At 45.5% G+C, this 109801-nt stretch overlaps 3 protein-coding genes and 1 pseudogene across 4 annotated transcripts in view; all 4 read right to left on the minus strand.

Moving 5' to 3' along the window:
• Positions 1-1340, minus strand: part of LOC133905513 (myb-related protein Zm38-like) — a 1468-nt gene extending 128 nt beyond the window's left edge. Inside the window, exons 1-3 of one of the 2 annotated variants that reach the window (XR_009907632.1) lie at positions 927-1340; positions 285-831; positions 1-78 (exon numbers count right to left, since the gene is read on the minus strand). The exon at positions 1-78 is cut by the window's left edge and continues 128 nt beyond it. Coding sequence is in view for 1 of the 2 variants with exons in the window: in XM_062347321.1 (XP_062203305.1) it covers positions 390-831; positions 927-1189 (705 nt within the window). In the remaining variant the exon portion in view is untranslated. Of the gene's footprint in view, positions 79-233; positions 832-926 lie in introns of those variants that run through there. The other variant, XM_062347321.1, reaches the window with a different exon arrangement.
• Positions 1341-33781: 32441 nt separating this feature from the next.
• On the minus strand, positions 33782-40425 carry LOC133904696 (transmembrane 9 superfamily member 1-like). The gene is made up of 12 exons (XM_062346182.1): positions 40216-40425; positions 37868-38060; positions 37633-37737; positions 37483-37500; positions 37303-37391; positions 37077-37229; positions 36794-36928; positions 36502-36668; positions 35327-35421; positions 34757-35130; positions 34271-34544; positions 33782-34186 (listed from the first exon to the last, which is right to left on the minus strand). The coding sequence occupies exons 1-12, from the start codon at positions 40312-40314 to the stop codon at positions 34119-34121; spliced, it is 1770 nt and encodes a 589-aa protein (XP_062202166.1). The 5' UTR covers positions 40315-40425; the 3' UTR covers positions 33782-34118.
• Positions 40426-56061: 15636 nt separating this feature from the next.
• LOC133904474 (pre-mRNA-splicing factor SLU7-like) lies at positions 56062-97230 on the minus strand (annotated as a pseudogene).
• Positions 97231-97366: 136 nt separating this feature from the next.
• Positions 97367-97887, minus strand: LOC133904475 (uncharacterized). The gene is made up of 3 exons (XM_062345994.1): positions 97723-97887; positions 97475-97606; positions 97367-97387 (listed from the first exon to the last, which is right to left on the minus strand). The coding sequence occupies exons 1-3, from the start codon at positions 97885-97887 to the stop codon at positions 97367-97369; spliced, it is 318 nt and encodes a 105-aa protein (XP_062201978.1).
• Between the last annotated feature and the right edge of the window lie 11914 nt (positions 97888-109801).

The following is a 109801-nucleotide window of genomic DNA, read 5'->3' on the forward strand; positions in this document are numbered from 1 at the left end:
CAAATATTTTGTTATTATATGGGACTCGACAAGAGCTTCTGCTTTTTGCCAAACGCCAAGAGGATGATGCAGAAGCGTCTGTGATTCAAGTAATGAACAAAAAGAGCGTGAGTTTAACCGAAAAGAAGAAAAAGCCAGCAAGGCCAACTATGAAATGAAGCAGATAGTATATATAGTCCTACACCAGCACAGCAGGATGCATGAAAAGGTATGAAAGATCAAAGTAGCACAAATTTTGATGAAGAACAAGCACAAAGATAAGCCATCAAATTAAGATGCTTAACTACAAAAATTAAGAGAACATGGAGGAAATCGACTTCCTCATGATCTCCTGAGCTCGTCGATCGGCTGCATGGAAGAAGAAGATCTAGCCATATATAGCTGCAGCTTCATCCCTCGGCGCGTTGTAAGCCAGGCGGTTCGAGCACAAGCATAACCTCTCTTTCTACGAGTAGCTCGGACTCTCTTAATTTAGGTATAATCTCGTCGCTTGTTTCTTCTGCTTCTTGCCTCGTTGTCGGTGGCGGCGATGACGGGTGGCTCGGCGGGCTTAAGGACAGGTTGAGGTCGATGCCACCAAGGTGCAGCGCGAAAACGCTGTCGTCGTCGCTGCTGTGGCCTGCGCCGCTGGTCTCCGGCGAGCAGCTTGACCGCGCAGCCAGGTGGTCCTGGTGATGGCTACTTGGCGCTGGGGCGGCGGCGACACAGAGCGGACGGTGCGTCTGCGGGTCGAGGCCGCGGGCGACGAGCTTGCGCTTGATGTGCGTGTTCCAGTAGTTCTTGATCTCGTTGTCCGTCCGCCCCGGCAACCTTCCGGCGATCAGAGACCACCTGTTTGTTTCACCATAAGAATCAACCAAGAACACGATGTATCTAGCAGCAGATCATTTTTAATTATCCACAAGCTTAATCGATCTGTAACGTACTTGTTTCCGAGAAGCTGGTGAAGGTTGATGATGAGGTCGTCCTCTTCGTCGGTGAAGTTGCCGCGCTTGATGTCCGGCCGGAGGTAGTTGATCCACCGCAGCCGGCAGCTCTTTCCGCACCGAAGCAGCCCCGCCGCTTTGGGGAGCGACCTCCAGCACCCTTCGCCGTGGGCCTTGATGTAGGCGACGAGCCGCTGGTCCTCCTCCTTGGTCCAGGCGCCCTTGTTCGTGTGCGCTTTCTCGCAGCACGGCGACCTCCCCATGTTAGACGATGCAATTATCGCAGCACCGAGTACCTGGTGATGAGTGTTGTGAGAAGAGAGGGAGTGGAGATGTTTATACAGGGAGGAGAGAGAAAGGAGGCCCACTGACCCGGATCACTAAGAGACATTTGACCGAGTGGGTATGAGGAGAGAGAAAGAATGGTTGCGAAGCTCCGGAGGTGAGTTTGGTAGGTGGGTGTGCTTATGATCTTTTTTTTATATAATCACACACGTACATCCTAACAACTAAATATGTGCGTATCTCTTGTTCCTCTAAAGATGTGCTTGTTGTCTGTATAGTGTTTTGTATATCTGTATCGTATATATTGGATGAGGAGAAACAGACTGGGAGAATTATATTTTAGAAAAGAAGAGTGTTTGGTTGGTGTTTGGTAGGTTGAATCTAAGACTGTATGAGGAAGTTCGCTGTCGCTGACGAGTGAGCTGCGACCGATTTGGGCGCATGGGCGCATACAACATCCGGCCGTATACGCGCACGAGCATGTGCAAACGGAGCGCGAGCGTCACGGCAACCAAACAACGCGCTCTATCAATTTGTACGCACGATACTGCATCCGCCGGTGCATGCACGCGCTCGACAGGGCATCCAAACACGCCTAAAACTCTAACCCAGGGCAGCTAGAGCATTTGCCACTCACGCCCCACCTCGGGTTTTCTCGGTAGCGAATGGAAGACTTGCCACCTCAGCCAAGCATTTTTGCAGGTGTGCTTCTGATTCTCCGGTGCCTCTTCCTTTTTCTGCTGTCCAAGTTCTTTTATGATTCTTTAAATTTTATTTTGTTTAATTAATAGTACCTCCTCTTTATAGTTTGTGTTTTGGGTGTATGTTGTCAGTTAGTGTTAGGTCTACACAATAACACAAGGGGTGTTAACGACGCTGCAGTACTGTTTGCATGGTTTGATTTAACAGTAAAGTACCATTATATGTTTGTTTTCCAATAAGTTTACTTGTTCGTGAGAAGTTTGAGTGTTTTTACGGTTCTTAGAAGTACCATAAGATACCTATAGAGTACCGAGATTTGATACCTACGTATCAAAATTTGTTACCCACAAGTTATATATTTTTCTTCTTCTCAAGAATGGTAAAAAGCCTCAAGGTTTAGCAACACATATATATACTTGTCTGGCCATCCTTTGTTTAAATGCTACTTTGTATACCAAATTAGCATCTTAAAGTTTGTAAACTATTCCATAAACTAAATTATCTAAAGCAATGTGTTATGCCAGAAATACAATTAGAGGAAATGAAAACCAAAAAGGAATAAATTGGGCCGTAATAAATTCAAAGAATGAAAAGCTAGCTGTAGTAACGACGCCACTAAAACATTGAATATTTGGTGGTTGTGCAGGGCTAACATGTTTGGCAATGTCCAGAATGCATTGTCTCTCTAAAGTGCTCCCTTTACCCTACTTTTAATCGACCACATTTTTCTGTCACCATAACACAGCACTAACTCCTCTCCTTGTTAAGATTCTAGAAGCTTAAACATGTCTTAATCTTAACCAAGAGTGCCGAAGCTTGAGTCAAAATAACCCTAGTGTCACTTTACTATAAATCTGACAACATACACAAATTTATAATCTATCTAAGCAGATTTCTAGTAAAAAATTTCTTCACCGTGGTGCCAATGCATCATCCAAACTATATGTAGCTTCACCCCTAATCTAAGCATATATTGTTAGAGGGAAAAGAAACAAGTATGAAAGTAGGCAAAAGCGATCCAATTAAGAATTGCAATTTCTTTGGTTGATCGACTACCTTCTTTAAAGAATCAAAATTGTTGGAGTACTCCCTTTTGTTTATTACTAATCGACTACTTTTCTCAGCATATGATCATGTACCTATCGCAGCAGCAGGCGAAGATTCTTGGCATTGGAATTCCCACTCCCCAGACCTTTTTAAGGTTAATTTATTTGGTTGGTAGCTTTACCTGCCCTTATTTCTTTAAGAATAAACCTGCCGAATTGGAGCAGCCTTGTAGGGACGAAAAGACGCGAAACCGTGTGCGCTGCCGGAGTTGGCATGTCTTCGTTTCTGGACCTTTATTTGAACGAATACAGAAATGTGTGTCCAACGTTCCATGAAGAAATGGGCATCTTGCTTAACTCTCTGATCGAGGTACTGACTACTACACATTATATGTTCTTCCATTGCTACTTATAATTCATAGGTCCTACATTACTACAGCGCTCCCTCTTTACTACTCCCTCTGATTACAAATATAGATCGTTTTAGCCTTCTTAACTATTCTCTAAATATAAGTCATTCTCAAACTTCTATACACTTTTTTTCCCTTCTTATCCTTGTTCAATAAATACTACAATTCTTACAAATTAATGAGTTATCTTTTTCAATACAGAATGAATAAAGGGCAATAAGGTCATTTGATCTACTTTCTTAATACTTATACACAAGTCTAAAATGACCTACATTTACAATCGAAGGGAGTACTAGTTTAAAATAATCAATAATAATAGCATATCACTATTGGTTCTGAAGCTCTAACTGCATATAAAAAGCTGAGCCAACAAAAATGACAATGATAGTGATTAACATTGTCAGCAATGATACAAACCAGCAGTATTCAAATTATCATTGTCGGTTCATAGCTAGAATCGACGGTGATGTATCACTGCAGGACAATGATATTAGTTCATCAAAAGACGTGTCTTTAATGACCGGTAGTGATAATAGGTATAACTATCGGTTGTATTTAATTAAGAACCAACAGAGATATAAAAAATTCATACATCTTCACGCGTGCGCCTGCTCGACTTCTCCCAATGCCTTTAAATGTTGCTCCCACACTCGATCAACTCTCACACTCGTTCGTCTCGCTCTCACTCTCTCTCCTATAACCACCTCTACCATCTTTGTAGACTCCACCACTGCCTCCACCACCGCCTTCTCCAGCCACAACTCCCACACATGCGTTGTCATTTGGGGAGGAGGAGGAGGAGGCCCCGTAGGCGCGGTCATCGGACAAGGCACGAACAACCTTGGGCTCTGGCCACTCGGTGGGGTCCCTATTCGAGGATGAGGTGTGAGACTTCTTCGTCAATGAGCCAAAGAGAAGAAACCTCGGTCGAGCTCCTCATTGTTGGAGGAGGCTGGCAACGACACTGAGGATGAGGACGACGACGACTTCTTGTCCTGGATTAAGTATCATGTTCGGTAGTCGCATGCCTTTAGGATTTTTGCGCTCGCAGGTTTATGTTTTTTTTTTGTTGCGCGTGGGCGTGCATGACGTTAGATTTTGGTGTATAGTAATAGATTATTGTGATATAAACTCTATTATTATAGTGATTAATAATATTAATCTTGGTTAAATTAATACTTAAATACTTAAATTTTTATTCATTTAATTTTATCATAGATTAAGTATCATTGTCGGTTCGTAGCTAGAAACGATAATGTTACTGGCAATGATAATCATAGATTAACACATATGCTTATTCGCTGCCCATTAAAAAACCGGCAGTAATGCAGTTTTTGAACCAGCAGTTATAGTCTTTTATGTAGTAGTGCCAATATCCATAAGCACTACGTGGAAAAGGTCATAAGTGACGGTCATAACTGTGATCCGTCACTTGTAACAAGTCATAAGTGACGGGTCACAGTATGACTGATGAACGTTTTTCATGATTTTTGGACACGAAAAATGTCAAAAATATATTTTTTTCATCCAAACCATCTCAACGCAGGGGCCATCACCACTCGTCACATGTCACATGCTATTTTTCATACTATTTTTAAACTTTGTGTTCCATAGGAATCGAACTCACGACCTCCGCTCCCGTGTGTTTCCCCTTACCACCTCACCCTCGTGTCTGTTTCGATGGAAATCGGATATAATCATTTTAACATTTTTTACCGAAGGTCATATATAACTTACGATAGTCATAAGTGATGGGTCACTGTTATAACCCATCACTAATGACTACTTTTTTGTCGAATTATAATTTGACAGGTGACATGGATTGACCTTTGGTAAAACATGCATAACTTTTTGCATACAGACTCTGATTTTGACGTTTTTTTACTCTACAGATATCTACAAAAAATTTACATCCGTCTCTCCCCCCCCCCCACTTTGTTGGGTTAGGCGAATTTTTTGAGGCCAAAAACTGCCTAGAAGATTGAGTTCTCGCCCCTGAGTTCTGCACCATTTTTAAAACGCGCGTTTGTGTCCATAGCCACCACCCCTTACATCAAACTTGAGTAGAAATGTACAATAGTTCCTTCTCTGGACCATCCGATGGGTTGAACCTTCGATCTTCAACGGCTGCATCATTCTTTGGTAATAATGCTCCGATGCATTCATCCTTGTCAACACCGGACCATCCGATGAGTTGAGCCTTCTCATCTTTTTCTCTGGAAATGCTCCGATGCAACTCCCACTGATCACCGGACTATCCGGTGAGGCTTAACCTTCATTCTTCAGCATAACACCTTCTCTGAAAGAATTACGTCGGTTAGCACTCTACTCAAACACCGAACCTTCCAGTGAGATCTTTAGGCCTCTCTCCCATTTGACAAATATACTCCGGTGAGTTCAAATATCCAGAGCACCGGACCATCCGGTGAGGCAAATCTTCCTAGGACTTCTCCAATTCAGTTCAACTTTGTCTCAGCTGCAGTGGTTTCTTCATGTATTGCATCCATGAGACCTACTAACATATATGCTTAACAAATATGTTAATCTCATTGACTATGTTGTCATTAATCACCAAAATCACAATCATGATCTAATGAGACCATTTTTGCTACAAACCCTAGCCCCCATTGAAAAACTTAGATAGCGCTGACAGGATGCCTGCGCTTGTCGGCACCATTGATGCCCTCTCTGTTGCCCTCCGATCTCCGTTCTGCCACCGACGCCTACTCCGCGCCAGAGACCCTCCTCCTGGTGCCCTCCAGCCTCCCTCCTCCGCATGCCACCGACGCTCGAGCGGCCTCCGCATGCCGCCATCCTCCCAGAGTTTGAGCACTGTTGGTCGAAGGCCCTCTCCGACCTCCCTCCTCCGCGTGCTACCGATGCCTGAGGGGCCTCCTCCGATCCTCGAGCCTGCCGATACGCCGTCCACCTCGTTGTCGATAAACCAAAGTCCCGACAGCCTACACTGAGCATGTCACCATCCTCCCTAATCCGCGCCATGCCGTCCTCCTTGATTCACGCGCTGCTGAGGCGCCGTCCGCCTCGAGCCCTCTGTCGTCATTGCCTCTCGGTAAGTGAATACGTTCTCACGGATGTATGAACATCTACCATACAATGGTAGTTGTAGACCTCTTGCCATGTGATGCAAATCATTGTCGTGCACCCAAGGCGCGTCTTGCTTGGAAACATCCCGCACAGAACGATATGGGGTGGTTAATACATGGGCAACTACATATGTGTTATCCATGTGACGTCGGACACACGGAGGTCACTCGTGTGTGTTTAATTGACATGAGGGGTCCAGCAGTGGTCAATATGTGGGCAACTGTCTATGCGTTATCCGTGTGGTGTAGGATACATAGAGGCCGTTGTGTGTAGGATACATAGAGGCCGTTGTGTGTGTTTAATTGACACGAGGGGTCCAAGATGTGATATATATATATATATATGTATATATATATATGTATATATATATATGTATATATATATATATTGTTCTATGTGCAGGTGATATGTTTATGATGAATATTGAACCTAGTAAATGCTATCAAAAATTTTAACTTTTGTTAGAAACACTAAGTATACTTGCTGGCTATCTAATTGTCAACTTGTGTGCTAATGTTTTGCTAGTTATATCATGAAATTGGGAACAATTTTGCCACTATATGTTTGCATGCTATTCCTTATTTAATTGTTTTGACCCAATTTCTATTCGCTATATTCATTTGTTTTTTCAAATTCCCAAAAGTATGTGCTGTGTGATAGGTAACTATGTAACATGACATTACAAGATGTGATTTTTCCATAGAAGTGACCCCCACAAAAATTTCAGTAGCTATACCACTATGTGTTAGAATTTTTGTGATTTTTCCAAGATTTTTTTAGATAATGGAAAGAAACACTGAATATTTTACACAACAAAATTCCAAAAACTAGTTCAGATGACGCCTAACCTTGTTTTGATGGTCGTTTTGCCAACAAAATTCTCGGCTATTTGTTCTTGCGATCCTCTCACTAAAAGTTGTATATATATCTTGATATCCACTCCATAGCCAAATTTCTTTGCCAAACATGGGCACAGTGAACTCAAAGATATTACCATGACTAACCTCGGAATCCATTGCTTGATAAAAATGAGCTGAGACCTCTGGTCCAATCAGGAATGTAGTTTTTAGCCCAAAGAAACTTATTGTGAACACACTCCCTAACTTTGTGCATTGTTCGTGGATCATCTCTTGAAAACCCTTTGCAACAAGCGTATGTAAAAGTCCAATGATAGAAATGCCAGTGACCACAGGGGGAGGAGGCGGCCTATTGCATGCCGGGTCAACCACCACCACCATCATCATCATCATCATCATCATCATCATTATTATTATTATTATTATTATTAATTACAACGGTCCCTTTTACCCGGATCTTCATTGGAGGTCTTAATAGGGGATATGCGGGATGGGGTCGAACCCCTGTCGGACTGGCTCCACCCATGGAGCGCTGCCATCGTGCTACAAACACGTCCGCAATGATCAACCATTGTTCTTCCTCTTGCAACCTTGGTGATGACTGCAGCGATGAAAACAAGAGCTATGGCGAACCACACCGCACTATTTACCATATCCATGCTGCTATAATCAGCAGTGGTAGAGCCAATCGGCTTGGTAATAGGACTTAATAGCACTGCAAGAACATAGAGATGATCAAGATCAGTTAGAAGTTAAATATGACACGCTTACTAAATTTTAGGTGCATGAAATCTGACAAACTTTGCAACAAAGTGTAGCGAGTTGTGATTAGATTCACGGAAAGTTGCATAGGGGTATGTTAGGGACTGTGTAAGCTTATTATGTGTATGCCAGTTTCTTTGTCTTACATATTTTGGGCTAAATAAGTAAGTCTATTGAATCAATCTGGGAGTTTGATTTAGTGAATCTAGTTTCAGGGCTCTGGAAAATTAGGACCATGAGTATATGTTATTTGTGAATAACACCCTCAGCAGTACATAGTTTATCAACCTTTTATAGGTCAAGATGCCATATCTGGCAGTCACCTAGTGTGGTTTTCTATCAAATTCGTGACAGTGTGGGTCGTGCCAATCACGAGTAGAGCTCTTTGGCATGCATGTACTATTCGCTCTAGCACCCATCAGCTCCCTCAGGCTTTCCACCTTGTTCTCCTGAGCATTGCCAGTGAGTTTCTTATCTGCTTCCTTCAGCTTATTCCTGAACCGCTGCTTACGGCCAACTGTGTTTAACTCCTGCTGCTTTGCTTGAGATGGCTGATCCCCATGAAGTCCCAAGTACATGTTCTCATCTTTTGCCTGTTCAAGTATGAATTTACATTTCCATGAAGTAAAGAACAGGCAAGTAAAAAAAAAAGAGAGAGGTTACAACAGGCAACTAGACAAGTAAAATCTTATGAGGAAGAGTTCAGAAAAGCAATCTGGAACGCCTGTAAAGGTTCAGGATCCTTTGCTTTGGGGAGACTAGGCTCAGTTACATCATCATCTTGACTAGACAAATTAGGAATAACAAATCCATCCGCGTCTGCAATTGCACCATCAACATGAAAACAATTTGTTAAATAGCACCAGTGCAGCTTACATGAAGCCAACCATGGTATGCAATTCATGAATTACAGTACATGTTCAAGTTTCACAAAAAAATCTGTCAACCTCTGGGACTCTGGTGACTATATATCACAACCTATGACCCAAAGTTTTGACTGTTCAGTTGAATTACTAATGCAAAGAAATGACAAGTGAAGACAAACATTCTATTTTTCATGTGTAATCTCAACGACCACGAATAACAATTTGGATGAAATTTTACGATTCAGTTTCTTACGACTAGCAGATTTCTTGCAGTTTAAAACCCTAGGTCAGTAGGTCCCTAGCATTTAAAATTACATATACATGAAATACATGAAACAAATCTAGGGTATTCTTTCAAATTATTTTTCTTAATCTTTAACATATATTCCCCTATGTTTTTACCAAAACAGTCCAACAAATTTTAATGGCATATTGGAATGAGAAATTTCATTGATAAACCATTGTATAAATTCTCAGTTTTTTCTACACAAATAATAATTTAGTGCTCGATTAAGTACTATGGGGAAGAAGAGAACATGTACCCCTAAGAAAACACAAGCACAGAGGATGCTCACCCTAGAGAGCGCCTCTAACACAAGATGGTGCGGATGCAAGCAGGAGGTCGGATAGGAGCCCAAGCCCGCCCTTGACGTCCTCCTCCGATAACAGCGAAAGCGAGCGCTCGTGGCACAGTCTAAGCCCTGTTCCATGCAAGCGGGAGAGCCGACGTTGGGCAAGTAGCCCCGACTACGATCCCGCCAAAGAGGTATTGAGATGAGTCAATGCATTTTATACTTCTTAAATGGGGAAATATTTTTTATTTACGTCAACCCCCTTTTTTTCTCTCTAGAGGGTAGAAAGATTTCCGTGTCTATCATCTGCGCCACAACTTACTGCTCCTTCTATGCCTGAAACTTTGGGTCCCTCTGGGGGTACGACGAAACGAAGATGGGACGAGCGAAGCAGAAACAAATTGTCGCCCGACACTTATATAATATCGTAACTCAGGTTGCAGGGGAGCTTGTTCCACCTTGTGAGGCCTGTGCCAAATGCTGCAACAATTGCGGATTTCTTGTCAAAGCGTACGTCTCAATCATAATAACTAATTGGTGGTTGGTGCCGAATGAGACGAAGGAGTTCCTGTGGGCAATATTGTAGAGAACCATCCGATTGCCCGTAGGAACTGAGGAAACCACCAAACAGAATGCGTTGAAAACTATGTGAAAGAGTTTTTGGGGTTGGAAGAGTGAGTTAAATAAGGAGTTCATGAAGAGAACATTTTACCCTTCAAGAAATAGGAAAAAAATTATGCTAGACCAATGGGTGGAGTTTGTTCCGCAAAAGACCACACCTGAAGCTATCAAATTGAGTGAATCGTTCAAGAACCTTGCGAAGAAGAACAAGTACCACCATCACCTAGGCACAACAAGGTACACCCCCAAAATTACTGAATGGAGGAGCTAATAAGAAGAGGCTACCCAAGCTTGGAAACCTAACCCATTGGAAAATTATGATGAGCAAAGTTGGAACTGGGTCTATGCTCGATTAGAACGAACTGAGGATGAGGACTTAGCCTTCAAAAGCCCCGAGACCACGAAAGTGACCCAAACCATGTATGAGATTACAAACGAAGGGTCCTTAGAGCCCAACAGGGAGAAGTACCTGCTTACCAAGGCCCTGGGGAACAAGGAACACCTCGGTCGCACTTGAGGCATCGGATCAAAAGTGGGCTAGAAATATGGGTTCCCAGATGTCGTGAGCCAGTACAAGACCCATAATAGATACAAGAAGACCCTAGCAGAAGAGGTACAAAAATAGGTTAAGGTCCAGTTAAAAAAAATGTGGTGTGAAAACGAGAAGGAAATGGCAGCATTAATGACGACATAGCAACCAACCAGCCCAGGCTTCCAGAGTAGCGTCGAGTCCATGAAAGTTGATAACCGGAGATATCATGTGGATGATATAACAGAGGTTACCCCTTGCATGCTACATGTTACGGCCAGCAAGAGAGACTTCAATATTGAGGTTGCCAAGGGACATGCCATTCTAGGCTGTGTGTTTCACAATCAAGACATTCCGGCCGGTTATGCCAAGGTACAAATGAACTCGGTACAACCACTTTTCATCAAGTACAAGCTAGACATCAGCACACCGGAGGGTATCGACATTCATGACGACGCTATTAGTAACTTCATTTTGTGGCCCAGATGAGATATCATCTTCTGCTATCAACAGTCAAAATCGCCAGCGTCACGACTGCCCCCGCGCCTAGCATCTCTGCCTCTGCGCCCAACCTCTCCGCCTACGACACCTTCGCCCTTGTTCCCCTTAGTTGGATTTTTTGTCTACACCGGATGTTCTTGAGACTTATGAGAATGGCAAGCCATTTCTACCCTTAGTTCAACTCCAAGATGGTCCATGGGAGATGAGGATATTCCACGAATGGTACATGAGATCATATCGCGTGGAGTTCTCGATAATCACTGCTTATGTCCTCGCTAATATTTTTCTAAGTGGAGACTTCTATCTCATGGTGGATTTAAAGGACATGCACACTTTATTCCGCCACGACAAACTCGATGTCAATCTTATAAGCATGTGGTGCCTGTAAGTGCCTACAGCCTACCTCTATGTTCATATATCTACCAATATATGATATAGTAGATAATGACTAGTGACTTGTTCTGTAAAATGTAATTTAATGTTACGGAAAAGATGAAGTTACTGGTCGGATTCCTTAATCTGCAACTGCAACAAATTTCCTAGCCCAACATGGTCGTGAAGTTGAGGACGGATGCTGAAAATATTAAGGGGAAGAGTAACACGAAGAAAGCAAGAGTTATAAAAGAAATGGCCAAATCATGCAAGCTTGATATGTTGACCTATATAGGAAGGGCTATGCTAGAAATGCAAGACAATGACTATATCATGACCCCCTACAACTTTAAGTAAGTTTGATACGTCAATTAATCCTAAAAGTTTATTTTGCACCTACTTGGTCGATCAAAAACCTAACATAAGTATTCATATAGCGACCACTTTATTTATATAATACTGATGCCGAAGTGAAGCAAACTCGTGGTCCTTGACTCAGTCGATCTCTCCCAATCATCCTACCAAGATCTCATTGATATTATACAGATGTAAAGAAAATATCCATATAAATAATCCTTATAATTCATTTATGAATGGATAATAACTTCTTGGCATTCGAATAGGGCTTGTACATGCTATAAGGTGGGAGACACGATACAACCAAGCCGGATGAGATATTTGTCCATACACACTTTCCGGTAATAATGCACCTGTAATACTTATATCTCACTATTTATAACGAAGAGTACTATTAAACTAACTAATACGTTGCATTATTATTTGAAGTACCACAAGCAAGGTTTCGACACCGTTCTTTGTGGATACTATATTTGTCGGTTTCTTAGGGTAAATAGGAGGTACACAATAAACCCTAAGGACGTAAGTTATTATTGAACTTTCATATTCTTTTTTTTCGGTTGTCACTAGTATTTTAACTCTTTTAGTTGTATTTTTATTGTAGGCATGCAGGATTGAATATACTAACTCCCCGTTCACTGATAAAGATATCTAAAACATCCAACATGATATGTGTCGGTTCATCATGTACAAAATAATCCACAAGAATGACACGTTCTTTGATCATGAAGGTGAATTGGCTAGCTATCCGAGGCTTTGTGAGTAGGAAAGGAAACGATACTTTTGATTTGCCTTGTGATGTAAATATTTTCTTGTGATGAATATTATCTTATGATGTAAATATTATGTTAAAATCTGTGTTGAAATGCTGTTGAAATCTGTGATATAAAAATCTATCTTGAAAACATGTTGAAATCCGGAGGGAATAAAATATATGACTATTACAAATTTAGAATGAAATATATATCGCGGGCGGGTCCTTATGTCACCCACATGTGGTATTCTATCTATCTACAGGCAGATGCTGAAGTGCATCGTCTGTGGAAACCTATTACCAGAGGCGGTCTGCTAAAGGAACCGTCTGTGAAAATGGTATTACCACAAGCGGTTCCTTAATTAAACCGCCTCTAGCAATCGGTTTTCTAGGTGGTTTCTTTTGCGCCCGTGGAAATCGTCCATTTCCATAGGCCTTGGACTAGAGGTTGGTGACCACCTGTGAAAATGGATTACGACCTGCCTTTGAAAATAGTTTTTTAAGTAGTGGACGACATGAAGGATGCAAATCCAGCGATCAATGCATGCAGCAACATGGATACATTTTTTGTCTTTTTTGAGGTGATAAGAGAGTTCATAAGTCGACGGCGCTGGTTATCGGTGCCAACTTTTCAGCAGTGTGAACTAACTTTACATCCAGGATGATTGATTGTCTTAATTTTCCTACGCTTTCTAGAGTTCATGTGTTTGAGGCGACCGTATCAACACGCCTGGACTCTAAGAGTTTATGGGAGGGGATTGCTGCCAGCGGAGGTTAGAGGGGCTTCCTTCGTCGCCAGGCTTTGGTGGGCTAGTGCTGGAGCGGGGAGGACGAAAATGAGTTGTTAGCGAGGGAGGGACGGCGGCCCTGGATCCAGTGGTGGGGCCACCGCCGGAGATGGCCGGAGGCAAGCAGGAGCCGGTGGAGCGAGCTGCGCCATCACAAGGAGGAAGATGATTGCAACGATGAGGAGGTAGAAGAAAGGTTGTTGGCCGTCCAATTTTGATCCAACGGTTGCTATCCGTTTTGACCGTAGAGAAGGCTATTTTCAGACATCTAATGTATAACTTCTTCTTAATTCTCCAAAGAGTGGAACAGTTCCGGAACTTTGACTGACTATCTTAATTTTCCAGAGTGGCGCCATCATTTGCGTTTCATCACTTGGAAGGATTGTGTTTGTCAAACCGAAGATTTGGAGTTTGAAGAAGCAAATCATTTAGGAAGACGCGTACCTTCTTCAGTGGAGCACAGAAACATCTATAAGGAAATAATCGAAGACCGGAAGGTGTAGTTGTGACTTGTGAATTGTGAGTAGGGTGCAAAGTATTTACAGCCTACATCAAATTTCAACAGAAATGATAAAGTTTCAACTTTCAGCCTCTCGAATAATCTTTCACTCACTGAAAAGTGTGCCCACCTCACTAACCATCTTGTCCCGATACATACCTTCCCCTAGCATGACGTCATAATGGTCAGTACTTCCATCTACCCCCAATAAATAGACCGATAGGATTGACCCAAGTGGAAGAGAAAGGGACATGTTTCATAGGTAGGTATCCTTCCTTCGATGAGGTTGAGTGTTTTGTTGCCCGATAGTAATCTAAGGCTTCGTTTTTCTCCGGCAAGCTGCTAGGGAAGCATTATATTTATTCCCAAGCGGTAGGACTTATAGTTCAGATTGATGTCTTAGTCCACTCGAATGATAGAACTAATAATGGAAAAATATGTGCTTAAAGAACATTTTCGGAGGAGCACCATTATCCTTTCTTTGCCGTTGGTTCCCAACTCTCTTTCCCTATCATTTCGATAATAATCAGTTTAATCTGTTTTATCGAGAAGGTTTACAGTTCGAATCCGTATAGCCTTAATATGTACTAATTTATTAGTTGTCTCTACATATCACTACTATAAAAATTCCTTTCACTGCTGGCTCTAAAATCATCTTTACTGTCGGTTTTGGAGCCGGTACTGGGCAACGAACAGTGAAGGGCCTTATCATTGTCGGCTCAAGGATTCAGCCGGTAGTGATAAACCTGAAATCACTGCCGGCTGAAGGATTCAGTCTGTAGTGTTTTGCCTCTCCTCCCTCCCGTCCTCCCTCTCTCTGTCCTCTCTGTACTCCCTCTCACTCCTCGATCTCTCCATCTCTCTCTCAATATATGCATACAATAATATATATATTTAATGTAAATCAATAATAAATGCACCTCATTAATACATAGTAATGATCACATATTTTAAGTCATAGGTATCAACAAACACACATATGTACATAATAGTTCTCACAGGTCACCCCTGAAAAGTCGGTCGAGTTCAGGCAGTCCAGTATCCCTCTACCTGTACCTCTACTTCCTCTCACGCGATGAGGACCGCGTCTTCGCACTGTCGACTGTTGGCATGTGTACATCCGGGGACGCGGGGGGGGGGGGGGAGATGGTGGTGGAGCGTTGGACCCGACCACGCCTGATCGACTACAGCGTCGCCTAAGCTCGAGGCTCGCCGACGTATCAAAGACATCGAAGTCTGACACCTGAATGCCTCTACGGTTTGAGCCTTCGGCCTCCTCCTCCGCACACTAACAGGCCACCCTCTCGTCCTCCTCCTCATGGGCACGCTTACGGGACGTAGCTTCTTGCACCTCTGCAGCGCACAGCTGATGGGCTAGCCTCTCATCCTCGTCCTGAGCACGCTTCCTGGCCGCTGTTTCTTGCTCCTCCTTCGCATCATCGTTGGAAGGCCATCCCGTCGATACCAATTTCGCACCATACATAGTAATTCTTGTCATTCATTAATAAATAGTAATTAATGACATATATTAATATCGTGTCATTTGGTAAAATATAATACGTTGTCAAGCCCCTTGGTAGCCTTCCTCCTTGTCGCATACTCTCTACTAGAAGGAATGATGTCATTTGAAGATCTGTGACACGTGGACGGCACGATCGGTTCATGAAACTCGCCGTTTGGGTTGATAATATGTACTAAGAGGAACCCGGCGATCTGTTCTTGAAGGGCATGGATTTTTGCAGGTTGTAACCCATTTGTGCGTAGTTTCAAGTGCTACGTTTGAAGAATAGAAAGAATTAATCCTTGAACACGTATAGAAATTGAAAAGAAGGTATCGATATGTTATTAATTTCATACCTCAAGATCATTGAACCTAACAGCGTCTCCATCCGGGCTGAATGCGTGCATGTTAGTAACAACATAAAACGCGCAGAGATTGTTGCCGGCTGGCTTCCACATACACTTCAAGAGGGAAGGATTCGTCAATGGAATGAATTGAACCTTTTTATTTAATAGGAAATGCAAGACATGAATATTTTCTGCGTACCGGAAAGTCGGTGTATTCCTCTAGATCATCATCGACCAACGTATCTCTGGCAGGGGGCATATCGGTGTATTCGTCAGCCAGCATATCGGTGCAAAAGTCTTCGTCTTCTCTGCCAATGTATTGCCCTTCCTGTACGATCTCAGCTTCACCGTGCTCGGTCCAACGAGTATAGCTAGGCATAAAGCCCCTTGGCATAAAGTGGGAATGTATCTGCTAGGTGGTGGAAAGCTGCTTCTTGTTCTCGCAATCGACGCATGGACAACACATGTATTGAGAATGTGTATTTGACTTGTGCGCCGCGGCTTGTACCAAGAAACAATCCACGCCGTTCTTGTACTCTGCGCTCACACGTCTCGCATCGTACATCCATCTTCCATCCATCTACAATTATATTATTATTATAAATAAAAATTCATAACATCTAGAAAATTTTACGATCACCAACAAATAAATTACCTCGTCATCACCTACCGGCAATTGGCCCTGGTTGGAGGAGCTGCCTTTTGTATGCTTTCACGTACGCTTCCGATGAGTATTTGTTGGTGCCATCCCTAGAAATTTTCTTTATTATTAAACCCTTTTGTAGGACTAATTAAGTAAAAATAAAAAAACACTCATACATAAAGTTTATATATTGGAGCTTGCTAATTAAATAAAATATAAAACATATAATTGGATCTTGCTACATACCTAAATATCATGAAGAAATTTTCTAATTCATTAAAAATCACAATAAATATGCTCATACCTAAAGTTTTCATATAGGAGCATGCTAATTAATTAAAATATAAAAATATAATTAGAGCTTCCAACATACCTAAATATCATGGCTAATTTTTCTAATTCATTATAAATCAAAAATAAATATGCTCATACCTAAAGTTTCTATATAGGAGCTTGCTAAATTAATTAAAAATTAAATATGCTCAAACCTATAGCTAATGTAAATCAATAATAAAGACACTTTCTACCATAAGCTACTAATTGAAGCTTCCGTATAATAAGTGAGATATAATTGCATCTACATTGTCTTAAAATATCATGGCCATAGGTGCATCTCTATCTTTTTAAAACCTAGAGCAATTTAGCAAATAAAATTCAACTAGAAATGGATTGAAGATGAAGTTACAAACCTTGGAACACCTAGGGCATGATGATGCCTCGAACTTTTGAAGCCAACGTATAAGTACACAAATTTGAACTACGAACTAGGGTACATAATCAGGAAAATTGAGGAGGAGTATAAGTACACTATCAGCTACAACAAGGTATGAAGAGTGAAGAGGAAGGCAATTGAGATGTGGTTCGGGACCTACGAAGCATCATATGACAGTCTTCCAAAATTGTTGAAGACCATTGCTCGAAGGAACCTGAGGACGTATTACGATACTAATAAGTACCCATTACTGTCCAAACATGGCAAGTATGTCATGAAGCGATGCTTCTTCGCATTAGGACCATGTATCAAAGCTTCTGAGCAACATCGGCCTATCCTCTGCATCGAAGACACTTTCCTTATCGGTATATACAAGGGACATATCCTAACTACTATTAGGGTTGATGGGAACAACCAAATGCTACTGTTGGCCTTGGCATTTGTGGAATTTGAGAACACCACCAGTTTGTATTGGTTCATGTACCGTGTGAGGATGATAATTATGGGTGCTCGGCTGGACGTGTGCTTTCTTCATGACCATCATGCAAGGATGCTCAAAGCTTTTCAGGATTTACAGAATGGAACAGATGATGGCATGATGGACCTATGTAGCCTGATCTACAGAGTATGTGGTGCATGGGGCATTTGGGTGCAAACTTCTTCCGCCAATTCAATAACAAGAATCTCATGAACATATTTAAGAGGTTGTGCGATCAGAACCAGCAGCGAAAGTTCGATGCTCTTTGGAAGACACTAGATGAGCTGACAAAGAAACAAACCCAAGAGCGTGCATGGAGGCTCGTGAGGGGATCGGAGGATGAACCAGTACCTCTTGAGTCCCTACCAATGGGCAATGAAGCTGGCATAATGCGGAGGACCGGGTCATCTACCAGGTCATTTAGTGAGTGGATTGAGAATGAGCCAAAGGAGAAGTGGGCTCTGCTCTATGACACAAATAGGGCTAGGTACGGTATTATGACTACAAATTTAGCAGATGTTTACAACTAGGTGATGAAAGGTGTTAGGGGGTTGTCATTGTAGGGATTGTAGAGTTCATACTTCAAGAGACCTGCAAGTATTTCAGAGAGCGCTATGCAATACCGCACCCGACGCTAAATAATGCTCGTCTAATTTATGGGACGAAGATGACTAAGTACATGGAAAACAAGATGGAGAAGGCAAAGATACATAGGGTGAAGGACATGGCAACTGCATAGCACAGATATGACATTCTATGCGGGGACAAACGAAGGAGGGGGCAAGCATGAGAGAGTTATCCAAGAGTGCACCCTATTCCATGACAGATGTGTTTGCAGCTGCTACAAGCCGATGCTACTGCACAAGCCATGTTCACATGTGATTGTCACGTGTGCTGTGACGGGGATGAGGACTCTAAGGTACGTCTCTGACTACTTTAAGAATGAGGCTCTCTTCAACACCTGGAACCATGAGATCTATGGTTTTGGGAATTATGGTTCTTTTACAAAGGAACTTGAGCCTAATTGTGTGTTCATCCCTGATCCATATAAGTTGAAGTAGAAGAAGGGATGGTGAAAAACTGCAGAGCTCCGTAATGACATGGATGAAGCAGAAGAAGGCCATCACAAAAAAAAAATGTGCAGCAAGTGCAATAGAATAGGTCACACTTACAAGAAATGCACTGTTGATGCTCCAAGTGTGAACCCTGTGGAAGCAAGTCCTTCTGGCTTAGCTGCAGATGGGAGACGTCCTCGTGCTCGTCGATCGTCAGCTTCATTGACTCATTGAGTTCCATTATTATTGTAATTCATCCTTGGTGGCTATTTGTGTGCACAACATCTTACTTTACTTTTGTAGTGGTGAGACTATCACTATGTTTCAGGTTGTAATGTGTTAAGTTCTAATTCGTTAACGTATTTGTGTACACATTCAAAAATCTATTATCTTATGTTATATGTTGCACGCTTACTTGTTGCTTTGTGTTTGTTTTGGTTACCAAACTATAAATATGCAGGTATGGCACAACTAGACCTGCTTGACACGCATCTGGACATTAGGCATTGTTCCTACCACATAGCTGTGTAGGCTGAGGAGCTCCTGGTACTATGACTTCGTGTGCCAGATGAGCTCATGAGGGTTGACGCGCCTTGGATCCCGAGGTTTGTACCATTCAAATGTAACATTTCATACGACTTGTTATTTGTATTGCTCGCTAACTTTATTGTGTTTGCAAGTTGCGTGCTTCTAGGCTACTTCTATTATGTCAACTGGTGGAGGTCAATGCGTTGGTGGGGGGCTCAGAGGCGGCCACTAGGTTCAACTACGACAGGGCCCTGCTCGTGGCACTTGTCAATAGGTGGTGTCCCGAAACCCACACGTTCCACCTCCCGTGCAGCGAGATGGTGCACACGCTCAAGGACGTCTCCCTGCTGATGGGGTTGCCTTGCGTGGGTGCCGCTGTTGGAGCGAGCAACATGGGCGTGGCATGGCACAATGAGTTGTTAGGATGCTTCTCCATCATTGTACGGAGGGACAGCCTAGCTCCATTTAGGGCGGCAATGACGTCTCCCGCCACTTGAAGACATACCTCTTGTGGTTGTTCGGGTGAATCATGTTCACCGAGACCCATGTTAACACGGTCTCTAGGAGCATGATCCCCCCTACACCAGAGAGGTTGCAAATGTTGACCCAGGGGAGGTCCCACAGTACATTTGGGTGTCTATTGTACTGTCCGTGATGTACTGCATCCTGTGTGACGCCTACACAAAGACCTATGACAACATGATCTTCATCTGGTGTCCCCTGCTATTTTAGATGTGGTCATACGAGCTCATCATCATCAGCAGGCCATTTGTGGACCATAGTGCGTACTAGTTCCCTACCGACGGCATCGATGGCCCGACTGTGGTATCATTGTGGTGTAAACATAGGTAGAACTATGAAATTTGCACATATTTATTAATTACTTCCTTTTTGTTTCTCTAACGTATTTTGGTTGCACAGGAGACTTGGTCCATTGTGCATACACACCATGCGTACCCAGACTTTGTTCACTAGTTTGATGAGCTGACGATGAATAACATCTGCTGGAGGCTGTACACGGAGGAGGAGGTACTTTGATGCACCCCACTAGGACTTTTGATGCTATGCTTATGGGACCGGGAGAACTGGCTCACGCAGTGTGCCCTCATCTACGACATTTACGTCGAGGAGTACTCTCTACACCATGTGATGCGGTGGTTTGGGAAGTTGCACATGTTCCCACTCCTGCTTACTAGGACAGTGCCTAGCAACATACACAAATTACCTTTTCATTGGAGACGCCGATGCAAATTTTTTCATATGCTTAAGTTTTTGTTGGCTGATATGCAATGGGGCTCATAGCACGAGCATGTTTGCGTCTTGTGCGCAGACGTGGGTTGATAGATGGGAGCACACTATCGATGACATCGTGGATGGGGATCGCCCACACTGTGAGGAGGCATATGCGGATTACCTATCGTGGTTTGTGGCTCGGGCATGGATCCGAGTCACGTACACACCGATTGAGTTTCCACTGCATGAGCCAAATGTTCACGACACGTACCCAACGTAGATGGATCCAGCGCATTTGCTTGAGGTACACAAAGCAGTACACAACTCCTCATTAATTATACTTGTTGGTACAAATAAATTGACTAATCAAATGAAACTTTTCTTTGCAGAGGGACATACTACACCATATTGATGTCGAGGCACGTGTGACCAAGCTTCGGATCGATAATGGCCTCGAGGTCCCCCAGGGCGGAGGTGAGCATGGCGTTAGGCAAGATTATCCGACAGGTGAGCAAGGACTTCGGTTCGTTTAGCTGCAGCTCATCCTCAGACGTTGCAATGGGACTACTAGCGTCGGCTACTCCCCCGGCATGACCATCGGTCATGTTCACCGATCCCCCGCACCCACCGGTATGTCCCACCTACACAACCTGGCCTAGTCATTCTTTCTCGGTGAGGCAGTCCTTCTCAGGGGCTAGTGATCTGCACTATAGTGGCGTCTGGCCTAGTCATTCTTTCTCTGGCGCTGGTGACCCCTACTACGGCATCACAGCGTCCAAGCCAGCCTTCACCGATGCTAGTGACCACTTCTACGCTGCCAGTAGGTCCACGCAGCCTTCCTCCATGGACCCGGGTTCTTTGGGGTCTTGCATCCCTGGCTCAGTTTTGACACTCGCTTCATAATTAACCAATTGTTACATATCACGCTTTACCGGTGCTAACATGTTTTCTTCATTGTTTCATGTATAGAGGTTGATTATCTCGAGGACGTAGAGGTGCACGATAGCTACATGGAGTTGCTCACCAGGGATGGTAGTCAGGTCCCTGGGTACTCATACATCTTTGGACAAAGTGACAAGCTCAGTGTGTCCTAGCTACATGGCGTGCCACTTCCAGGGACACAACCCTCCCATGGCGACTACGCCACTTCACCACCCACTGGATGGCCTAGGTGGATGATCGTTCCACCAAACCTGCTGACATACTCAGCTCACCAGGTGAGAGCGTAGAGGCATAGGGTCACAAGGGCGGATACGACTAGGGGGTCATCCCCAAGAGGGGACATAACCTAGAGGCTACGTTATGTTATGTTATTGTCAGTGTTATGGCACTATGTTAATGTTAGTATAATGCTATTTTCTTCATGCTACTATTTATTGTTAGTGTCATAATATATTTCATGTGCCCTTTTTTTATTCTATTTGGAGCATCGAGTCGTACCACGAGCATTCCATAACAATCATAATAAACACGTCAACCTAACGTACAATGGCATTATGCGACATACTAAACATGAGTTAGGGAATTTAAAAGGGCGAAGATCGATGGGACAATACACAAATTACAGCACCATCTTGATAGTGGTTCTAATCGTACTGACTTAGAGTGAACAGTGAGGACACTCTGACGCCCAATAATCTTTAGCGTTGTATTGCGTTGAAGGAGGAGGGGCACGAGGTGGAGAAGGAGCATCCCTATTGTGGCACAGGATTGTGCACCATGGATCGATGCAAATAGAAGGGTCATCCATGTGTATTATAGGAGGACTTGGCATATTCTTCACCTCCCTGTGCAAGTCGAATATTTGGTCTCGCAAGTGGTGGATGTAATCTTAGATATGCTACAAAACATGAGGATGGACCCATCTCGTGTACTGGCAATTATTGCGGTTCTTGTCAGAGACCTGCAAAAATATGAAGGTCACAATGTATAATATTTTCAAATAAGGATACGGACGTTGATGGCGAAATAATTCTCACCCTACCAAGAGGACATCGGAAGAATCGACGGCCCTCAGGAAAACTCCCATCGTACATCTGAACGACACAATTGTAGCCATGAGAGCACTTGAGCCATGGCTCATTTGGGTGCTCGTAAATCCTTTGGTGACTTAGAGGACAAAAATCACTCCTATCTTGCAAAGGGAAGTTGTAGAGGGGCTCCTCATACTCAGCTGGACTGAACGAACCCTTCCATCTCACCACCGCTCACCTTGCTAAAAAGATCGGTGACATCCTAAGAGGGGGTGAATTAGGACATTTAAAAGTCTAAACCAAATCGGGTCCAAAAACTTCATAAGGTAAACCTATATTAATTTCTATCTAATTGTGCTCTAAATTTATCTAGTGTATCTATTCTACCGCTCAAAAGTTTTGCAACCTATAGCCTAGCAAACTATTCTAGGAAAGTAAATGCACAAAAATAGATTGCAAGAATGTAAATGCGGAAACGTAAAGATGGTAGAGAAAATAAACTCGGCACAAGGGATTTTTATCCCGTGGTATCGATGATATGAATGTCACCTTAGTCCATATTGGAGCTTCACTAAGGATATGCTCCTAATCACCAATACTCTTCCAGTCACGGCTCTTGAGTCACCAAGTCACAAAGACAAGGTCTCACATCGGATGAGCCACCAAGCCACAAAGGAAAGATTTCACCACTAGCCTCTCTCCCGGTTACTTATCGTTGTCTTCACTTCAGAGCTTGAGCCACCAAGGCAAGGGTCTTCGCGTCCCCGTACAAGTGTCTTGCTGCCACTTCACACCAAGTCAAAGGGTTAACAAGCTTGAGCAACTCTGGCTCAAGGTGCCAGTGACTCACCAAGACTCCAAGGCACCGGCGTACCACCCGGTACAAGCTAGGATTACTCCTTGATCCACTCTCTAGGCAGCAATCACCTAAAAACACTCTCTCTAGGCCTATAAGCACTAATAACTCACTAAACATGTGCATAATTGCCTTGGATGATCACGTTAAGCACTTTGGTGGCTTGGATGTCTTCTCAAGTGTCTGTGTTTCTCTAGACTCCAACAACATGCCACATATTCAAATGACTGAGTAGGGTGTATTTATAGCCTCAAACTCGTGCACTAGCCATTAACTCAATGGCTCAGAAAAACTGTTAACACCGGATGATCCAGTGAGAACAGTAGTACTAACACTGGATCATTCTGTCATTTGAACCTTGCCTTTGTGGAACTAGCCATTGGAACCTACTCAAAGTCATACTGAACATTAGACACTCCAGTGTATATATTATCTCCATCACCAGACTATCGCATGAATACATTTGAGTCATCCGAGCTTCTTCAGTCTCTCTGTGTAAATTGCTCCAGTGTAAGCCTCCGGTGTACACATCACCTATCACCGGACCATCCGGTGAGGTATTCTTCGATCTTCAACTCTTGGAAATGCTTCTACAGGAAATACTCTAGTGTGAAGCAATCGGTGTGTACAACACAGACATTGGACCTTCCGGTGAGTTGATCTTCATTCTTCTGTGCTTGGATTCTTCTCTATAAGAATTAGTCCGGTTTGATCCTCCGGTGATCACCGGACCATCCGGTGAAGCCATTTGCATTCTTCCATTTGTCAACAATGCTTCGCTGCTTCTGCCCATTTGACACCGAACCATCCGGTGAGGTTACGCTGCCTCTAAACACATATCTCCGGTGCGTACAATTCTTCCAGCATCGGACCATCCAGTGAGTACATTTTTTGGGACTTCTCCAATTCAACCAAACTTTGTCTTGGCTACGATGACTTCTTGATGTATTGTATCCATGAGATCTACTAACATATATTCTTGACAAACATGCTAGTCTCAATGACTATATTGTCATTAATCACCAAGATCACAATTATGGCATAATATGGCTATTTTCGCTACAATCTCTTCCTTTGTGGGGATAGATGACAACACAACCAAAGCAAGTGGTAAATAATAAATGATATCAATTATAAAGAGCACGAAGTCTTACCACATTTCTTGGATGCATGTTCTTACCACTTAGTCCCCTTTTCGTTGTGGCTCCACATTTCTCCATTGCCACTATCTCCCTTGATCGACCCATACAAGAACTTCTTCATTGCATGCTTTTGAGACCAAATTTAAATATGTTCCCCTTTGTCAACCTTGGCATCTTGATTGTTCTCCACTAGGCATGCCTCTTGCTTTGGTCGTCAAACTTCTCTCCCTTCGTCAAAAAGGGCTAAAAACACATGTTGAACTCGAGGAAAAACATTAGAGTACATGAGAGATAGTTTCAAAAATTATGATCCAATGAAATGATACCAATTAAAAAATATGTACCAATTATAAGGAGAGGATGCATTGATATCAATTGAAAACGACAAACAAGGATCATAATTTATGAAACTCACATAATATAATTTTAACTCCCCCTATATGTGTGCATACATATGATACAAAAGTGACATATGCACAACTAGACAATTATGTCAAGATGGAAGTTTAAGCCATATTATGCATGGAGGTAGCTTGAATAAACAAATGAATTGACAATGATACCAATTGAAGCATTTATGCATTGAGACCTCCTATGACATGTTGATCACTCCATGAGACTATAAAAGATATCAGTTGAAACACATATTAGTCTCAATATCACAACCTATATGATATACTCTTGCTAAATGTGTGCAAACAAGTGTTAAATACTTGTGAGATATATACAATTGTTATTGATAACAATGGTGATTTATCATATAGATTAGATCATGACACATGAAAGATACCAATTGTAAAAGTAGTGTCAAGAAACTACAACTAATAAACCATGTAGGTTGCTCATAAGAAAGAGAGAAACATAAACAACCTATCATATGAAAACATATACTAGGCATTGCAATAAATTAAAATATAAACATGCAATCCTAGACAAGTCAAATGAGCTACAATAATTGAAAGATTTTGCATCTAGCTCTATTACCAGTTTTACCTTTGGATGGGGATTTGGATATGTGATGATCATGATCTTCATTAATGCACCCAATCTTATACACTTAGCTTCTTTGCTTACCTTCACTTCATTTTGTGAGCCAAGTCTTCAAATCCTCAAACCGACTTATGGATTTCAAGTCTTCTTTAGAACCTAAACCGATTGGACACCCTTCATGTTGGTGATGACTTTCTTGGGTACCCGAATGGGTTGGTTCCACCTCCGGTCATTTCTCCCAACCATATGTGCAACCGTCTTGCTATTTTTCTTCTTCTTGAGCTTATAGTGGTTGCTCTTGATCTTATTCTTGTAGTTGGGCTTGGTGTAGATGTTGGAGGTCTAGTTGGAGAGGTTCATAATCTTCTTCTTCTCCTTGATCTCCTTCTTTACTTACTTGCATTGGAAGGACTTGTGGCCTTCTTGATTACACTTGAAGCATGTCACGATGGATCCCTCCGCAAGCTTCTTTACCATATTAGCATGGTTATCTTGAGGAGGTTGGATATGGTTCTTACTCTTTAATCTTGCCAAGTCCTTCTTGAGCTTCTCCACTTCTTGCTTGAGCTTATCATTCTCTTGTGCTATAAGTTTATTAGATGATTCTACGATAACATTCTCAATACATGTCTCATTGCAAAGGGGTGAGCTAGATAAATCAATTAAATTCTCACAAGAAGTGAAAGCATCTACCTTAGGCTTGAAATTAAAGAGTGAGATAGATTGCTTCAAAGGGACCTTAGTTTTTGATTCAATGCACTCAATTTTAGTTTTAAGCTCTTCATGCTCCTTGTTTAGCAAATTGAATTTGCTCAATAATTATTCATAATTAGAAACAAATGTAGTATGAATGTCATAGGTGCATTGAATTTCTTAACCTCTTTTTATTGTTTTTTAAGGGTCCTTTATTGCTCATTGATCAAATAAAGGATTTCTTCTTGAGAGGGCGAATCATCGTTGGATTCATCATCACTTACATCGCTATCTATACCTTTAGTCATAAGGAACTTGTGAGATGATTTGCACGATGATGACTTGCATGATGATGACCTTGAAGCAGAGCTTCTCTTAGAGAGGAGGATGGTGAGGCTTTCATCACTTGAACTCGATTCTTCATCATCGCTCACCCATCTTCCTATTCTTGCGAATGCTTTGGCTCTTCCCCTTGTCTCCCTCTTGTTCTTGGTCTTCTTCGACTTCTTGATATGATCGATTGTGTTGACCAAATCTTCAATGGACATTGGATGATCAATCTTGGCATTGATCCTCTTCAGATTCTTCTTTAATTTTGAGAAGAGCTTGGTAATCTTGGGATCAATTTCTTCATCACTTGATGTGCTTTGATCATCCTCTTCATTGCTCTCTTCATCTTGATAACTATCATCTTCGCTTGAGCTTGACTCTTGCTCTTGCCTCCTCATCCTTGCCTTCATGTGTTGATATTGAGATTATTTGCTTATGAGAGTAAGGTTCTTAGTGTCGGATGAGGAAGAAGCTTCCAGCCCAATGTTCATGGTCATTTTATGGGCGGTGATCTTGCCGAGCACATGACTTAGAGTCATCTTCTTAATGTCATTGTTGTCGTAGATGATAGAGACTATCAACTTGTACTTTAGAAGAAGAGATTGAAGTATTCTTCTCACCACTTGATCACCGTCAATTGGCGTCAAAACTAGCCTATTGATCTCATTGACAAGAATATTCAAACATAAGTACATGTCATTAACACTTCCATATGGTAGTTGTTTCATATCATTGACCTTAGTAACTAACACATGATATTTCTCATTACGCACATCCTTTGTGCATTTATGTATTTCAATGAGACTAGTCCAAATATCACATGCATTGGTGAGATAATAAGCATGTTTAAATGCACCAACATATAAAGATGGTAAAAGGATACTCTTCAACAATGCATTTTATTGTCTCTCCTTGTTGGTGATGCAAGGTCTCATCTCTTCCTTGGTGACTCTCCAAATATCTAAACCTCAAACTTGTAAATAACAAGACATTAGAATTTTCCATCGAGATAAATTTGTGCCATCGAAGAGTGGAGCACTTTGGGAATTCATCACAAGCACGAACAACACAACTCTAGGTGGTTAAATCTATCAAAAGCATAAGGCTCTGATACCACTTAAAAAGAACGGTGGTGTCCTAAGAGTGGGGTGAATTAGGATATTTAAAAGCCTAAATCAAATCGGCTTTAAAAACTTCACAAGATAAATCTATATCAATTTCTATCTAAATATGCTCTAGGTTTATCTAATGTATCTATTCTACTGCTCAAAAGGTTTACAACCTATAGCCAATCCTAGCAAACTATTCTAGAAAAGTAAATATACAAAGTTAGATTGCAAGAATGTAAATACGGAAGCATAAGGGATTTTTATCCTATGGTATAGATAGCATGAATGCCACCTCTAGTCCACATTGGAGCTCGACTAAGGATATGCTCCCAGTCGCTAAGACTTTTCTAGTCATGACTCTTGAATCACCAAGACAAAGACAAGACTTCAACCCGAATGAGCCACCAAGCTACAAAGGGAATATCTCACCACTAGCCGCTCTCCTAGTTACTTGTCGTCGTCTTCACATCAAAGCTTGAGACACCAAGGCAAGGGTCTTCGTGACCCCGTGCATGTGTCTTACCATCGCTTCACACCAAGTCGAAGGGTCAACAAGCTTGAGCAACTCCGGCTCAAGGTGCCGATGAGTCACCAAGACTCTAAGACGCCGGCGTACCAACCAGTACAAGTTAGGATCACTCTTTCATCCACTCTCTAGGCAGAAATCACCTAGCAACACTCTCTCTAGGCCTATAAGCACTAATCACTCACTAAACGTGTGCTTAATTGCCTTAGATGGTCACGTTAAGCACTTTGGTGGCTTGGATATCTTCTCAAGTGTCTCTATGTTTCTCTATACTCCAGCAGCATACCATACATTCAAATAACTGAGTTGAGGGGTATTTATAGCCTCAAACTCACGCACTAGCCATTAACTCAACGGCTCCAAAAAACTGTCAACACTGGATAATCTGGTGAGAACAGTAGTACCAACACCGTATCATTCAGGGAGTGCATCTTGAGAAACTAGCCATTGGAACCCACTCAAAGTCATCCTGAACACCAGACACTCTGGTGTATACATCATCTCCATCACCGGACTATCCGTTGAATACATTTGAGCCATCCAACCTTCTGCAGCCTTTCTGTGTAAATTGCTTCGGTGTAAGCCTTCGATGTACACAGCACCTATCACCGAACCATCCGGTGAGGTATTCTTCGATTTTCAACTCTTGGAAATGCTTCTGCAGGATATACTCTGGTGTGAATCATCTGGTGTGTACAACATAGGCACCGGACCTTCCGATAAGTTGATCTTCGTTCTTCTGTGCTTGGATTCTTCTCTGTAAGAATTAGTCCAACGTGATCCTCCGGTGATCACCGGACCATCCGATGAAGTCATCTGCATTCTCCCCTTTGTCAACAATGCTTCGCTGCTTCTGCCCATTTAGCATTGGACCATCCGATGAGGTAAAGCTGTCTCTGGACACATAGCTCTGGTGCGTACAATTCTTCTAGCACCGGACCATCCAGTGAGTACATTTTCCCTGGGGTTTCTCCAATTCAACCAAACTTTGTTTCGGCTATGGTGGCTTCTTTATGTATTGTATTCATGAGACCTACTAACATATATTCTTAGCAAACATGTTAGTCTCAATGACTATATTGTCATTAATCACCAAAATCACAATTATTGCCTAATAAGACCACTTTCGCTACACCCACCTTCCTTCTTCCTCACCCCCTCTGTCCCATATTCTCCATTCATCGTTGTGACTTCAATTTCTAGATACATGAGTCTCTTATAGATGTGTTGTAGCAACATACGTTCTTTTACCATGGTGTAATATTACCATCAAATTTGTGTTACCCGCACACATCCAACCGTGATAATAAAACACATACTCCTTTTTTAGACCTAACCTATTCGTATCTAGCTTTTTCAAAATTAGCCTTCTCATCAGTAGTCTTTTCAGACGTAACCTCTTTAGAAATAGCCTTTTCAGAAGTAGTCTTTTCAGAAGTAGGCTTTTTAGAAGAAGCCTTTTTTAAAAGCAGCCTTTTCATGAGTAGCCTTTTCAGATGATATGGCCACACCTTACTACAAAATCAACTCATTTTTAGGGTCGGTTTTCATGGACTTAGTCCATACACCAGCACGAATCTACAGTATAAATAGATGACCTCCTAGCCACATGTACAACCAAACCAATAGCCTCAACCTCCACAACTCCGATGAAATTGTGTCCAATCCTTTTCCCAAGAAATACTTGCCGGATAATACGTCTAATGGGGTCGAAGTGCCCATGTGCTTATGTGGAGACCTTTGTAGGGTTATAAAGTCCTCTGAGTTCTTCGACACCTACAAAATGAGGTTCTTCATGTGTTGTAACTATGAATACGATCCACTGCAGAGAAACACCATTGTTGGCTCCCACCGCCAGGTAACCATTCTGGCTAAACTATTCCAAATACAACTAAGAAGTACCACTTAATATTTTTGTCTCCTTTGCAGTCTCCGGCGCCACTATGTGACTTCTTACAGTAGCTGGATACTAAGCAATCACAAGCAGATGTGCTCCTCCTTTACACTCAACACCGCGTCACATGGAGACGCTTCCATGAGATGGAAGCCGATAAGAGGATGGAGGCTATGCATAAGCGCATTTAGAAGGAGCAGCAGAAGATGAGGAAGGAGCATAATCGCACAATGGCAGAGACCGGTGAGGTGGAGAGGGAGAGGAAGCGCAAGAGGGCACGTTGGGTGCTTGAGGTAGGAGCGAAATCAGCGAAGAAGGGAAAGTACGCACGTAAGACTCAGTAGACCACATGCTGTAATCATGTTATTTACAAATTAGGAATAAGTCTATTTTACTCCCTCAAACTATCACGTTTGTCCGGATAACCCCCTGCACTTTTAAACCGTCCATTTTACTCCTCCGAACTATCAATACCGTCCATTTTACCCCCGAAGTGGTTTTTCTCGGTGGTTTTGATGACGTGATGGCAATTTCGCTATGTGGCAGTCCAAGTCAGTGCGTCCAGTCAGTATGCTGAAATCAGCGTTGCGCAGTAATTCGATTTTTCTTTAGAAAAATAATGCATGAAAATAGATTATTCCGAAAAATAGGTTTTATGTTTAGAAAAAATTCCAAAAAATATATAATGATTTGGATAAATGTTTTAATATGTTTTTAGCTCTATTTTTATTTCTGTAAATAATATTTAATGTTTTGCTAGTGTAAAAATTATTCAAAAAATGTTAGAATAAATGTTTTAATTTGGAAAATAGTTTTAGAAAATGTAGATTAATTCTGATAAAGTTTAAAAATGTTTTTTTTGATAAAATAAACGCTTTTAATATGTTTTGTTGCATATAAAATTAGTTTTAATTCTAGAAAAATTAGGTTTACATCCAGAAAAATAGTTTTCGTCGTTTTTAGTCGTAGTTTCGCGTCGTTTCTAGCCATTTAAAATTCATTTAGCCGTACTTTTGTGCATATTTTGGGCACATTTGAGCGTATTTTTGGTACATTTTGGACATATTTGAGCATATTTTGGGCACATTTACCACATTTTGGTCTCATTTGGGCACATTTTTTTATCACATTTGGCCATATTTTGGTCATATTTGGGCACATTTTGATCATATTTGGGCACATTTTTAGCATATTTGGATATATTTTGGTCATATTTTGGCATATTTATTCACATTTGGGCACATTTGGCCATACTTTGTCCAAATATGCCCAAAATGTGCTCAAAATGTGCCCAAATGTATCCAAAATATGCCCAAAATGTGCCCAAATATGACTAAAATGTGACCAAATATGCCTAAAATGTGCCCAAATATGATCAAATGTGCCCAAAATTTGCCCAAATTTAGCAAAAATGTATAAAAAATGTGCTCAAAATGTGTTCAAAATGGGCTCAAATGTACCCAAATGTGACCAAAATATGGCTAAAATATGTCAAAATGTGGCCAAATGTGTCTCAAATGTGCCAAAATGTGGTTAAAATATGGCCAAATGTGTCCAAATATGCCAAAATGTTTTCAAAATGTGCCCAAAATGTGTCAAAAAGTATGGCTAAACTAATTTTAAACGGCTAGAAACGACGCGAAAACTACGGCTAAAAAATGACAAAAACTATTTTTCTTGAATTAAACCTAATTTTTCTGGAATTAAAACTAATTTTATATACAACAAAATATATTAAAGGATTTATTTTATCAAAGAAAATATTTTTAAACTTTATCAGAATTAATCTATATTTTCTAAAACTATTTTCCAAATTAAAACATTTATTCTAACATTGTTGAAATAATTTTCACACTAGAAAAACATTAAATATTATTTACAGAAATAAAAATAGAGCTAAAAACATTTATCTAAATCATTTTATAATTTTATATTTTTTGGATTTTTTTAACATAAGACCTATTTTTCGGAATAATCTATTTTCATGAATTATTTTTCTAAAGAAAAATCGAATTACTTCGCAACGCTGATATCAGCACGCTGACTGGACACGCTGACTAGGACTGCCACGTGGTGAAACCGCCACACGTAATCAAAACCACTGAGAAAAATCACTCTAGAGGTAAAATAGATTGTATTGATAGTTCGGGGAGTAAAATGGACGGTTTAAAAGTTTAAGGAGTTATCCAGACAAACGTGATAGTTTGAGGGAGTAAAATATATTAAAATGATTATGTACTGTATATGCCATCGTCCGTGTATGTCACAGTTCTTATTAAAATCACCATGTTTATCTTTTCGTTTCAGTAAAATCTAGGTATCTAAAATATTGTACAAACATATAATGGCACTGAACAAATCTAAAACATAAACATTGCAGCATACGCCTCTTCTGCCACAAATATTAAAAAGGCAATAAGGTGTCACATGTTCATTATGCGACACCTTGCTATCGCCCATTTAATAGGCGACACAAAGATCTTGCCCGTTCACCAGGTGACAGCAAGGTGTCACTCAGTGAACAGGCAACATGTGGCCTCACCATATTTTTTAATGAGAAAAAATGCAAACCCCTCCCCCCCCCCCCCCCAAAAAAAATCACTTGGATTTTGACTTTCCCCCAAAAAATTATTTTGTTACCAAAAAAAACCCCAAAGGTTTGGTTTTATTGAAAAAAAAACCCCCAAAAATTCAAAACATTTGTAAAAAAATCACAAAAATTCTAAAAAAACTAGAGACAATTCTAAGACCTTTTGTGAAATTTGTTTTCAAAAATAATATCCTTTGCATCATATTTCATGGAGAGTAAGTTTGAAAAAAAAATGTGCAGCTCATTTATTAATTCGAGTTAAATGCATAGTTAATTATTTACTAATACAAAAATCATGAAACAAAATTTTTTAGTCTTCTTACATGATCCTCTATCTTCTAAAAATAAATGAAATCTTGAATGTAAAGTGCAGGATTGAGTAAATGTGTTGCAGATAGATTAATTCATAACTAATCTATAACACCCCCAAAACTAGTGAAACTACTTTTATTAGTTTACTTAAACAATTATTTGTGTAGGAAAAATAATGGTAGACATGACAAAGTTAAAATAACATAAGTTAATAAATGAGCTGCACATTTTTCTTTTTTTTCAAACTTCCTCTCCATGAAATATGATGCAAAGAATATTATTTTTGAAAACAAATTTCACATAAAGTCTTAGAATTGTGTCTAGTTTTTTTAAATTTTTTGTAAATTTTTTAATTTTTTTAATTTTGGAGGGTTTTTGTAACAATATCAAACTTTTGGGGGTTGTTTCAACAAAACAGCTTTTGAGAGGAAAGTCAAAATCCAAATAACTTTGAGGGTTGCATTTTTCCTTTTTTAATCTTCTACCCAGTGAAGCTCATAAGGTCTCACCTCCTCGCTCAATGAACAAGTGATGATAGTCTATTATTATAATATTTTAAAACGGTCGTGTAATCGTACAAATTATGAAACAAAAAATATAAAAAAGTTCACAAAACTTGCATCTCCACCAAAATCTTGATATCAAGAACTTGGCAAAAACATGCAGCTACAAAACCAAGCACTACCCAAACCTCTCTGAATTGCTTTGCTGGGCATACAGGCTGTGGAATGAAGGCATTTTGGTCCACTATTAACCCAAGTATTTGATGATTGCAATGTCATCTTTCAAAACCTAACGACTGCAGTAGTGTTTCTCAACCTGATTAGATCGTATCTATGGGCATACAGAACAAAGATTGCTCGTGATATACGATGACGACTCTTCAACTGAACTCTGAATTTGGATGCCACAAGCCATAGGAGGGAAAAATCTCGATAATTGCACTTCTCGTGCCGCATGAGCATTCATGATTACATCCTACTCAATAACAATACAAAAAAAAAAAGAGATAAAAACCTAAATTGACCGGGTGCTTCAGAGTTCAGACTAATCCTCAACTACCATAGGTATACATGATGACAGTTCCACAAAGAAATAAGTAGGCAAACAAAAATGTGTATAATAGTGAACAAAGGGAGGATGTCCTCTGTAGTTTCGAAAACCTAATCAGGATCTAGCATTAATCCATTTTTTTGAGGCCTTGCTTCCACAGTGACAATACATATGATCCCTCTGCCAGGAAGTATCAGGAAATTAATCACATTTGATATTTCTGTAGATTCTCCTTACAAAAAGGGTTGACCCTAGATAGCCAATAGCTCCTGAATCACCAAAAGAGATGTCAAAATTTGAAAACAGTCCAATATATTGCAAAGGCGCAATCTTCTGTTGAAAACAAAGCTTACCACAAAGTATGCCCAAACCAAGGCAGAACATCAATGTGTAGCCAAAGTAGAAACTCGTCTGGAAAAAGCCTGACATCTTTGTCTTCACATGATAGTAGTAGATGGAGTATAGATACACATACAAAGCGGTTGATGCAGCGGAGAAAAACGACGTCCATTGCCAATGATAGTTCTCGGCATTCAGCAAGAAATAAGTCCCCACAATAGTGACACAGATGGTGACTATCAGAAGGATGACGAAAACCAGCAACATGAAGCCATACACATAGTACACCTGCCAAAAGACCCCAAAGTTGTGTAATGATTGCACACTTATCAAATCAAAATTGAAAATACAGCTTCAGATAAGCTCATAGACACAATGCAGTATCAAGCATGGACATCATTAAAAATCCAGAGGTCATTCAAAAAGTAACCAATTATGCACGCATTACAATATAAGATCATAATGGTAAAAAATGTTAATCGGACATTTTTCTTGTTTACCTTGTAGTTCCAGAATGATGTGAACACGAAGTACATCTCAATGAAGATGCTGCCAAAGGGAAGCAGCCCACCCATCAACGAGATGACAGAAGGTGTAAGATACCACTTCTTCTCAGGAATAGGACGTGGAATAGTCTTTACTCGGCAGGGGTTGTTAGGAGCACCACTCCAGTTCCTACCAATGACAGTTCCCAAAAGCACCAAGGGAAAGGAGATGAAAGCCCAAAGTACAAACATGACAACCATTGTACCGAATGGTATTGCTGCTAATGACCGGTAGAAGATGGCAATTGTGTTCAGTGCGAAGCCAATTGAAAAACACAGGAATGGAAAGAGGGATGCAGTAAGGACCATAGATTTAATCCAGTTTTTACCTGCCATGGAATTAAGAAATGCATTCAATAAGCCATAAATCATGAAGTTGGGAGTTTCATACATGATAACATAAACTCTAGAATCTTTTCAAACGAGAAGAATAACATGAGAGAACTAGACAAAACAGATATCAAAAAGAAAACTAAACCGTGCAAACAAATAGTACAATGAAAAGAAAATTGTGCAGAACCATACCACCATTCCTCGAGTAAAGACCACCACTAACATATCCAGAAATAAATGATGTCAGAGCATAGCACACAATGAAGGTTGTGATGATAGCCCCTCGCCTGACACACATCATACAATTAAAGTTACAGAAAAAAACTGCATGCTCAAACAATGTGTGAAAAGGATTACATCCTATGCTTAAATAATTCAAATTGTCCCAGAAACAATGTAGGTTTTTAAGGTTATGATCTACTAAGAGTAATTCCAAGTCATGGCGGATTCAGCATGATTCCTCATGATTCCAACTCATGGGTCAAAGTTTTCCGTAGAAAAATGAGAGAAAAACAGACTGGTTGTGATACTATAAACCCCTGTCCTTCAAAAATTTCAAATAACCCTGCACTTCTTTCATGTACTGTCAAGGTTCTTAAGGTGGTAAGGCGAGGCATGGCAACCAACCCCCTCTTACCGCCTAGGCATTTATGGCGGATGCCTAGGCGACACCATACATACATAGAGAGTATCCAGACTAGAGGAAAATAGGAGAGAAAAAGGAAAAATAGGAGAGATGGGCCAGTTTAGGGATCAACCCAATCAACCTAGCAAGCCCACTCAACCTAAGCTAGCCCATCGTAATCCACCCACGGCCAGCAGCCAGCTTAACCCACTCCCCTCTAGCTTCACAAGCCACCAGCCATCATAGGATTCCCTTCTGCCGCCGAATCTTCACTTCTTTCCATCACCCTCGATGCTCCCTTCCACATCGAGCAGTGCCACCTCCACTCCTCCACTCCCCTCAACCTACTCCGCTTTTACACGCTTCTGCAGCCTCTTTCCTGATCAAAACCTACAAGATCGGAGAGGGTGGTGTGGCCAGAGAAGACAGGAGACAGCGAAATCAGCCAGAGATGGGCAGGTGATAGCGAAATCAAGCTGGAGGAGGGCAGGAAACAGCGGCAGACCACTGAATCGAGATGGAGAAGGGCAGGAGAGGAGATGGCGGAATCAAGCCGGAGAAGAAATACGCATAAGATGACGCCTTGCCCCTGTGGCGACCAAGTTGCACCTTGTCACCTAGGCGGCGCCTTAAGAACCTTGTGTACTGTGTATTTATATGGTTTATGTTGTGCATGCTAGGAGAACATCAGAAAGAAAAAGGAGGGAGAGGGTAAGGGTTAGAGCTTGTATGTTGATCATACCCAATGTATAACATGCCAACAATGGCCAATACAATCACAAGTAGGATAAGGGCTGACAGCTGAGTGCCGATACCAACAAGTGCAGAAAGAAACATCAAACTTCGAGGAGGCCGAAATACATCACCGTGAACAAGCTTCCATCCTGACTCCTCATTAACATCTCTCTCCTACAGAGGCAATATCGTAACTTAAGAACAATTGAAGCAGGCATAAACTAGTACAAAACTTTTTTTTTCTAGCTATCAAGTATACAATAATTAAAAAATATGTGCACCGGAATTCAGATGCTCACCAGGGACTCCAGATCATCATCTTCACGAGCATATTTCGCATAATCATTTCTCAGAGTCCGCATCAATATCATCGAAACCAAACCAGTGAGGAAAATAACCATCATAAAAGAGTTGAAAATGGAGAACCAGTGAATCTGAAAATGAAAAATTTGAGCAGAACAAGTTAGAACCTTCTAATAGTTAGTTCAAATGAAGATAGAGCTCCGAATTGTTGGAATTGACAGATTAAATAGAAAGCCACAGAGCAAGTGCTACTTGGTTGTCTACAGATAAAAGCATTACCTGGTGTTCAAAGAAAGGGTAGTCCAAATACACTTCGAAACGACGTGCAAATGACACATCTGTTGCTACCCACTTCACTGAATATGTCATGTCCAATTTATTACCAGCTTCAAGAAGCTTAGGAGACTCTTGGGTGAGATTAACATGAATTACCTAAAACAAGAATCACATAAGATCAAGCTATTAATTTGTGTCCAAATTAATGTGTCAATGCAAGATAACATACCCTATTTTCATTGTATTTAACAAGAATGTTCTTGTGCGTGTAAAGATAATGCTTTCTTTCACTGTTCTTGTCAGTCTCCCCAACAAAACCTGTTCGAAGCAGATGAAACTATCTTGTAAGGCAAAAGAAGTAAACAAAATAATTGAGCAAATAAAATACCAAGTTCACAGGAAAACCTACCCCAAAGAGGCAGGTCATCTAGGAGAATATGGCAGCAACACAAACCAATTGATACCCACAGAGATGCAAAACAATGTCAGAAACAAGAAATATAACCCAAATCATCATAATGCTATACAACATAATGGATAAAAAAGTGGATCAACATACCAATGAAAAATTCAAACCAATATGAGCTTTCAATGGCATCAGCAAATTGCTGAACCTTTTTAGAATCTAGCTCAAGTGTACAAATGAAGCCCTTCTCCTCGTTTCCTAAACCAAAGGTAACATTAATACAATCAGTAGGGCAGAAAAGGTATATTTACAGGAAAAACACATATAGATGGGCATTTTAATTAATAGTAAACAAAGACAGGATGAAATGAAAACAATATCAACATACTTAAGAACTTCATCTCAAGCTGACTATCAATCAGCTCATTTCCACCCAGAACCTCTCCAAGACCACCCCACTTATGTGCAGGGTTCTCAGACGGTTGACAAAATGGAAGACTGTAATAGTTGTAAGTTTCTTGAGGATTATTGTAAGGGCCAACTTTATTCACCCAGAGCTTAACTGGCTCATCAGCTTTATACTGCATGCAAGAAAAACATAAAAAGGATAATAATTTTTGTGTTTGGAAAATGTTTACACTGCATGGTAACCATAGTTTATTTACAAAAGAAAACAACATTCAAGCTTATATACAGTAAAGCAACCATATACAGTAAACCTGTGAAATGCTGTAAAATATTTCTGCTTCGATCTTCCTTAGTGACTTATTTCTTGGGGATCGGGGGATTGATAATGTCTATTTGTAAGATGCATTCTAGGCTGAAACAGAGAAGCCATTGGATTCTTAGTAACAATTCCTGACAACATATGTCATCAAGACTTGCTAAGGTACAAAAACATTTCTCTTGATTTAACTCTAAGCATTCAAGTATGACATCAATAACTGCAATATCCGAAATATTAATAAAGATTCTTTTTGGTATGTGATATCTTTAAAAATGTTGGTCTTTCATTCGGTATTAAAAATGACCAAGTTTCAGAGCTGGTACAAACTAGATGGTTTGTGTTTCTTCAAATACAAAAGTCAAAAAACTAGATGGTTCTAGTGTTTCTTCAAATACCAAGATCCAAAAGCTAGGTTTCTACAGCATGGGTGCACAGCACCAATATGATGTGATAAAGACGTGGTGATACATACAGCAGTCCCCAGACGTACCAATTAGGAAGCATAACCATGCAAATAAATAAAATCATATTGCATTTTTCAAAGACACTTGGCATCACATCCTAATATGCATCAATTTTTCGGAAAGAGGTAGTTGTGTGGACAGTAGAAAGCTATAAGCAATGATGCCACAGTATTAACTGTTTCACCTGTGCAATTTAGTCCAAAGTTACCAGAAATTTTTTAAACTCTGTCGTCAGACATTCCAAGATAGCTCAATTTTAAGCTAGATTGAACAAAGGTAAAGCTGAGTGAACATAAAAGTTTAGCATTCTGGTCATCATATAACATGTTATTAGTGAATCAACGATGACATGGTGCATAACTAGTAACCACTACGACATGTAATCAAAGACAAACGAAATCCATGAGCCATACACGTACATTCTCGACTTTTATCATATCCACTGATAATAATTTTGCCCAAATAATACAAAAAATAGCGCAAGGAGCAACATACAAGAGTGGTAGATAGAATCAACTAGCATGGAAGTATATATCATAGACTAGCATGGAATTATTTATTATAGGCAGCATCACATGTCGAGTGACTTGGCATGCACAGAATCATTGTTCAAATCAAATCCATAGTGGCATAGTTATCACATTTGCTAACTGTAAAGGCTAAGTGTTCACAGTGGAATTTGGGAAGAAAGTGGTGCGCCCTGCGCCACAACCCCATACTGCAATCCAGGTAACTATGACAAAAGCTACCACTACATCTTAACCTGTTTGGACCATTTCTACATGTAGTGTGATCTCAAATTTCAATCAATTATAGTTACCGAAAGCATGTAATAAACAGGACAAAAAGAATGATGGAAGCAGTAGTCAGGACTACTCATGATTAAGACCTATTTCAATACTCAGTGCACTATTATCCTAAAAGCAAAGGGAACAGAAAATTGTGTTTCTTCCACCAAATCGCAGAGTGAATTGGCAGGTGCATCATGGCAACCGCAGGGTGCTAGTTGGCGTTGTTTAACATCAAAAAGTTTGATATTGCACCTTTTACAACATTGCTTATATCAACCAAAATACTATGTGAATTCTTAAAAATACACACATGCACACGCATTACAACCGCACTACACCCAAATAACAAAAAAAAAATCCCAAGGGGCACTAAGTTGCATATTTCTAAGGAACAGAGCTCGAAATATCAGGCAGCACAACCATCTACTTAAAATTCCAAAACCACAAGCCATTTCCTCCCAAAGTCCCAGTATGCTCATTTCCTTGCACTGCCAAACCGAGCCTTACTTGTCAAGTAACCTCCTAACCATCATCTAAGCGCGCGGCAGGATAGTAACCTCCTCCGCCGTAGAACACCGACAACTCCCTCGTCACATCAGCAACCTTCAAGCAACCAAACGGTGCGAGGAACCAGAACAACACTGAGCGAGAGACCGCCGCAGTCACCAGCGCGAGATCCAACCGCTGAGGCGGTCCAGATCCAGCTGAGGGGCGGACGGCGAATCGGATCCGGGGGGCTAGAGGAGGCGCGCACCTTGTGGTCGGACTCGGAGGCGGAGGCGAGCGTGAGCAGCGCCGCGACGGCGAGGAGGACGGCGAGGCGGCCGCGACCGCTGTGAGAGGAGGGGAGCATGCCGCCGCCGGTGAGATCTGAGGAGGAAGGGAGGGTCGCGGTCGCGAGCCTTGGGATTCGGGTTGGCCCGGGACGGCGAGAGTGCGAGACTCCCTTTGCTTGGTGCGTTCGCGGAGATCGCGCGGCGTGTGATGTTTTGGTCTGCGGCATGGACGGTCTCTGATCTACGCGTGGGATATGTAGACCGTTGACTTCGAATGAGGGATTAAGGGCAGGTATATCTCCATTTTCCTGTTGGGAAATCCACAAACACCCTTGCCAACTGTATTTTTTTCAATTTGGCACCCAAAACTTATTTTGTTTTAACACCATATATTTAGTTGTCCGTACAGAAGATAACCCCTATCTAAAGATTTAGACCTAACTCATGGTGTGACACGTGACATAAGTTATTATAAAACTGATGAATGATATAAAAAAAATTATGAATGGGAAACACAAGATGGAAAATAAAATACCATGTGTCACGCTGAATAGGGAATAGCCCTTAAATGTGATCATTTTCTCCCCCAAAATCTGTTCTTTTTTTAGCAATTTCTAGCGAGAACCTAGTTTTTTAGACAAGTTAACACAAATTCAACCATTCTGACATGTCATGTCAGAATTCAAGTTTACACCTGACCAAATTTGGTGCAGCCAAAATCCTATATTATTGGGCTTTGCAGGTTGAATGAATTTCTGGAATTTTTAGTTGCATGTTAGATTAATATGTAAATAGGTGGTTGATTTTGTCCAATATAATATTTTCTAAGAGAAAGCGAAAAATAGAGTGTTAAGATGATCAATGAGGTTTCCTGCTATCCGTTTATAAGAGTATCTCTACTATTTAAAAAGTCTTTAACAAACCCCGCACCCTGCCTAAATCCTACACCCACCTCACCCCTCACCTATTCATCCCACGTCCCTCATCCCCCGTAACATTTTCATCCTACGCCCCTCATCATCTAGAATCCACTCCCCCCCTGTCAATCACTCCTTTTTCCCTTCGGTGCCCAACAAACATCATCGCGCCCTCCTGACCTCACCCAACGCCACCGTCGCCGCACCACCATGCCCTCGTCCACACGCAGTCATGCCACTGCGTATCCCTCCTGCCCCAGCATAGCCACAACGCCGCATACCCCTCCTGCCCCCACGCCGCCGCGTACCCCTTCTGTAACCCTCGCGCATCCGCCGCCTCCTCTTCCTTTCCTTCTTCTTCGCCAATCACCACATCGGCTTTCCAATTCCTCCTCCCTGACATGGAAGCCAAGCTCGAGGGTCGTCTTCCTCCGCTCCGACTCCAGATCGAGCTTCACCGCCACAACCGATTCATCTTTTCCGGTGAGCCCCGTTCCCATACCTTCGGTTCACGGCTCCCACACAACCGTGCGCTCCTCATCCAGCCTTTCTTGATTCATTTCCCTGGTGGATAGAGCCGTCATTGTCAATCTCCTCTTTGCTGGTTGTTGCCACTGAGGGACGGAGCCCCTGACACCCATAACTGCATGGAGCAACACTGGGCTACAGGGCCCAGTGGTGACGGTACCCGAGGACGAGTGGGACACTATGTTGTGCTACGCTGGGAGGGTTAGGCATGACGTTGGTTCTCTTGATGATGTTGAGACGCAGGGGCATGAAGCTGGCCTAGCCATGGTGGGGCTAGCTCCATGCTGACCAACTTTGCATATCGGCGCTGTGGATGCTGTGCGCTTCGCTGACCGATCAACCTTGCAACCTACGTACCACGAAGCTAGCGTGGCCATGGTGGCATGGCTCGTCCAAGCAGACGACAAGGCCAACCTTGTGGGACATGGTATGCGGGCCATCCACTCGCTGTCAGAGAGGGCTCTCCCATCGTCACTGCCAAAGTGGGCTGACCACCCACTACTCCTGCTATCTTAAGTGAGCTGACCACCACCACTGCTGCTGAGATCCCCACCGTAGAGTCTACCACATCACCTTCATCGGGAACTGCATTGAGCTCAACTGGTTAGCACACCATCTTGCCACTCATGTCTAGAGGTTGTTTGACGAAATGTGTGGGAAGACAGAATGCTCACGTGACCGCTGGGGGAAGATGTTTGGGATGAAGTCGCCTGATCCTGGGGCTAAAGTGGCCGCTGGCGAGTGTGAGCATACACGTAGGAGGCACTAGAGAGTTGATGCACGAGACAGAGGAGGCTCCACGCAGGGTCAACACACCATTTTTCATGATTCAGAGTTGGATGCTTGCATCAACCTGAGGTAATAATGTAATATGTGTGCATCATTTTCTCTCATGTTGTTCTGTGGAATTAATAATGGTTTGGTTTGTGCTAATAAAAGGGATCTCAAAATTGTTGAAATTTATGCAATGGTTACTAAAAAATGGATGTTGTCGAATCATGCCATCCTTTTGCATTTTGTTTTTTCTGACTTCTGGACATTGATCACTCTGTCTTTTGCCTTAGTTTATTTTGTTGGTATATTTTGTCAAACGTCTCTTATTAGGCTATCCTCTTCTGATTGGTGAAGACGACCATTCTTTTGCAACGTCAAAATCTTTTTGTAGCAGATCTTGCGAAAAAGATATTGGGGTTTGTCGGAGGATGAACTCCTGTCGCAGGGATCCCGAGAGACCCCTTTTTAAAGATTCGGCCGGGGGGATGATCCTAAACGAGCTCGTCGGGGAAATAAATGGAAACGGAAATAAATGCAACAGCCGGTGGTGGGGGATGATCGACCTAGTGCAAAAAGAAATAAATACACCGGGGTTTAGACAGGTTCGGGCCGCACGAGGGCGTAATACCCTACTCCTGTGTGGATGTAATATCCTTCCTTGAAGGGAATCCTTCAAGGCTGTGTCTGGTTACAAGGGTGTATCATCTAACAGAGAGCTTGAGGCTCCCTTATTCTAGCTCTACTCGAGCTTGCTTGTGGTGTTCTTCGAGGTTTCTTGTGAGGATTCTGAGTCTTTCGGGCGTGTCTTTGAGAGTTCTTCGAGAGTGTAGGGTTGGTGTTCAGGTCTTCAAGCCTACCTTCCTGTGTTATCCATCCCTTCCTTTTATACACCCGCCGACCACGACTTACCCCAAATGGGAAAGAGCGACCGCGAGTTCCAAGACGCCACGGAGAAAGGCGTCATCATTCCCTCTGGGTGAAGTGACAGGGGCGGTGGAAAAACGCGGCGCGCATCCGACCACCCGCCACTGTGGACGTCCCGGCGCAGTTGAGAGGGCCCATCGGGCGGCCACAGAGGCACCCGGCGGGCCCACCCTGTCTTGTTCTTCTGTCAGGGCAGGGTGGCTGGCGGAACGCTTTGATCCTAGCAACGTTATCCCGAGATACCCCGTGTGATACGGGACGGAACCCGTGCAATTAATGGACCCACGCCCCCCCCTGCCAAAGCATGGCAGGGACTGACACTACGGCGTGGGCAGTTGAGAATGTCAGGATGTCAGGATGTCAGGCCGCGCATGCCCATTAAATGCGGCTTCGGACTTTTGACTGGCTGACACCCCGCCGACGGGTCCTTCCAGGTCGTCGGGGCGTTGGGTGATCTTGTGCGAACCTTCGGGGAACCGAGTGCTCGGGGGCTGCCACGTGCAGCCTCGAGCACTCTCTCCCAAGCACTCCTGTAGAACCTTCGGGGAATCGAGTCCTCGGGGGCTGCCACGTGCAGCCCCGAGCACTCTCTCCCGAGCACTTGAGTAGATCCCTCGGGGAACCGAGTCCTCGGGGGCCGCCACGTGCAGCCCCGAGCACTCTCTCCCGAGCCCTTCTATAGATCCTTCGGGGAATCGAGTGCTCGGGGGCTGCCACGTGCAGCCCCGAGCACTCTCTCCCGAGCCCTTCTGTAGATCCTTCGGGGAACCGAGTGCTCGGGGGCTGCCACGTGCAGCCCCGAGCACTCTCTCCCGAGCACTTGGTTGTTTGGCCCATCGGGGGACTATGGTACTCGGGGGTGAGCGGGCACCTTCCCGAGCACTTTCTTCCCGGTACTTGACTCTGCGGGTCATCGGGGAACTGGGGTGCTCGGGGACCAGAGGCTGTGGCCCCAAGCACCTTCTCCCGGAACTTAGATTTTCCTCATCCTGCAGGGGGGACTTCGCGAGATAGTGACACGTGGCGGACGGCCGGCCTGGTCTCGGGACTCAGGGACCCCTGGTTCCTGATACACCGACAGGGTTTGTTTCGCAGAAGCTATGTACTTAATTTAAGATGTTTTATGTTTTTGCAATGTCTGTTTTGTTAAATATTCTGGTTAAATAATAAATAATATTACTATCTCTATTAAACATGCAATTAAATGTTACATGGTGCAGTATTCGTCGAAATAAATAGATTACCAACATGTGGAAATGGCAGTGAACATTGCATACAATGGTTAAATTTTTGGTTCCTGTTTAAGTACTGAAATTTGCTTTGCTTTGCGTTGGGGTTCTTCGTTAGAATATATTTTAGAGAGTTTCTAATGTCGGGAATCCTTATAAACTGAAATGGTAGTTATGCTCTCCATTAGGGACTTCGAGGAGGGTCATGATTAGCTGGGAGGTTATAATTCCGTTGTACATGCTTTGCCTAAGAAATTTCAGTACACTCATTGGTGACAGAATAGCATTGATTGAATTCAGGCCAACCTCATATACTGCCGTTGCTTTGGACTAGCAAAACTGGTTGGTTTACATATGTTGATCATGAGTTCCTGGTATTACCTACTTCAACCATTTGATTCGCGACGAGATAGGTTGAATTTTGCATTCTTGCTTGGCCCTGGAGTATTCTTATCATGTTGTTGCTATCTTGCCGGGAGGAATAAACTTCTAAAATTTGTGAAGTGCTAACTCCATTACGATTATCATCCCTTAGAATAGATTATAGCACAGTACTACTCATTAGCCTTGGAACAATCTACTGCCAAGGATTGTTTATGAACTGGCAATAGGGCTGACAGAGTTTATCTTGAATTATAATTGTCAACCAAATTAATTCCCCTTTTGTGTAATACAGTATAAATTGCTGCTATTGTTAATCACTATTCCCATAAGGCAACATAACTACATGAAAGAATCATGGGGGAACCATTGATTTGCGTAAAGATTGAGGGAAAGTAATTGGTTGTTGTTAGTTAGTCAGAACATTATTTATCATTAAGTTTATTAGTTCTAACCATATATATATATTCTACCCTTGCTATTAGGAATTCTTTTGTGTGCTTATCAATACATGTGATCAGATTAACACGTACAACTAAAGCCTGGTTGCATTCAACTTTTGGTCTTAATTCCTGCATATGTCGAATGCATGTTGTCTACTTCACAGCAGCCTGTCTTGAGATAAAAAAAAATGCAAGACTTTTTTATATTAATTATTAAACCACATTCCTCATACTCTATTACGCAGGAATGTTTCTAGAGGATCACAAGGAGCAACGACACATAAGTGTAGGAATGCTAAAGGGTATGGTGAGTTTATGTCAAAGTAAACCTGCAATTTTCAATGTCGATGTTATTGGACATTTTTAGGAATGATGGTTTGTGTTCAGATAATCTTGCCCCTTTTTAACTTGTATAAGAGGATGATGCGTTAGGTTGTTAGCATTTCCCGAGTAGAGTTTTCTTTGCTTTTCAAGTTAGCACTCCCCAATGCAAAACGTATGCTGAAAATTTTTAGCTCTCACTGCGATGCATGGGCATTTGACTATTTGCTATAACAAATGTTGGGATATGACATACATTTGTGCATATGTTTCACCTAATTAATAATATTATCTTGTAAAAAATTTCGTCTCCCGTTGCAACGTATGACCATTCAACTAGTTAATGAAAACAAATAAAAAATCCAAGTGATTAAATGAGGTTTATGGGTCTTCCTTCTTCATTTCTCTTTTTGAGTTCTTGTGATCCTTCCATACGCCCATTGTTTCTGCGGGTGCTAGCATATGCTCTCTTTTTTTACTCAGTAACTAACTGTGAACTTTAGCGATCCAAATGAGCATTTTTCTAAGTACCATGACCTAGATAGGGATGAGAATTATACTCAATCCCCTAACAACCCATGGGAAGTTTCTCTATTAGGAAATTGTTGTGCAATATTTTTGCCCTCTCAACCTTATATGAGGATTAGCAACCATGCACATGTTACACACAGTTAAATCAGTAATATCATGACGGGGTAAACAATTCACAGGAAAGAATAATTGAAAAATAAAAGGCTGAGGATGCATCCCTAAAGTTTCTCAACATAAAATAGCGAAAACATACCTATCTTTGCACATAGAAAAGAAATGACATAAAAAGGAAAGCAAAGGACATGAGGTTGAGCTAATCTCCAACGCGCAACATGAAAAAGCGGGCTCAAAGTTGGATGCGACCATACGAGACATGTGAGGTGATTGGTTGTTGCCTAGGGGAGGGGGATCAAAGAATTTGATTACATTTCGTAATTAATGGGGGTCCAAGTATGAATTTGAGCCGTGTGATTGTGATATCCCAAAATCCTTAAACATATCATTAAGCATTCCTGAGAATCATTAGCATCATGTTTAATTATTTGAATAGTTTTTGCATGCAATTAAATTAAACACAAATTGTTAAATTTAATAATAAGTGATGCGTTGGAAAGGAACTCACAAAATTACTTTGTGACATAGGGCTGGAAATAATTTTAGAAATTAGTCCATGGCATAGGAAGAATATTAGTGATTTTTAAAAATTTTGGAATTTAATTTGAGGCCTTAAAATTGGAGCAAGTTATAAAAGTCAATAACTTTGAAGATTTTTAATTTGAATTTGGCTCAGGCTTTTTGAGTAAAACCAATCAAAATGGGTTGCTTATGAACTATAGTATCATACAAAAATTGTCCTATAATTTTTAGAGTTTGGGAAGGTCCCCCATTGGATCAGAGAAATGAGGGAGATTTTTTTGCTATGTCAGTCATTGTTCATCTGGGCCCACAGGTCATCTCGTCCATCGACCTCCCCTCTTTGCCTCTACTGTCGGTTGCCGGCTTTGTTGACATTTGAGGCTGGCCACTGAGCCACACCACCGTGCCACTTATAGAGGGGTTGGTCATCGTCTTTATCTCTCCTTACCCCTCAGGGCTCTCTCACTCATCGATCTCCCTCACTCGGTCAAGCAACCAGAGCAGAGCCAAGCGCCACCTCACAGCTGCCATTGTCCTCAGCTCCGGTACGCAATAGCTCAGGTCCGCCCTAGCCAACCACCAAGGAATACGTAGGAAGGTTGTAGGAGCTCCGCAAGGTTGACTCCCAATCGACTCCACACCAATTTGAGTGTGCTGACCTGTTCTTCCCCAAGGCTGGCACCCTCTATTCCGCCCCTCACCGTCGACCCACCACCACGCTACCTCTTCGGCCCAACCAAAAGCTCAGTGAGCTCCCCCACACTCTCCTCTATCTTGTGCATGCACTGTTTTGGCTTTGGCCCAACATCAGTGCGCCCGTCCACACGAGTCAAGCACTGCCGCTCCTGGGCACTCACCGCTGGCCATGCTCCAACCGAGCTCATTGGCCAGTACCTGCCCGTGGAGCTTCCCCTTAGCGCGTCGCACCTCCTCCTGCCTTTGGCCGACCATTAACCTCGCTCCCTCACCCTGCTCCCATGCGCGTGGCGCCGCCGTGCTACCACCATTGTACGTCGTCGTTGGCCACGTTTCGATTGTCACTGTCATCCATGTGTGCCTCAAATGGGTTCCCTGCATCATGGTCGTGCTTATTGTGCCCTCGACAAGGCTGATTATGCCACCGCTTGCTGCCGGTGAGGTCAAGTCGTGCTGACCTACCATGGCTGCACTATGCGAGCTAGGCTCAAGTCAATTTTGACATGGTCAACGTGGGCCTGGCCCCACCAACCCATGGGTGTGGCTAGCCGGCTTTAGGTAAAAAAAAGGAGTTTAGGGATTTATATATTTTTTAATTTGGTTATTTCAAAAAATGTGAAATAGAATTATTGTTGCATTGTTAAATTGATTGAAAACTTGTAAAATTCATAGGAAAATAAATATAGCTCCAAAAATCATGAGACCAATTATTTAGCTTCGTCTGATCATACTATACTTATTAAAAATACTAGAAGCCATGAAATATGTACTGAAATACCTTTAATTAATAAAATATGTTTAATTTTCATTTATTCATAATTAATTATTGGTAAATCTAAAATTGGTGAAAACAATTTTGTTAATCTTATTATATTTTGCCTTGTTCATTAAAAATAATCACCCTCATGTTAAAAATAATTAACGTCCTATTTAGAATTAAGATTTAATTAAGTTTAATTCATCCAGGAAAAATATTAAACAATTAAAAGTAACCCAAATTAAGAAAATCATTGATACTATATATTCATGCATGATGCATTGCACACCCACTTTTGTCATGCATTGTAGAGTATCTTTCATCGCATGCCATCCATATTCATTGCGATGCACCGTTCTTTTAATTAGAAACTAACGTTTCATAGAGTCGCGTACTTGAAATCGGAGACGAACCAATGGAATTCGTGAGTGAAGAACATGAAGCACCAAGAAAGCATCTATCATATCTCTCCTATATTTGGTAAATTTTTGGTCAAATTGTTACATATTGCTATAAGTCCTAGATGCATGTTTTAGCGAGTCGATGTTGGAAATGTGGGTAGATCTTATTTGTTACATAGTACCTATTTTGACAATGTTGTTAATCTCGATCCTCATAGCCTGGGTATAAATGTCTCATGATCTAATTTAAAAGTAATACGGTAATTTCTTTGCCTTTGCATAGGTCCTCGGTAGAAGTCGAGCGATAGATGTTACCGTCATTCGCAATTTACATGACTCTCAATTACTGTTTCAAAGGAATGACAAGCTGGGATGATGAGTTGGTGATATTGAGACGAGGTATGGGTAGTGTTAGGGTCAATTCAGGAGAGGATACCCGGGTGCTATAGACTGCCTGTGAGTTGGAAAAAAAGTGAGATGAGATGTGGGCGATGTCAGGGGCAGTTGGGAGAGGAGACTTGAGTGCCATAGACTGCTTGTATCGATTAAGCACCGATTGTTGGTGCAGTTGGCTTAAGCATTTTTTCACACTAACCACATATCTAAATATAGTAAAGATGAGTTGAATACCTTATGTTGTTGTGACCATTTGGCTTGAACGTCTACGGTGCTATGGGCTAGCGGGCTTGTAGAGGTATCTAGGTTGCTTTGGGAGTGAACCTAGTTGACTTCCGCACCAAGAGACGCATGCTCCAAATGGTTGGGGCTTATTTAGGAAAGATTGTCATGGGTCCCCTCTTGTGCAACATGATCAGTTATACAAGCTGAATGGTCTCGTGTTATGTGGGTAAAGAAGTACTCCCCTACAGGGTGTAAGATCAGTTTAAATTGACATGCTCTCGGCCATGAACACACTTAATGTCCATTGGACATCAATCGTAGAGTTACGTTTAGTGGGAAAAATGGAAAGTATGTGGGATTTCAGGAGAAGCATCTACTGATGCTTAATGGAGTTGAGTAGGTTTATATTTCCTAGAGATTATGATCATTGATGATCAATGCTAGTTGTTCATGTCATTAGATTAGTTAAAATGCATATATTGTATAAGTCTTGCGAGTACCTTCGTACTTAGAGTGCTACACTTAAGTTCATGCAGGTAATAACGAACTTGTGTAAATATATTTCTATCCTGTCGATGCCAGTGATTGTGACAGCCCAAAATCATTAATCAAGTCATTAAACATTAATGAGCATTAGTAGCATCATGTTTATTGATTTGAGCAATTTTGGGCATGCAATATAAATCAAACATAAATAGTTAAAATTTATTTTAAGTGGTGCCTTGTTAAGCAATTCACAATATTGCTATACAACTTAGAGTGGAAAATAATTTTAGAAATTAGTCCATGTGAAGAATATAAATGAATTTTCCCAAATTTTTGGGAATTATTTTGAAGGCATAAAAATTACTGTAAGTTAGAAAAGCTAGCATCTTTGGAGGATTTTAGTTTGAAATTGGCTCAGGCTATTAGGGCCAAACAAGTTGAAGTGGGTTGCATATGAGTTGCAGTTTCACACAAAATTTATCCCACAAATTTTGGACCATGAGAAGACCTCCAATTAGATCAGTAAAGTGGGGGGATATTTTCCCTTTGGTCAGCACTGTTCACCGGCCCCACATGTCATCCCCTCCTCTCTCTCTCTCTCTCTCTCTCTCTCTCTCTCTCTCTCGCCGAGCACTGCTTTGGGTGGCCGCCGATTTTGCTGACTTTGGAGGCCATCCACGTCACCGGCAAGTTGAGCACGACACCGTGCTCCTTCCCGAGGTGCTGGGCGTCGCCCTTATCTCCTTCCCCTCGGCCTCTCTCTACTCTGTCTCTCACTCGGCTGCGCGCACAGAACAGAGCAGAGTGCAGCACCACACCGCCACCAAATCTGCCGCGCCACCAACAAGCTCCCTCGAGCCCGAGCCGTGTGAAGCGAGGAGGAAGGCCTCCGAAACACCCTGAGTTGTTTCCCCTCTGATACCCCACTCTTCCCGGCCGGATTTCGCGCGCACGCGCCTTCTTCCCCGAGACCGGCGCCCTTCTTTCCGCCATTCACCGTCAAGCCGTCGAGCCAGTGCATCTTTGTCCAATCCAAGCTCACGGTGAGCTTCCTTGTACCCTTGTGAGTCTTTTGCGCGCGTCCGATTTCCTTTAGCCCGTTGCCAGCATGCTCCTCCTTGCGCGATCGTGCGCCGTAGCCCACCCATGCACGTCGCCGGTTGAGCTGCCGCTGGGCCAGTGGGCAAGTAGATGCGCTGTTAGATCCGTATACACGTGTTAGTGCTGTAGGAACCTTCTGCCGAGTCGTTCCCGTCGCCGCTTCGCCGTTGGCTTGCCGGACCGAGCCGCTGCCGTGCTTTCATTGATGTGCGCCGCCGCTGGCCAGCCATGTTTTCATTGATGTGTGTCGCCGCTGTCGACCACACGTGACCCAGGTGCAGTCGTCGTGGCATGCTAATGCCATTGGTGCCGCTCGCTGGCCTGGCCGCGCCGACGTTCGTCGCTAACGAGCTCACCCGAGCCGCGAGGCACTATGCATCGGGCGCAGGTCAATTTTGACCCGGGTTAAAACCGCTGGGCCCGCGGTTAGTGACTGCGGCTAGAAGGCCCCCTGGTGAAAAAAGGTTTTCGGCCTATTTTAATCTGGTTAATCCAGAAAATGCAAAATAGATTTAATGTTGCACTAATAAATTTGCCGAAATGTGTAAAATACATAGAATATTGTATATAGCTCCAAAAATCATGAAACCAATTTTGTTAGGTTTATATAATCATTATCTACATGTTAAAAATACTAGGAGCTATGAAATGTGTATTTAAATTACATTGGTTAATAAAATAGGATTTGATCTTCGTTAATCCATATTTAATTATTGGTAGCTCCAAAATTTAATTTTGTAAATCTTGTTAATTGATTCCCTGCTCATTAAAATTAATCACCCTCATGTTATATGTGATTAAATTCCTATTTAGGGTTAAGCTTTGTGTTAAGCTTAATTAATCCAGAAAAATGATTAGATGCTTAGTATTAATCCAAATTAAGAAAAATTTGAGGCTTTAAAACTAATGTCATGATGAATTGCTTAGCATTAATCCAAATTAAGAAAAATTTGAGGCTTTAAAGCTCATGTCATGATGCATTTCATCTCCACCTTGTCATGCACTGTGGAGCATCCATCATTGCATGTCATTCGTGGTCATCATTGCATGCGTTCTTCAGTAGTGAACGAAGAATCAGAGCATGACTCGAGTGTGATTGAGGGTGACACCAAGGCACACCACTTTTGTGAGTTCTATTCGGGAAGTATCAGGCAAACCTTGGAGCAGAAAGGCAAGCATCTAAGCATACTGCACCCTTTGTTCAAATTAAATGGAGTCTAAAATTTATAAATTATACTTTATGTATATTTGCATGTGTCGAGTCCAGTTTCGGGCTGATATGGGTAGAACCTATGTTGATGCATTATCTCTACCTTGACTTATTGATGAATCCTTTTCCTTGTAGCCTTGATGATATAGTTGGTGTCTAGCTTCAAGGTTTATTCGAAATGCTTAGCAATGCTTAGGTCCTCGGTAGAAGTCGAGCGACGGTGCTGCCGTTGTTCGCGAGCTTACGACTTAATCACTGTTCACAGATACAAAGATGAGGTTGAGATGGATGGTTGAGATGTGAGATTGAGGCGAGGTGTGGGCGGTGTTAGGGGTATCTTCTGGCCAGGAGGAATCCTCTGGGTAGTTCGGGAGAGGAGCCTGGATGCCATAGACCGCTTGCATCGTTTAAGGCCGTTCGTCAGTACAGTTGGCTCTAGCACTTACCGTACTCACCACATTCTGATCTAATGGTAAGGTAAGTCGTGTCGTGCCGACACTTACCTTGCGGCTCTATGACGCGTAAGAGAAAAAGAAAAGGAGAAGCAATGTGGCAGGGAGCCGGAGGTGTCCAGGACATGCTCGCGGTAACCTCGATGCCATAGGGGCATTGCAAGTGGGTGGTTCCGAGTATGAGAAAGGTTAACTCGACTACCCCTTTGTGTGTACTTTTGTGAGTAGCACAAGCCGAATGGTCTTCAAGTCGTGTGGGTAAAGTTGTACCCCCTGCAGGGTGTAGGAACAATTCAAATTGCCGCGCTCTCGGCTCATGAGCATGCTATTGTTTCATTTGTATCGGTCGTAGAGTTTACGAATGTGGGATAAGGTTATGGTATGATGGTTTTTGTTGGTAGTTTGTTGATGAGATACTATGGTTGCTATACATACATGTAAGTTGTGGTTTACAGGGTTGAAATGTAGTTGTTTTTGGAGTTAAGTATAGATGCTCACACATATGTGTCTAGGTTGCTTACCGCATATGTTTTACTTAATCTTGTGGCCTACTCTTGCTAACAGCTCAATGCGTAATCCTTGGAGTCGAGCTAAGTATATGTGCTCTATATGGATTAAGTCTTGCGAGTACCTTCGTACTCATGCCTGTGCTTTCAGGTTCTGCTGGTGAGGGTGATGCAGTGTTTGGCTACTTCGTGCCCGCCGATGCAGGTGGTGGGCAAGAGTAGTGCATCCTACTCTGGTGAGGCATAGCTTTTGAGGTAGAGCCTAAGGGCATATGGTTCCACTCTCCTTTTGTTGTTGTTAAGGTTTTATTTTTCCACTACGTAGTTCCTCTTTGTGTAAACTGTTGCAAATGGTTGCATGCTTAAGAACTTGTAATATAATTTTAATTACTCGCTCTTTCTTAAGCTATGTTGTGATATACATGTTGGAAAGGTATGTGTTCTGATCTTGGGCATAAAACATATACCGGGACTATCGAGATGGTATTCTGGTTAATCATTGAGGTGGTATTTATGAATAATGATCCTCCTGATGATTAATTAAAATACTGTTTGGACGGTTCCTCACAGTGATGGACAGGAGTAGAGGAGGTCTAGTTGAGCTAATCTCGGTGGAGTCTTTTGGGCTATGGCACCACTGATCTTTTGTTGTTAAAAAACTTTCCGCTGTGTATGAAGACTCTGATAGTATGTAGAAACTGGAACTTATGAACAAAGTCTATAATATAACTTAAAGTCTTTGCACTCTATTTATATATTGTGATGAAACTATGTTATAAACAGTATATGATGTGATCTTGGGCTTTGATGAGCATATATCAGGACTACCGGAATTGCTCTCATTTTAATCGAATAGTAGCTACGATGGATGTCTTTAGATACGTGTTAGTACTCGACATGTCAAATGATGGGTTTGTGCTAGCACTTATCTTTATAGATAGCCAGCATTATCGATTAAGTCGAGTGTGATTTGGACGGGTCTAACAGAGATTAAGACTCGTGGACAGTAGATATCAAAAGTTCATGCATAACTCTTGCATTCTATATCTAAATATTATAGATGATATATATTGATTCTAGTTATTGGATATAGATGGAAGGAAATAATGGTGTATTAATATTTTTTAATGCTGATAGTGTCTATTAATTGCAGGTTTCCAAATTTATATGAGGTTTTCAAATAATTGAGAGGGAAGGAGACGGGGGGACCAACTTTGATTGTGAATCATTTGATCGTGTAAGATATACGATGGAGATCATTCGGATCTGCCATAACTCAACCGTTTTGTTGGAGTATAGATGGTGATAAGCAAGGGCGGAGCTAAGATTATTAAAGAACGCCTAAGCCTGAGTTAATGTGTCATAGGTTAGACCTATAACTATTATAAAATCTTCATAAATTTTAATGAGGTTCTCATAGGCCTTTTTTTGTCTAAACCTTGGGTCGTTGTAGTCGTAGTTGTAGCTTCACCCTTGTTGACGAGAATGCGTATCTCATCCTAGATCCTGCAATACCCTGACATACACTTGTGTGTGTGTGTGTGTGTGTGTGTGTGTGTGTGTGTGTGTGTGTGTGCGTGTGTGTGTGTGTGTATGTATGTATGTATGTATGTATGTATGTATAGTCGGCTGCAGAATAGATGATTCTATAGCCGGACCCATAGAGAGCGCAACCAGAGCTAGTGCACCATCATGATCCCCTTGTTTCGGCTCGGCTCGGCTCAGCTCATTTTCCTCCCATCTACATATTCGGCTCAACTCGAATCCCCACTCCGTAATCATCGCAACTGACCGAGCTAGGTGAGCGGCCCCCTAATTGAGCTACATTTCCCATTTCTCCCGTAGAAACCCAAAATCTTTGATTCCGTTTAAACCTCTCCTAGACGCATCGCAGAAGCAACAACAACAATAGATCATGGCAGCAGACCTTCTATCCCCCCACTTCTCCACAAGTGGCATCCCCATTCTGGACTTATTAGGTTCTCCAAGTCACTTCGCCTCCATTTGTTGTTCCATCCCAGAATCAGTGGGCTTCGAGCACCCACGGCGTCGGGTGGCTGACGTCCTTGGCGCTAGGATGCCTAGCCAACCCCCATATCGGGATTCAATCCAAAACCTCTCGAGGTGAGCAAGCATGCATACGTGCATCCCCCACAACAAACTCCATTTCATCTGATTTCGTAGTCCACTGTTCATTGTTGTTCTTTTTAGATTTTCCATAGAGTTGATTAGTCGACGCCACGATGAATTTGGATTTCTGTGCCTACCTTAGAATTTTTCCTTTTTCATGTCATCAGGTTTCATTAATTCGGTTATTTTACCCAATTAATTCAAGGTTCGATCGATCTGTGAATGCAGGAATCCTATTTTTTGATAAATATCATAACTAAGGTTAGGCTTGTAGTAAATGACTGCCCTAAGATTATTTAGTTCTCATAAATTTGATTTGTCATAAATCTAAACTTAGGCTATTGGAAAGAGTATGGTTTTGTTATGGCAATTTGCCGATCAAATTACTACAATAGATTATTCAGCGGTTAGTTGGCAATGTGTGTGCAAAAGGAATCCTCCAACACATTTGAGTGCCCTAGCAGCAGCGGCTCTCATGCAAAATATGCACAATTTATACTCTCAATGTATACAGGCACTTATGTATGCTCCCAAAGTGATAATTGTCAAGTGATTACCTGTTTTTCAAGTCCATCTTAGTGAATGTGATGTTTTGTCTGCCACTATATATGTGAGATAACGCATTAACAGTTCCATTGTGACCAACATCAGCGCAATGCATAGTGTCAACAACCTCCATGATTACTGGGTTATTTTCTTGTGTGCATTCATGTACTATATATTGCTCGGTGAGGGGTACAGTGGATGGTTGTGCTCCATCCTAATTCTCTCAAAGAACCGTTAGTCCTTTTTCTCGTTCCATTTGACCTTTACAAATGCCTTGTAGTTAGATTTCATTGTCATCTTCTCATGTATCCTTTCTTCATCAAGCTTATAGAACTTCCAGTACCCTTGTTTATTATAGGACAACTCTACCACCGTTTTCATGGTCCTCGTAATCCGCACATCAAATCCTGCCTTGCATGCGTAGTCACAGTAGAACTCATACACTTCATCTCTACTTGCAAAACACAATTCCTCATTGTGCACAATTGTCAGAGTCAATGACTCATCCTGCAATTCCATAAGCCAATAGTTACTATAATTTCCATGCCATCCAGATATGAAATTCATGCAGCATTGAGTGTAAATATTGAGGGCACTACACAATGCAGCCAATTCTAGTAATTACTCAAGCCAGAGAACAACATATGCATGATCTTAAACGGGGTACATATAATTGGAATACTACAAATTGTAGTAACTGCCTCATCACAAATTTAGTTCACACTACATGACGTTCTCATAATTGTATGGCTGCTAGCTTCATTCTACATCCAAACCACTTTGACAAATTATCGTCAGTGATATATCATTTTATTATGAATCAACAATTCAATCATAGTAATGCAATCTCCTATTTGTTCGCATGGTATCCCTTACATTCAAAATGAATTGAGGCATAACAAAAGATGTAGTCACTTTAACACTCCATTGTCGTAACCAATGATATCCGTTACAGAAATTCAGCGCACTTACATGCAAATATGTCTTCTTCGGATCAAGTGTCTCCATTGTTGCTAGAGAGACCACTTGCGGAGGATTCTCGGTGCGCGTGATCGCAGGATTTACCACAACAAGCGTATCAGTATTGTGGGGGCTAGGGGATGCAGGTAGTGCCGATGAATGAACCTGTGTCATTTGCAGGCACTGCGAGGTCGCCGCAAGAGTTACGATCTGTGATGATGGCGTCACAGGGCTTTTGGACATGGTTCCCGGCATTGCAACTCCGGTGAATTATGATCTTCAAGGCGGCCTTGATTTCGGGGCTGCTACGGAAAACATAACGCTATTAGCACCTTCTTTGATTCCCCTAGATGTGGCACTCACAGAGAAATGGATCCTCCCGATCAGGACGCAGTAGTTACGATCGGCTCGGCTTAGCTCACGGAGAAAGGCTCGGCCATGATCTGTTACGCCCTGCGGGTTCAATGAGGCACGAAAAAAAGGTCTGGTTATAGAATATCCTATTGTTGAATATATATATATATATATATATATATATACACACATACATTACTTGTTTTGAAACATGCATATTTTATCTCTATCCTTACATACTTTTATGTAATAAAAGATCATTATTTTTATTAACCGGTTATGTATCAATAAGTTTATATGTCTCGAGAACCAAGTCTTGCTTAGGCGATTAGTGGAGGTAATTGTACCCCCTATCCATCAAGGATCAAACCCTATTTTTGCTCCCTGTGTGTCTCATCAAGGCGGAATTTCCTTTCAATGGTAAGCGACGTACCTATCGATAGCGAGACATGTGTGGTGACTTCATGAATCTTCAAGTTTCATATCTCCAGTCTTTAGTATACACTATGTGGATGTGTATATGTGACGTTATGAGTGTGTGCGTGCATCTACGAGTTGTACTGGTATTTCTAAAAAAATAACTTTACCTATTTCTACATGAACTGTCTCCACATGACTATATCATACTCATAATATTATAAAATTACCTCAATGTCACCTATATTTATACTATTGTTGTGGTTTATTATCCTTACTAATAAGCATGTATGTGTAACATATATACAATTAATAATGTTCTGACCAGAGGGTTCACATGAAATCAATAACATTGCAATGAGAGTCGAAATTTTAAGTAAACTACGATGCAGAAGTTTATGATCACCTTCAATTTCTCTTTATTAATCTTGAAACTCTTGCACAGTACTTCAGCTTGGGATGGTGCTGCCTGCATGGAATGTCCTGTCCCTTTTCAAAAGCTTCCCAGGCATGGATGTTGAGTTGCTCGAACTCCAGATCTTGTCCACTAAGCCTGTTTTGGCTGTCCCCTGTGTTAGGTAAATCATGAAAACAACATATAAATCCGAGTAAACAAAAGAAATTGCAAAGTTAAAGTTTAGTTCGGTACATAGTGTTCATTGACTCATAGTATGCAACACTTACCACATAGAACTTTTCATTGGGGTCCATATCTGGCAAAGGATCTTCAAGCATTGAACGAGTCTTCGGATCATAATATGCAGAATTTACATCGAGGTTTAGAAGGTATTTCGCCGTGTCTTCTCTGATACGCAAGTTCCTGGATGGAATATTTACAGCATAAGCACTACAATAGCAATCAAACAACTTATGGACATGACTTTTATTGAAATATGTATGTCAGGGAAGAAATATTGCAATTACCCCCCCCCCCCACCCCACTTTCGAGATTCCTGAAAGTTATAACTGGTTACAGGAATAGTATAGCAGGGATTTTGATCCAAATTTGTAGGATTCAGTTCAAATTTAAACTAAATCCTAAAAATTTCTGGAGCAATCCTCCTCATCAAAACAGGGATGAAGGAGCAACAATAAAAGTAACAGGAAATGATATAACCATCAACTTAAAGTTCTTAGATTATCAAACCTTTTGCACTTACAGAAATCCTATTAACTTGAAATCTCTTTCTTTCTTGAGCGTATTTACCTCACAGTTCCGGTGCTTCTCCCACCTGTTATGCGCACACGCATCTCCACCTTAGCAAAGTCCATTTGATTGCTCTCGTCAACTTTAGCCTCATCTATCTTCAGGCCGTCCTCTACATCCTCATCACTCTACCCGCATCAATGTCAGGGCCGGCCTCTGGAGTGGGCAAGCGGGGCGGCCTCCCTAGGCCCCCAAAACCCAGGGGCAATCCCATATAGTTATATATGTATACCACTTGTGACTCAATAAAGTCTAGCAGTTCAAATTCCAATCAACTGGTGGCCGGCCGTAGTTACATCATTATGCATGAGCTTTGTCCTTTGACAGGCCTAAATGAAGTAACTTTGCTGCTTTGGTTCCTTCCCAGCAACCCAAATTAACAATCTTTTCATACGTAGAGAAGTCGATGAGACCCGCTTCCTCTCGTGCAATCCAGATCCGCTTCCTACGCCGCCTCCCTAGACAGGCAGACGCCCCTCGCGCTCTGCCTCGCCAACCACCTCACGCATTCGCCAACAGACACCGCCACCACCACCTCCTCCACCCCATACCGGCAACATTGCATTATCACCCGAGTCCGTGTACGCGACACTGGCGCTGGTGGGCGCAGGCACGGGCGTGCGCGGTGTCACATTGGAGCAGCTACTCAACTTCCTCGATGCGCCCTTGGCTACGTCCCTTGCCTCTTTTGGGCAATCGGGCGTTGCGTGGCGGACCGTGTCCTCGCCGGCCGGTGTGAGCCATCCAACCCCCGCGAGTCACGCGTGCTCTTTGGAGGCGGCGTTTGGGTGGATGCCTCCTGTGGCGGACTCAACAACACGTTCCGCGACGTTATCATCAGAGTCCTACAAGTCCAAGACGAGCTGTTCTTGTTATCATGTCTTCAAGAAAGCATGCATCTGACAGTGAAAAAAAGAAAAGAAAAGAAAACAAGTAGATGAGTTGATAGAATGACATAAGGGAGCCATTGACAAAATTTTTAAGAGTAATACGGGTAGTTCTAGGAACCCAGATGATCTCTGGAAAGTGTTTGAGGTGAGCGTTATTTTTAATATACATTAAGTGTTTATTGAAAATAATTTTTTTAATACGCCGAATATTATCTTTACAACTTATATGTTAATTAATTTTTTTATGTTTCAATTTAATAGGATCTTGTTTTTAGTTTCGTCTGGACCACCAAAATCTCAGGACTGCCCTGATCATTGTCATCGTGGTTGCCATTCTTTTCTTCAAGCTTTTTAAGCTATTGTTCTTTTAGGTATTTTTTCCTTGCCTATTCTCTAGCTTCATACTCCGCAATAACACCTGTGTAGTTTGATGGATCAAAACCATTCGAGCGATCACGTTTTCCATCATAATCCAGTTCAAATGACTCCACCTTTTCATCAGGAGCTATTTGCATATTAGTCCACTTAGCTCCCACAATTCGAGGCCATTCCATACATGACTTCTTATCATGAGTGATGGCCCGCAGCTAAAACAACAGAATGGATATAACGTTAGAAAGAACAGCTTTTTTAAGAAAAATCAGGGAGGCAAAAGAAAAGACAAATCCAGCATGGAACTTATAAAATTTGTGGGTCATAAACCAAGTCGGGATATATATTAGAATAAGGACTCAAGAAAAAAAAAAGAGAGGCTAAACTATTGCACATATACAAAGAAGTTGTGTGTGAATAGCTTGTCATTGAAGATTTCAACCTAATATATAAGGCAGAAGACAAAATAATAATAGACTAAACGGTAGGATGATGGGGAAATTTAAAAGAACAATTGATGACATGCAACTGAAATAACTCAACCTTCAAGGCCGTCGCTTTATATGGTGCAATGACCAAGCAAATCCAACACTCACCAGAATAGATGGATGCTTTTGTACGCCAGAATGGGATCTCCTCTTCCCGGAGGCAACCCAGGCACTGACATCAAATGTCTCAGACCATTGTCCCCTTTATCTCCAAGGTGAGATGTCATGGCCAGTTCATGATGCTTTTCGCTTTGAGTCCTACTAAGTTTCAATTCGATGCCGGGCTTTCATGGAAGTGGTTAAGATGGCATGGGAGCAACCGCTTAACACCCAAGATGCAATCTTGAGATTCCATGTCAAGCTAAATATAACGGCGAAAGCAATAAAGATTTGGAGAAGGCACATGATTGGAGATACAAGACTCCAACTGGCGATAGCAAATGAGGTCATCATCTGGCTTGATGCACAGGAGCACATGAGTCTCTGGGATGAAGAGCTTCATTTACGAAAATTTCTGAAGCAAAGAGCACTGGGCCTTGGTGCTATTGAGTGAACAAGAGCAAGATAGCACTCCAGGCTAACATCTATTAGATTAGCAGATACAAACACAAGGTTTTTCCAAATAAAGGCAAATTCACGCCGAAGGAAACAGTACATCCAATCTTTGCAGACCACAATTGCCGTACTGCATGATCATTTTGTTAAACAAATGGGAACATGCAAACCAAGAGAGCTTGCTATAAATTGGAAGGCACTAGGCTATTAGCCGGTGGACCTATTTGACCTTGAAGCCCCTTTCCAGGAAGACGAAATCCTAACAGTGATAAAAGACATGCCACCTGAGAAAGCACCGGACCAGATGGATTCATCGGTCTTTTCTACAAGAAATGTTGGGATATTATAAAGGTGGACCTCATAGCAGCAGTAAAAGGTCGTTTCTACAATCTGAAATCGAAGAAATTGTGGCTTGCTAATACTGCAAACACATCCTACTTTTGCCTAAAAGAGAAGAACCTTCAAGAGCTGATTACTATAGACCGATTAGCCTCATTAATAGCTTTACAGAGATTATTGCAAAACTATTGGCAAATCGGCTAGCACCGAGACTGAATGAATTGGTATAAAAAAGCCAAAGTGCATTTATAAAGAAAAGGTGCATCTATGACAATTTTCTTTATGTCCATAATTTGGTACGAGAACTACACAGAAACAAACATCCAGCACTCTTCATCAAAAACTAGATATATCAAAGACTTTTGACTCAATAAACTGGGCATACATGCTAGAGGTGCTGCAAGAGTTGGGGCTTGACCAGCAATGGCGAAACTGGATCTCAAATCTTTTCGCAACTACAACATCAAGAATTCTTCTAAATGGCAAGCCAGGAGGTACAATCAATCATGTCAGAGGACTCCGGCAAGGAGATCCCCTCTCCCCAATGCTCTTCATCCTCGCCATCGACCCTCTATAGAGGTTAATAGCCCTTGCAAGAGAAAAGGGAGTCATGAACCCGATCCTGTCGAGAACAACACAACTATGATGCTCGTTGTATGCCGACAATGTAGCAATCTTCGTGAACCCGGACCAGGCTGAACTATTAGCACTCAACGAGATTATCAGAGCATTCAAACAATGTTCAGGGCTAGTCACCAATCTGAACAAAATAGAGATATTCCCTACAAACTGCCAAGAGCTGCCCCTAACCGACATTTTATACGATTCCCTAGGGAAAATAAGTGAGTTCCCAGCGAAATACCTTGGACTGCCATTGCACACAAGAAAATTAGGAGAATTGATGTACAACCCATTATTGATAAGATGGGGAAAAGATTGTCGGGATGGAAAGAAGAATGGTTAACCCTGTCAGGCTGAGAAACTCTAGTGGAATCGGTTCTATCCTCACAACCAACTTACCACCTAACCATTTTCCCGTTACAAAAGTGGTTGGCAAAGAAGATTGATAGAATTAGGAGGAGCTTCCTTTGAAAAGGAGAAGAGCCAAAAAAGGTCAGTGCTGGGCATTGTCTTGTAAATTGGAGCACGGTATGTAAACCAAGAGAATTGGGAGGTCTTGGATTATTAGATCTCCCCAAATTTTCAAGAGCACTTTAATTGAGACGGATTTGGTTCCAAAACTAGGAGGAAGATTTCCCATGGAAAAACATGCAAATCCCCTGCAATCAAGGAGATAGGGACCTTTTTCATGCATCCACCACAGCCACAATATTCAATGCTATGAAAGCATCCTTCTAGCACTCAAGATGGGTTAATGGCCAAGCACCTAGAAACATCGCAAGGAGATTATATGAAAAAACTAAGAGGAAGAATGCGACGGTGTACAAGAGCCTTACAAATCATAGCTAGATCTCTACATAAGAGTCAGAGGAATTGGTCTGACTATGGGAGGAAATCCAGGAGTTCTCCCTAAATCCCGATCTAGAAAAAAATTCATATGGAGATGGACACCACACGACGAATACACAGTAAAAGTGCATACCGAATTTGTTAGGGGGGGTGATTCTCGACAATAATCCGAGGTATACCAAATGACGTGCGCGTTGATCCACGTTTCCTATACTCGTGTATCAACCTAGACTCAAGAACACCGAGGTTTATCTAGGTCCAGGTCTCCCGTGGGATCATAGCACTATGTCCTGTGTATTGCCTTATAAAATGGGTGAACTTGTTACAGAATAAATCCCCCTACAAACACGATCTAGACCGCTTTATATACCAGGGGAAAGATGCACAAATAACCAGACCGTGCCAAACCCTGCGTCAGACCTGCCTATGACAGAGCCAACTACCCCTAGCACATCATGATGTAGGATAGGCATGCCTACCCTGCTCTGGTTGTCCTGTGCTGTAAGGAAACATTCAAACATTATTCTAATTAATCATTAAATTGATCATTTACTTAATCACGACTTCAATGATTAATCAGAATACCGCTTCGGTAGTCCCGGCACGTGTTTTGTGTCCAAGATCCGAACAGATGCCTTTCCAACATATCACATCATAACAAAGCTAAATAAAGAGTGAGTAATTAAATTATATTATAAGTTCTTAAGCATCCACAATTTCTTACAATTTACAATAAAAGATAGTTAGAAGGAGACTAAAACTAAACAACTCCTAGACCAAAGAGAACTATGCAGCGGAAGCTAAAACTATGAACAACAAAAGGAGGATGGAGCCATATGCCCTTAGGCCCCATCACAAAAGCATGACCTCCAAGTAGTTGCCTACTCATGCCCGCCGCCACCCTCAGTGGGTATGAAGTAGCCAAAGACCAGCTTCTCCTGGTCGGTAGCACCTGAAAGAGCAGCGTGAGTATGAAGGTACTCGTAAGACTTAATACATATTGGGTACTTATAGATAACCCGACTCCAAGGATTATGAATTGGGATGTTAGCAAAAATATGGTCACATGGTTAAGTAAATTTATATGTGAAAGAAAAATTTGATAAAAACATATGTGAGCATCTAAACTTAACCAACACAACTATCTAACCCATAACCATCAAATGAACATATATGTCAAAGGAACCAAAGCAAAACCATCTATAAAGAACCATCTCACCCCAACAACCACCTTAAACCAAACTCGAAACTCTACGACTGCTACAAATGGACAAAAGTATGCTCCTAACCGAGAGCACGGTATTTCAAAATGTTTTTTACACCCCGTAGGAGGGTACAACTTTACCCACAAGACTTGAGGACCATACGGCTTGAGTGACCACATAGGTCCACCCAAGGGGGTACTCGTGCCAAACTTTCCCAATAATCCCCAATCATTTGAATCAGGCATCGCTCGGTGCGGAGCCCACTTAGGTTAACTCCCGGAGCAACCTCAAATGTCTTTTACAAGCCCGCACGCTCACACTGTCGATGTGCAAGCTCAAATGATTACAACTACATATGTATTCGGCTTATCTTACCAATTAGATCAATATGTGGTAAGTACGGTAAGTGCTAGAGCCAAATGCAACAATTATCGGTGCTTAAGCGACGCAAGAGGTCTATGGTGTCCGGGTTCCTCTCCCAACCTACCCCGGAGAACTCCATCAGGGCAGGAGAAACACCCCTAACACCACCCACATCTCGCCTCATCCTCACTACTCAACCAAGCAACACCATCAACCCAATATTGTTATCAATGTGACAGTAATTAAAGCCTATAGCTCGCGAATGGGGTTGAACCTCTGCTCGGCTTCTACCAAAGAATCTATGCATGGCTAAGCATTTCGGTTAACTTTTAAACTAGACTATCATCAAGTTAAACCCCGGTTACATGTAGATGTATCACCAATGACTCAAGGCAGGGTGTAAAGCATCAACATAGGTTCTACCCATACAAGACCCGACATCAACTCAACAACATGCATAACGTATATAAAGCATATGTTATCATATTAGATACATATGATCTAAATTAATGGGAGAAATATACTTAGATGGTTGCCTTGCTACTCAAGCGGCTATCTAATGCTACCCACACAGAATTCACAGAACTCGTGTGGCTCGATGTCACCTTCAACCACACCCGCGTCACACTCCAGATCCTCGTTCACTAAAGAAGAATGCGTGCAATGATGAGTATGAATGAAGTGCAACAATGTATACTACTATGTGCATAACAACAAGCTAACAGTGCAATACATGCAAAAATAATAGCAAACTTTGTGATCTAAATGATTTCGGAAAGTTCCAGGAGGTCGAGACTCCAGGTTGAACTTGGAACCTCCAGGTTCGAGAGTCTCCGGGTGAACCTCCTGGTGGGGGTTCTCGGGTATTTTTGGTTAGGATCACCCGGAACCTCCGGATTGAACTCGGACCCTCTGGGTTTCGGAGTCTCCGGGTGAACCTCCGGGTGGGGGTCCTCAGGTATTTTTGGTTAGGATCACCCGAAATCTTTAGGTTCCTGCAGAATACATGTTTTACGATGTTTTTTTGACTGATTCAACTTGCATGTTAAGTTTATCCTACATAAATATACATATACACTATACAAAGGGTTCTAGACTCAACTTGCACCCTAAACCCTAACTATTTTTTAGCAAAATTCATCAGGGTTTTCATTGTTCTATCCAGACTATCTGGGTTGTCCAGAGAGGTTGCTTCGAGGGGGAAACTTGGCTGATTTGATTTACGAGCCTCTCCAAAGCGAAACAACATGTTTAAAATAGTTCATGGAGTCTAGAACTCACTCACCAACCTAGCAACACAATTCCTAGCACAAAACTCATCTGAATCCTCTTTTTTGCTCCAAAGCTCAAGAACTCAAGAAATTCACAAACTTAGATCCAAACTTGAAATCGACCCACCAAAATGTGCATCATTGCCATGGGAACCTAGGAGACTCGCCTAAGATGCTTTGCCAAGGTTGGTGATCATCAGTGGAAGGTGGAAAAGCTTGGGAAGAGGAAAAATGCCAGTACTCCTTATGCTTCAACCAAAAACACCAAAAGACATCAAAACCGGCTCGAATTCTTCAGGAAAATGAAAATGAATTGGATGGATGAGGAGCTTAGGAGCTAAGGATAACATTAGTAACACATGCATACCTCGATTCCTTCTCTTGAGGTGGGATTTTGGGTAGAAGGAGAGAGTGCTTGAGAGAGATAGGGGCTCCTTTGGCTTGGCTAGTTGGAGAGGAGAGGGAGCTCGGGTGGGAGTGAGGGAGAGAGAGAGAGGGCAGGTGGGCTGCGCCTAAGAGAGTGAGGGGTGGTTGGCCCATCGGGTGGGGCCCACGTATTAGAGAATAAGTCCGTTTCAACTGCGAATTCATTTCTTTCTCACCCGAATTTCCTTCTCATCCATTTGACTTAAAACCAAGTGCTCTAATGCTCCAAAGCAAAATTACTCAAAATTAAACCTAATGCTTACAAAGCATGATTAGTCTTAATTATGTAATTACGGCTTTGGAATGTGACATGCGCGTCCCGTACCATCAGTGAACACCGCCATGCTCACTTGTCAGACCATCTTGGGTATTAAATGCTACAGGACAGGTCACTGCAATTCCACACCGCCCCACGACCATGCCACACTGAAAGTCAGTGCCTGGGGAAGGAAAAAACACTCGAGTAGGCAACATTAAATGAGACTTGACTGGGTAGGTGGGTACCTGCTCTGTGGGTACCTGGTCGCAGGACCTCGCTACATGACCAGAGGGTTGGTCGCACAAGCTTCGCTCTGGTCACACTATGTGGCTATGGTCTTGACAATACCTACCGCATGCTAACACTTCGCGTCGTGAGACCTGCCACGTGGGGCACCCCCTTACCTATTACACCGACAGTAACCCCCAAGCTTCCTCATGGATACGGTGGACTGAGTGGTTCTCTGTGGGGGTCCGTGGTCACTGCATGCCATGTGGTCATGGGCAGGACTGGTCCCACCACCTGGGCCCCAGGTGACTGTAAATTTGCTTGGGGAGTGGTCATCGATGCAACCCACATTAATGACCCACTCAGGAAATCGTATCCCGAGGGAGGTTAAACATCCAGAGAGGGAGAAAATAATGGGAGTGAGAGAGAGAGAGAGAGAATACATTGGAGAGAGAAAAATTAATTACTGCCAGGCTCGATGGAATTTTGGTTCCCCACACGCGTCCTTTCGAATTCGCGCAAACCTAACCCCGCAACGATTGAGACACGGTGGTGGCCCTTTAAATTGGTGCACCCATAGCTCCCCACAAATGTTTTCATGGTCATCCATTGTCCCTAAGCCTTTCTGCGCTCAGAGCTCTTCGTCTCCCCTCCCATCTCTATCTCTGTTCTTGCCCACATAGCATCCTCCACTGCAATTCGATGGCATGCACCGGTAGTGATTCAGTGTGACACGGTGAGACTGAAGGCATTGCACGAGGCTAGCCTGCTCACCTGCCGCCTTTCCACATGGTACCATGGTAGGGAGAGCGTGCCCCCCCTCCAAGGGGAGATTGTACTGTTCGTCTCGTTCTTCTTGGCAGGCCTCATGGCGCCCTTCTCCGAGTTCTTCACAACCATAATCTCTTTCTAGGACATCTGCCACCTCCATCTCAACCCCAACTCCATTCATATGCTGAGCATTTTCGCTCACCTATGTGAGGACTATGTTGGGATCGAGACATGCCTCGACCTCTTCTAGTTCTTCTACACAGCCCGGTCGGTGACTAGACCGGCAACCGGGAGTTGTGAGTTCTGCCTCTGCAATGGCGCCGTGGACTCCTATATCGAGGTGGGCCTCAAGTCGTTGTGGTCGGGCTAGAGGGAGGATTGGTTTTACCTTGCAACTGACGATTCCCTAGACAACCTCTGCATGCCGAGCGCGCCAGCGTAGGTCAAGGATAACTAGGTTCGCTCGCAACCACCCCCCCCCCTCCCGAGCTACTAACCCAAGTCAAACGAATAGGCCAGCTTTGAAATGTCAGGCTGACGGTGTTGGACATTGCCCGTGACTACATTAAGTGACGATTGTGTCCCCTATGGAGGCGGGCACACCCAGCGTTCATGTACTCCGAGCCGAAAAATGAGACCTGGTCGAGCTTCATGGGTTACCTGCCATTGAATCACAGGTACTGCCCTTTTTTCCAGAAATTGTGTGACCTCTCACACCCCTTTTGTTATTCAGATCTTACCGATGATACCGTCAACTCGTAGGTTCGAATCCTAATGCCAGGCTCCCCGAGGAAAGATGGTCCTCCAGTCGACGCCCTTCCTCTATGTGATCTCACCCCTCCAGAGAGAGCACAACGTAGGAGGGTAAGTTTGGCATTTCCTCAATTCCCACCCCCGATCATTCTTATGACCTAGATTTTCATTGTTGACGCCATTTGCAGGGTCTTCCTAAAGTTGACGTACTGCACCCGGTCATCGACGAGGTCTTGGGGACCTCCAACCAAGCTGCTCCAAGGAGTGGAGTTCATTGTGATCTCCACCCGGGTGCCCAACAGGGCACGACCCCTTGTCCTCCTGATAAATCTAGTCGTGCCTTCGACAGGCGACACCCATGATAGCGGAGGCCGCTAGATGGCTCCAGGTTGGACATCGATCACAGGTGGAGATCTTGCGTGCAATGCAGGTCAACAGAGGAGCAACCAGCCTCGCCCTAAGCCAACCATGGACCACAGGAGGAGGTACGGTGAGCGGTGCCAGCCTCCAGAGGAGCGATCAGTCACTCACTAAGCCAGTTGGGTCCGACCAGTATAATTGTCAAGTCCCTATTCAAGGGCAAAAAAGGTTGGCGGAGGATTCGGCCTCCGCGTAGACGTCCAAACGCACTTGTGGGACGTCGTCGGCCCATGGCACGATGATGGATGTGGCCTCCCCGATGGGTCAACTTAGTGGTTTCGTGAGGTTGAGAGTTTTGCTCACCCCTCCGACCGCACTAAGTCCCCCGATTAGGTGTAGACATTTCAAGTTCTTTTCTTGAGCCCGCAACTTATTGTCGCTGCAGGTCCACTACCCCATCAACGACCCCGGTAGAAAACCCTCCTCTAGTGCCTCAGCTAGAAGTTCCAGCCCCTGAGCCAGTCATAGTTCCAACGCCACCTAAAGTGTTTGCCATGACCCCCGTGCCTCCTCCGGTACCCACTCTGGTCTCTGACCTGCTCTCCCTGGTCACCAGCCTCCCTTCCTCCATCAGCCAGCTGATCACTGAGAAGGAGGAGGTAGTCCACGGATGCACCGAGTTAGAGAGGTTGATGGACGAGGAGAAGGAGGCGAGGCATGCGCTTCAGCAATTGAACACCACTCTTCAATAGGAGAAGAATGTACTTCAAGCGGAGAGGATTGCGGAGAAACCAAGTTGAAATGTGCCTTGGTTTATATGTGATGAGTGATTAACAATGTTGTTATTTTGGTTTGTTGATTTGTGGATTGCACGAGCATGTATATGTGTTGCAATTGTGATCATGACTAACCAAAGTTGCAGAGAGAAATAGAGTTGGAATGTTTGTCTTTGAGTCTAGGAAAATTGTACATGTTGGTTGATCTGGTGCTTGGGATTTTGTACATACCGGAAAGTTTGGTGTTCAGATGAGGTTCACATCGGAGCTTTTCAATTCAGAAGAAGAAATTGAAATACACGCCAGATGGTCTGACGGTGGGCAGTAATACACGCCAGAGCATTTCTTGCAAAGAGGTTGCAAGTCGGCTCTAGTGGACTTAAACTCACCATATGGTCTGGCGATGGAAAGAAATGCACGCCGAACTATTTCTTGTAGATAGGTTGCAGAACGGTGGTCTGGTGAAAGTTAACTCACCGGATGGCTGGCGATGGGATGAAGTGTACGCTAGAGCATTTCTTGCAGAGAGGTTGCAAGATGTCCGGTCTGCTGGATTGAACATGCTGAATGTTCTGGCGCTGAGGAGGTGACAATGCCGAAACATCGAGTGTTCATGATGTTTTTTGAGATGTGCATTGACTGAGGATTTTGATTATGGACCAATCTATAATGGAGTTGGAGATATGCATGTGATTGTCTAAAGTTGTGCAGGTGATGGATGAAACTTAGCGGCCAATGGTGGGATAATCGGGGCTAAGTGGAATGCTTGGTGCCAAACGATTGAGGGGGTCGGACAGAATCAAGGGTGATTCTAGCTGTGCATATGGAGGTCAAGCAAAGCATGGAAGGAAGGATGAAGATGGCGTGTTGACGAAGTCAACGGAAGGGGATGCTAGTGCAAGTGACAAGGTGGCCCGAGGGAGAGAGCGAAAGAGACTTATCGGTGGTCAAGATCGCAAGGCTGAATATACTCATCGACATCAAGATGCTTTCTTCAAATGAAAGCAAGTGACAGCAAGTCACGCTTTGAGAAGCGTGCGAGATGGTCTCATAGTTTGGCCTCAAAACTAAGGAAGGAGGGAGAGCATGTGGCATCATCGCGAAACTTGCATCGAGGCGAAGCTAAGTCGTGAAGGTGCCATGGCCGTTCGATGGATGGAGCAAAAAATAAACTAAAATACCCTGATGGTAGGTAGGAGGCTATTGGAAAAGAGGGGTATTTTAGGAACAAGGAAGCGTAAGGGCTAAGCTATCTCATTAGGCCTATAAATAGATAGGTATGGCTGTTTGGAAAGTTTCAGCCAGCCATTTGAGTTTATATGCTAGGGTTTTAGAGGAAAGGAGAGAGGAGTGCTTAGCCTATGTATAGGTGAGAGATTTGATGAGTGAAACTACTTTGTAATCTACCTAAAAGAGGGCTGACCTTTGCAAGAAATAAAGTGCATGTTTCCTCCAATGCTTGTGTTCATCTTCTTCTAGTTTCCTTCTATTAGTTCTCTTACTTTGTTGCGAGTTTTTTCTTTTCGATTGTGATTTTTGTTTTTGTTGATGAGCTAATATTTTCCCACCTTGGAAAGTTGTTCTTCTTGTTACTAGAGGCATAAAATTTACATACAAATATATACAAGTGGGTCTTAAATTCCCTTACCTCTAGATCATTAACTCGGAGAACTTCTTCTTTCGGTGATATTTTCTAAAGCAAATGTTTCTTTCTTTAAGTTGCTATCTTTCTGTGGCGATGACTTGTGGGATATGTCCCAATGGAACTTAGAGTTCATTTATGATGCACCCATGGCTCCCTCGGATACATACATGGTGAATTCATTCCTTATTATTCTTATTTTCTTCGTAGAGAATAAAATACTAATAAATTTTGTGTTGTTTTGTCGCTTAGGAACATGGGAGAAGCACTGCAACCTTACCCGAACATCACCCCTCGAAGGCCAAGTCTACGAAGTCGTGGTCGTGGTCGAGTAGCAGAACATCACGTCAGTAAAACAGACATAACTCTCTCATACAAAGTCCATTTTAGTCAATCTTAGACATTCTGGAAACCTTACGACGAGCCCTTTCCAATGGATATAAGCTCGACCAAATATTCCTTATAGTTTAGTCAGAGTCAGAGAAATAAGGTGCTGCACCACTGTTTTGGACCTAGTTGGGTCTTGTAATCATATCGGGGTCAGAGTCCAGGTTGTGCACCCCTCTTTCCATGGCTGCACAACCCTAGGTCGACCTCCTCACGTTCTCCTTATATATACATAGTAGCCATCATAGTTTAGGCTTGGATTTTGCTTAGATTATTCTGTTTAATACAGTTTCGCTGCTTGTATAGTTTGTAGAACCCCAACTCGAGTACTTCATTGGTAATTAGTAATATTCAAATTGCATCTACCTATTCTTGCTTGTATTCTCGATTCGCTTGCAGGAAAAGCCTTCTTAGCGAGGTCAGCCGCGTATTGACACGGTTGGTAACTATGGAGTAGTGGTGTAGTGGTTGTGAGGGTTCTCGATCTATTCTGTTCGGAGCATTTGGATAATCAACATTGAAACTTCACCAATCGATTTATCATATTACCTTTCGGAAGATCAGGCAAACGTGCATCAAGTGGTATCAGAGCCTCGGTTGCCCGTTAGGTAATCTCCGTTATTCCTTTTTGTTTCGTCGTTTTCCATTACCTAGAGTCCAGAAAATTGCCACACAAAAATATTTAGATCTTAGTTTTTCGCTGTCCAAACCACTTTGTGCCTTCGCAATTTTTTTTAGTATTCGCATTGTTGAGTTTGAGTCCATTGTCGGTGTCTTTGTTGCTGGTCGAGTCATAATGATCTAGCTTCTAGTGTCGAGTCTTGCTGCTAGTCATCGTGTATCTCGGTCTGCCCTTGTCTGCAATAGCCGAGATTGTGTCTCTAGTCGAGTCGACCATCAACTCGTGTTCGACCACTAGTCGTGTTTGACCACTAGTCGCTTTAACCATCTACTCGAGTTTGACCACTAGTCGAGTCGACCATCAAGTCGTGTTCGACCACTAGTCGCTTTAACTATCTACTCGAGTTCGACCACTAGTCGAGTCGACCATCAAGTCGTGTTCGACCACTAGTTGCTTCAACTATCTACTCGAGTTCGACCAATAGTCGAGTCGACCATCTACTCGGGTTTGACCATTAGTCGCTTCAACCATCTACTCGGGTTCGATCACTAGTCATTATGACCACCCTCCCAGGGTCCGACTAGTCACTCCAATCACCCACTCGGGGTCCCGACCAGTCATTCTGACCACCCACTCGGGGTCCGACCAGGCACTCTACAACCCACTCGGGGTCCCGACCAGTCACTCCGACCACCCACTCGGGGTCTCGACCAGTCACTCCAACCACCTAGTCGGAATCGCCCACCTTCTCAGATCCGACCACCATAGCCAAAACAGAGGTAGCCAAAGTTCAGAGTAGCTTTATACCCTTGCTCTCCAAAAAAAGTTTGTGACCCACGTACCTCACTAGTCTTAGAAAAGGCAGAAGATGAGTTTTTGAGTTTGTGTCACATTCGCAAAAAAAAAAAGCGAGCAACAAGCAAAGAGTGCAAAAAAAGAGAGAGAATTCAAAAAAAAAAAAGAGAATCAGTTTGCATTGCAAATTTTGTTCCATTGTGCTTGTGTCTGTTATAGTTTTCGGCTTGTTTGAGCTAGTTCTAGGAACGTGTTTGAGACAGCAACTGTGAAGAGTACTGTGGACTTTTACTCAATTTTGCTAATCTGATTTCAATTATTGCTATTCCTTACTACTAAATGCTGCATGTTCAAGCTACACCTTCTCTCGATCAGAACAGTTTCTCCCCTTGCAACTACCTTACTCGCACCTGATAAGGTATCACGAACCAGCCATCAGTTGTGCCAACTGCGGTGATTGGTAAGAACACTTAAAAGAGCGTGGTAAGACGCTTGAGAGTGTGTGACTCCACCTCCACCACCTAGTAGTTGATAGGGATAGTTTATCTTTCGTGGTTTTCTATCTTCGACTAACTATGGCAGGAGAAGCATCGAATGCACAGAAGCGTGTTTTGAGGGAAGAACTCACAATGGTGTTGAATGATCATCGACAAGCTATTACTGATGTCTTCGATAAGAAGCTTGCGGAGACAAATACTACATTGCAACGACTTAATGATAGTATTGCCATGCTCAATACACGCTTTGATCGAGTGGTTAATCAACCATCAAACCATGGGCGTGTGGATCCTCGTGGCGCAGACCATGAGAGGAGTCTGGCGCAGATGATGAAATTTTGAGGTAAGAACAAGATGCCTTTGATGCACGACAACAGGACCTATTAAACTTTAACTGTCAAGGTATGAGATGTAATAATTTTCAGCAACATAACGTACGTGTTAATAATGATCCATTTGCTAAGGTTAAGTTTACCATACCATCTTTTGCGGGTGCTTATGATGCTAAAAAGTATTTAGATCGGGAGATGATGGTTGAACAGAAGTTTAATGCTCGTTTAGTTCCTCAAGTGCATAGAGTTAGGCAAGCCACTAGTAAATTTAAAGAATTTGCATTTGTCTGGTGGAATAGAGTATGCATCGATGGATTAGCACCTACCACATGGAATGCTTTAAAGGTTGCTATTCGTAACAGATTTGTTCCACCCTCTTTTAAACGTGGTTTGCGTAAGAAATTGCAGCGCTTAAACCAAGATGATAGATCTGTAGAAGAATATTATCAGGAGCTACAAATTAGTATGTTGCTTTGTGATATTATTGAGGATGAGGAGGCTGCAATGACACGCTTTTATAGAGGGTTAAGGCGTGAAATTTAGGACATAGTTGATTACAAAGAATACAATAATGTTCCTAGATTGTTCCAACTTGCATGTCTGGCAGAAAAAGGATTGCAGAGACGACAACAGAGGCCAATGAACAATTTTGGAAGCTCGATTACTTAAAATCAACACCGGAACAAGTCAAAATAGCCTCACATTCAGCTACACGATCTGCTACCCCCTTCTCGAGTAGGGCGCGTTCAGCAGTACCTTCGACACCGTCGCATGGTCCCGAGGTAAGCAAATCCATAAGTGTGCAGGGTCCAGTTAAGAGCTCTTCTTTGATTGCTTCTACATGCCGATAGACCGGGATTGTATGCCACCGATGCAAGGATTGCCCAAGTCAGCGAGCGTACATTGTAACAGAAGAAGATGGATATGTAAATGCTAGTGATGTTGAGGATGAGTATGCTCTTTCAGCTAACCATGCAGGTCATGAGGATGGACGTGAGACGGATATCGACCATGAGAAAGTGTTCGATGCCACTGCCACGGAGGATTATCAGACCCTCATTGTACAGTGAGTGTGAAGCACTCAAATAGAGAAAGCGGAACAGCTACAATGCCACAATTTGTTTAAGATATTCCTCATAGTCAAGGATTATCGTGTTCGAGTCATTATTAATAGAGGAAGCTGTAACAATTTGATAAGTTCAGATTTGATCAAGAAACTTTCCTTGCTGACAAGAGCACATTCTCATCCATACCACATTCAGTGGTTCAACAATAGTGGTACGGTGAAGGTAATGCAAACAGCTAGGGTGCATTTTTGTATTAGTTCAAACCATGATTGTGCTGATTTCGATATAATACCCATGCAAGCATGTTCACTTTTGTTAGGACGGTGTCGGTGAATCAGGAACCAGGGGTCCCCGAATCCCGAGGCCAGGCCAGCAATCCGCCACGTGGCACCTTCCCGCGGGGTTCATTTCCGCGAGGTACGAAAAGACTAAGTCCCGGGAGCGGCGCTCGGGGCCACAAGCAGTGGTCCCCGAGTACCCGGGTTCCCCGATGATCTACGAAGACCAAGTGACCGGGAAGAAAGTGCTCGGGGAGGTGAACAGTGACCCCCGAGCACTAGAGTACCCCGAGGACCCAAGGAAGGTAGGTCCGGGAGAGAGTACTCGGGGCTGTGGACAGCGGCTCCCGAGCACTCGGTTCCCCTAGGATCCGAACAATCAAGTCCAGGAGAGAGTGCTCGGGGTCGTGAACAGTGGCCCCGAGCACTCAGTTCCCTGAGGACCGAGAAAGGGCGTTTCCGAGAGAGAGTGCTCGGGGAGGCGAACAGTGACCCCTGAGCACTCGGTTCCCCGACGGCCCAAGAAGTCCTTCGTTGGTGGCCCCCACAGGGGTCCAGCGATGAGGTGTCATCCTGTGAAAGGCTCGATGCCGCATTTAAGAGCACGGGTGGCCTGTCACCTCCAACTGCTCCTGCCACACTCGGTGTCAGTCCCTGCCACATTGTGGCAGAAGGGTGTGGGGACATTTAATGCACGGGTCCCATCCCGCGTCATCCGGCGTGCCTCGGGATAGCTTCGCAAGGCCCGAGGCACCCCGTTTGCCGCCCTACTGTGGCAGGCGTACAAGACCGAACGGGCACGCCGGGCCACTCTGTGGCTGCCCGGTGAGCCCTCTCCACGGCGCCCGTTGCCAGCGCCTGTCACCCCCCGTCACTTCGCGCAGAGGCAATGATGACTAACTTTCCATTTATGGTGCCTTGGAACTCGTGCCCTCCCTTTCGGGGCACGCTACCACCGGCGGGTATTTAAGGGAGCCAGCGGGCATGGACAAAGACAGCGAACAGAAGAACCCGAATCTGAGTGAATCCAGGGAAGAACAGAGGAAAGCTTGAACTCTCAGACACTTGCTCAGAGACCGAAGAACATCTTCGTACAAGCATAGAAGCTGAGACCACCGAAGAACAAGGAGCCTAAAGCTCTAGGATAGACAGACATTCTTGTAACCAGCACATTCCTGAGAGATATTCTCAGGGTATTTATAGCATCCACACAGGAGTAGGGTATTACGCTCAGTGCAGTCCGAACCTGTCTAAAAATCCCTCCAGTGCATTTACTACGTTCTGCATTAGATCATTCCACCCCACCTGCCATTGCATTCATATACATTTATTTCTCCCGCAAACATATTCAGAATCATCCCCCCGGCCGAATCTCAAAAAGGGGTCCCTCAGGATCCCTGCGATAGGAGTTAACCCTCCGACAGACGGTCATGGGAGTTTGACACTGATGCAACACATCATGGTAGAAGTAATAAGTACACCCTTATGTATAAAAGAAAAAAATAACTTTTCTACCTTTAACCCCTGCTGAAATTGTGAAATGTGAACAAGATATAGCTGAAAATAAGAGAAAAGAGTTTAAGAAAGAATATAAAAATCAGCAAGTCTGTGTTATGTTTACCACCAAATCTGACCTTGCTGAAATTGTTGATAATGAGCTGCCATGCTATGCTTTGAAATGCGAAAAATCCTTAGCTACAACGGAGGATATTTCTAGTTCTTTATCTCCTGCTACCACTAACCTTTTGCAAGATAGCAAAATCAACAAAGTAATGGATGAAGAGGAGAAGAAGTTGCTTGAAAGCCCCACCACATCTTCTCCCATATGTCGCAATATCCTTTCCGCACCTCCTTCTTATGATGGTTTTGGTGCCGAGGAGTACATTGATTGGGAAATAACGATAGATAAAATGTTTGCCCAATGCCAAATGTGTGAAAAGAGGAAGATTAGGAATGCCGCTTGTGTTTTAACTAGTTGTGCATCCATTTAGTGGAAGAATTTGTGTGCATCTAAAAAGGCTCCACGAACTTGGAAAGAGATGAAAATTCTTATGAGAGAAATATTTATTACTCAATCTCAAACATCTATTTGTAAAGAAGAAGTGCATCTTTCAGAGGAGTAAACCCTTGTTGCCCCTCCACCTGTGACTAATATTTTGCAGGAAAAAGCGAACAAACAAGAGAAGGAAAATAAGAAGAATAGCAAGGAGAAAGAGGAGACACCTGCTGCTCCATGCATGTTACAAAGAGGTATAAATGCTAATGCACCTATATCAACTGAGGAAGAAAACAAAGGTAATAAACATGGTGCTACACTCACACAAGGTGAGGAATACTTTGATGAGTTGAAATTGCCCACTACACATGCTATTGCAAAGCAACCATTAGTGGACAATATTGTTGTTTTATCTTTGTTACAAGATAATTTGTTTGTTGTTCCTTGTGATAAAGAAGAGTTGTGTAGTAATGCTTCACTTATATCACAACCACAACTTGTGAATGAACGTGTTAACTCTGTTTTACAAATGAAAAGTTGTTCTGAAATTAAACGTTATCAATGCATTGCTAGTAAGCAAGAAAATATCACTTCTTTTAAAGAAGGGGAGCAAGAAAATATCACTTCTTTCAAAGAAGGGGAGAAAGAAGTGATACATGCATACATTGTACCAAAGATGTTTACTGGCCAATGATGATCAGGTACAATCGTTTCAAATAGAATTACAATTGTTTGATAAAGAACTTATGATATTACATAACGAGAGGTCCTTGCGTATTTTACTTTGTGTAGAAATTTATGGGCAAGATAATGCTATACGAAAATCGAGGATGGTTTATTGTAAAGAAGGGGAGGATGATGCGCCCATGGCTCCCTTGGATACACACATGGTGAATTCGTTCCTTATTGTTCATATTTTCTTCGTAGAGAATAAAATACTACTAAGTTTTATGTTGTTTTGTCACTTAGGAATATGGGAGAACCACCACAACCTTACCCAGATATTACCCCTCGAAGGCCAAGTCTACCCGGACTCGAGGCTAAGCTCTAGTCGTGGTCGTGGTCGAAGTCATGGTCGTGTTGCAGGATAACACATCAGTAAAACGGGTATAACTCTATCATACAAAGTCCGTTTTAGGCAATCCTGGACATTTTAGAAAACTTACAACGAGCCCTTTCCAATGGATATGAGCTCGACCAAATATTCCTTATAGTTTAGTTAGAGTCAAAGAAATAAGATGATGCACCACCGTTTTGGACCTAGTTAGGTATTGTAATCGTGTCGGGGTCGGAGTCCAGGTTGTGCACCCCTCTTTCCATGGCTGCACAACCCTAGGTCAACCTCCTCGTTCCCCCTATATATACACAATAGCCATCATAGTTTAGGCTTGAGTTTTGCTTAGATTATTTTGTTTTATACAGTTTCGTCGCTTGTTCGGTTTGTAGAACCCCAACTCGAGTACTTCATTGGTAGTTAGCAATATTTAGATTGCATCTACCTGTTCTTGCTTGTGTTCCCGATTCGCTTGCAGGAAAAGCCTTATTGGAGAGATCAACCGCGTATTGGCACAGTTGATAACTATGGAATAGTTGTGTAGTGGTTGCGAGGGTTCTCGATCTGTTCTGTTTAGAGCCTTTTGATCATCAACGCCGAAACTCCACTAATCAACTGATCATATTACCTTTCAAAAGATCGGGCAAACGCGCATCAATTTACACCCATGAGAGCCATGCTTGGAGTTTTTTCATAACAACTAGGTTCTCTCCAGTTTTTGTTTCCGCTTTGTTTTGAGGTGCGTTGGATGACTAGAATAGGCGAAGGCCATCAAACAAATTTATGAGGCACCTATTCACCCCTTTCTCTAGTTGTCGTTCTCGATCCTACAATTGATATTAGAGTCAATTTGATCACTTGTTGAGCTTAACCGGCTTTGTGATCCGAAGGCGACAATGGAGAGATATAGGAAGATTCTGCTATTTGAAGGTCATGACTTTTCTTATTGGAAGGTGCACATTGAGGCTTATCTTCTGAGCCAAGGAAGTGCAATATGGGAGGTTGTAGACTCCGACTATGAGAATTCTGTTGCTAGTACTTCTAAAGCCTAAATTGAACAATATGATGACAACAACAAAGCTCAAGATATATTGTTCACCAGCTGAGTCGTAATGCATTTGACAGAGTCCAACACCTCTGTACCGCTCATAAGATTTGGTCCACTCTTAGTGTCTTTCATGAGGGCACTAACCAAATCAAGGCTCAGCGCCAAAGCACATATAACCATGAATATCGGATGTCCGTGCAAGGCCCTAGAGAGTCATTGGATGCTATGTTTGATTGATTTGATAGGATTATTAGCAATCTTAGATCAACAAGAGTTTTGCACTACTCTGACCATGAGAGGGAGATCAAGCTTCTCTATGCTCTTGACCGTAGCATATGGGAAGTAAAGATCACGAGCATTGAAGAGTCATCTAGTTATGACACGTTGATATATGATGAACTCTTCAGTAAGCTCAAATCCACCGAGATAGCCAAGACGACAAGAATAGGCCTAGGAAACCCTTTGCCTTAGAACATGGCGTTGGTTTCAGAACCTAGTGGTGGTAGTCCTATTGGAGTTGGATTTTCTTGTGCTAACCCTTCACCTAGTGGCTTTGCTTTGTCTTCTTTGGTTTCTATCAAAGAGGAGCAGGTGGACACACTTGATGATGAAGATCTTGCTTTGATTGTGAAGAAGTTCACCCACTTCTACAATAACAGAAGGGACCAGAGGAGAGGTAGTTCTCTTGCTTGTTATGAGTGTGGTAATACCATTGATTTCAAGGCGGATTGCCCAAAGCTTAAGAAGAAGGAAGATTGCGGCCACGACCATGACAAGCACAAGGAAAACAAGAAGCCCTTCTTCAAGAACCACGATAAGTTGGCCAAAAAGGTGGCCAAGGTTGCATCTCGAGTTTTTGTGATGGTGCTTAGTGACGTTGACACTTCCTCAAGCGAGGAGGAAAGCTTGGAGGATGAGGAGCTACCCATGAAGAATAAGAATAAGAACAAGGACTTAACCAGCATTTGCTTCTGGTGGACAACAACAACAGCGACCTCGAGCTTGATTCTTCTGAGGTATCACCCTCATACGACCAGCTTTCTGTCCAGGTCAATACCTTGAATGATGCGCTTGTTAGCTAGGATAGATTGCTCTAGAAAGTAGTTCGTGAAGTCAAGGAACTCAAGTCTAGGATATAATGCTCATCTTCTTAGCTTGAGTTGCTTAGTTCTAGGTCCAAGGATAAGGAGTGTGATAGTTGTCTTATGGTCATGAGTGAGCTTGCTGAGCTTCAGACTCTTCATGTTTAAGTCGTCAGTCGGCTTGAGACTGCCGAGAAGAAGCTTCTTGAGGAGGAGTTAGACCTACTCTCTTAGGTGCTTGAAAGAATTACCCTTTACTCTCAAAGGATGTTGATGTGAAAGCCAAGCGTATAAAGGAGCTAGAGTCTAGATTGGAGAGTGATGAGTGTTCTAAGGATATACAGCCAAACTATTCCACCTGTATCATCCTTAAGGACCAGCTGGGTTAGAGGGCAAGTGGAAAAGCTCATGGCCGAGAATGAGTATCTTATTTCTCTTGTGGAGAAATACTCAGAAGGCAAGGGCAAGATGAACTTGATTTTGGCTAAGACCAAAATATGCGTAGGTAAGATGGGTTTAACTTTGGGGTGGAGTTTTGAAATGGTGGATTACAATGGGGATGTAAAGATTGTTTTCACCACACCTACTACCCTTGAGGCTGAGAAATCCAAGATCAATATCACACCACAACTCACGAAGAAGAAACTCACACCACAGCCCACAAACAAGAAATCCACGCCACAACCCAAGAGAGCACCATAGCCAAAGATGAAAGTCTCTGTGAAAGAACCTAGAGTGACCGACAGTCCAGCTTCTCAGAGACGCTACCACTGCACCTACTGCTAGAGAGAGGGTCACCTAGTTGGGTTTTGCTTTCGCCGTAGAAGGGATGAGCGGTGTGAGTGGGAGTGGAGTACTCGGGACATGTACCTCCCCTCTTTTGGTATACATGAGCATTTTTCTCGCTCTTACTCATGAGGTTTCAGTGCTTATTAGTTTCCTCCTAGAGGTGTTACTCGACATGGATCTTACCATCATTCATATGGTTTTGGTTCACATTTAAGAGGATTTGAGTTGCAGCGCTTTGGCGGACCACGGTTTCCCTGTTGGAGAACTCACCCTCAGCGCACTAGTATTGATTTACATGCACCTGCTTCTACTACTTCAGGGCAGATGACCTAGTACTGAATTCCTAAGAGATTTTTTGTCTAACCCTAGTACTGGGCCATCCACCTATTATTATTCTTATATGTAGGTGATAGGCAGAGGCCTGGAGAACAAGTGGTTCATCGACTCCGGTTGTTCGCGCCATAGGACAAGAGATGCATCATGGTTTTCTAGCCTCACCCCGACTAAGCAATATAAGTACATCACATTCAGGAATGACAAAAAAAAGGTAGAGTGAAGGCCAAAGGTATGGTAAGAGGGAGTGAGAATTTCACTCTCAAGGATGTGGCTTTGGTAGAGCATCTAGGATACAACTTGCTTTCTGTATCTCAGTTGTTTGATGAGGGTTTGGAAGTGCGTTTCAAGCACAATGCTTCTCTAGTTCTTGATTCCTCGGGCACTTTATTTTGTCAGATTTCTAGAGTTGGTAGAATTTTTGGAGCTAATTTTTATAAGTCTTTTGGTTCTTCTCGATGTCTGATTGTTCAACTCTCTTCTGAGCTTTGGATGTGGCATAAGAGATTAGGGCACATGAGTTTTGATTTGCTCACTCGTCTGAGTGCCCTAGGCTTGATCCGAGGATTACCTAGGCTCAAGTTTGCGAAGAATCTTGTTTGTGCTCCTTGTCGGCATGACAAGATGGTTGCCTCCTCTCACCCACCAGTCAATCTGATGATGACTGAACGACCAGGAGAACTTCTCCATATGGACACTGTTGGTCCTTCCCGGGTTTGTTTGATGGGTGGGAAGTGGTATGTACTTGTCATTGTTGATGACTACTCTCGCTACTCTTGGGTCTTCTTTCTTGTGAGCAAGGATGAAGTGTTCTCACACTTTCAGAGCTTAGCTTTAAGATTGTTCAAAAAACTCCCTGGTGCATTGAAAGTAATTCACAGTGATAATGACACCGAATTCAAAGAGCTTAGCTTTGAGATTGTTCAAAGAACTATCTCTTTGATGCTTTTTGTCTTGAACATGGCATTGAGTATCAATTTTTTGCCCCATGTGTTCCTTAGCAAAATGGCGTGGTTGAAAGAAAGAATCAAACTTCAGTGGAGATAGCTAGGACAAACCCGAATGCCCAAACAGGCTAAAATACTAACTCAAACCCTAACCTGACGGGTGCCCGTCGGGTTTCAAGCGCCCATCGGGTAGGGCAGGGAAGCGGGGCGGCATGGTTGGGCAGAGCGGGGCAGCGGTAGGTCGATGCAGTCAGGCGAGGTGGGGCGACTCTGGAGCGGGGTGGCGCCGGGGAGGGGTTGGAGCGGCGACAGCGGGTTGGCGTGGATGAATGACGCTGGGGAGGGGCCAAGCCAGGATGGGGAGGTGCTGGGGAGGGGCAGGCCAGGGTGTGATGGTGCCTAGGAGGGGGCTGGGCAGCCAACAATGGCAGAGCGGTGACAGTGGGCAGGTGTGGCTGGGAAGCGACGGGGAGGGGCGGGGCACCAGTAGAGCGGTGGTAGTGGGCCGGTGTGGCCAGGCGGTGCCGGGGAGGGGGTAGGCTAGTGCGGGGAGGCATGGGGGAAGGGGCAGGGCAACGCTAGGGAGTGGGCGGGGCACCCTCAGAGCGGCAGTAGCAGGCGATCAACACTGGTACAGAGAGAGAGAGAGAGAGAGAGAGAGAGAGAGAGAGAGAGATGGAGAGATAGAGAGGAGTGTTGGCCTGTTAGGCTTCCACACACTGGCCAGTGAAAGAGAGGAGTGATGGAGAAAGGATATATGGAAAGTTGGGCTGGTAAATGGATTGAATGGACTGGTGGAAAGTGAAAATTAAATAACTCGTACAAGATTTTATGGGTACCCAACCCGCAGGCGAATTCAGAAACCTGAGCCCAACCCAGCCCATTTTAGGTACCTGACCTGCCAGACCCATGGGCGAAAATTTGGATCCGAACCCAGACCCGTTGGGCACAAAACTCACGGGTACCTAAGTCCATGGGTCTAATTGTCAGCACTAATAGGACTCCTAGGAAGTTTTGGGCAGAGACCATTAGCACAGCGTGCTACATCTCCAATCGGATTTTCTTACGCTCGATCTTGAATATGACTTCTTATGAGTTGTGCTTTGGGAGGAAGCCGAAGGTTTCTCACTTGAGAGTTTTTTGTTGCCAGTGCTTCATCCCAAAGTGTGGCAATCTTGTCAAGTTCAAGTCGCGTTCTTCCGATAGGATATTCTTAGGGTATTCTCTTCATGGTCATTCTTACAGGGTTTATAATCTTGACACTAACACTATCATGGAATCCTCTGATGTGACTTTTGATTAATCAACCCCGTGTGCTTGTTCTACTTTCGAGTGTGCAGGTGATAATGAGATTGGCGAAAGCATCTTCGTAGATGAAGACCTTCCAGCCCTTAGTAATGATGAGGATAATTCACTACTTTCTTCCATCACACTTGTTCCCGAGCTGGCTCCTGCTTCTTCTACACTAGCAGAAGGTCCTGCAGCCTTTACTTCCACTTCAGCTACTTTCGAGCCTACACCAGCTACATTTGAGGGGGAGGTGGTCTCACAATGTGAGGCCCCTGGGCACATTCAGCGGATACATCCCCCTTAATAGATGATCGACAACCTAGGTGAGAGGGTAATAAGATCCAAATCTGTTCATCATGCTCATTTTACTGATTCTGCATCTATTGCTTCATTTTAGCCCCATGATGTTGAACACTCTCTTTCTTATTCAAATTGGGTCAATGCCATGCATGAAGAACTAGAAAAATTTAATAAAAACCAAGTTTGAGTCCTTGTAGAGCCACCCCGAAATGTTCACACCATAGACACCAAATGAGTTTTCAAAAACAAACAAGAGGAGGATGGATCTTTAGTGAGAAAAGGTTAGACTTGTGGCTCAAGGTTTCACTCAAATAGAGGGGATAGACTTTAGAGAGACCTTTGCACTAGTAGCTAGACTAGAAGCCATTAGGATATTCCTTGCTTCTAGAACGTCTTAAGGTTTTAAGTTATACCAAATGAATATCAAAAGTGCTTTCCTAAATGGGTTTATGGAGGAAGAGGTCTATGTCAAGAAACCCCCCAGCTTTGAGCACCCCAAATACCCACATAGAGTATACAAACTTCAGAAAACTTTGTATGGCTTAAGCAGGCACCTAGTGCTTGGTATGATAGGCTTAAGTCCTTGTTAAAGCATGGGTATCTGATGGGGTCGAACTTTATTCACCATTAGGCATGACAATGACTTCCTACTTGTTCAAATATACATGGATGATATCATTTTTTGTGGCTCTTCTCATGCTCTTGTGGCCAAGTTTGCATAAACTATGGCCCTGTTTGGGACAACTTAATTCTGTATAGCTTTTCAGAGAAGCTCTGCCTGGAACACTTACACCCATTGTACAAACTTAATCTCCTAAGATTAAACTATGTACCACATGGAACATGCCAAGTACCACTAAGGCTTGGCTACAACCACTTTTCACACTAAGGCCAACAACTCAAAAGGTTAAATCTAAAACACATTTTAGATACACCAGACTCCAAAGACGAACTCTCAACACAAAGCCATCCCGCACTAAGCACATTGAGCACTTGACACAACAATCAAGCAACGCTTTCAGCAGTCCCTCTTAATAGTATGGCTATCGATCATATAATCCGATCTCCCACCAAACTCCTTGAGATCGAAAAACTAGAAAACCTATTCTAGTTATACCTTTGCCTTGAGACATCCCATCAGACTTGACGAACACATCATCCAAACCCCGATGCGCGTCATAGCTCTTCAAGGCTCATCATCAACTCCTCTTCTCTTGATGATGATGATCATCCTCGCTTCCCATCTCGATCCTCTCTTGATCTTTTTGAAGCTTGATGAAGTTCACTTGATTGCTTCTCATGCACCAAGCATGGAAGACTTCTCTTTTCATGTCATATTCATTTGGTTCACCACCAAGCATGAACCACAAGCATCAAGCGTATAAGTTGTCTACTAAGCTTGTCTTGATCTTGCTCTACCAACTTGGCATATTGAATATCTTCATTCAACTCATGCTTCTTATAGAACCTAACCCCAACTCACTCTCAAGCACAAAATATATGGGTTAGTCCATAAAACCAAACTGACAACTTTATACCCTAAGTCACTTAATCTCCACAAGTGATTAGACCTTCATTCTTTATTATCAATCTTCATGTGGAACCTAACCCCAGTCACTCTCAAGCACATAGCACATGGGTTAGTTCATAAAACTTAATTAACAATCTCATACCTTTAGTCACTTAATCTCCACAAGTGACTTAGCCTTCACGCTTATTGTCAATCTTCATGAGCTTCTCTTTCATCTCATGAGCATCATTTAGAGCTCATTCATCTAGATGCGTCTATCTTGGTCACATGGCATTTGTCAATGAATCCATGCTTATCTTCCATGCATCACCTTCTCAACACAATTGTTAGTCTATAGGTATTGTCATTAATTACCAAAATCACACTTAGGGGCTAGATAAACCTTCAAGACTCCGAGCATGTCATACAGACTCCAGGAAAAGACGTCCGTGTTCGCCTGGAGGAAAGTGATGAATGTGAGTTCCTATTTTGGGTCCAAGGCGGCCCCTATTTGGACCATCCTAGATGGGTCGGTATCATTTAGGAATACTGCTTTGAGCCTATCGGTAGGGTCAGTGATGACGCTGAACTTCTCTGGGTGACCACTTGGTCATATGTCCCTGGGTCGTGACCCAGGAGTTAGCTCTACCATATTGAGGCTCCTCTTATCACAGTGCAGGGCCATCTTCTGATTGCCCACTATGGTAATGGCTCCCTTAAGGCCTGGGATCTTGATTATTTGGTATGCATAGTGGGCGATGGCCATGAACTGGGCCATCGTTGACTGACCTAGGATCGTCTTATATGCGGTCCCAAAGTTAGCCACATCGAACATGACTATTTCGGTCCTGAAGTTGCTTGCTGAACCAAATGTGATGGGTAGTTCGATCTGCCCCAATGGCTTGGTCGAAGAACCAAGGGAGGAGATGGCTTCAACGCACTCCTTGGGATCTACAGGGCGTCTAGAGCATCAGTGAAGAGGAGGTTGATTGAACTCCCCTCATCGACTAGTATGCGGCCCATATGCACATTGTGCATCGTGGGCTCCACCACGACAGGGGTATCGTCGAAGGAATTTGACGCATGTAGGGTGGTCGGACTAGCTAAACGTGATGGGGACCTCCGACCACTTCCGTCACGAACTCGAACCCGACATGGTCACACATACCTCGCGGAACACCGACTTATATTCCCTATCCGAGGAGTATGTCGTGACTCTCCCTAAGATACGGTGAATGATGTACTCCACCTGTTGGAATCCCAGAGACAATTAGTCGAGGTTGGCCTCATCCTCACCATCGTTGTTGTGCTTGGGCTTGCACTCCCCGAGCTCCTAGTCGATAATGCCTTGCACAACCTTGCATTCGGTCAAGTCGTGGGCGTCGGTGCGGTGGATCAAGTAGTAGCCTCTGCCCTTCTTCCTGCCCTTATTCTCGAAGCATTGGTGCAGTTGGCTGGTTTGCTCGATAGCCATGACATCATGCGGTCCAGCCTTGCGCTTGTTTTTTTTCTCCTTCTGGTTGACTCCTTTGGAAGAGACGGGCTGGTCGGAGGGTAGCTGAGACTTCCCACTGATCTGGCGCTCTTGAGCCAGCGGCTTGCAGGCATTTGTCTGCGAGCTCAAAGAGCTGAGTGGAGCTCCGGACCTCCTTAGTGGCTGGCTTTTCAACCATCTTCTGGTCTCTGATCCCCTCCAGAACGCTACAACCATAGACTCACACGTAATCTTTGGAATGGTGTTCTGGCATTCGGTGAAACACCAAATGTAGTCTCGCAACGACTCACTATGCCACTGCCTGACCTAATACAGGTCATCCTCGACCCTTGGTCAGGTGTAGTCCCTTTGAAGTTGGTGATGAACTAGTCGCACATGTCTTCCTAGGACCAGACCGACCCGTGGGGTAGATTCATCCCATGGGGTTAGGGAGGTTAGGAAGTAATTTGCCATGACCTTCCCGTTGCCTCCCACGACCTACACCATGGTGGTGTAGATCTGCAGGAAGTCCTCTAGGTTGGTCAAACTATCATATTTTTGGCTAGTTTTGGCTAGAACTTGTCTGGCCAGCGCACCTCTTGTAGTCGAACCGATAGAGCATTGCACCTTGTTCCATAACGAGGAGCCGCTCACTGATTGGTGGCCGCATGAGATCAGGGGGAGAGCTAATGGTCTCGCTGATGGAGCTGGAGTGCCCGATCTTTCGGTGAGAGGGATAACTTCGATTTGTGGAGGAGGTGACTCTCGCGATCCGACTACGAACGAACAGGTCGTGGCGCCTTAGCAATCGCTGAACCAACTCCAAATGGTTATTGACCTTGCTGGTGGCAAGATCAACCTGAACACGAGGTTCTATTCCTGCAAGCAATCGAAGAACAAGCAAGAACAAGATGAAGGCAAAACTGAATATCAATCGCTCACGAATTGGGGTTCACAATGGCTGTCCACAGGTGGCCGCTGAGCACAACTGCAGCACAGGACGTTTGCACAATGGCTAAACTTATCAAAGAAAACCCAAGCAAAAGAGGGGGCGCAGCCCCTGGCTAAATAGGGGGAGGAGGCGTGAGGAAGGTAGGCGCCCAGCCTGCCCACAAGGCAGGGAATAGGCGCCCAAACAGCCACACGCCATCTCCTTGATCCCCTTTCCTGATTTAGATGGCGCAGCACCTTCCTGGTTATTTCTTGACAAAACTAAAAACACATAGGTGGCCAGCACCTAGACATTATTCTGGGCAGGTTCATCATGAGCATAGATGGCGCATGCACTTAGGAAACTTCTGGTCCTTCATTCTTCAAAATCATCACGAAGTTTAATTCACGTGCACGAGCTCGAGTGAGTGGTCCTGGTGGCACCTGTGCTGGTTCAGTTGGAGTAGCCATTCCCGTGTCGGGGTTGATGTCCTCATTATCCTCCCCTTCTTGAATCGAAGTTGTCCTCGACGGCAGCTCCTCATCCTCGCCCGCATATGGTTTCAAATCTGCAACATTAAAACTAGAGGAAACACCATATTCTGCAGGCAGGTCAAGTATATAAGCATTATCATTAATTTTCTTTAACACCTTGAAGGGACCAGCAGCACGTGGCATCAGCTTAGACCTGCGCAAAGTAGGAAAGCGATCCTTGCGCAAATGCAACCAAACCAAGTCACCAGGTTCAAAAGTAACAAGTTTACGTCCTTTACTACCAACAGCCTGATTTTTAGCATTAGTGTGCGCAATGTTCTGCTGCGTTTGCTCATGGATGTCCAACATTTGTTTAACACGTGCAACAGCATCTACATGTTGGGCGTTCAAAGGATCAAAGGACAGCAAGTCAATTGGCGCCCGTGGAATGTAACCATAGACAACCTGAAAAGGGCACATTTTCGTGGAGGAATGTGTAGCACGATTGTAAGCAAACTCGACATGGGGCAAGCAATCCTCCCAAAGTTTCAGATTCTTGTCTAACACAGCCCTAAGCATGGTAGATAAGGTTCTGTTCACAACCTCAGTTTGCCCATCTGTTTGTGGGTGACAAGTGGTGCTGAAAAGCAATTTAGTTCCTAGTTTATTCCAAAGAGATCTCCAAAAATGACTTAGGAACTTAGCATCGCGATCTGAGACTATTGTATTTGGAACACCATGTAAACGAATAATCTCACGAAAGAACAATTCAGCAACGCTGCTAGCATCATCAGTTTTATGACATGGTATGAAGTGAGCCATTTTAGAGAATCGATCAACAACCACAAAGATACTATCCCTCCCCTTCTTAGTTCGAGGTAAGCCCAAAACAAAATCCATAGAAATATCGAGCCAAGGAGAAGTAGGGACAGGTAACGGCATATACAAACCGTGGTTGTTCAGGTGTGACTTAGCTTTCTGGCACGTGGTGCAGCGTGCAACAAAGCGCTCCACGTCGCGGCGCATCTGGGGCCAAAAGAAGTGTGCGGCCAGAATCTCCTGTGTCTTGTAGACGCCAAAGTGTCCCATGAGGCCGCCACCATGCGCTTCCTGCAACAGCAAAAGACGAACCGAGCTTGCTGGAATACATAGCTTGTTAGCGCGGAACAAGAACCCATCGTTTACATGGAATTTACCCCATGGTTTACCATCCTTGCAATGCATCATGATGGCCTTAAAATCAGGATCATCGGCGTATTGTTCTTTCACAGTTTGTAAGCCAAAAATTTTAAAGTCTAACTGGAACAGCATGGTGTATCTACGCGACAAAGCATCAGCAATAATGTTGTCTTTCCCGTTCTTGTGTTTGATGATGTAAGGAAAAGACTCTATGAATTCTACCCACTTAGCATGCCGACGGTTCAGATTGGTTTGGCTACGAATATGTTTTAAAGCCTCATGATCAGAATGAATAATAAACTCGCGAGGCCATAAATAATGCTGCCAAGTTTGTAGAGTGCGAACCAAAGCGAAAAGTTCTTTGTCATAAGTTGAATAATTCAGACTAGCACCGCTTAATTTTTCGCTAAAGTAAGCCACTGGTTTTCCCTCTTGAAGCAAAACACCGCCCAACCCAATACCACTAGCATCGCATTCAAGTTCAAACATCTTATTGAAATCAGGAAGCTGTAGTAAGGGGGCATGTGTCAACTTATCTTTTAGGATGGTGAATGCCTCTTCTTGTGCCGTACCCCAAGAGAAAGGAATGCCCTTTTTGGTGAGCTCATGCAACGGGGCGGCAATGGAGCTGAAATCACGCACAAACCGTCGGTAGAATCCTGCAAGCCCAAGAAAACTCCGAATCTGCGTAACTGTCGTCGGCGTGGGCCAGCTCTGGATGGCGTCAATTTTGCTGCTGTCCACCTCAATGCCCTGTGGAGTAACAACATAGCCAAGAAACGACACACGTTGTGTGCAGAAGTTGCACTTTTCCAAGTTACCAAATAAACGGGCAGCGCGCAAAGCATCAAAAACAGCACGCAAATGTTCCAAATTCTCTTCCATAGACTTGCTGTAAATCAGAATATCGTCGAAATAAACAACCACAAACAGTCCTATGAACGGCCTCAAAACTTCATTCATTAAGCGCATAAATGTGCTGGGAGCATTAGTCAATCCAAACGGCATAACTAACCATTCATATAAGCCAAATTTTGTTTTAAATGCCGTTTTCCATTCATCCCCAAGTTTCATTCTAATCTGGTGGTACCCGCTACGCAAATCGACCTTGGAGAATATAACAGCACCGCTAAGCTCATCAAGCATATCATCAAGGCGAGGTATAGGATAGCGATAACGAATCGTGATATTGTTAATCGCGCGACAATCTACGCACATGCGCCAGGTACCATCCTTCTTTGGAACAAGTAAAACAGGAACAGAGCAAGGGCTAAGAGACTCACGAATGTAGCCCTTATCAAGTAACGCTTGGACTTGGCGCTGAATCTCCTTTGTTTCAGCGGGATTGGTACGGTACGGGGCGCGGTTGGGAAGCTGGGCGCCTGGGATGAGGTCGATCTGGTGCTCAATGCCGCGAATGGGAGGAAGACCTGGTGGTAACTCCTTCGGAAACACATCGGCATAGTCCTGCAAAAGCTTAGTAACAGCAGGGGGTATGTCCAAAGATGGCGCATCATCTAGTGAAAACAGCACATGAGAGCATACAAGCGCATAGCATGGCAGATTATCATCACGTACTTCATCGAAATCAGATTTAGTGGCTAGCAAAACAGGAGCTTTCAGTTTAATCTCGTTTTGTATGTGCGGTTGCTGCTGGTGTTGTTTAGCTCTAGCGATGTCATCTTTTACAATCTGTTCAGGGGTCATTGGATGAAGAATTATTTTCTTGCCCTTAAACATCAAAGAGTAATGGTTTGTGCGACCATGATGTAAACTATCCGTATCATATTGCCAAGGCCTACCGAGCAGCAACGAACAGGCTTCCATGGGAACAACATCGCAATCGGCATAATCATGATAGGACCCCATAGAGAAATGAACACGTACCGAGCGTGTTACCTTGAGTTTGCCGCCCTGGTTTAGCCATTGAATATGGTAGGGGTGTGGGTGTGGGCGCGTTGAGAGAAACAACTTCTCCACCAGATCCGTGCTTGCCAAGTTGTTGCAGCTGCCGCCGTCAATAATGATGCGAACAGATCGTTCTTGCACAACGCCTTTGGTGTGGAACAAGGTGTGGCGCTGGTTGTGCTCTGGTTGTGCAACCTGCGTGCTGAGAACGCGCTGCACAACAAGACTCTCATACTTGTCGGCGTCAGTGGCAGCCACATGTTCTTCTTCGGTTCCTGCAACGTCAGTGGCAAGCATAGCATATATGGTTTCTTCGGAATCACTAGCTGAAGAATACTCACCATTGTCACGTATAATCAGCGTGCGCTTGTTGGGGCAGTCCCGTATCACGTGACCAAAACCTTTGCAGCGATGGCATTGAATGTCCTTGGTGCGTCCAGAGGAAGAGGCGCCCTTTGTTGCTTGATGTGGCGCTGGAGTTTTTGCTGCTGCCTTGTCACTCGGAGTGCCGCTAGGTGGAGATGGCGCTGCTGGGTGTGACACGGCCACAGGCTTAGGGGCTGAGTGGAACGACGTGGTGCGACCTGCAAAAGAGTTAGCATGTGTCCTCGCGTGTCGTCCCTGCACTTCACGTTCAGCTTTGCAAGCAAGATGGAACAAACGAGTAATATTATTGTACTCCTTATAATCAAGCACATCCTGAATTTCACGGTTTAAACCACCCAAAAAACGTGCCATAGCAGCATCATTGTTCTCAACTAAACCACAACGAAGCATAACAGTTTGCAGCTCCTGATAGTACTCTTCAACAGAGTTTGTACCTTGCCTTAAACGCTGTAGTTTATTAAGCATATCGCGAGCATAATATGAGGGAACAAATCTGTGGCGCATGAGAACTTTTAAAGCATCCCAAGTGGTAGGAATTTCAGTGGGATGTTTGCTGCCATGTTCGCGCCACCAAATAGAAGCAAAATGGGTAAACTCACTAGTAGCAGCTCTAACTTGATGTTGTGCAGGAAAAGCATGACATGCAAATTTTTGATCAACAGCAAGTTCCCACTCAAGATAAGCATCAGGATCATATTTACCATTGAATTCAGGTATAGTGAGTTTAATTTTAGAGAAAGAATCATCCTGGTTACGTACCACACGACGAGGTCCTCGCCGGCGACGACGGTCCTGAGCGTCATGCTCGGTGTCGCCACCATAATCAGTGTCGCCCTGTACCTCACCAAGCTGCTGGGACAACTCCTCAAGCCGTGTCATGATGGTGTCGAGGCTGGTGTTGGTGGTGGCTTGGGCGGTTTTTAATTCCTGGAGCGCCGAACCGGCTTCAATTTGTGCTGTTTCAAGCTGACCAAGGCGCTCGTTGGTGACGTGAATGTCTTCAGCGAGGCCATCAACTTGGAGGCGCATTTGTCGCTCAAAATGCTGTATGATGCGCTTGGTACGAGGGGACTGTGGCATGGCGATCGCATCAGCTTGATCCCCCGAGGATCCTGCCATTGTTAGTGCAAAGAACAAGAGAACAAGGAACAAAATAGTATGTCCTACAGCTAGTGGAATGGGTTGCTGAACAGGGCGCTCAAACTAAAACCGTTATCAAGTTCTTACCCGTTCTTACCAAGCCAGCAGGGGTGACCTGCAACCAGCGGTGCAACCGATGAAGCTTGGATAGAGCGATTGCCAGAGGACACAACCTGCACGCTGTAGGGATTTGTGGAGCTATAGGAAAGTTTTACGTGGGAGCAAGGATTAGCACAATCAATCAGCAAATGCAAAGTTGAATAAGAGTGCAAACACGTAGCAAATGCTGCTGGAACCAAGTGAAAAACCGAACAGAATAGAGGCAAAGGAGGCGCGCAAAGGTGGAGAGGGCGCACCAAATCCCTGAACTAGGAAGGGGGCGCACAAGCTAGGATGTTGCTGCCTTCCAAAATCGAAGAGCCTGAATTAGAAAGCTGGGGCGCACCAAATATGGAGGTTCTGCTTGCCAAAAACAAAGATGCTGGATGAAGATATGGGGCGCACCAAATCGATTGCACTTCTTACACTTTCCCTTTTTTTTTTTGATTCTGCACCGTGCCTTTTCTTCTGTCCTTTTTTTTTTTTGATAACCAGATCAGGCGCCCCAAAATTTCCAAGCAGAAATGATCAAAACTTGCCAAAACGAAACCAGCAGGGGGGCGCACAAGATATGCTTTCCAAAACGAACCAAGCACAAATGGCAGGAAACCAACAGCAGCAATTAACTTCCAAAACAAGGAGGGGGGGGAAACGCACCAGATTTGGTGGGATGGTTCTGATCTGGGTGGAACAGGGGGAGGGAAGAACGTGGTATGGATGAACGAAAGAAGAACGGCGGTGAACAGTGGAGACACGGAGCGACCAGCAACAAGTGACGCAAATGCACGCAAATTCAACAACACAAGATTACTGAATGAAAGTGCAAGGCCAAATGGTTCGGGGACAAGGTTCTAACCTGAATTTTTTTTTTTGTAGCTTTTCTGGTGGACGATAGGACGATGAACAACTCTCAAACTAAAGGGATAAAACTCGATAAAACTCACCAATCAACCTGTAATCTGATACCACTTGATGGAGCTGGAGTGCCCGATCTTTCGGTGAGAGGGATAACTTCGATTTGTGGAGGAGGTGACTCTCGCGATCCGACTACGAACGAACAGGTCGTGGCGCCTTAGCAATCGCTGAACCAACTCCAAATGGTTATTGACCTTGCTGGTGGCAAGATCAACCTGAACACGAGGTTCTATTCCTGCAAGCAATCGAAGAACAAGCAAGAACAAGATGAAGGCAAAACTGAATATCAATCGCTCACGAATTGGGGTTCACAATGGCTGTCCACAGGTGGCAGCTGAGCACAACTGCAGCACAGGACGTTTGCACAATGGCTAAACTTATCAAAGAAAACCCAAGCAAAAGAGGGGGCGCAGCCCCTGGCTAAATAGGGGGAGGAGGCGTGAGGAAGGTAGGCGCCCAGCCTGCCCACAAGGCAGGGAATAGGCGCCCAAACAGCCACACGCCATCTCCTTGATCCCCTTTCCTGATTTAGGTGGCGCAGCACCTTCCTGGTTATTTCTTGACAAAACTAAAAACACATAGGTGGCCAGCACCTAGACATTATTCTGGGCAGGTTCATCATGAGCATAGATGGCGCATGCACTTAGGAAACTTCTGGTCCTTCATTCTTCAAAATCATCACGAAGTTTAATTCACGTGCACGAGCTCGAGTGAGTGGTCCTGGTGGTGCCTGTGCTGGTTCAGTTGGAGTAGCCATTCCCGTGTCGGGGTTGATGTCCTCATCACTCGCGGCCTAGGTGATGGGATGGAGGAGACCAATGCCTCCCTACATGAGGAAGGTAAGTTATAGGGCCACTTGCCATTCTCCCACTCTCAGCGGGCACATTCCTCCTGCTCCCGGATGGCCTTCTAGCCCCGGATTACAACATGGAGGTCGCTGCGATGGAGCAAGTCACGTAGGTCAGCAGGCGGACTGCCCCAGCTTGATGAAGGTCACCTCGTACTCCATGTCGCCAAGGGAGTGTGGATTTCCTCCTACAGCGAAGCCCATCGTGACCCCGACCGGCCATGATCCCGACCGTTCCTTACAAAGGATGGGGCAGCCACTACCACGGTCTGGTGCCATGTTGTCTCTACTAAGAGGGCGAGATCACATAGCCATGGTGCCACCGGTAAACCTTTCGGTACCGCCACGAGTGGATCACTGAGAAGTACCCGCGCAGTCTGCAGGTTCTACGCGGGGGTCATGGCCTCGTAGTTGAACTGCTGACCGTGGAACAGCGAAGCATCACGAGGGGAGGAGCTCCTGGTGTTTGTGTTCCTCATGAGGCATGATGGCCTTGATGAGAATGCCGCCATGATCTCCTCTTCACGTGAGTGCTCCTTCGAGCGACGTTGCTGTTGCTGGGGCAAGGTAGGACCTCCCCTATGCCTGGTGTCGGTTGGGTTTCATTCTTAGCCTATGGCCTGGGGTTCACCTCCAGTTCTTGCAACACGAGCGTCGTTGTTGCCCCCTGCTGCATAGGCCACCATGCAAACCTCCTGCTCGGGCTCATAGTCCTCGGGCTCCGATTCAGTATCCCATGCTTGGAGAACACTAGGCTTGTTTGGATCATATCCCATGACAAAGACCCTACGATACCGGGGTCCTCAAAACGGGAGTCCGAAGCAGTCGAGGATCTGGTCACAGGTAGCACAACCATAGTATCAATGCATGCAGAAACGTGAAAAACACGCCTCTACCTAGCACGCCAACTATCGAGGGGGTGATCCCTGGTAATAATCTAGGGTATACTGGACAACGTGCGTGTTGATCTGCATTTTTCCTATATGCGTGTATCAATCTGGACTCAAGAACATCGAGGTTTATCCAGGTTCATACCTTCCGTGAGATAATAGCCCTACGTCTTGTGTATTGTCTTATGAAATGGGTGAACTTGTTACATAATGAATGACCCCCCCCCCCCATAAACACGATCTCAACCCCTTTATATATCGGAGGGAAAGATGCATAAATAATCAGACCGTGCCAAAACCCTATGATAGACCTACCCATGACGGAGCCAACTACCCCTAACACATCATAACGTATGATAGACATGCCTGCCCTGCTCTGATCATCCTACGCATCCCATACCATCACCAAACACCGTCATGCTCACCCGTCAGACCATTCTGCGGTATTAATGCTACAGGATAGGTCACTATAATTCCACACCGCCCCACGACCATGCCACGCCGAAAACAGGTGCCTGGGGAAGGAAAAAACACTCGAGTAGGCAGCATTAAATAAGACTTAATCGGGTAGGTGGGTACTTGCTTTGCGGCCAGCAAGGGCTAGTCGCAGGACCTCGCTGCACGACCAAAGGGTTGGTCACGCGAGCTTCGCCCTGATCGCACGGTGTGGCTGTGGTCTTGACAATAACTGCTGCACGCCGACACTTCGCGGCGCGAGACCCGCCACGTGGGGCACCTCCTTACTTATTACACTGATAGAATTCAATTTGTATGTACCTACAAACGATTTGCCATGGAACCGGTATGGAAGGCGAAAAGTGAACCAAAATACAAAATCTTTGCAAGGGTGCTCCTCCAAAACAAAATTCTTTCGTAACCAACACTGCCAGCTATGCCTAAATCAGGATGAAACGCTGAAGCACTTGTGCAAGGATTGCTCATTCACGAAACAGGTATGGCTGATACTCACCAACTAATTCTCGATCACAGGTCTGCCGGGCTTCCACGAATCCACAACGATCAGATCATGGTGGAAGAAGGCTCGGCTGGAAATTGATAAGCAACATCGCAAGGTTTTTGATGGAGCTGTGATATATTTCTGGTGGAATATCTGAAAAGAGTGAAACCGGAGAACTTTCCAAGGAGATCACTCATCAGCACTGCAAGGCGCTCACAGGATAAAAGACGACATTGATGTATAGTTTAAGTTTAAGTTTATAGTTGCTTAGTCTGGCTTACTGCAAAGGGCTTATAGTTTAAGTTTAAGTTATAGTTGCTTAGTCTGGCTTAACCCTATGTTGTTTTAGGGGTTCCTGAAAGGCAGTTCATCCTAAATGGGAGTGAACTGTGGACGTTATGAAACGTTTATTTTTTGTCCTCTCTTTATTCCATCTAATATATCCGCGGCAACCCTCTTGCAGGGGTTTTTTTAAAAAAATAAACCAACAGATTTTACTTACTTTTCGCAAGCACCTTTCCTGTATTTATTGGCGTGCAAAATTATTGCACCTCTATCATACCATGACTTGGTGTAGTTTGGATCTGACTTCCATTTCCGTTGATGCTTCAAACTCTGAACAATATAATGGCATGTGAGGATTAATCTCCTTTCCATCTTCGTCAACCTCTGCAGGAGCAAGACCAGCTTTTCGCGCTTCCTCCAATTCAAGTTGCTTCCTATCATCCTCTCGGGACTTGAAAGATACTGTTAGCGCATGCCTTTCCATCGCTTAAGATATGACTCCTCGTAGAAATATTCTATGACAAGTATAACAACAAATCGACAGAAAGTGGATGAATGTATCCTGACTAACTCTGACTAATCAAACAAATTGAACAGTTTTAAGGCGTCCAGTGCGCTTTCTATTCAAACTCATTTGAAATCTTAAACAACAACAACAAATCGACAATGCTAATACTGAGATGTGAAGCAAAGGCAAGAAGATGTCCTCCGCATTGCGCGGGTTGAACCGGAACATCATCGGCCCGTTGCCGCCGGTGGAGAAGAACGTCGTGCCCCCCAGGGCCCACCCCGCCAGTGCCTGGTGGCGGCACCTGACCCTTCAGCCCCTCCTTGACGTACTGGTCATACGCCGCACACTTCTGCGGGTCACGCAACACTAATCAACCGTGAAACATCAGGCACGCATACGACATTGCTGAATTTGACTGAACATGTCATGAGATGAATCCGCAATAGATCTTCTTTGGATGCTTACCTCATATGCCTCTGAGATTTGCTTGAACTTGTTCTCGGCCTCCTTCTTGTTGTTGGGGTTCTTGTCTGGGTGCCACTTCATGGCGAGCTTGTGGTAGGCCTTCTTGAGGTCATCGTCGATGCCACCCTTGTCCACGCCTATGATCTTGTAGTAGTCCAGCTCCATGCTTGCTAGATTCGTATTATCTGACTTTGCCGAAGCAAAGTCACCGGATGAGCAGTGTCATGATATTAGCCCTCCTAAACCGTTAGATTCGGAACGGACGTACTAGATTGTTTACTACAATAGCTCCATGAACATTAGAATCATTACATTATTTTGCTATATTAAATCGCTACAGTAAATAATTGAAGGGTACTATTCACCTAGACTCATATTACTGTACATTCTGGTGGCTTTGCTTCACAACGTCAGAGGATACAAATCTCATGCCTGCTTCCCATCGAGCGCGTACTTGTATATGGCCCGGGCGCACTCCACCTTCTGGCAACCCTCCTCGAACTCACCAAACGCTATGAACAGCTCCTCCGCATCCTCGTCATCGGTAAGAACGTCCGCCGTGCGCTCGTACACACGCCGCGCACTTCGCTTGAAACAGTTGTAGCGGACCGTGCGTGAATTAAAAGAACGTCAGTATGCAAAGTAAATAATAGGTAATTAATAGTATTTTTGGAAGTAAAATGAGATTCAATTTTGCACGATAACTGTCGGAGAGTGAACTCCTGTCGCAGGGATCCCGAGAGACCCCTTTTTAAAGATTCGGCCGGGGGGATGATCCTGAACGAGCTCGTCGGGGAAATAAATGAAAACGGAAATAAATGCAGCGGCTGGTGGTGGGGGAAGATCGACCTAGTGCAAAAGAGATAGATGCACCGGGGTTTAGACAGGTTCGGGCCGCACGGGGGCGTAACACCCTACTCCTGTGTGAGTGCAATATCTTTCCTTGAAGGGAATTCTTCAAGGATGTGCCTGGTTACAAGGGTGTGTTGTCTACAGAGAGCTTGAGGCTCCCGTGTTCTAGCTCTGCTCGAGCTTGTCTGCGATGTTCTTGTTCTATCGTGTTCGTCGCGCTTCTTCTATGTCTCCTGTTTATGCTGTCTTGTCTGACGTGTTCTTTATGTGTTCTCCATCCTTTCCTTTTATAGGCGCACCAACCTCGACTTATCCTGAATGGGAAAGAGGGGGCGCGAGTGCCAAGGTGCCACGGAGAAAGGTGCCATCATTCCGTCTTGGCGAAGTGACAGGGGCGGTGGAAAAATGCGGCGTGCATCCGACCACCCGCCACTATGGATGTCCTCCGGCGCCATTAAGAGGGCCCACCGGGCAGCCATAGAGGTGCCCGGTGCGCCCACCCTGTCTTGTTCTTCTGCCGGGGCAGGGTGGCAGGCGGAGCGCTTCGATTCTGGCAACGTTATCCCGAGGCACCCGGATGAAACGGGACGGGACCCGTGCATTTAATGGACCCACGCCCCCCTGCCAAAGCATGACAGGGTCTGACACTAGGGCGTGGGCAGCTGAGGATGTCAGGATGTCAGGCCGCGCGTGACTATTGAATGCGGTATTGGACCTTTGACTGGCTGACACCCCGCCGATGGGACCCTTTGGGTCGTCGGGCGATCTTGCGTGAACCTTCGGGGAACCAGGCGCTCGGGGGCTGCCACGTGCAGCCCCGAGCACCCTCTCCCGAGCACTTCGGTAAGACCTTCGGGGAACCGAGTCCTCGGGGGCTGCCACGTGCAGCCCCGAGCACTCTCTCCCGAGCACTCCGGTAAGACCTTCGGGGAACCGAGTCCTCGGGGGCTGCCACGTGCATCCCCGAGCACTCTCTCCCGAGCACTCCGGTAAGACCTTCGGGGAACTGAGTCCTCGGGGGCTGCCACGTGCAGCCCCGAGCACTCTCTCCCGAGCACTTTCTTCCCAGTACTTGGACTCTGCGGGTCATCGAGGGACTGGGGTGCTCGGAAACCGGAGGCTGCGGCCCCGAGCGCCTACTCCCGGAACTTAAGTTCTCGCGGGATGGTGACACGTGGCAGATGGCCGGCCCGGTCTCGGGACTCAGGGACCCCTGGTTCCTGATACACCGACAGTAGCCCCTGGGCCTATTGGTAGGCGACGGGATGGAGACTGCGGATGGGCCCTTCATCGCGACCGAGGCCGAGGCTGGTGCAGACGCCACATGGCAGGCTTTCGAGAGGTGGCCCTTGCGGACCCAGACCTCAGGTATGACCCAGCGGGAAAACGAGTGGACGCGTGTCCATACAACTTCCGAAGGGTATGACGACCGTACGGGCGGCACGCGCGGCCGCCGCGCAGATCGAGGAAAATACGCCTGGCAGTTGCTGATGCCGCACGATCGGTGGGAGATTCGCCTGGCGTTTGCGTCGACCGAGGTGACGCTTCGCCGAGCGAACCGTTGGGCGGCAATTTTTGAATTTTGAGATATAAAAGGGGGAAGGGATCGGCCCGTCCCCCTCTTTACGCCTTCTTGCACTCCTGCTCTTGCTTTCTTCATGCTCCGAAGCCCCTTAGGAAATTCTCAGACGATCGGAGCATTCTTCCTTCTCTTTCTCTCCACCACCAAAACACCTTCTATTCTTGCCGAGATGACGAGGTCGGAGGAGGACGTCGGGACAAGACTTCGGACAGCATCTTGCCGGAGTCTCGTCTGAGGAACGAGGAGGCGGCGGACAAGATCAGGAAACTGCTGGTGCCGGAGGGGCAAGCAGGAGCTGTGGTAGTGACGTCGGCGAGCCTGACGCCGGCGACGACCGTCCCTGGGCGGATCGTCCTCTTCACATCTTTTGTGGCGGCGGGGTTGGTGCCGCCGTTCTCCACCTTCTTCTTGCAAGTGCTGGAGATGTACGGCATTCAATTGGTGCACCTAAGCCCCAACTCCGTGGTGATGTTGGCGATCTTCGCGCACCTCTGCGAGATGTTCGTGGGGGTGACGCCTTCGGCAACGCTACTTCGCTATTTCTTCGTCCTTCGGCCGGTGGGGAAGAAGAGGGGGCATTCCACGGCGGACGTCGCGGGGTGCTGCAACCTTCGGCTTCGGGACGGCCTGGGGGATCATTACATTCCCCAGGTGCTGCGCAGCAAGTGGGAGGAGTGGCGACGGGACTGGTTCTTTGTCGACGTCGACCCCCACGAGCGCCTCGAACTGCCAGAGGTGGCGGCGGAACCCCGGAGGTCGACGTGGGAGGCGCCGCCGCCAGAAGACGCGAGGCTGAAGCCGGTGCTGGAGCGCATCCAGGAACTGCGCGAGTCCGGGCTGACTTCTGTCATGGTGGTGGTGGTGGACTTCCTGCGCCGTCGGCTGGCGCCTCTGCGAGAACGGGCCCGGCCGAGTTGGTTCTACACCGGGCCGGAGGACATCACCAGGACCCAGATCGGCGCGAGCTGGGACCTGGGCCCGGCGGAGTTGCGGGGAATGACGCGGGTGATCACCGGAGTGGAGGACATGGGCCGGGCGGAACTCCCGTGGCCGGAGATGGCGCTCTGCGCCAATCCCGACCGGGTGGCAATCATGGCGCGGCTGCCGGAGTTCGACGCCCAGGGGCCCGTGGACCAGCCGAGGAGCCGGAGTCCCGAGGCCTCCGAACTCCCCAGATTGGAGGAGCTGCTCGGCGAGGAGGCCACAATCAGCTCGGCGCGGGCTGGCGACGGGGCCGCCGCATGCAGCAGCCACCGTGCCAGAGAGGAGGGCGCCTCCGAAATTGCCGTGGAGGTGGCGCCGGGGGACCGGGGAAAGCGTCCCCGAGCCCTCATTCTAGTGCCGGATTCTTCGCCGTCGCCGACGGCAGCGGCGGCATTCCTGGTGCTGGAGCCGCGGCTGGTGCAGATGGGGCCTGCGCCGGCGCCTGAGACCCGCGCAGCGACACCTGAGACCCGCGCAGCGGCCCCGCTGAACCCCCAGCGGAAGAGGCAGCGGGAGGAATCCGGGCCGGCACCGCCGGACCCGGACTTCAGGCTTCCAGCGGCCAAGTGGCAGTACCGGTGAGTCTCTTTTCTTGCTCTTTCCGGGCGTTTCTTGCCCGAACTGAGCTTTGACATTCTTTATCTATCTCCCGTAGGCCGGCTGCGGGCGCTACTGCGATGGAAAAGGCGCGGGCGCCAAGGCCAGAGCCGAGCCCGCCGGCCGCGTCGATGGAGGCGGGTACAGGAACGGCGGAGGCGCCAACTGTCGTGGCGGCCACTGGGAGAGAGGCGGAGGCGGCGGCCGAGAGGAGGACGGAGCAACCGTCCGAACCCTTGGCGCCGGCGGAACCTACCCTGGGCGCGAAGAGCTCGGGGCGGACGACGGTGGAGGTGGATGTTTTGCCGGGGCCGGCGGACGTGGCGGCCGATGCACGAACACGGCCTCCGTCCGAGTCTTCGGCGCCGGCAGAGCCTACCCCGGGCAGGCAGTGCCCGGGGCGGATGGTGGTGCGGGGCCCTGCGGAGAGCTCGGACCCCCCGGAGGCAACCTGTGGGGAGGCTTGGGCCCCACCGGTGCCCGGCCAGCCCACCGATCGCTTCCTGGCCGCCATCGAAGGCGTCCAAGTGGCGGTCGGGCGGCTGGGCGCGGCGGTGAACGCCAAGGAGGAGGAGCTTGAGGCCGAGCACGCCCGCCTGGCGTCGGAGAAGGCGCAGCTGGCGGGCGCCCAAGAGGAGGCCCGCGCGGCGGCCGCGTGGGAGCAGAAGCTCCTAGAAGACACCCACGCGGAAGTGGCGCGGGAACAATAAATTTTGAAGGCCGCGCGGGCAGAAGCTGCGCGAGAACGAGAAGACGCCGCCCGCCTGGCTGAGGCGTCGAGGCAGCAGGCTGCCAAGGCCCTTGCCAGGATGGGGCAGGCGCAGGAGAGGGAGGCGGCGGAGGTGCTGCGAGCCGAGCTGACCCGCCGGGAGGGCGCGGTCGAGAAGACGAGCGCCGACCTCCAGCATTGGGAAGACGACCTCCGGAAAATCAGAGAAGAGATCTGCCGTTGGGAGGAGGATGTCTCCCTTCGGGAGGTGGACAATGAGTTGTCGACGGCAGACCTCGGCGCCCGGGAGGATTCGGTGGCCCAACATGAGGACACGCTGGCCCGGCGGGAGGGCGAGCTGAGTCGCCGAGAAGGTGAACTGAGTCGTCGAGAGGGCAAGGCTGCTGCGGCGGCAGCGGCCGCTGCTACCAGGGCGGAGGAGAACGCGAAGCACGAGGCGGAGCTGACCGCCCGTGAACGCGCCTTATCCGAGATGGTGGCCAAGACGAAGCAGGCTACCGGCCCCGCAGCAGTTGGCGGTTCTTCTGGTCTGGCCGGGGACCAGGGACTTGAGGCGCAGCTACGGGCTGCCAAGGAGAAGCTCGAGACCGCGTTCGTCTCGCAGGTTAACCTGCAGCAGATGCTGGAGGATATACTCCGGCGGATGCGGCGGGCCGTGGAGAAGGGCGGTCTCAGACGGCTCGTCGAAGACCAAAAGGGCGACGACCCCGCACGACAAGTGTTAGGGCTTCAGCAGGTCTGCGAGCGCCTTGAGGCCCTGCCTTGGGCGGTCCAAGAACTTGCCGCCCGGGAGGGACGTGGCTTGGCACATGCAGTGGCCGAGCACGTCCTGGCCTGCCACCGAAGCAGGGACCCGAACTTCCCGCTGGAGCCGGCGCGGGAGGGAGTGGTCGAAGCTGAGGGAGAGGCCGCCCGGGAGGCGGTCCGGAGCACTGCCGCCGTGGTGGCGGCCGGCTTCAAGCGGGAGGTACCGCCGCCGCCAGTCCCCGGGGACGACTCAGAGGACTTAGCTAACGCCTCCGCCGCCGACTAGATCTTTTGTAGTTGTTTCTTTCTTTTGTTGTCTTGATGAATGTAAATATAGGAGTGATCCCTTAGAAATGCTTTGTATATGCCTTGTGAATATAGTGGCAGCTTTTCTTTAGGCTCGCAACTCCAATTTCTCTGAGTGTTTGATGTTTCTTCTGATGTTTTGCCTTGAAGTCCCGGGGAGTACTCAGTCGGGCCGTTCCCGACCTTCCCATCCCCGAGAACGAAGTTGTCCTGATAGCTGTTGTTGGCGTAGTCAGCTCTCGAGCTCTCGTGAGTCTGCATTGTCTAAGTTAAAAAAAACAAAGACACGAACTTCCTTGCTCGGGAGATAGATCGATCCAGCACGGAACACGCCGTGCCCGGTGAACACTTTTTCACTTTGCGACCACTCAGTTAGTAGATGGGAGACGCGTGCGGGCGAAAATGTGACCAAGAGTCCTCGTGGTCCGGTGGTGCCCGGGCTTAAAACGGACCGGACCGAGCACTGACAGCCCGCCCCCGAGGCCTGAGCTCCAGACTACTTGAGCAGCTCGAGCGATAGGATTACCCAGGGCACCCAAGGACTCGGTAGTGCTCGGGGTCCTTAAAAAGCGGACCGAACACCACGACCACCACGAAGGGCTTCGGTCAGACATTACCGTACGCGCGGTACTCCTTTCTACAAAACGCTCTGTCATTCTAGGAAAAAGTAGACACGCGGCAGGGTTTTGCGCGCAAGGAGATCACCTCGCCGAACAGATTAAAACGCGAGAGCCCCCGAGAATGACTCGGAAACATAAATTTACTGAAAGCAGACTTGTCTGATTATAACCACTCACCAGACAGCTATCGGCCTTCCGGCCAACCGATCCAGGAGGTGTGTGCTTCCGAGCTCGGGGTGCCCGGGGACTTGGTTCTTCCAGCGGAGCGCCCGAGCGCCCAGAGGCACACGAGGCTCCCGGGGTCGGGTGATCTCGACCACTCATGCCTAAGTGGTAGGACCATCCGAGGTCCCTTGGGGTCGATCAGAGACCGGGGCATTGAAGCCCTCGCAGTCGAACTGCTCGTGATTGCCGGCCTGTGACTTAAGAGAGAATATAGAATTTCTTTGTCTGGTGCGCTCTGTTAGTGCGGTACTTGTTATAGACTGCTCTCGTTTTCGACCCGAGACCTCTTGAATACCCAAACCGATGGACAAGAGCGGACAGAGGCATAACCCGGTGGACAAGAGCGGACAGAGGTCCTATGGTTCGGTGGCGCCCGGGTATGACAGACCAGACCGAGCACCGACAGCCCGCTCCGGGGGCCTGAGCTCCGGACTACTCGAGCAGCTCGAGCGATAGGATTACCCAGAGCGCCCCGGAACTCGGTAGTGCCCGGGAGCCTGCCACGACACCGAACACCACAGCCTATCATGCCGGACGTAAGTCAGCGGCGACTGCTCGCATGCATACCGATTGGGATTCTTTTATCAGCGGGGAAAAAATGAGAGAGCGAACTTTTTCTCGCACAACCGAGCACCTCACCAGACAGATTAAACATACAGAATCCAGAAAAATATTTCGACATAGCGATTGCCTATTGAAATACTGAATGTGCAATTTTTACAAGGTTGGGCGACGGCGACTTACCCAAGGGGTGGAGCCCTCGGTCTGCTTGGGCGGGGGGAAGCCCCCGACCTGGCTGACCTGAGCCGCGAGCACGACCATCTACGGGTAGAACCTTCGGAGATGCTCGATGTTCCACGGGTTCAGGAGTGGCTGTCCTTCCTCTGTCGCCAACCTGAAAGAACCTGCCCGCGGGACCACGATCACGGTGAAAGGACCCTCCCACACAGGGGACAGCTTATTCATTCCTTCGCGCGACTGGATGCGTCGGAGAACTAGGTCCCCCACCTCGAGAGATCGGGCCCGGACATGGCACAGATGATAACGCCGCAGACTCTGCTGGTACCGAGCCGCCCGGACGGCGGTACGCCGCCGACGCTCTTCCAGGTAGTCCACGTCATCGCGCCTTTGCTGCTCCTGCTCACCCTCAGAGTATGCATGTACTCTAGGGGAGCCCAGAGTGAGCTCGGAGGGGAGGATTGCCTCGGCGCCGTAGACGAGGAAGAACGGAGTCTCCCCGGTGGCGCGGCTTGGCGTAGTCCGGTTAGCCCACAGCACGGCTGGCAGCTCGTCCACCCATCCCTTCCCGTGCTTAGCGAGCACGTTATAGGTCCGAGTTTTGAGGCCCTTCAGTATCTCCGCGTTGGCGCGCTCGACCTGCCCGTTACTCCGAGGATGAGCGACGGAGGCGAAGCAGAGCTTGATGCCGAGGTCTTCGCAATAGTCCCCGAACAGGGCACTCGTGAATTGGGTGCCGTTGTCGGTGATGATCCGATTCGGGACGCCAAAGCGGCTGGTGATACCACGGATAAACTAGAGCGCCGTGTTTTTGGTCACCTTGATGACTAGGACCGCCTCCGGCCACTTGGTGAACTTGTCGATGGCGACATATAGGTATGCATAGCCCCCGATTGCTCGGGGGAATGGACCCAGAATGTCTAGACCCCAGACCGCGAAAGGCCATGACAGGGGAATGGTATGAAGAGCCTGAGCTGGCTGGTGAATCTGCTTTGCATGGAACTGGCACGCCCTGCAGCGCCGAACCAGCTCAGAAGCATCCTGGAGAGCTATAGGCCAGTAGAAACCTTGCCAGAAGGCCTTCCCGACCAGCGTGCGGAACGATGAATGGCCACCGCACTCGCCCTCGTGGACCTCAGCGAGAAGATCGCCGCCTTCTGCCCGGGAGATGCATTTCAGGAGTACACCTCCTGTGCTACGCCGGTAGAGATCCCCATCTACTATGGCATAGCGTTTGGACTGCCGAGCAACTCTTTTGGCAGACGCCTCATCCCCGGGTAGGAACTTTTCTTTCAAGTACCCTCAGATGTCAGACATCCACGAGGCATCTTGAGAACATTCGGCGAGCGCAGCACACTCGCCGGACGGCGGCGCCCTGACGGGGCTTCCCACTAAGGGCACCGTCGGGGTCCCTTGAATTGAGTTCGAGGTTTCCCCTTCATCCTGTTCGGCAGGCAGGACGGAAGGCCGTGTGAGTCTTTCTTCAAAGACCCCGGCAGGAACGCGCGCACGTGAGGAGGCCAGGCGGGAGAGCCCGTCGGCCAGAGTGTTGTCACGGCGAGGAATGTGCCGCAACTCCAGGCCATCGAAGCACCTCTCGAGCTTCCTGACCGCAGCCACGTACGCCGCCATTTGAGGATCCGTGCACTGGTACTCCTTGGACACCTGGTTGACGACCAGTTGGGAGTCCCCTTTGACAAGGAGGCAACGAATCCCGAGCCCCACCGCAGCCCGGAGGCCGGCGATGAGACCTTCATATTCCGCCATGTTGTTGGATGCGCGGAACTACAACTGCACGACGTACCGGAGCTCTTCACCTGTTGGGGAGGTGAGAACCACTCCGGCCCCTGCGCCTTTCAGCGAGAGGGAGCCGTCGAAGTGCATGACCCAGTACCCGGGTGCGTCGTGCCTGGGATAGGCAGAGATCTCTTCTGGGACGATGTAGGGGACGGGCGTCCACTCTGCTAAGAAGTCGGAGAGTGGCTGGCTCTTGACTACCTGGCGACTGACGAAGTGTAGGTCGAACTCCGCCAGCTCAACTGCCCATTTGACAACGCGCCCAGTGCCTTCCCGGTTCCGGAGAATGGGTCCCAGTGGATACGTGGTAACCACCGAGACCTTGTGCGCCTGGAAGTAGTGGCGCAGCTTCCGGGAAGCAACAAGCACGGCATAGAGCAGCTTCTGAGCCTGGGGATATCTTGTCTTGGCTTCCCGGAGGACTTCACTGACGAAGTACACCGGTCGCTGCACCCGGCGAGCCCGGACGGTGGCTCCACCCGGGGGGCTACCGCAGCCCCCAGGCTTGGCGGCACGGTCGGGGCTGGCCGGGCACTCGGGCTCGACTCCCTGGTCGGGAGGAACAATGTGCTCGGGCTCGACCCCCTGCCCAGGGGGAGTCGAGAGGACAGGTGAGTGGTCGGGGGCCTCTGGGAGCTGGGACCCAGCACCCGGCCCTGAACACTCGTCGCGCTCCACCACCAGCACTATGCTCACGACCTGAGGTGTGGCCGAAACGTAGAGCAGTAGGGGCTCACCTTGAGAGGGAGCCACCGGCACGGGTGGCGAAGTAAGGTACTTCTTTAGATCACGGAAGGCCTGCTCGGCCTCCGGCGTCCAGTCGAAACGACCGGATTTCTTCAGAAGCTTGAAGAGGGGGAGCCCTCGCTCCCCGAGCTTAGAGATGAAGCGCCCGAGGGCTGCCATGCAGCCGGCGAGACGCTGGACTTCCTTGAGTCGAGCCGGGGGTCGCATCTGCTCGATGGCCCGGATCTTCTCTGGATTGACCTCGATTCCTCGGCCAGAAACCAAGAAACCAAGGAGCTTGCCCGCCGGCACCCCGAAAACACACTTCTCCGGGTTGAGCTTGAGGCGGGTAGAGCGGAGACTGTTGAAAGTCTCGGCAAGGTCCTCGAGCAGGGTGGCGCGGTCTCGGGTTTTGACCACGAGATCGTCGATGTAAGCTTCGACGTTGCGGCCAACCTGCGAGTCAAGGGTAATACGAATAGCGCGCTGGAAGGAGGATCCAGCGTTGCGCAGGCCAAAAGGCATTGACATGTAGCAATAAGTCCCCACCGGAGTGGTAAAAGCAGTTTTTTCCTCGTCCCCCACGGCCATGCGAATCTGGTGATACCCAGAGTTTGCATCTAAAAAGTATAAAAGATCGCATCCCGCAGTTGCATCTACAATTTGATCAATGCGAGGTAAGGGGAAGGGATCTTTAGGGCAAGCCTTATTTAGGTCGGTGTAGTCCACGCACATACGGAGCTTGCCATTGGCCTTCGGGACGATGACTGGGTTTGCTAGCCAGTCGGGGTGGAGGACTTCTCGGATAAATCCGGCGTCGAGGAGCTTGCTGACCTGCTCGCGGATAAACTCCTGGCGCTCAGGCGCCTGCCGCCGGACCTTCTGCTTCACCGGGCGGGCGTCCGGACGCACCGCCAAGTGATGCTCGATCACCTCCCTAGGGATCCCGGGCATGTCGGACGGTTGCCAGGCGAACACGTCTGCGTTAGCCCGGAGGAAGGCGACGAGCGCGCTTTCCTATTTGCTGCCCAGGTCACCGCCGATTCGGACGACCTGGGTAGCGCCTTCGCCCACCACGACCTCCTTCGTCGGAACAGAGGCGTCGGCAGCGAGTCGGGGTTTGGATGGAGAGGGTCCCGGGCCCCCTGGAGAGCCATCGACCTCGGCCTGCGCTGAGACCAGAGCCATGTATGACTGCTCAGCGCAGGAGACGGCGTCGCCGGAGTCGGCGATCACGGAGATGGAGCCCGCGGGGCCCGGCATCTTAACCGTGAGGTATGCGTAGTGCACGGCCATCATAAACTTGGTGAGCGTCGGACGCCCGAGGATGACGTTGTAGGGGAGAGGGAGCTCCGCGACGTCGAAGAGGACGCACTCTGTGCGGAAGTTATCCCGGCTCCCGAACGTCACGGGCAACTCGACCTGCCCGAGGGGCAGGGAGTGCCCGGGGGTCACTCCGCAGAAGGGGAGCGACGGCTTTAGGCGCCTGGAGGACACCTGCAGCTTCTCAAAGGTCTCCTTGGAAAGGAGGTTGAGGCCGGCACCACCGTCGATCAGCACTCTGCCGACCTTAACATTGTAGACAGTGGGGGACACTACCAGAGGTAGTCGCCCCACGGCTGCAGTACTGGCGGGGTGATCAGCCATGCTGAACGTGATCGGAGCGTCCGACCACCTCAGGGGCCTTGCGACCTCCTCGCTCGGGGTTGCAGAGCACACCTCGCGTCGCATGACCTTGATGCCACGGCGCGAGGAAGGAGTGTACGCGCCTCCGTCGATGAAGGCGACGGCGTGCTCGGGCTCCTGGAAACCGAGCTCGGCGTTGTCGGGGGCGACCTCAGCATCGCCTCCTCCGCGGGACTCGTCGCGCTCCCTTTGGCGCTGCTCCATGAGTCCTTTGACCGTACGACACTCCGTGAGGTCATGTCATCTGGTCTGGTGTATGGGACACCATTTACCTGGCTCGGGCCCCGCGGGAGCGGGGGCCCTTGCTGGAACAGGAGCCCGGCCGGGGGCCGGGGCTCTTGCGGGAGTCGGTGCCCTAGCTGGTGCCGGGGCCCTCGTGGGCCCGGAGGCCCGAGGAGGAGCCCTAGCAGGGGCCCTTGCGGGACGTCGGTCGACGCCAGGCCGGCGCTCTTGCCGGCGGTCTGGCTCTTGCGGCGCCCAATGGGCGGG

Source organism: Phragmites australis, chromosome 22, assembly GCF_958298935.1.
Source record: "Phragmites australis chromosome 22, lpPhrAust1.1, whole genome shotgun sequence".
Taxonomy (NCBI): Eukaryota; Viridiplantae; Streptophyta; class Magnoliopsida; order Poales; family Poaceae; genus Phragmites; species Phragmites australis.

Coding starts and splice junctions, on each gene's coding strand:
- LOC133904696 (XM_062346182.1), bottom strand. CDS start 40,314: ATGCTCCCCTCCTCTCACAGCGGTCGCGGCCGCCTCGCCGTCCTCCTC. Junction 38,061..40,215: donor CCTCCGAGTCCGACCACAAG/GTGCGCGCCTCC, acceptor TCTTGCATGCAG/TATAAAGCTGATGAGCCAGT. Junction 37,230..37,302: donor TTAAATACAATGAAAATAGG/GTATGTTATCTT, acceptor TTCTTGTTTTAG/GTAATTCATGTTAATCTCAC.
- LOC133904475 (XM_062345994.1), bottom strand. CDS start 97,887: ATGGAGCTGGACTACTACAAGATCATAGGCGTGGACAAGGGTGGCATC. Junction 97,607..97,722: donor AAATCTCAGAGGCATATGAG/GTAAGCATCCAA, acceptor CGTGACCCGCAG/AAGTGTGCGGCGTATGACCA. Junction 97,388..97,474: donor AACGGGCCGATGATGTTCCG/GTTCAACCCGCG, acceptor TTGTTGTTTAAG/ATTTCAAATGAGTTTGAATA.